Source organism: Lutjanus erythropterus, chromosome 9, assembly GCF_056507025.1.
Source record: "Lutjanus erythropterus isolate fLutEry1 chromosome 9, fLutEry1.hap2, whole genome shotgun sequence".
NCBI lineage: Eukaryota > Metazoa > Chordata > Actinopteri > Lutjaniformes > Lutjanidae > Lutjanus > Lutjanus erythropterus.
The window spans coordinates 15,825,304-15,947,500 of NC_139325.1; the positions used below are offsets into that span (position 1 = coordinate 15,825,304).

General features: G+C 39.6%; 3 protein-coding genes and 1 non-coding gene across 5 annotated transcripts; 1 reads left to right on the top strand and 3 right to left on the bottom strand.

The window, feature by feature from the left end:
- Positions 1-221: 221 nt before the first annotated feature.
- On the bottom strand, positions 222-12,592 carry LOC146321211 (terminal nucleotidyltransferase 4A-like). Of its 2 annotated transcripts, none has more exons than XM_084726273.1 (12): positions 11,560-12,592; positions 9,862-9,985; positions 7,971-8,017; positions 7,042-7,162; positions 6,835-6,942; positions 6,624-6,752; positions 6,086-6,299; positions 4,803-4,920; positions 4,221-4,324; positions 3,878-4,062; positions 3,520-3,657; positions 222-2,653 (listed from the first exon to the last, which is right to left on the bottom strand). In XM_084726273.1, exons 1-12 carry the CDS (start codon positions 12,261-12,263, stop codon positions 2,210-2,212), a joined length of 2,436 nt encoding a protein of 811 aa, XP_084582399.1. In that variant the 5' UTR covers positions 12,264-12,592; the 3' UTR covers positions 222-2,209. The 2 variants fall into 2 exon arrangements, with proteins under 2 accessions (XP_084582399.1, XP_084582398.1); XM_084726272.1 differs by having other exon boundaries at positions 4,794-4,920; positions 11,560-12,591.
- A 1,234-nt stretch (positions 12,593-13,826) lies between these two features.
- ice1 (KIAA0947-like (H. sapiens)) lies at positions 13,827-25,358 on the bottom strand. Its single transcript, XM_084726274.1, has 20 exons — positions 25,137-25,358; positions 24,881-24,939; positions 23,885-23,996; positions 23,686-23,762; positions 23,537-23,574; positions 23,357-23,439; positions 23,133-23,209; positions 22,873-22,910; positions 22,687-22,769; positions 22,554-22,590; positions 22,309-22,365; positions 22,100-22,183; positions 21,593-21,957; positions 18,850-21,378; positions 17,866-18,034; positions 17,440-17,600; positions 16,926-17,116; positions 16,707-16,807; positions 14,806-14,904; positions 13,827-14,142 (listed from the first exon to the last, which is right to left on the bottom strand). The coding sequence occupies exons 1-20, from the start codon at positions 25,224-25,226 to the stop codon at positions 13,961-13,963; spliced, it is 4,632 nt and encodes a 1,543-aa protein (XP_084582400.1). The 5' UTR covers positions 25,227-25,358; the 3' UTR covers positions 13,827-13,960.
- Positions 25,359-25,835: 477 nt separating this feature from the next.
- Positions 25,836-25,907, top strand: trnae-cuc (transfer RNA glutamic acid (anticodon CUC)). Its single transcript has one exon. It is a non-coding gene; the product is annotated as a tRNA-Glu (tRNA).
- Positions 25,908-31,113: 5,206 nt separating this feature from the next.
- On the bottom strand, positions 31,114-102,760 carry adamts16 (ADAM metallopeptidase with thrombospondin type 1 motif, 16). Its single transcript, XM_084726275.1, has 24 exons — positions 102,175-102,760; positions 101,936-102,026; positions 97,386-97,744; positions 82,841-83,282; positions 78,804-79,006; positions 75,238-75,321; positions 73,841-74,000; positions 70,684-70,789; positions 70,071-70,208; positions 65,813-65,966; positions 62,110-62,205; positions 58,205-58,353; positions 54,859-55,031; positions 54,628-54,758; positions 54,179-54,302; positions 53,673-53,917; positions 53,018-53,153; positions 51,187-51,313; positions 35,753-35,957; positions 33,811-34,005; positions 33,617-33,673; positions 33,294-33,509; positions 32,990-33,137; positions 31,114-32,588 (listed from the first exon to the last, which is right to left on the bottom strand). Exons 1-24 carry the CDS (start codon positions 102,262-102,264, stop codon positions 32,473-32,475), a joined length of 3,945 nt encoding a protein of 1,314 aa, XP_084582401.1. The 5' UTR covers positions 102,265-102,760; the 3' UTR covers positions 31,114-32,472.
- Positions 102,761-122,197: the final 19,437 nt, after the last annotated feature.

Here is a 122,197-nt window from a genome sequence, read left to right on the forward strand (position 1 = left end):
GTCATCTATGGTAGGTAATACACTAACAACTGTAAGTTCCTTACATACCTATCATCATAGAAAAATATATTTTTAGCATTAGGACAGAATGTACTGGCCAGCATAAGAGTGAATGTACCATAACAAACACACAAAACTTGCACACTAAACTGGAAATGGAGTTTTAAAATGTTTATTAAAAAAATAGAAAAACTTACATAAAAAAACAAGGTATACATCTATATGTCCGTCATTTACACACAACCCATTCTTAATTACACATATGAGCTGGGGATTTGGTTTGTGGCAATGTGACAACCCATCAATTATCCTCTTCTACAAGGGGATAATGCTGACAACAGTATCATGTTGAGTTCATCAGTTTGGTGTGCAGGGTGGTCAAATAATCACAGACTATTATCACATTTAACTTCACCAAATTTTGGTTTTGTTAATGGCTCTACCAAAACTCCTGTAGTGGTGAATCTGTGACATCCCAAGCTCAAATCCTCTTGTGGATTGCTGTGTAAATTGTGTAGCTTTGAAACCTTGTCTTAGAAATACTGACTTTAAATATGGTAGAGGAAAATCTCTTATACAACCGGTTTGTAATGATCACCTTTGAAATAACATCAACAAAAAAAAAAAGAAAGATGTGAAATGATGCTAATGCTAACAATCATCGGTTGCAGTAGGAGTCTACTCCTGGAGCATACACCTACAAGCTGCATGTAAAACTAAAAGCCAAGTAAACCTGGCAGTGCTTGTAGAAACAAAAAGGTAACACAGAAAGCTGGCTACATACAGGAAAAAGGGCAAATTTGGTCATTTAAGAAGGCAGTTAACTTGTTGCTTTAACAGAATCAAAGGAGATATAAGGCAAAACACAAGCATTTTGCTGGTAATAAGTAGCACCAACTATTTTTGAAATGACATGAAGGAACATTGAAGGTGAATTTCCTCAGTACAACCTACAGTCTATCAGGAGAAACCACCAAAATTAAAGATATGATATGTTTAAAATGAGAACTAGTGGTGGGAAACATTTGGACAGGCAGTTGGCAAAATTTCAAGTGATCATAATGCAATGGTAAATTAAACATGAGTAAAATGTTGGCATCATGGGATTTTTGGCACATTTCTCATGTTGCAATACCATAGCTCCCCCTTCTGCTGGGAAGCAGTACATACACAATCACATTCCTTCAAGGCCCTTAAATCCATCTATTGCACAGATCAATGTAGTCTAGAAATAAAAAAAGCAAACTTATAGTGGGGAAAACCCCTAAAATAAAACTAAAAAGTGAAATAAATTAAATAAAACCAGTTATTGCACATAAACGCAACAAACATAAAATAAGGTGAAGGCTTACGATACAAAAACAAAACAGAATAGTGCCAATGTGAACAAAAAAATCCCTCTGTGACAAGAAAACAAAAAGATAATGATCAACACAAAAACACTTGGTACATTCAAACAAGTCATCACAGTTTAAGCACTTGAGACAAGGTCCGTTTTGTGCCGTCACACCAAAAACATCAAGTCAGCGTTGCGCTGCATAGGTAGAAAGGTAGTGCTTCGCTTCAGTCCAGAGTACAATTTGTAGATGATAGTCCAAGCTGTAAGAGCTCTGAATCAAGAGCGTTGCCGATAGGGATTTGCATTCAGAAATGAGCCTAAAACCTGATCGAAAAGGCCCAACAAGAGTCAAAACTTCAAGACAGACCAGTTTGATAAACCAGTTCAGTACTATGGCACATGATGTTGCTTTGTAACATGTTCAAGTTGCATGGAAACTCAATACTTGACTGAACTTCTTCAGCCAACCAGCCAGAGTTTTTAGCAGCTGGAAAGACCCAGTCTCAGTGACTCTTCAGTCGACTCCAAGTCTGTGCTGGTGTGCATCAAATTTAGAGGAAGGGCTTCTGACTACATCAGGCCGATGTTATAAAATGAGAACAGATAAGACTGTAGGTCTTTTATAGTCGTCCTTCACCTGCAGGAGCCTTGTAGCATCACTTAGTGTTTGCACAATGCTAACAGAGATCGATCATTTGACACCACAGGAGACTACTTCAATTGACTTGTGAATTCCAGGACCAAGTAGGTGTGTTTTTGAGAGTCTCCAACAAAAAAACACAGGTGTATCATGAATCATTCACAGCTTCTCGTGAGGCCTTCAAAAAAAAAAACAATGCCAGTCAAGTGGAGTGATTGAGCTTCAGTCTTTCATCTGCTCTGGTTAAGTGCAGGAAGACTGTCCCTCTTTCTGCGCCGCCAGCCGTTACGGTTGTACTGCTGGTTCCTGAAACCCGGTGCCGTGTTCTGACCCTGGGGGACAAACCGCTGCTGGGGACTAAAGTTACCTTGAGAGTGGTTTTGACCTCGGAGGCCGCCACCTTGGTTGTGCTTGAAGCCATCTTTGTGCGGCTCAATTGAGCCGTGGGAGTTGGATCTCATTGTGTGGGCGTGACCCTGCTGCGCTCCTACCTGAGGGTGGTGGAGCTGGTGCAGGGGGCTAGGGAGGGGGCTTGTGGAGTTGGTGTGCTGGGAGACCTGTGCTGCTTGTGACACGTGACGGTGCACAACACTGATCGAAGGTGGATTCTCGTGGTAGAATTGGCAATCAGAGAGAGAAGGGATGCTCAGGTTTTCTGGTAGGGACATCTGAACCTAGAAAAAAATGGAGAGAAGAGGAATATACACTGAAAAGTCTACCAAGAGTGAGTTTCTGCAAAGTTGAAACACGGAAGGAAATGCTGATTAACAATTAGACCTCATAGTCAAATTGATGTTTATTTGAAAATTCTCCTTTTAAGACTACAAAGGTACAGAGGCCCTGAGAGGCAAATGAGAAAAAAAGATCTGCTGATCATAATTGCTTTCTCTTCTTCATTTATGACGGAGGAACAGGTGAAAAAAGATTTTGCCAGGATAATGTTTTATGTTCCTTAATTTTCATTTTCTTCATTTTTTATGTTAATGCTGATAGATAACAATATATTTCTAGTCAAAAGAAAAATATCACAGTAACACTGTACAACTAGCTAACACATAAAATGTACCTTGTATTTAGAGTGGACAGAGACATTTAAACTCACCTGGAAGAAAAAAATGACTTTTAGTCCTATTCAGAACATGGTGCATTTCAGCCTCTTGTGGCCAAAATCTGTATTACAACCAACATTTTAAAAAATGACCTGACTATTTGTTTTATCTGCCAAAATTTTACTCCACCTTTTTTCACAGATGAAAAAAGAAACTTAGAAAACAAATCATCAAATGGAACAAAAAAAAAAATCAAAAATATCACTTTTCCCCCACCCATTCTTTAAGTCATAAACACAGAAGACAAAACAATTAAGATTTGAATTAGGAAGTGGATCAACCAATTTTTGTTTTCTAACTTGCCTTTCAGGGCTCCTGTAGGAAAGGGGGAAGAAAACCTGGATTTTTACACTGTCTGAATTGAGAAATTGTGTTATTGTAGGTTCATGTCATTTCTACACCCTATTAATACAAAAAAAATTTAAACCAACCTGAGGTGTGGTGTGGATAAAGCCCGCTGGATGTGTGGCCCTCAGGTCAGTAGCCATTTGGATTACTGAGTGGACTGAGGCCAGGGTGAGGGGGTGCAGTTGGATAGTAGCATTACTGCTTGGAGGAGAGTCAGACTCCTGGAAAAAGATGTGCACAGAATAGAAAAAAGATGAACATGATCATGTTATTCTGACAATGATCTTTGTAAAAGCATCAAAAATTTAATTCACAGTTAATGATAATTCATGACACATAGTAAAACACTAAATGATACAAACATGGTTGTGAACCACTGAAATCTATTTATTCACTGATCTAGTAAATGTTTGAATAGACAAAATATCCTTTGGGCCTTACTATGTCGCTTCCAGAGGAGGAGGAGAGTGAGCATGCAGAGGATGATGATGAATGGTGTTGAGGGCTGGGGAGGAAGACTGGAGAAGGAGACGGGGAGTCAGCACTGAGAGGGGAGGAGGTGTCTCTCTGATCCTCCACAGAAACCAGCATCAGCCTGGCAAGGTCCTGCTCACAGGTCTCCATATCTTGAACAAAACAGAATACGACTGTTGGAAAAGTGCTTGAACGGATCCGACAGTGTCAGGTATATTCACCGCAAATTTGACTCTTCAGATGGGGAAATATTTTGTCACTTTTCTGGTGCCATTGCAAAATACAATTCCAGTCTAAATATTACAGGTACCATGGTTCTCCAGCTTGGCATACTGCTTGGCTCCCCACTTCTTGATTGTCCACTCCCTGTAGGCCAAAATCTCTGGGCTGACTTTGATGATGCGTCCTAAAGTACTGCGACACAGACAGAGTCCACAATGCAATCAGGGCAAACTCAAAGCTAGTGCTGATGAAAGCATTACAAGAATTAGAGGACCAGTGTGTAGGACTTAGTAGCATCCAGTGGTGAGGGTATAAACTGCAACCAAATGACGACCCAATGCCTCACCCTCACCTTCCAAGCGTGTGGGCTGCAAAATTCGCAAAAAGCCCCTTCTAGAGCCAGTGTTTGGTTTGTCTGTTCTGGGCTACAGTAGACAAATGTCAGTGCAACATGGCAGCCTTCATGAAGGAGGACCCATGCCCTCTGAGGATATAAGACACTAATTCTAAGGTAACAAAAATGTGATTCTTATTTTCAGGTGATTGTAGACTAAGAAAAACATATCTTTGAATATTATATTTATATATTTCTGCCACATTCTGTCCATAAATCTTACACACTGGACCTTTAAGAAGTGATTTAATTAATGAAGAAGGCAACCTGTCATACTCTTTGTTGGGGTAAGCGCGTGCCAGAGGAGACACACCATGACTCAGCACCATGTAGGCAAAATCAAACACCTGCTTGACTTGCAGAATGCCATATGAACTCCTGCCCACGTCGTTCCCTGTAAAGATCACAAAATTAGTTTTAGTTTTTATAATTTTAAGTTTTATACAATACAATGTATAGTACAACTTGCCTGGGTATAAAATTGAAGTTTGTACTAAAAGAGCCTGATCCTTGAGCAGACGTGTCAGTCAAATCACAATCACAAGGAGTTCAGTCATACAGAGTACAATTTAAAAAGGCAGTCAAGATAAAGTGACTGAAAGGCCAGAGAATCATTACAGTTTCACTGAAAAGTGAAACAGATTTGACACAATGACAACAGTGTGTCTACTTTTTGAAACCAGAGCACCGACTGTCCCCCCTAGTTACTGTCAACAAATTGTTTCTATTTTTTCCCCCACATTTAGTCCATCTGAATTTATCTTTGTAGTTAATGTAAATGCACTGATGGCAGATGCTAAATGCATCATGCACAAAATGTTACATTTCCCCATTATTTTGAAAAAGACAATATAATAAAAAGTATAATACTAAGCCCTTTACATGGCTAATGTCAATGACTGACTGAATGAAAAATATTCTACAAAATATTTGTGTTGACTTGCAGCTATACATACTGATGATTGTGGAAAATTGGAATGGCTGGAGCTGCTTAAGCTACTTTGCATCTTTGCCTCAAAATACTGCATAAAACTTGCAGTCACTTAACCAGCTTCTTGAAAAGATTGTCACAGCGATATGTGCACATATCCAAAAACACGTTGATATCCAAATCTTTCATAATGTTTAAAAACAGGTGTGTTTCTCAGAAAAGTGGGCTTTTTTGTGTATACACCCAAAACTTGGAATACACATAGCTGACCCTAAACAGGGAAGAGGACATGTGACACAAATGGTGGCATCAACCCCCAATTGTGACACATCTTGAATATGCTGTATGTATGTATGTATGTATGTATGTATGTCCAAAGAGTGCTCCTAACACCTGAATAATACCAGCATATTCCATGTCTTATTTGAAAAATGTTAGATTCAAAATACCCAAACAGAATTTATATGACATGTATGAAATTTAGAATACTGTCATATTCTGAATAATAGTGGAAAAACTAGCGTGCATGTAAACAAAGTCATTAATGTCACAGCCATACAGTATACACTGATGGGTGAACTGATCATGTCATCTCTCATTTATTCTTCAGTTCAAATCCCAATCTGACCTGGTTGTATTGGGTCTTCTATGCAGAGCATGGATGGTCTGTTTCCACTCCCCATGGCTTTGAGCATCTCCTCTTTGGACAGGTAAGCCCCTCCATTCTTCACCCTGATGCCTGTCTTCATGTAGTTGAAATCGCGGCCGTACAGCTCGAAGAACTCGATCAGTAGGAAGCCCAGGTTGATGTTGGTGCGCCGCGTGTCGATCCGCGGGTGTAACTTTGATTAGCAGGACAAGCAGAAAGCATTACCTACACTTTGTAATTAAATGCGGCCAGTATGAGTCAGTTTTCTGATAGACAGCACAGCAGAAAAATATTTAACTTGTGTCATCTTGTACTTTTGTGATCTACTTCTATCAGATGTGTTAATACTGAGGAACACTGACTTATAAACTTTAAACTTGCACGACTAACTTACGATCGCTGTCCTCTTATCTTGTGCACAGACACAATAACTTTGAGGCAATAGTGTATCACATAAAAAGTGTGGGATTTCAAATAAAACATTTATTGTAGCTGTGGTGTGCATATGTATGTATACCTGCAGAAAGCTGATGGCCATTAGTATAAGGCTGTAAGAGCTGATGCCTCCAGTGAAGACCTCATTCAGGTCCCTCTGCAGCAGGAACTGCTTCAGGACAAAGATCAGGGGCGGCAGAACAGTGTACTTCTGCAGGACACAAAGACAAACATTAGAGACATTCAAAAAACGGGCACACGTGTAAAAAAAATGACAAGTGACAACACCTTACCTTCAGATAGCTTTTGATGAACTGTGCTGCTTTAACAGCAGTCTCCACATTGAAGCTGATGTCCACTTTCACCTCAGTTTCATGGTCAGTAAGCTTGATGATTGGCACCTGAAGACAGGTCAAACATTTCAAGACATCATGTTTAGTTCTGAATACGACTCCATGGCTCGCTGAAGTAAAAGACACTGTCTGTTCCTGGTGACTTACTGTAGCTTTGTCGAGGACCTTGATGGGATATGGGCCAGCCACATTGTGTTTCTTCAGGGCTTGTTCCAGTTCCTGTAATGGGGGATGGTCCCACTTTCCAAACACCACGAGGTCAATGTCACTAAGAACAGAAACACAAAGTACTTTTCACCTTACCAAGTTTACTTCAAGTATTCTGCCTCCACACAGAGCATACTGATGTAGGGTCACTAAACACAACATATGGGCCTGATTTTATGTTGTTAAACTAATTCAGGCTGTTGAAATGCAGCACACACAATGTGACAGTTTGGCAGATTAACAATTTAGAAAAACAAGATGAAATGGCAACTATAACTGTTTCAGTTAAAGAGTTGTCTCTTAAACTGAACAAAAGGTTCTCCGTCACCTCTCAATGCACCATTTATCCTTACAGACTGTAATTACACAAAGTACTTTAATAGTACGAAGCAGTCATTTCAGTTAATTAGTTCATGGTGCAGTCATCTTAAAGGGTCTTAATTCAATCCATATGTTGTTGATCTTAGAGTTTAGTTAATACTGTGGTGTGATGTTGAAACAATTACTGCATTAAACAGCTACATAGCGATAAGCGTTGTTGGAATTTATTGTCTCTGGTTGTTCATTTGCACAACAAAATCTCAACTTTCTTGCTCGGCTCTACAACGCAACAATCCTCATGACAACAGAGCCTTGAGAAACATACTGTATAAACCCAAACACCATGGCAGCAAAACAGAGTATGAAGTAAAATGCAACATGGTTGTAGTTACCCTACTGAATACTGTTCGGTTTCACCGAAGTGCTAGCAAAAATGAACAGAAGCAAAACTAGTGCTCCCACTTCCTAAAATCATGTTAATGAGACATTTCAAAAGAGACCCATCTAAAAGGTCAGACTGTACAAGAAAGATACACAACATGAATTACCTTGTCGGAAGATAAAGTCCTGTGCTGAAGCTGCCAAATATCTCCACCTGCAGAGCATAAGACAAATGAATACAAACCTGATCCAAGTCCAAACACATCTATATGGAATCATTATCAATTTAACAGCTCAATTGACCTTTGAAGGTGTCGCAGTCTGAACACTTAAGAGTTTAACTGAACTGCCCCTTTCCAAAATTTGTAACAGTTGAATCAAACTTGATAAAAAATTCAAGTTTCCTGCCTGGTGTGCTACTTTCTCATATCAAGTCAACAGGTCAGGAGGGAATAAAGGTAGCTAAACAAATATGAAGTGTTCCGTCATTCTCTCAGACCATAGTTCTTCTGAAACATTCTACCCTAATAATGTTGTCAAAAGTCACAGGTTATCATCACTTTTTTAATACTATGCACTTGCACAATACCTTTTAATAATAGCATCAAAAGTATCAATACTATAAAGAAGATTTTAGTATTGGTTTAATACCTCATTCCAGTTCAGTTTTTATTGTTCTGCCTGGAATTTGGTTTGCAAAAGAAAGAAACTATCCCATTTTGTGTGCCTAGGATTTTTTTTTTTTTTTGACAATTGGTTTTGTCATGGTCAACCACAGTTTGGTTAGCAAGTCTTTCTTAGATTAATTCTGTGCATTTTAGTTTCAAGTCTCTAAAATATTATAAAAAACCTAAACCTGGGTCAAATATGACACACTAATCTATGTAGAACAAGGCCAGTATTATTTTCTGGAATGTTATTAAAGACCAACTGTAATCTTATGCCTACTTTAATGTTGAAAAACCTTATTTTCTGGTCTGGGACCAAATCCCACTACAAAAATTAAACAGTCATACGGTCACAGCTTGGAACAGAAACACAAAATGGCCTTTAGAGAAAAAAAAAAGAAAAAAAAATTGAAATCAACAGTGAGGCCTGATGGGAATTCTCTGGGCCATGATTAGCTCGAAATGTTTATAATGTTAACCCAAAAATGCCATTTGTTAGAAAGTACACTCTGTGTAACATTCTGTTGGCAAAATACAACGGAAAATAATTCACTAATGTTATTTTGGCAATGCAAGTGACATGAATACCGATTACATCTGTCCAACTGTGTTTGGACGTGCAGTGTAAACTAGGCTGTTGACTGCTACAGTGTGGCCAAACAGGATACATAAAGTGTAGTAAACTTCAAGACTCACTGACTGCTGCATGTATAAGACAGTAACATTGATTTACACAGTGCACAACAGCTTTGCAAAGTAATATGCAGAGCAATAAACAAAACTCGATACAAGAAATAAAATGGCGTAATAAAAACAAAGGTTACATATGGCAAAACTTACAAATCAGAAAGAATATGCCAATTACAGTAAATAAAACCCTCCACTTCCTCTGTAAAATGCATAATAAAGTGTGCTTTTAACTGAGAAAATGTGAGTCTTGGGTGTTGACCAAGGCAGTAAAAGCCTGGTAAGACTTAATTTTTACAGGTCCCAGCACATGACAGTAGTGGCCCAGTGCTTGTTATGCTCAGTGTTTTTGGACAAGCGTGTCAATAAAGTGATGATTCAACTCAGTGGTGATATTCCATCTCCTTCATGTAGTTAAAAGGGATTAAACAGCACATCCCAACATCAAACAGTCCACCGCAACACCGCCACTTATCTCTTCTCTTTAAAAGTGAAAGTTGAATCATCACTTCTCTGACACAGTTTCAAGACAGACATTTTTAAACTCGTTAATTTATGGCATTATTAGCCTCTTAAGTGTCTGAATCATCCATGCCTTACATACTGTGCAGGTCAGAGTGGAGTGCTGCTCACACATCTTGAGTTACCTCTCCAAGCCTCTGCACAGGCACATGTACACAGTACATATCCCTCTGACACTCACCCGCGCCGTGGGCCACAAGTCCTTGATGACACTTTCTATCCTGTTCACAACATCCCGTCTCATGGCCTCCTCCTCTGGTCGTGGTGACATGAAGTTAAAAAAGTCCACAATTTCTTCATGAAGGCTGTAAGGAGTGAAGGGAAAGAGGACACCCCAGGATCACTGACTGATATACACGAGGGACAATGTTTGATGCAAGCCTGCCAGAGGTATCGAAGTATCATTACTTTTTAGATACTTATTTAAAACATTATCATTTAATAGTAACAAAGCCATTTAAAAAATATGAAAAGTGCTCATTGAAGACTGGATTTTCTATGCTACAAGCCAAATTTCAGGGAGGGACAATAAAGACTGTGTCCAGTGACTTTACCTGTACCAACTCTTTGAGCAGGCTGTCAAAAAAAAAAACCTCTACAGGTTTCAACAAGTTGGACTTTACACTTTTTGAGACCTTTCAAATACTATTATTAATGCAATTTAAGACCCATTTCATGCCAATACCAGGAAAAAAAATGGTATTAAGGTTTTGGCAGTGTCTGACAGCTCATCTATCTTGGTTGCTTTTATAAGACTGATGTTTTGTAAAGTCCACTAGCTGCGTTTGCTCCAATAAACTCGGGGGTTTTTGGTTCTATATTGGTTTTGTTTTATAGTTGTTCCAGCTTGCTCAAGATTTTTTTCCCAAAACAATTAAAAGTGTGATTGAACAATGTAACTTTATAAAAAGTAAGTAATCTTAACTTTAAGGCTGCATCTGATTGATTTCATAATCGGTTACTGTGTCAGTGTCTCCCAAAGCCCAGGATGATGTCCTGAAATAATAAACTTTATTTGTTTAAGTTTTGTTTTGTCCATTACCCAAAGATATTCAGTTTACTATCATAGAAGACTCAAAAAACAAAAAAACAAAAAAAAAAACAGAAAATATTTGTATTTGTGAAGCTGTTAGAGAATTTGGCCATTTTTTTAAATAAAAAAAAAGTCTCAAAGTTATTAACTGGTCCTCAATGTAGCTGAAGCTTAATTATTGCTGCTCTACTTAACTTAAATAATCTAATACATTTTTAAGACCTTTAAAACCAGATTTAAAGACATTTAAAAGCATAAAATTCAGATAATTGGAATTTAGTCTTTTAAATACCCTGGTGTTCAGTGCATTTTCAGTACCAGCATTGTGAGCAGGTTGTTAATTTTTTGAACAGAAGTGTGTGGGCCTGCTTATGACAATCTTCTTTTTGCCCCGGTATTAAAAGAGGTATGGAGTATTGCTTATTTATTAAATTCTGGTACGTTAACAATTCTAGTTTTAAGCACAGAAGGACAAGATTTATTTGTCCGCCAAATACATCTGTGCTCACAGAAACTTGAGTTAACTTGAATATTTTATAGAAAAAAAAAAAAATCTGACTGACATCAATTAGATAAAACCACAGATTTTACCCAATTTATTTTGTGGGACCATAAGTAATGCCTTCAACTGTTTAAAATGTCTTATTGAGAACTAGATGCATATTTCTCCTGCAATATGTGGAGCTAGAAAGTATATTTCTGCATATTTTTCCATTAATATTGTACATATGCCCGTACAATAGTGGCCTTTAACTAGTGTTCATTTTGTTGGGTGACCTGGTGAAGGAAAAAAAAAAAAAAAAAAAAAAAAAAAAAAAAAACTCTCCTGTCTCCATGTCTGCTCACCCATTAATGCCCGGGCTGTAGCGCCTGGTCTTCCACAGGCTGCTACAAGAGGACTCTACATAGTGTCCATTGCAGCCGTAGGACAGCAGCGGGTTGATGCCGTGGAAAGTGTTGGCTCTGTTCAGATGCCTCCTGCGGCCAGATGAATGTGACTGATAGTGGTGGTGCTTGTTCCCATGCTGATTTTTCATGCCGGTGGGGGTGTGGCCGAAGGATTGTTGCATGCTGCGACAGTGTTGCTGAACAGTACTGTGGAAAGGCGGAGGGGGATGTTGCCTCCGAAGATTGTTCTCGTTCAACTCGTGCTCACCGTAGTGTAGAAACCGGCTGGCCTCTTCTGCCACGTTCAAATTGTCGATTTGCAGAGAGGAGCCGGAGGGCGACGAGCTCTCGGCCTCCGAGTCCAGAGAGGAGGAGGACGGCGACAGCGAGCCCTTCCTCCGGACACTTCCCCTCTCTCCGCCGCCGTCTCGCTTGGGCAGTTTTCCAAACACACCCCCCGGCTGCAAGGCTACATTTTTGCAATACTCGCCGTTTGTGCCCGTGGAGTTCACATTTTGCGCCACAAAGTTGCGTTGGTGGTGAAGGTGGTTGTCGATGCCGGAGTTCGCCTCAAATCCCTGAGAGGTTTCCCAAATGTGCATCCACAGGGAATTGGCAGGTCCCTTCTGCTCCGGCTGGATCCAAGCGGTCCTGGGATCCATTGGAGTCGACTTTACGAGAACCTCTTCACGGGAAAATAACTGGCGAGCAATTAGGCAAATGAAACACTTTGCACTAAAAGGAAACAAATAAATCCTACCGCGCCGATTTACTTGTTATCCTCGAAGTGCTTCATGTCTGAAAAGTGGTTTGATTTTTCAAGCGGTTTGCCCAACTCCACTCCCCATGTAAGCCAGCCAATATGGCGCACCCAGCAGCACGGATCAGCTTCTGCGCATGTCCGAGGGATTTAAATCTTTGAGCACACCCCTCAGACAGAGAGGTGCGTCAAGTCACACACATACAGGCCGGAGAAAAAGGAAAACAACTTTACAAAATATTAATTTAAATCTTTGTGTATATATTTCTTTCTTTTTTGAATACCCTTTATACCGTTATACTTTTTTTTACCTGACGTGTTTATTATTGTGTATAATTGTAGTGTGATTGTTATTTAATTAATGTAAGTATTTGTCTAAAAACCGTTGCATTATCACAAATTAATAAAAAAAATAAGTGTTTCAAGAAGTATTTTCCTCCTCCACATAACATCTAGATAGCAATAAATAAAATCTTTATTGATCATTGATTGATGATATGGATTGTTTTTCCCAATTCGAGAATTTACGTCAGATTCCTAAAATTAGTCTAAAAGTTTTCTTGTTCGGGACTTGCCCTCTTCATTTAATTGGACATTTCACGAATACAATAAAATTGGAAATTAAAATTAATTGATTGAATAATTAGTTTCAAATATGTTCTGGGCTTTTATTTTGAAGGCTCCTGCCGGAAGCTTCTCTGTTCCATCACTTCACACAGACCAGCTTGTACGGGACAAAACGTGATAGTTGTGGTGATTTGACTGTATCATTAGCCGCTGCTTTTATCACCAATTTAGTATGTGAGTTTTGTTGTGGTGGTAAATGACTGTGAGCCATAATGTGTGAACAGCTGTCGATTTTTGTGTTTAGTGAAACAGGTTTTTAAATGGCTTATTCTCATATAGCTTAAAAGATGCATATTAGGCCAGCATGTGGCTAATATGCTGGAAAATGGTTTTATAGTATATATTGTATTGAGGCAGGTGAGGAGTGACTTCACCACAACAGACAAGATTTGATTCACTATGTATAAGTTTTAATTTGAAAAAATTAAATATCCTCTGAAACTTTGAACTGTACAGAACATCTACTGTGGCAATCTTAGCTTTCTTTAATACAAAACATTTATACGTCATATTTACACACACTTACAAGAAGAAACATTTACAGCAGTGCCACAGTTAAACCAGAACACACATGTACATTTTACAGAATTTTAGAGCATTACCTGAGTATCACAAAAAAGGATACAGTTGTGCCAATACATTTACTACAGGGTGTTGACAGTTAAAAAAATTACAAAACTCAATTTTACATTTCTCCAACATAAAAAATATGGAAACATTTGCTACAAAATTAGACATTTTAAAGTAGAAGTGCACATAAAAAAAACAAAAATGTCTTAAACTGTCTTAGTCAATACATTTAAATTTATTGACAACCTGTATTAGGAAGCAAACAAAACTCATTTATGACCGTTAAACTAACCAAATAGCCAGCGAGCAAGTTAAAATGACTTTTTGTCAGCCTTGTCTTTACAATAGGTAGAGCCTGACATGCACATATCCATGTGGATTTGTACAGCACATGCGTCTCTCTCAGCTCCTGACCTGCCTGCAGATGGAGGCTAACTGGTTAATGCAGCTGGTAACAGCAGGAGGGACATTCTGAGATGCTTCTCCTCTCCATCCTGCGAGGGCATCCAGGGCTTGTTTGGGGTTGCAGGGAGACAGGTCGTAGATGCAGTAGATGGCTGCTAACTGGACCTCCCATGGCACACCTTGGGAGAAGACATGATAATATTAGAAATCTTAATGCAAATACACCTGCTGGATGGTCTTTTCTCTTTCACATTAGGGCATTATATTTATTTTATTTGATTTATTTGGCACAAATATGAAAACATAAACCAACAGGGTCATAAGGGACACTTCATATCTGGTAGGAGATGCAGGACTCACAAATCACAGACCAGCAGACTGAGTAACAGTTTTTTTCCCCCAGGGCATAAGACTGCTGATATAACCACAGTGCAATGCAACCTCTGTGCAATATTCTACAAAAAACTGTATGCAACCTTTTTAGTTTTTATATTAATTTGTTCTACATTGACCCGTCTTCTGATACAATGTTCTATTTTATTATCATATATTTATATATTATATCCCAGCCAAACCTTTTCACATGATTGTACTCGAATAAGCAATGTGACAATAAATATCTTGAATTTTGAATATACTTTTAACATGAAAGAAATACTGGAATCTGCTCAAATACATCCAAATAAGTAATCACATGAAAACATTTGTGTCACAAATCATGATCTGTGACAGGCAGTTGTGTGGGGAAATTGGCAGCAGTCTCAGCACACAATAGAGGCTCTGTAGTAGTTACAGCCACACTAAATCATTGTGTATTCACCAAAGTTTCTCATATTTCATACCTTCAGTCTGTCCCTGCCGACCAAAAGCATTGATGACGTTGGCGACAGTTACCACGGAGGAAACGCACCTCTCTTTGATTCCAAGCTGACCAAGGCGTCCTATTTAAAACAAAAAGATGGAGAAGAACTTCTCAACTGTCCTCTGGTTATTATTAAATTACACATCACTTCAGATCAGTAGATGCCTGTCAGCACGCCCCTTGTTCAGAGAAGCACCAAGGAGTACTAGCATGAAAGCTAAGCAATGTACTGCTGTGGACGGGCTCAACAACAAAATGTATTTTAGCCACTTAAAAAGACCCACCTAATAAAAATTAAAAAATAAAAATATCAGTTTAAAGCGATAGTTCACCCAAAAATGAAAATTCATTCGATATACACTCACCCCTGTGCTGATGTGAGGATGAGTGAAGATCTCCAGTTCACAAAACGCTCTCAGAGCTTCAGCGGAAAACAGCATTGCAGCCAAATCCAGTACAATTGAAGTGACTAGTGACTAGTTTTAAAATGTAAAAAAAGAACGCAAAAAACCCCCCAGAAAATGTCTCCATACTGCTCGTGTGGTGTAATCGAAGTTTCCGTAAGCTGCAACATTCAAATTTGACTGGAAAAGACGCCATTTACACCATGTTTTTAGCCTCTCAGACCGGAGCCGCATGCACACGCCTGAAGCGCAAGATGGGCCTTTCTCAATCTGGAAAGGATTTTGTACACTACACCATCAGGTTTCCGTTGCTCTCACTCTGTAGTCCGTGGCTGCACGTGGGTCTGTTTGAGCTGCAGCTGCCTTGTCCATCTGTCTGAGTTCCTCATCGGTATATTCTGGCTAAAACAAATATGGCTGAGCAAAGAAATGATGTTCCTCTTCTATGTTGAAGTCCTTAGACATTTTCTTCTTTGTTTAAAGTTTGTGAAGTCAACTCTGCGCTTAACAAGTCACTATTTCTGAGCAGATCTCTCTCTGTTGTCTGAGTCCCTTTCAGGTAGCATGTAAACACAGATGTGAAGGTATCACGAGATCTCGTATATCTCGTGTCGCGCAGCTTGGGCAAGAGGTTGTGTACCCACTTCAGGCGTGTGCACATGGATCAGGTCTGAGAGGCTACAGATACCACAGAAGCAGTATGGAGACATTTTGTGGGGTTTTTTGTGTTCTTTTTTTTACATTTTAAAACTGGTCACTGTTCATTTCAATTGTACTGGATTTGGCTGCAACGCTGTTTTCCGCAGAAACTCCGGGAGTGTTTTGTGAACTGGAGATCTTCACCCATCCTCACATCAGCAAAGGGGTGAGTAGATATTGAGTGAATTTTCATTTTTGGGTGAAGTATCACTTTAAGGGTATGCTATATTTAGAATATTTTCCCTGCTTTATCTTGCCGTCAGACAGCCTTTTCTGATGGGAAACCGCTGTTATATGAGCCAAATATTGCTCTCTCTAAAACAGCCAAACTCCATTGGCAAAATCAGAAATTTTACTTTGCAGAACACCAAAGTAGCTGATCTACCACTGCCTCGACCAGTTTGTTTGTGTCACTGTGTGACTTCAGTGAATCCAAACTACCCATCTAAAACACCAAAGTCAGAGACTAAAACAAACTAACAGATCGAGATAGTGGCAGAATGTCAACCCCCATGTTCTGTGAGGTAAAATTACTGATTTCAGCCATGGAGTTTGGCCTATATAACGGTGGTTTCCTGTCGAACAAAGCTCTGATGGCAAGGAAAAGCAGTGAAAGATTCAATGATAATGATTTTTTTAGGTAAACTTTTTTTAAGTAGCTAAAACACCTTTTACTGCTGACAATACACTGATTGACTGCTAAGTACCTCTTACAATTCAACATTAAATAATCCTCACCATCCCTTTAATACCCAGGCAACTTAACAAAACAACTGACCTATGAGTCGGAGTACAATGGCGACGGTCACATCAGAGACGGGTGTTTGCTGATCTCTGGGCTGTGTCACCCAAGTGTTCATTAATGGCCACAACTCCGTACTGTCGAAGCAAATGGACCAGATTAGCAGATGATTACACAAGTGGCTTGCTTAAAATCTGATAACTTAAATTACATTTTTAAACACTGTAGATTCTAGTCAGAAGAACACAAACATACCTTAATATATTTGCATAGGTCCACTTCCATTTCTTGTGTGCACAAAGGAGATGCAGTGTGAAAACATGTTCCCAAGCTTTAGTTCCCAGGTCGTGTCCGTGTCGGTTGTGTTCAGTGAAAGACAGGCTTGACCCTGACCGAACATTTGACAGCGTTCTGGATATCAGCTCGTCAATGTCACAGGGTGGACTCTGCAGAGATACAGGGAGATTAGGTGTTAGATGGCTTGTTCTACTTCATTTGAGTCGATACAGATGGGAGAGCTGGTAAAGTTGAGATGATGTGATGAAGACAATGAACTGTCTCTAAAATCAGGGATAGGGGTTAGAAATTTAACAGTGTTTAACACATAAATGCCCTAAAACGTGTCCATCATTTAAAGGAAATGAATACAATAGCAATGTTTTCATCAGTCACTTCATTTGAAAGTCAGATAATACTACTATATGTTTGGGTAAAATAAGATATATAACATGACAAATATAGAAGAATTCTAGCTCTACAAATATTTCACCTTCTCCCAACCAAGGAACGCTGAAAGGCAGCCGAGGAGGTTTTCTTCTGCTTTCAGTTTGGTGACAGCATGTATTGCCTGGCACAGAAAACTGCTGTGTGAGAGAACACTGGGCCACGTCGTCACCATGAACAAAATCAGCTTAGCAGCGTCAGGGAAATCTGCAGCAGGATGACACAATAAGAAGGGAAAGTGTTGATCAAAACTGAACTCATGTCGTGCCAATGGTGTCAGAGAGACAGCACTGTTTAGATTATTCTTTGGTTTCTGGTAATGTAAAAACAACTGAACTTGACTTGCAATGGCTTTGAACTAACGTGTATCTCTAGGTAGGTACAACGAAGATAGTCTTCCCACTTTAGAGCGGGGGCTTAAGCAGTCACAATAAGTTAAAATACCAGTGTGGGTGTATCAGAAATCACTAACCTTCAGTAAGAATGCTGTAGGCCAGGATGTGAGCCTTCTCCCAGTCTTTCTTCTGTCTACAGATCCCCGTGTAGACTCTGCAGAGGGCCTGCATGTAGTTTGCGCTGAGGTCTCTTTTCTCTGCTTTCAGTTTTTCCATTATAGCGGAAATCATATCATCTGCTTTAAGCTGAAGAGAAAAGTGAGAAAATGCAAGTTTGTTTCACATGGACACATGCTTTTAAAAAAAATACAGAGCGTTCAAAATTAGCACCATCCACCAGCTAAATGCTGGTAAAATATGCAAGCGCCAGGAAGATTTGCTTCACTCACCAGCTAATAAACAATGGTAATTATTGAGTGGCTGCTTTTGTAAGTGCTTGAAAATTGAGTAATCACTTAAGTGTATGGCCTCGACCAGACAGAGCACATTTTTGTCTTTTTCCAGTTGTTGTCTGCAGAGTGAGCGAGCACTCATATGGCATTGAATATTCTCCACATGATGAAATGTAGGTAAACTTGCCACCTTGGGAACAGTGGTTACATGATGGGAAACAAGCCACAATTGAAGTGTGTGCAGGGTTGCAAGCGTGCCTCATAGGTGCACTCTGGTACTTAACCACATAGTACTACACCTCTGCTACTGTATGGCTATTTAAAGCTTATGTCCAGTTGTGTCCAGCACACTCTGGTTTCACTTACAACAACAATAGTACAAATTAATGAAATGAAATTCTGCAATGAGAAAAAAAGTATTAGTAGTATATGGAGCTACAGTAGATATGTTTTCTGCCTTGAGTTTCAATCAGTTATGCATAAGAAACATGATTTAGATGAAATTTCGGTGTGTGCCAAATAACTTCACAGAGATCACCTGAAAATGCTAAGTCTCTCAAGAAAGTACTGTTACTCATACTGGAAAAACAATGCAAAGTAAATCAGACTTAAGTCAGTGGATGAAGACAAGAAAAATCAATATATAAGCAAAATAATCCGTATACTCACCAAGCTGCTTTGGTAAATCTCGGTAATAACCTCCTTCTCTTCGCTTCTCATGACGGGCTTTTTGGGCAGGTTACCAACATACAGGTGGCTCTGGATCACAGGCAATAGATCAAAACACTGGTTTTCAATTTTCTTTAAGGCGTTAACTATTAGCTGTGCAGGTTCTTCAACTTCCTTCAATGGAGCAGTTGTATCATTTGAGAGTTGTTTGAGGCTCGGGGTCTGTGGTGAGGGGGTCTCCTTTCCACTGTTTGAGGGGGAGGAAGGTCTCTGCTTGTGGCTGACTGTAGGAGAACAGTTATCTAACCTGAGACATTTTCTGTTTTTAGGTTGAGGCAAACTCATGGACAGTCTTTTCTCTCCTCTCATCTCAGTCTTGGTGAAAGCTGTTGAAGTGGAGTTAATAGTTTTAAAACCAGACATCTGATTGACGGCTGTTGTAGGTAATGTTCCGCTCTCTGTTGAGCAAATGCTGAGATTAACATTCCCTCTGAGGATACTCAGAGTTCGGGCGTGGGCAGAGAGCTCTGGGTACATGGTGTCAAGAATCCTCATGGAGTTTTCCTGAGATGGACTGGAGGAAGATGACGGGGAAGAATTCATTGCTGTCACGGGCAGGCGTCCTGGGACCGGTACTGCGTGTTTTGGAGTGGCGGAGCCGAACTGAAGTGGCGATGAAGGGACTCCGTTCTGAAGGAGTGGACTGTTTAGAGAGGAGGAATTTAGCTGCTGGCTGTTGGGTGTCAGGTGGGTCTGGACAGGAGTGGTAGGTGAAGCCAATCTATCCATGGGTGAGGGAAACGAGAGTTTCCCAATAGCCTGCCTTGGATTGATTGATTTGCCCACCTTTGGTGGTGTGCTCAGAGGGGTTAGCAGACGAGGAAGTGGAAGACCTATTGCAGTGCGAACTTCGCCAATGCATTCAGGTGGTTTAGCTGTAGGTAAACCGGCCGCCGGGCTAGGTGCTTCCTGTCCAATCACAAGAGGACTTTGTTTTTCAAGCATGTTTGTATGTAGCTCCAAAGATTTATTTTGACCATATGTGGCAGCAGCAGTCTGCTTTAATGAGTTAGTAGGACTAACAGTGTCCAGTTTACATTTCCTCACTTTATATTCACTTGCATCAGTGCTGCCCTGAGGCAAGTCATTGACAATAGCCTTTTCTTCCTCTAAATTGGGCACAGGCTGTAGAGGTTTTTTGTTTGGTGAAATGAAGTCAATGTTAGCACTGACATTCAGTTTTTCTGGGCTTGGGTGAGTTTCCAAAGCGTGCAACTTTACAGTGGGAAACAGACACGTAGGACTCAACTCCCTGCAGACAGAATGTGCATTTTCTTTCAAAGATTCACAGTTAACAGTCTTCATCTGTTGGGATTCAGAAAGGGAAGGCCCACGGTCTTCTAGATTTCCACTGTTCACTGTCTCTATGTCAACATCCTTTTTGGAAGGGGTTTCAATGTTTGCTTCATTAGATTCCTTGTTAGCACAAGACTCGCCATCTCCCATCTTCAACAGTGGAGACGGAGGTGCATTATCACCATTTGATTCTGATGGAGGCACTATTACATCAACTCCTGCAGCTCCTTGCGCTTCATTTCCGTCTTCATCCCCAAGAGGTTTAAGGGATGCCTCATTTTTAAGCTTCTCATCAACATTTTCTTCTGTGACACTATTGATGCCATCACTGCTGCTTAACAAATGGGAGTTATCTCCTGGCACATCTGTGTCCTCGCCGAGACACTCTTTATTCTCCTGGGACTTCAAGACTATGGCATCTTGACTGTCCTGACCCAAACCACAAGAGTCCTGATGGTTTTTTCCCATTTCTGAACCACTTTCCGCATTTGTTGCCTCAGTATTTCTCATTGAGTCAACTGATGTTGAGGAACTAACAAGGGAAGTAACTAGCTGTACATCTCCTGCTTCCTCAGACATTAGAGTGGCATCGATTATTTTGGGTGACTCTCCACCATCAAGAGTGACCATTTCGGCACCAGTAACACCACTGAGGCTTGTGTCTACATCCATCTCTGCAAGAGTCTCTGACTGGTTCTCCTCTCCTGATGCATTCTCAGTTTCAGAGATGCTATTGGGATTTACAGTGCTGGATGAATCTTGACTTTCAGTAGTTAATGGCACAACCTCAACCAAAACTGTTATGTCTGATGTGGAAGAAGATGACGATGAGGATGCTGATACTAAATGCATGGTTGCTGGCTCCTGCTCAGTCTGCATGTCTGCTACATCTGTACTGCTTTTGTCCTTCATTTCTGTAACACTGATCAATTCATTTTGTTCTGAGTCTTTGGAATAACTTTCATTGGAAATACTTTCCACTTCGCGTGATGTGATACCTGGCAAGTCTGCATTCTCCTCCGTTGGTATTACAGAGGATTTTGGACAGTGGCTTGACACTGATGTTGTGATGAGTAAGGACTCTTCTTGTTGAAGAGGAAGAGAGTCATCAGAGGGTTTGGGATGGTTTTCATTTTCTCCATCTTCTGTCTCCATAGATTCCATCTTTGTGTCCTGACAGAAAGAAATAAGGATGTGATTTGCAGTAAGACTATTTGCAGTAAGAATTAGGTTCATTGATTGTCATTATAACAAGAATCACTGTACTGTAGTTCTATATAGAGATTACAACACAGCATCTAAACATCATAAATAAAAACATGGGAAGCTGCATAGTAGTCAGTAATTTTTAAAAAAGCATTTGCATGTAACATAACGGAAGTCTTACCAAATCTGGTATTGGTGATAGGCAGGGAAGCATTGGTTTGAACAATGTCAGGATCTCCTCAATAGATACTTTGGGGCTGCTTGAGTTCAGAGATGACTCCTCAGCTTTGTGTTCCTTGGACGATCGCTTGCTCTTTTTAGGAGTGCCGGCTGGCTTCTTGGGACTTGTTGACTGCAGACTAGCTGGATGCTCGGTGCTTTTAAGCCCAGGAGGAGACCGTTTTAATTGTGTAGGCGTGGCTTTTGTCTCCATGAGGTAACTGTGGGATTCCCTGGTCTTGTGAGAAGCAAAGTGGGATTCGTTACTCAGATGAGAAAGCAGTCTGTTTTGTGGAGAGGAGGGCAGATCTTGCTTGGAACTGGACTCTGAGGATACAAGAATAAAAGAGAAGATTGCACACATGTAGAGGGGTAAAATCACGAGGTTACTTGTGTTGTTCAGAAGACACTTGTTGAGTTATGTCAGTAATAATACACAGATATACAAGAAGGCTTGATGATGCCTCACCTGGTAAGTGCAACAGCTGTGCAAAGTGCTGCTGCTGAGGTTCTACACATGCCCACAAATTCTCTAGGAGCATCCGGAACTTTTCTGAAAAACAGGAACAAACAATGAGATGCTGCAAAAGTAAAAATGACAAAAAACAGCTTTTAGGGTTAATGAATGTGAGTAGCATGTCTTAATGTAATAACTAATAAGTGAAGCCAACTGCATACCTTTGTCAACTTTAGGCTCCTCAGGTGCACTTGCTTGTGATGATGCACTTTTATAATCTGTCAAGAAATAATTCAGATATTTAAATTTGAACTTAAAGTCAGTCTTTTATATTAGGGCATTTGAAACCCAAATAAAAACATTAAAAGTTTGATTATTAAAAAAAAAAAATCTTGTTTACTAAAAATCTAACTGTACAAGAATGCATTGTAAAACTGTATTTGTACACAAAGCTGTTGCTGTTTACCTTTGCTCCTTTCTCTTTCCAGTTTCATCAGTCTCACCTGCCAATGAATTGAAATTACACACAAATAAAGGTAAATTCAACAATATTAAAACATATTTCCACCAATTTGCCATATGTAAGTGTCATATTGTACCTGGAGGTCGTGAATATTTCTCTCTAGCAGAGTTTTCTCTTTGGTCAGTTGAGATATTTGATGATTCTGTTTGCAAACTGATTCTGAAATAAACCAGCAAATAAGCACAGAAACACAGATTAAAGACGTCCTTGTGAATATAAAATCAGTCTTCATATTGTGTGAAATCCAATGTTCAGTACCAACCTTGCAGCAATCTAACTTTATTTTCAAGGTTTTCCTTTCTGTTAATGAGAAAACAACATGAAACTTTTTAGCATAATTATTTTTAATGATTTTTCTCACAAACAAAAGAAGATTGCAAACAATGAATAATGAGAACATAGCACAAAGTTATTTAAAGTCTCATAACAAAAACACAAGAAGACACACTAGGAGAGAAAAAGACATAACACTCATTTATGTCCAATTTAAGACACCACATTTTTTCATGTCTTAGTTCTTACATGCTTGTTGTCTTGGTGTTCTCCTCAATCAGTTTTTCAACTTGATCTGCTTGTGCCTGAGATTTCTTCAAAGATGTCTGAGAATGTGAAAATAAACAAAAATTATTAAGTTTATTGAGCTACATTTGATTTTCAGATATTTACAGAGCTCCTGAGACCAGTGGCCCATTCATTATTAGTTCTGAAATTACAGCAAATTAAAATTAGTTAAGTTTTTAACTTACCTGCGTTTTTAGCAAATCATTTTCTACCACGGCCTTTTCCCTCTTCAGCTGTGCATTTTCAAGTGACTGTGTTTCTGTCAGTTCTAAGAGTTTGAAAGACAATTTTGCAAAAAGTCAAGGATGCAACAAACAAATTATGCAACTCTTCAAAGGTTAAAACTACAGTAGAATGTAAAGTACCTTTCACTTCCTTCAGCTCGTCTTCAAGCTTATTTTTCCTGCAGGATATGAAAAATACAAGTTAACATTTTATCACAAACATAATGCCATTATAATAATAATATCTGCACTGTGATAACATCACAAAGCAGGACATAGTCATCTCTTACTCTGCCATTATTTTGCTGTTTTCCTGTCTCAATTTGTCCATCTCTTCAGACATCTGTCCATATGCTTTAAGAGCACTCTACATGAAATAAAAAAAGTTGGGGAAACAGAGATGGTTAGATTTTGTGTTGTGGCACTAATATTAAAAGACAGATTCCTGAGAATATTCTTTAAATGTGATCCTAGAAAGAAAGGGCATACCTTCTTTTCTTCCAGTTCTGCTTGTACAGATTCATAATCTGCTGTCTTTTTTTCCAGAGTAGCCAATCTAAACTGCAGCTCCTCCAATTGTTCTTGAAGCCTGACTGAGTCACTGCAGAAAACATATTCAGAACATTAAAACCAGTTTCATATCATCGGTGTGAGAATTTATTCCCTATTAAGTAATTATGTCCTGACAGGTGTCTTTACACACACATTGTTGGTTGATACTTGTTTATCAAAAACATTGGGTTATCTGTCTAGATAATAGCATATAACAGTTCCTTTAAAGTCATACTGTAAACCATTTATCTGTGCATCTACACTAGAACAGAGATTATTTAAATAACTTTTAACAAAAGCTAGAGTCAGTTTCCTTCGTCAAACATTGCTAAGATATCTTCCATCATCCAATCACTTAGAAACTACACACGATCCATTTTTTTCAGTGACGTTGTGATGAATGAATGCTGTGTGTGTGTGTGTGTGTGGGGGGGGGGGGGCTTTAATCCATCTCTGGGAGCTATCTAGAGAAACAGTGACAGACAATCTACCAGCTGACATCTACGACAAACGTTATGTGTTGCTAGCTTATTGGAATAAACAGAATAGCTTACTGTTTTGGGAATGTAATACTGATAAAATGGTGATTTAAGTTTTCACACAATTGTCCTGCAATCGACGTATGACTAAATTTAGTAAAAGGATTAAAAATCACATGGTTCAAAACTAGTGTTTCTCCCTTTGGCTAGCATACACACAGACATTACGCGATACTGGGTAAGAAATTAACAACATGTACGCAGTAATTACAAGTATTAAACGTAGCGAGCTTACATCTGATACCTGACGGGCCCTGTACTAATCTTAGTACAAAATGTATTACCTGAATATTGACCAGTGTTTAGTAATATTGTTACTGTCCACGGCTAGCTAACTGTTATTTCTTTATGATAAAACGAGTCACCATGGCAATTACAATCCGTTAACACTCACTCTGAAACGGATATCTTCTGTTTCAGTGCCAGAAATGACGACACATACTCGTTCAGGCTCTGCAATAAGATACGAGAAAAAACAAAAACAAAGACAAAAACAAACAGGGAAATTCATTATTACTAACACTTTCACTTGAACTAATAAGATAACAACACATTGATTGTGACATGACCACCAGAGACTGTTTATGTTCAGTCTACAAAGACGAAACACAACTTTTTAATGGACTTTTATGTCATAGAGATGATCTGACCTGGTGCAAAACAGAGCAGTTTTGACAGTTTCCAACCGTCGCGTCCGCGGCGATCGCGACCATTTTGGACTGACTGTCCCCAGGCATCATGGTAAAACAGACTCCGAAGCCCTCACAGTCGTTATTATATACAATAAAAGGCCATATCCCGGCGTTACAAATTCCACACAGGTTCAAAACAACTTCACATTTTCGCGTCTCCCACGTTGACCAAGGACCCAAGCCAGGACCCCACAGGAGTAGTCTCGTGATTTGCCGGTTAAAATAAAATATTTTTTCTCTCCCTACGTCATAAACACATTACAAATATGATATGAATTCAAATAAATCGAGTAAGGCATGTGTTCAGTTATATATTTCTTTTTTTCCCCGCTGAAATATGATTTTTTCGGTCATTCGGATTTTGCTTCAGGCAGTTCATTACGGCATATGGGGGCGTCCCCAATACAATGCTTTACAGCGTCAGCGTGTACCGACCAGTAGGCGTGTTACGGGCAGTGTAACATTAGTGAAACGTTCTCCTTTACATGTAAAACTTTGGTAGTTTACAGTATTGCCAGTTACTTAAACAACATCGCAAGTAGTCGGCACAGCATAAGTCAGTGAGTTAAACATTCGACGTTTTGAATTTTCCAGTGTTGCATTACGATGAATTCACTAACATTTGATATATCTAATGTACAACCGAAGTTTGCAGTCTCCCTGGTGGTCTAGTGGTTAGGATTCGGCGCTCTCACCGCCGCGGCCCGGGTTCGATTCCCGGTCAGGGAATTTAGCTTTTGAATTTGAGTAAATGATATTGCTTATCATTTAACTCCTTTTCAGTGCCATTCCATGTTTAATACCCTTTTAAATGCAGCACAAACTACGTTAGAAGAATTGCTCTGACAAAAAATGTAGATATGTTTTTGAAGCATTAAAAAACAAACTGTCAGGTTTTATAAAATCCTTCAGACCTTTGCAGGAATTCATGAACACTACTTGACTCTTGGGAATTACTTTTAAGTAGTCCCCTCTCTCTGTCGTGTGTTTTGTTTATTATACTTCCTAATTTAGATTATTTATTCTCATTAGCATTTGAGGCAGTCGTGTTCTGTCAGTTGTTCTGTAATAGATTAATATGTTCCACAGATGGCTGTCTGAATTTCAATTCAATCAAGTCGGGGGATAGGAGAACACCCTCTTGCTATGTAACACTATATTTCTATATTCAGTTTCTATACATAGTCAGCAGAGGGTACTGTTGTACTGATATCAGTGTTCCTAATCCTGTCTTTCCCTCCAAGTCACACACACACACACACACACACACACACACACACACACACACAAAGCACAACAACTACAACATAAACACTTTGGAGGTCATTATATGTGTGAATTTGTAAAGCTTTTACTGTAAATAAAGGGTGACTTCTTTTGAGCAGATTTTGTTATGCTCCTTATTACTGTGGCAGCAGGTCATCTCCAGCCTGGTGATCCCAAGAGCTGAGAGGAAGCAGCTAAAGGTGCAAGGAGATTGCTGTCGGTCGGTGCATCCTGATGGAAAGATAATAACCCTGTAACTTCAGCTGAACCTTCTTAGTGTAGCCTGGAGGCTGAAGAGCCAACTCTCTCCAAACAGATGCAGTCAGAGATAGCATAGTTTCTGTAAAGTGTAAAGGGCATGCTTTCTCTCTTCCTGTCTCCCTCTGACAGATAATCTCTTCTGTTACCTGACTTGGGTTGAGTAACACTTTGGATGTTGCCAGATTTATCTTGATCACCTTTGTCATCTGCAGGAAACCTTTGTCTGATCACTATCTTTGTATAAACAAAAGTGCTTCATCCTCTTAAGCCCTTTCTTCTTGTGTGGTTGGACTTTCTCTTTTCTGTTTTTTTTTTTCACAGGGTAAACTCACATTGACAGAAAAAAGCTGACATTTGCATTCACACCTACAGCAGTTTAGAGTTTCTAATGCACCTATAAAGGAGGAAATCTGTTTCTGCATGTTGGTCTGTGTGTATGTCTTCATAAATCTCAAGAACTGTTCATCTGATTGACTTGACACTTGGCAGGTGTATTGCTGGGGACCCAGTTTCAAGTTTGTTGCAATTTGTCCTTATGGTGGCACTATAACAACAAATTTTGCCTTGTGGCCAGTAATTTTTGAACTTTTGTCTGGGCTTTAAGACAAATCTACCCACACAAGCCATCCCAAATTGCATCTAGATCAATTTACTGCCAATTTACTGTGCTATTTCAACCACATTTCATGTATACAGTATATATGACTGCCCGTGATAAATTTGGTCCCATTTGGCTGATAGGTGGCACTAGAGCAGCATCATTTAACTAAAAAAAAGAAATCTCTTTTTGACTGTAAATATGTATATCCCTTGCATTTCCCAAGAACGGTACATCCAGTCAACTTCACACTTGGTGGGTATTTTGTAGAGGTCACAGTGTGCAGTGCTGAGTGTGGAGTCGACTGGATGAGCAGTTTTTGACAAACACTTCAAGTAACACTTCCGGGGCCAAGCAACTGGCCTGCTCTGAATGCTGGGCAAACACTCCAACTGGCTGCGCTCCAAACGGACACTGGATGACAATGCAAACTCCAGAAATACTATATAAAAACAGATTTGCACAGATTTTCAATACTAATTACAATAAAACAGTACACTATTATACTTCATTATTTCAGAATTTTACAAAAAATATTACAAATATCAAGCGTTTTCCTGCACCACTGCTGACACAGATAATATACAATATAATATCGAATAATGAATAGGGTTCATTTACATGGTTTAATCATTTTGAACACACAACAGATTTGTAATATATATGTCTCTTCTCTTCTCTTCTCTTCTCTTCTCTTCTCTTCTCTTCTCTTCTCTTCTCTTCTCTTCTCTTCTCTTCTTGAGATTGAGTTTTGACATGACACGGGTGCAAAGTGGCTGATGACAGTACATTCCACAAACTTGGGGGTGGTTAGAGTAATCTGACTCTGTGTGTGTGTGTGTGTGTCTGTATGTGTGTGGTGTTGCTTTTGTCAGCAAAGTGGCAATAATTAATCAAACAGTTTCACATAACTGAAGGCCTTGTAGCAATCTGCTTGTGAATAAACAGAAACATAAAACATTGCTATCCTGACCTACATTTATTCAGTAATACAGTGTCTCCACACAGACAGTCACACAATGCCCACAGCTGACCAACTATAAATCGACTTCAGAGAGGTGGTTGACATGGAGGAAAACCCCTTTTTCTCTCTGTACCCACCTCTCCCTCTGGCTCACTCGCGCTTTTTCTCACAGCATTTTTCTATGACAGCACCAAATACATAGATGCCCTCCCTCCTCCCTTTTCTTCTTTTTAGCCTGTTTCTCTCTGTTCCCTCACACTCTTCTTCTCTCCTCCCTTCCTCACTCTCTCTCTCTGAAGGCCTTAGGGCTGTGCTCCGGGGATTATGACAATGGGGATTTTGTTTTGGGCATCTGTGTCTCCTTGACTTGTTGAGAAATGACTAAAGAGTAAAGCCCAGACACCAATATGTCATAGGTGTTGAAATGGCTAATACCACATGGCATTACTGTTAGCCAGGGCGCTGGCTCTCATGCTGCACTCCACTGCAGACTGAGGGATAGAGCTTAAAAATAAGCTACAGGATCATCTCTTTTTGTTTCATCATCCTTCGATATGGCATACAATGTTAATTTGTAATGTGGTGTTGAATCAACCATACAGTGAAATGGTTTCACAAGAAGCGCTGAAGATAGCTCGGTCCAGGAAACCAAACTAAATAGAGAAAATATAAAAAAGTGTTTGTTAATGCAGCAAACAAGTCATATTTACTAGTATACCTCAATACAACATTAGCCTCAATACATCGCAGGAAACCATATTGAAGGCCCATAACTGTGGGACACATGCCCCACCCACTAAGTTTAAACCTGCCCCACCAGTATCTTTTATAGTAAAGTGAAAGGTGTCATAAAACCCACACAGAATCACAGACTTTGCGGTTCCACTCAGCTCGATGGAGCAGCAGCAACTCTCTATGTGACATGGCCAGGATTAAGTAAGCAAGTAGCTGGTAAGGACAAGGAGCATTTAGCTGCTGGATGTCTAAATATGTAACTATGTGCTAACATCTTTGTGAAAAAGTTGTATATAATGTATGTTATAATGTATATTATTGTATATATATATATATATATATATATATATATATATATATATATATATATATATATATATATACATATATATATATGTATATATATATATAGATATAGATATAGATATAGATATAGATATATAATGAAAAAATATTACAAGGAAATCCACAATCTTGCAGAATGGAGCACAGAAAACCACCAACTGCTCAATGTCAGTGAAACCAAGAAGCTGATTGTTGATTTTTGGAGAGAGGAGGCAAGGACACACACCCCTGTCTACATCACAGGAGCCGAGGTGGAGTTAGTGAATAGTTCTAGGCTCCTGGTAATCAACATCACAGGAAACCTGTCATGGACATCACGCATCCCCACCCTGGTAAAGAAGGCTCACAAACAGCTGCATTTCTTATGGAAACTTAAGAAGGCAAAATTCCTGTGCCATGTTCTTGTCAACTTCTACAGAGAAGAAATAGAAAGCATCCTGACTGGAAACATCACAAACTGGCATGGGATGTGCATGGCCCAGGAAAACAAATTTCTGCACTGGGTGAATAAAACTGCCCAGAACATCACTCGCTCCAATCTACCAAGCATCAGTGCCGTGGAGGTGAGGTGCCTGCACAGAACCTAAAGGGTACTAAAAGATAATACCCACCTCAGCCATTCCAACACCCAGCTCCATTCAAAACTCCATTATGTCTGGCCAGGATGGCAAATGTTGCAACACAAAGGTTTTCTCTTGTAAGACTGAAGTCACTGGCACAATGCCGCTTCACTGTGTGGCCCTGTTATACTGGGACACAGCCTCTGAAACTGATGGAGGCCAGTTTGATGACAGGGAATAATTAAAATACTGAGTTGATTTACAGCAGCTCAGACCAGGACTCTTCTTCAGGACTCCGAGAGCGATGAAGGCAGAGCGGGTTCAGGCAGGGATAGAATGCGTGAAGTCACTGGGGAGCGAGTTTGTTACGTAGTGAGTTAATTTGGAAGTAAACATCATCTATTGTGTTGATAAGTCTATAAGTATTTGTTTTTGTGAAGTTGGAAGTTATTTATTCCTGTGTTTTGAATAAGTCTTGTTGCTGGTTGTTCCGACACATTCAGAATCATTACTCTTTTGGCGTTAGCATTTAAGAGGCAGCTCACTTTTTGCCGCCAAATTTATATTAAATAATTAAATTAGTATCATAAAAGGGAGACAATTAGTTGATTAATGGCTTGAACTAAGGAGAACATGTTGAATAGAAAAATGTTTAGTTGGGGCAGTGCTACTGGCAAGAGATACATAAGTATCCACTGCTGTACCACCAGACCACAGAGCAGTTTCCTCAGACTGAGAGACCCATCAAATTAAACTCAGTACTCCTCCATGTACAGTAGTTTTATTTTTATTTCTATGATTTATTATTCATTCAAACAATCTACTGTATAGAATTTTTGTATGTAACGTTTTTGTCAGTGGCAAAAAGGGAACCACAACTTCATTTCATCATCCAACCCCGTGTTGCAAAATGACAAATAACTTGTGCCTTGATATTCATAGACAGAGTTCCCCTAAGTCCCAGTCTGTTGTTTGCAGTTTATTGAAAGACAGATTCTTTCTCAGAGCCTAATGACAACATCGTGCCCAGTTGAAGACTTCATCCATCAAAGTATGACTGAAGGGATAAAGTTCCCCTCCGGAGCTTTTTTCCCGTATGCATGAACACATTTAGACATTTGAAGTTTTGCACCACCTTGGAAAGATCAATTTCACTTAATTTGACAGCTGAAAAGAATGAAATAAGAACTCATGCCACGGCTGAGATGCTGACATGACACACATTTGTTTATTGTTATTTCATTTACATTGTAAAGATCACATTGAAATGGCACTAGCCATCATCTGTCGTTGCTTTTGAACCATAACCAATATGTAATGCGTTATTGTTGCACCACATCAATGCATGCAATACATGACGTGTAATAATGTTGGACAATGCAGTGGAAAAATGGAGCAGTGACTCCTCTAATCTTTTGTTTCCACTCAACAGCTTTTGTAAATGATCATCAGTCAATGTTGACATTGCTTAATTGGGCTTTTGATATCATATTTTTATTTCTCCAAAAATAAAATAAATGTTTTGAATAAAAAAAGGTGCATTTTGTCAGCATGAAATCTTATGAAACATAATACAAAATATAAAGGTAATGGGCTTAGGGTGGAGTAATAAAAGGACACATTTATAATGCTTATTAATACAGTCTTTCAGCAACGCTGTATTGTAAAGCCAATAAATAAAACAAACAATACTGTACATGGGTCACACAATTCATTTGTTCTTTCCTGAAACTTGAGGAATTAACATTGATTTGGCGACAGAAGACAATGTTGTAGCACCACTGAGAATGAAAGTCAGTTCACACAGCCCTCTTAGAATCGTTCTCTCATGTATGTTGCATTTCTTTTTTTTCTTTCCTTTTTTTTCTTTCATATGACAGCACAAAGCTTCCTGCTATTGTCCAGCTATCAAGAAAGCCCCTTTTGATTATTCCCAGCCTGTTTTTTATCAAGCCTTAGGGCAAAGTTATGTTTTTTTTTCTTGTTTCTTTAAAACATCCCTTTTCATTATCAGACCCCAATTGATTCCAATTGATCAAGAGCTGCAGTGCAGACTGGGGCGTAACACATGTTGCGTGGCAGTGCCTGAAACCTCGTCAACCGCTTTTTTCTCTGTTGGCCTGCCATCATTGGTCTTTGGTTGACTGGGAGAAGTTGGGTGTCCTGGGTGCAGATCTGTTCAGTTACATACAGTATATAAACAAAGCTGGGAGTTTTCAGGTTTTCAGTTTCTTTTGGACATGTCAGTCCTACTTGCTTTAATCACGATTCCCATTTTGCTAGTTCCTCCTCATAATTCTCTCCTTTATTTGTACTGTCCTGATCACATTCCTGTGTAGTGCTGTCAGCATCAAGTTCTTGTATCCAGATGTCCGGCATCGCAGGGAGAAGAAAGGGCACTGCAACTTGCTCACACTTCCATTGAAATGTCATTTGTTTTTCAGTGCTCGCCACACGCTTAAAGCAAAAAACACTGTCTTTTCAAGCATGGACGTCAAATATGTTTTTTTTTTGTCTATCTAACTACCTATCTGCCTGTGTCTCAGACAGAGTCACTCCGTATGATTATAGGTTTGAATTAGAACAGGACTGGCAGCACTGCTTGCCATAGAACTTGTGGTTGCAGACACCATGCTGGGGGACCAGGTAACACCAGTTGAAGTAATCCCTGCATGCAAGGTCTGTGAAAAAAGGGAAAAAAATATATATTAAAGCTTGTTTCTGTTCCGACAAGGTATTTTAAGATAACTGTCTTCAGACCACAAATGAAAAATAGTACAGTAATAAATGCAACTTTGAATCAACTTTGCCAAGGCCCACTGATTGGTCATGCAAAATCCTGCACAAACGCATTTTCAAATGCCAGGTGAACAGCAACGTCGTCAGTCTGGCAGTAAATGTACTGTTCAGGTTATAGTTTGTCAGTGAAAAACCCCGTGTGTTGTTTCCTGACCGCTGGAAAAATGTTGCTATGACGATCAGCTTAGTGTACTTTGAGGGAGTACTATCTGCAATGGAAAAATAAATGCCAAAAGCGAGCTGTATGATGTTGGAAATACAGCTATTGTTATTGCCTTTGTACCTTTCTTCTCAGGTTGTGGGCAGAAGTTGGTGTTGCAGGCCTGGGACATTGAGGGTTTTAGATGGAGGGCACAGCCAGGAGAGGGTTTCCCCTGAGCCAGACACTGGACTGTCCTGGCCTGCACTCCTCCTCCACATGTCACTGTACACTGCAGAGAACAAAGACAAAAAACCTTGATGATGGATACTATGAATATCATAATACACATATAACAAATATTATGCCGCCTCTCTCTTGTCACTCAAATTTTAGGCAGTGCTACTTGGATGGTAAAACTATGTAATTCTGTTCTAAGTTAAAATACCTGAGACCAAGGAGAAGAGTGCCATTCTGGTCGAGGCAGAGGCTTAGGGAGGCGTTGGGGGGGATAGGTGTGATGATATGTGCTCCATCGGTGGATTGGCGGGGTGGTGCGGATGGGGCACTCAGCCAGGATGCAAGGCCTCTGGAGCTCTACTGTGGGCTTGGGGACATGGTGGCACTTCTTGGCAGCAAGCTCTCTGTATTTTCCTGCAGTGTCCTGTGTAATGGAAATATTTGAGTATGCTATAAGATGCCATTATATAACATGACACCCTCAAGAATATTACAATAAAATCTATAACACTTTATGCATATGATGTATACCTTCTCTGCACACTTGATGAAACGTGCCTGATAGCCACGACCACATGTTACTGAACACTATAAAAAAAAGTAATAGAAAGAGAAAAAATAGAGAGAGAACTCATTTACATGAGCTAAGTAATATTTTACATACTGCGTGTATTTATTTTTATTTCATACTTATTCATCAGTCTTTATAACTGCTCTTGAATTACCTCTTGCCACGTGGAGACAAACCACTGAACTTTGCGTTGTTTCTGGCAGCGTTTGATGAAACAGGATTCTTGGCTGGTGGGTTTCGGCAGGCCTGCACACAAACTGTCTGACAGAGTGTGTGTCTGGGCACCTGGGTTGGTGCTTGTACACAGCACCGTCCTCTTCTTCAAGCCGTTGCCACACTTACGAGAACACTGCCAAATAAACAGAAACATGATAATGATGATATTTTATGTCCTTAAATGCAAGCATGGCCTTTCTCTCTACAACTGATTAATCATCTGACTGTGATGCTACGGTAACACAGCACCATTCATGAACATTGGCTAAACTGGTTCATTAGTTCTAGTGCATTTGTAGTACATACATCATTTTAGAGGTTGCTGATCCACCTTCTTTCTTGTAAGGATTTGTCTAAATCAATTCAAGCTTTGGCATAATGTAGCTATAAAACTTAGCTATAAAATGACTACACAGCCAACTTGTGGGGTAGATATAGTAAAGAAAAAGTCTAAGGTTGCATTTGATGATGCATTTAGAATGGTGTTCAAGCTCCCGAGATGGACAAGTGTAAGTTCTAAGTTTGCGACTAGTAATACTCCCACCGTTCATGCTGTGTTGAGGAATTTTATGTAGAAATTTATGCCAGTTAACTGATTAAAATATTTAATCATTATGTCCTTAGCTGAGCTTACATAGAGTGACACAAAGTACCAAAACTGTCAACACTGGGATTTGAAAATAAGGGAAATTTTCTGGCACCCCACTTGGGCCGTTTCACCTCCAATACCACTGTCCACATATCTCTTCACTTACATTTAGACCACTCACAGATCTCATGCAACGAATATCTCATAATTTCAACGTTTTGTCTCCTATATGTGACAGTTTATCTCATAATTATGACTTATCATGGGGATTTGTTTTTCTTTTACCGACAGAAATGGGATTCCTTATCGAGCAGAGCACTCTCCAGAGCCACACCCATACATGGCACAAATACATAAAACAGGCCAGGTGGGTGGTGGCTACCTTTTGTTTTTTTTTAAAGAAAGGTTAAAAATATGGGAGATTTATGGGAAAATACTTAAACTGGAGGATTGTGGGAGACAAGTGTAAAATAGGAGGGTGGACAAGCTCGAAGTACTCCTCTTGTTTTTGGAAAAAGTGGCACAAATGTGTGAGTTTAAGTGTAAGTGTGTGTTTTAACCATTGTGGACTTGTGAACCACAATATTGTATTTCTATGCTCTGTGCTCGTTTTTTATTGTTTTTACAATGATATGGACCTATGTGCCTGAAATTAAGTTACACTGAATTAAATTTAGCATAGAAAGAAAATGTCACAGGCTCTTAACATCCATATATTCATGTTCTCCACACAGTCACTTACTGTGTTTTACTTCCTTAATAATTCCTCTGAGGTAGTCCAGAAACTCCCCCAATATTAATTCTGATCCCATGCACACATCTGATGGCACAGCCTAAATCAAAATCTTGAAAGTATTCCACTCCGTCCAAGAAACCGGGGGTGCTGTGACGCACTGCGCCGTGCCACAGAGAGGAAGTAAACTGGACACCGTTTGTGGCAGGTAGTTAAGGATATTTGGGGTAAAATGCCAGTTAAATAAGTTTAACAGTGAGACAAGTCACCATGCACAATGTATAGGCATTGGACAGAGAACAAAACATGGGAAGTCTCAGCGGGCACATTCATACTTTAAAGCCACTGAGATCACCGTCATAAAATGTGGTGAAACCATCAATGCTCGGGTTCGCTTAACAACACAGTGTATAAAATTTTTCAGGCTGAATTGCAAAGGTGCAACTTTGAAGTGTTCTTTTCCTGCTGTGGATAATTACTACAACAGTATGTGTGTACTGACTTACGTCTCTGTAAGCACACTGAAAGTTCTCATAGATCACTTTCACACATGCTTACCTGAGACCACGGCCCAGTGGTCCAAACTGGTGGACAGCTGTGAGTGCCGCAGGCCTGCCTCCTGGTCGGGGTGGGCTGGGTGCAGTGAGAGTCAGCCAGGGCGTCTACGTTGGTCTGGCTGGTTCTCTGGACACACTGGACCTGCCGCGCCTGCTCCCCTCCTCCACAGCTCCGGCTGCACACCCCCCATTCTCCCACAGACCAGCTGGGACAACACAACACAAGGCCGCTGAGTCAACACACAGCTCCTCAATCACTTATTCAGACAGTCTGTGGGAATCCACAAATGACACAATAACTGTACAGTGATAGTGATTGTAGAGGACCCTCTAAACCACTTCTCTTCTCCAGTGGCGCTTGCAACTTAATTCTTCTTCAGATGCTTAAAAATCAAAGTGAACTTACTGTATGTGTAACAAAACCTTGCACAGCTCTTAACTCATTTGAAACGTGCATCTTTCTACATTTTCACAGAGAACTTTTTGGCAGACAAGACCAATAACATGAGTAATAAATACAAAGAAGAACATAGGAGTATCCGTCTCTGTGACTACGCTCCAGTCTTCATATATCGCTGACCTCATGCTGGAGTGTTGCAGGCCTAACTCTATAGGGTGTTCAGACATTTGTCCATGGCTGACTGGCTTCAGAGCAAGTCAGAACAGCCGAAATACCAGGCTGTTAAACTGTAACTTAAACCTCACTGCACAGTTTTAAACCCCCTCGTTGCCTAAACTCAGGCCCTTATCACTACTAAAACTAAACATATTTCTTTCATAATTACCTCCACTTGTACTGTACACTCCTATATGTATGGTAGATATTGTATATACAAAGATTAATTCAATGTAGGATTACTCTAATCAGAGTTTTGCAAAACTGGGGCTGTGTCTGACATCAGTCACTCATTCACTACTCCCCACTCACTATCTAGAGTTCTACATAGTATACTACATAGTGAGGTCACTAGGCGAAATAGTGAAGAAAAACATTTTCAGACATTACTCTGTTAATTTTCTCTGTGCTGTTAATTATAACAGCTACATAGGCTACAATAATTCTAACTATACATTTGGACAGCACTACAAAATGGAAAATTCGCAATATAGTATATATATATATATATATATAGGACTTTGCGGTGAGTAGTGAAATGAGTAAATCCAGATTTAGAATTTAGCAGAGCTCTGTTGCAGAATTAAAAACTAATCTTCCACTTAAATCCAAGCTTACTGATGTAAACTGACATGAAACAGAGTTTAATCAGTATGGGGATGCAGTATGGAGTTGTTGTTCCATCATTTACTAGCTAGCTAAAAAGTTAGGCAACCTAGTTAGCCTAGGATACTCGTCATTTTAAATTGGAGTCTAAACTTTTGGTGCAATAGAAAAAAATAATCTATGTTAAGTGTGAAAATTAAACTAAAGTTGAAGAGAGGTTTAAGTTTTATCTTTCCTAATTATAAGATAATTTATAAGGTTGGTGCAACCAATTTAAAGGTAATCCATGATTTGATCAGTTTTAAAAATTAATCCTTGTTGGGGCAACCCAGCCTTAGACACAATCGTCAGACCCTGATGACTGCTATGTTTAAGACAATGCAGTTATGTTATTTTTAGTGCATTTTTTGCAACACTGCACCCCGGCACATCACATGTCTAAGTCGCCTAATCCCTGAGCCTCCTATCCCTTCTCTGTTCCTCAAAAGCTTCTTTGAATCTATTCCAACAAGTGACCCAAAACTCAAGGTGCCGGCAGCTCAATCCCTCATCCCTCTTCACCCCAATATACCCACCCAGGCTCCTAAGATCTACCCCAAACAACCCAGAAACATTGCTGTCAGCACATGCAGCTGTATACATTAACAGTGTAAACTTTATTTGTAATAATTTGGTGAATCACTTGCTTGGAATGTTGTATAAGAAGAATGAGACAAGTATAACTCTGAAGGGCATTATACACGCGCTATCGAATCTAAATAAATATAGATGGAGAAATTCCATCTGCTCTCATATGTTATGGCTTGTCAGGAGGAAGATACACACTGTAGTATCATCAAAGGATGATTTGGAGGGGACATGTGGAGATGAAAATCTCCATTCAGCTGTTTACTTTAAATGTTTAACCAAGTGATCAACACATACACGTAACAAATTTAACATGCTGATATATTTATTGGTGCTTGGTGCAGAAATAGGAGGTGTCATTTAGTACATAAATAGATGCAAACAGAAGACCAACTATAACAGTTTTTAGAGCCACATTGTATCTTTCAAGAGCCAAGATATATTTGGACACATTACGCTTGTACTGTTGGATTCAAGAAAGGAAATTAAATACATCTTGTATTTCTTAATTTGTGTTTTTCCATAAATATTTCAATACTTAAACTGTATAGGATTTCTATGATGTAACATACTAACATGCAAGCTTGTAGTGGTTAGCTGATACCATGGATTTATTATGTAAGAACATTAACCAACTTGCTGCAGTCTGACATCATACTGGCATACTTAATTACATCTTATTTTGGCTCTCTTACATCACATAGTCACACCCCAGGTATTGGATTCTGCATATAAAAGTAAAATATAGTCAGTGGGAGAAAAAGTGGTAACACTTTATTTGAAGGGTCATGAGTAAGACTGTCATAACCTTGTTGTGACACCTGTCATGAGAATAAGTCTTGAATGAATGAATGTTTATGACTGTTGTCGTTAAGTGCATTCAGTCAGTTATCTAATTTTGAATGCAAAATTGTTTGAGATGTTTTTGTTATGATAATTTTAGATGAACCAAAATGACATAACCTGTCAATGTCTTTGTCATGACAACCCGACACTGTCAAACTTAAATAAACTGTTTAGTTTTATGTGTTAAGTTTGCATTATACTGTCATGTGGTTCGGTTTGACACTTGCAGTCATGAGACCAAGTGTGTCCTTTTTTGAGCTCAAGTAAAGTGGTACTATTTGAACTTGTCATAAAGATATTATATAAGGCCTGTTTGATGACACACTACAGTACCAATATGATTTAGCTTACAGAGTTACCTGATAGACAGACAGCAGTTAGCTAGTTTGCTAATTAGCTTGGTTAGCTATGGAGTTAGACACCTAATTAGCCGACTCAGCACTGTGCCAGGAGTCAAGCTGAACAAGAAAACCATCTCAGTACTGCATGCCCTGTCGTGAAACTGATCATCATAAATAATATTATTGACTGAATGATACTTAATGGCAACAGTCAAAAACATTCATAAAGATTCAAGTCATGACATGGTTATGACAGTCTTATGCGCCCCCCCCTTTAAATAAAGGGTTACCCAAAAAGTTTTAATGTGGTGAATGATGAGAGGGAACATATTAGATCTTTAATTAATACTAAAACCACAAACGTATCACCTGAGTGACCCCACTGGCACGGCCCCGGGATGCCATATCAAGTTATAGACCACCGTCTGATCTTTGCCTCGGCTGTTATTTGTAAGTGTTATTGGGTGATGAGTAAGCATCACACTCTCAGGACAGAAGCGCCGGGGCATCAGATATCCTGTGGACAGAGTGTCAGATAGGCTCTGTGGTCTAAATGACGCTGTCTGGATGCTCACCAGGAGCATTAAATAACCTCTGACCAGTGTTTATAGCTGTGCCACTGTGTGTGTGTGTGTGTGTGTGTGTGTGTTTGGGGGTTCACGTGTATGTGTCAGTGTGTGGGTGTTTCTCTGCTTATATCGGTGTATGTCCACACGGTGAGACAGAATGATATCATTGCTCTAAATGTGAGCAGGCATCGGAAACCTTTTTCCATGATGTAATGCCTGTCCAGTCCAACTCACTGGGTGCAGACACAGCAAAATGAAATAACTGCAGGGCCTCAGAATAGTACAACCTGGACAGATGGACTGATGACCACAGCCATCCTCTTCTTCTAGTCTAGCATGCATGTTTTGGTCGGTCCAGCACATGTTTTGTCTCAGCTCACAGTTAATGCACGAGGAGTGCCAACAAACACTTTGAAAAAGTTGTCCAGATGCTTAGTAAAAAAGAAACATATGCACACATACTAGGACAATATGGTTCTGTTTAGTTCAACAGAAATGGTCTATACTATACAAGACACTGCACAAAGCTACAACTGAAGGCAGTTATGGTTGATTAAACCATGAATTGAAACTCTAATATAGTCAGATATACAAATTAGTATGATCATCAGAAACCCAAACACTACAGCAACACTATATGCATGATATGAATGTTAAATATGAAATCTGAGATCTGTATATACTGCACTACAATACTGAAAACAACTGTGTAAATGCATGGATATACAGCCTGGAGGTTAGACTGAAACCAATAGGAAACAGATAGATTACCAAATATTATTACTATTTTATGCTGTTATATGAGCTCTGTGGCTTTTAATGTTTGTATTTCAAGTTGAAGTCTGGCAGTATATGTGGTTACAAAACTCGATGAGTCTTGAACCCATTAAGAATCCACAAAGTGAAAACAATGTATAATCATATATGGATACAGGTAACTATTCATTTGTAAGAGATGTCATCAATATTCAAACACTCACTGATAATGTAAAATCAATAGATTCTACAAATAAGTGCGGCATTAGTCAGAATTAATTTCGCATTCATTAAAATCATTTGCATCTAATAACTTAAAAATCACATTATATTGTGGCATCATTACTTTAACTAAAAGTTCCTTAATGACAGTAACATTTTAACATTTGTAACTAATTCAGAGGTGGTTCTTAGTTGCCAATTCATAAATTATCTGACAGTCAGGCTGCAATATTGTGGTGATGTGATGCCTACCGTGGGGTTAATCCCATTACCATCATCACCGTAAATCTCATTATGTTGGGTCATTCTCATGTTATTCCATTGTGCGATGTGTTTGAGATCAGACCTACACATGTCAAGTCAGGAACACAAACCCTGACTGGTCGACACTCAAAACAAGACATTGTGAGATTGCCGACAGATTGCTAACAACATGCTGGCAACAGCAACAACGATGATCAGAGATGACCTTCACTGTTGGATTTATCATACTAGATTTGTTTTATTTTGACTTCAAAAAAACACTGGGGTTTAAGGCTGGGTTAGAAAGCTTCTAAAAGGCATACAGTTGCACTGCAGCTGGCATTGTGGGCACAAGGTAATGTTATTGTTTACTTTTCCTGCACATAAATATATAATGTACTCAAACATGCAAAATCAGACACACATATTACTAAAAACATGTAAACAGCAAAGTAGCTCTGTAAGTGTCTTTCAAATGCTCAGACACACACACACACACACACACACACACGTAAATACAGGTACACTTAAGCATCCCAGGCTGTAGATAATGAAGGAGATAGGCCCGAGAGATGTGTGCAAATAGTTGTGAGATTACTTTACAGCCACTATTATCACTGCTTCCTCAACTCAGTGTAAACACACAAATCCTGGTGAGTAAATGCTGATAGGGGTGGTGTGTGTGTGTGTGTGTGTGTGTGTGTGTGTGTGTGTGTGTGTGTGTGTGTGTGTGTGTGTGTGTGTGCGTCTTTGTGAGTGGGGGAATATAAGAGAGAGAAAGTAAGAAAGAGAGAGAAAAGAAAGCAAAGTGGAAAGAAACATCAGAGAGGAGCATCAATAGCTAAGATAATCACGAGGGAGCAGGGGAGGAGCTCTGTTGCTGTAAATGAGAACAAGAGAATGTGAATTTGAACTTATTTAGAAATGACTTTTAAAAGATACAGACAGCGAGACAGACAAACAAGCAGACAGTGTGTTTGTCATAAAGCCACAGCCCCACAAATCCCTGCTGAGAGATTGGAAGTGCTACGACCCGAGAACAACAACGTTTGAATGACAGCTATCCTTGGCTGGCTGCTTGGTGGTATCAGTGTGTGTGTGTGTGTGTGTGTGTGTGTGTGTAGGACAGGGTTGGACAAGTCAGAGAGAAAAAAGACATCACATCAAAGTGTCCAGGCCATCAGGGTTATGTTTACAGCTGAGCCTGAAGCCACCCAGGTAATGCACACTGCAGTGGTGGTCTGGTAACCAAGCTTGTCGCCCTGTACAGTGTGTGCGTGCGTGTGTGTGTGTTTGTGTGTGTGTGTGTGTGTGTGTGTGTGTGTTTGTGTGTGTGTGTGTGTAGGTGAGAGGTGGTTCACACAACTGACCATAGGCTTCACCTATGCCACTGTGTGCAAGAGAGAGACATGAGGAAACAGGGGCAGACAGTGAGACTGCATGCAAAAACAGCTGACTCCTGCAGACAAGTAGTGTGTGTGTTTGTGTGTGTATGTGAGTGTGTGTGTTTGTGTGTGTGTGTGAGTGTGTGTGTTTGTGTGTGTGGAGGCTGAGGGAAAATGAAGCATCTGTTGTACCTACAGTATCCTGAGGGATGAGTAAGCAGTTAAGTACTGACTGAAAGCTGGATGTGAAACAGTCACCGTCTCTGGCTACCAGATAATGTTAGTGTGATCGCACTGCACATATATAAAGATAAAGCTTGAATTGTTTGGCTTGTCGGAAGAAAAACCCACAAACATTGTGAGCAAAAGTTTCCACATGTCCCCTTTGATGTATGTCCTCCTGAAATGTTCAGTTTCCTGACTGCACTACGATCCATTTACCAATAGGCAACATAATCAAATTTTCCACTGTATCCATGGCTTAGAAACATAATACACTATATAAATTTGGTTCATGTACATGTATGTATACAGTAATATGTCCCTTTGTATTATCTGATTTTGACAAACATCACTGAGTCTTGTTTTCATTATAAAACTGACATTTTTAAAGTGCACTGAATGAGTTATTTAAGCTCTATATTAGAGGTTTTCCAAGTGGGAGGTGGACGTCCCTAGGGGGGCTCCAACCAGTTTCAAGGGATGTTAAGTGAATGGAAATTAAAAAAAAAATATATAAATAGAAAAAATAAAAATAACATTAGCTATCAAAACAGGATCACATGGAATAGCTCAAATGTTGTTAAAGAGACAGTTCAAAGATGCAATATTTTGGGAATTTTACTGTTTTTCCCACTTTACAACAGTCAGAAAGTGGTAAATGCCTTTGGAAAGTCCATTTCTGTGTATTTTGTGTAGACTGAAATCATGTCAAACAGCTATATTGGACTATCTTGGCTCAACTGTCGAGTGTCGATGGGATCAAATAACATCTCAGCACAACAGCTCAGGAACAGCCAAGTAAATTAGGGGGGGCACCCTTGTTCAGGCTTTGTCTGGTGCACCAGTGTTGTAATTTATTTCTAGGGGAGGTCACACAAAGTTTATTGAACTTACTGTATTGTTGTTATTCACAACGGTGATTGAAATACCAATATCAAGAACAGACATGGTTCTTTTAATTGTTTTTCATTGGACTCTGTTAAGTACAGTAAGTTAAAAATGCAAGTTGTCAGTTTTTACTCACTGAAAAAGGATACAGGAATGTCCCGTTATATTGGCAATGAACTCCAGAGTAAGATGAGCTTCTTTATATTTTTAATGAAACTGCTGTGTTTGTTTGATGAGTATCATCAGATTTTTCTGTTCCTCTGTGTCAATAGTCTTAACCTGAAACTTGATGGTTTTGCTTGTTTCTTTATTGTTCCTAAATGAACCAGAATTGCAGACCTTTTTCACAGCAGACAATTTGATTTGTCACACCTGTGTTCCACAGGTCAAAATGACTGTTGTCAAAAAAGAAAGATTGTTTTTACAATTTTTGTGGTAAATTTTATATGTTTTGGCATTTTACATACTGTTTTTCTTATTTATTTTTTTTACCTGTTAACACATTGGGCCTGTGATAACAACTTAACCATGCATTTCCATCTGCTGATGGAGGCCACAAGATGGGGTTGAAAGCTTCAGAAACAACAAGTAAGTTGGACCCTGTGTTGAGATTTTTTTTTTTACCCTTCTTCACGTGCAACAGACTACAATGACTTTTGACTTTCTGACAATAGGGCTTTTAACTACACTTGTGCCACCCACTGGAAGTGTTGAAGCTTTCTATTAGTTAAAATGTGTTTTCTTTGCTGATCTTGGTAACAGTAATTACCTCAACATAACCCATTTAATGTCAACTTTAGGTGGAGTACGGTGGTAGCCATCCTAACATAACATTTGTTTTTTTAGGCTGGGAATAATCTGTAAAGCTGGCAGTGGTGCACAGTACCAGTTTGTCTTGAATGTGAGAGTGAAAACAAAGCAGGACTGACTACATAATATACTGTACAGCACATGACTGCACATGATGACACAATGAACCACAAACATGCCATTATTACTTAAAACGTCTGACCTAACAAAGCTCTGGAGGACACAGCTTCCCTTTCTGATGGCTTCATGCATATATTTTCTGTCAACATGATCAGTAGTTTATGTCAGTGAATATGAGACAATTCTGTGGTCATCATGCAGGATTTTTCCTAGGATACCTGTTCCAAAACGGAGACATACACAAAGTGAGAGTGCATGAAGGAAATATTAAGGCACTGACACTGCTATGCAGAGGAAAAATCCCCTTTAGAACAGCTGTTGGTTACTATAAAACATGAGATAAATGGTAACGTAACTGGGGTTCCATGATTTCAGTGCTGATTACATAATATTGGTGCCCTGTATAATACTGTATCCCTGAGAAAATATTCGTGTAACAGCAGTCAAACACTAGTTTTCAGCAGGTGTTGGGACACAGATTGAGACAGCAATGACTTCATGAGCAAGATTTCAAAGTAAAGCATGCAGAACAAACAAGATTGAATGTGAATATACTTGTGGAAAAGTGTGCATCAATGTTACCGTGACAGATGTTGTACTTTCAGACTTTGGTGTGCAGTGTTCATTGGGTGGGGTGTAGCACAGACACTTAAAATTGTTCCTTGTGAGTCTTGATGAGAGGGTGAGAGAGTTTTGGTAGGAGTAAGCTTCACAGTAATCAAACACCACTGTTCCTCTCCATGCTCTGTCGTCTTACTTTGTCTGTGTGTGTGTGTGTGTGTGTGTGTGTGTGTGTGTACGTGTGTGTGTGTGTGTGTGTGTGTGTGTGTGTGTGTGTGTGTGTGTGTGTGTGTGTGTGTGTGTGTGCCAGACAGCAGCTGATGGCCAGTTACTGTGCTCTTGGTAACATGATGGCAGTAAGCATAGCATCATACACCATGTGTATTCTACATACACAATGGCAATGAGCTTACTCGCAATGTGCAACCCATATCCCAATACAACACTTCAAACTTATTGGCCATTACATTACACTTCATACAATTATAGATTTTCTTTCATTTCATTAAATGAATTTTATTGGAGTGTCTCTTTCCACCCAGGTACAAATAGACACATGGCAGCAGTTCGGCTATTTGTAAAGAGCAACAAATTCACTCTTGATAAAAGGCTGAATGGGTTAAGGGCAGGACTTTCTTGTGGAAGAGTGAGTCTTGCCTAGCAAAGTGGTGTGAAATTATGTGTTAGTGGTATATGTTAGAGTTTTTTTAAATGCTTATTTTCAGCTTTCTCTTGCACTTTGGTTAGGTGTAGGGAACAAAACTACTGGTTAGGTTTAGGGAAAGATCATGGTTTATTATGGCCATGAGCCACACTGGCTATTTACATCTCGGGTACAATTAGTATTGTTGGTTATGGACACCTTGTTGCTTGCCTCTGCCATTCTAGGCTACATACACCTGGTCATAAATAGTTTAACTGGCTATTAACCCCTGCAAATAGACAGATTGGCTATACAAACCAGGTGCAATCAATATTTCTGTAAATGTGCCAGTGTTAACCAGCTGGCTCATTTTGAACTGCAGTCTTTTTTAAAGAAGTATGTGAAAATGTAATTGACAGTTGTCAGGGCATAAATCCAATGATCTTTACAAATCAAGACTATTCTAACAATGGCACAGCTGTCAGTAGAAAAAACAAAAACAAAAAATAGAATCAAATTGTCAAATCAAAGGTCAAATCGAATAAAGGGTTTGGAGAACTGTGATATGTACACAGACAAAAACTGTATTGCCAATACAACAAAACCTGCGCCACAGAATCTCTAACACCACTGACACTCAGTTATATTCCAGGCATTTAGCAAACACTGTAATAGAAACTGACTCAGAGTATTGGAGGCACTAATGTCAAGGAACAAAGATGCAAAAAGGCCCGTCTCTGGCATGGCCTTCTAATCTCGAGAAATAATGAGAGTTCATGGCCTTCGGATATCAAGAAATAATGAGAGCTCTAAACATATTTTAAAAGGCTTGGCTTGGCTGCAGCATAACAAAACAGTTTTTACATGCAGGGGACAAAGTCTCATTTGGACAATCAACAACTGATTTTTTCTGGACATCCACAGGCAACACTGACCAATATGAGGTCAGTGTCTCAGCTAAACCCCACTCTGCTCGTAAATCAAGGCACAACTTGTCAGCAGTGTCCACTTCATTTGCAGGAATCTGGCTGATATTTCAGACCACTGCTAAGAGCGTACATGGGAATACTCAGAATAGAGGCACGGAGGAATCGACGCCTCAACAGCAGCTGTCAAAAGTCTCCAGATAAACGCTCTTGTTATTTCTTGGGAGACAGGCATCTACTGTATTGTAACTGTCCAGCTTTATGTGTATAGCTGTGGTCTTGGTAGAGGCTACAGGTCTGACACTGCAGAAAACAAGCTTTTGAGTGGTACTTGTGATTTTTGCATTTAATGGTGCAGTTAAGAATTTACCCCATTTGTGGGCAGTTGTGGCCTCCAATCTTTATGAAAAGGGCCAAAAATAGGATGGGGCTCCAGAGATGCCCACAGGTTGTACTATGTTTTGTGCTTGTTAACTACACAAGCACAGAAGCTACTGTATAAGCAATTACCAGGGGTAATATATTTTATTTAAAAAAAAAGTGTACAATTTGCAGGCTGTAGTAGGCTGTATATGTTATGTTAAAAAGCCCCATTCATAATAGCATATCATCTGTACAGTATTTCTCAACTGTGTGGAGTGTAAGCTAACGTTAGCAGCTCTGTTTTGCTCCTTATTACATTTTGGGATACACTCCAGCCATCCCAGCCAAACTCATTATCCCAGATAGTGTTACATCTACCAAAGACAGACTCTCCACTGGCTTTTTCTCTTGTAATTCAAAAAGTGAAACATAGCTATACACACATTAAGGCATAAATCTAACCTCTGTCTTGCCTGTTTAAGCAGCCAAAAAGGGGTGCATTAGAATGAAATACAAGCCTGATACAGCTTTTCCTTATCATACTTATAATTCTAAACTACTTTACACAGCAATATAATAACAATGCTGTTTATTTCCAAATCTTCTATGTGAAATGTGGATCATCAGCAGGTGAGGACAATGACTTTTTGCCCTGCTAAAATGCTGCTCACTGTACACCTCCTGTGCACTCTGCTAGCCTCCTATTACCACTTGTTGCTATGGGAGGTGTAACTCTTCCATGCATCTTTTCTTTATCTTACACTGGTAAACTTCTGATACAGGACTTGCAAGCCCAAGAGATCAGGCCTGCTTGATATCTTAGAAATTATTACTCCAACTGCACATGCAGAAAATGCACTCAGGGGAAGAATAGCTCAGCAATGACACACTGCTGTAGCAATGACACACTGTATCTCTGTTGTCACTGCACAGATTTGTAGGTTCTGTGGCCAATAGCCTATTAAAAATAAATATAAATGCTATACTATGTGCACCCTCTCCAAAGAAGTCCAACAAACAATTCATCTCATTTCACTGTTGTGTAAATCTTTTTCGGTGGGGGGGGGGGGGTGTCATCAATAAAATCTCACATTCCCTGCTCATTAAAAAACAGTGTTATCCCGAGAGTGTCTTTCACTGATTTGCTTTCTGGCCAGCAATTTACCCTTCATGACACTGTCCAGAGCAGCAGAGACAAGGGAGGGAAGTTTCCCCTGTGTGTGTCTTTATGCGTGTGTTCGTACATGTCCTGCCTGTCATCGGGTGCACCACTCCCTATGATGTCCGCAGCACTGGACCACGTTGACTGATCTTTGATCCTCTGCCTTGGCCTTGTGTGTCAGGGGTATAGACAGTGACCGAACCACTGAGGGGAGCCAAGATCCCACAGAACCACACCCTGAAACCACAGAGCCATTAGTGGGTCTCGTTCCCACTTGCTTTCTGACTGGTATCGTCATACATCACAGAAAATTTGTAAGTGCCAGTCTAAGTGACAGCAGTGACATTATACAACACTGAGAAAAGCTCTCTTGGCAACAGCAACCTGGAAGTGGATTTCAATGTATGATAACATTTCCTACTATGGTTCCCAACTGCAAATTAATCTTGAGCTTGTTTCTGCTGCAGACTTTGGGAAAAACCTTCTGAGGATCAGCAGGGTTTGGATATACCAATATGCCTCACCAATTAAGCTGGCAATGCATTTTGCATTCAGCAGTTTTTCATATAGGAATAGTTGGATTATTTACTGTGGAGTTGAGTATGAGGTACTTGATGATGATAGTCAGTGTATTACTTTTAATAGATACCAGTCGTTATACCCCCAATTTAGACAAGTAGAGAGGAGCAGCATTGAAGTTAAATAATGAACTGCTGTGGACAGGATACATATTTTAGCCACTCAAAAAAGGTCCACCTAAAAAAAATAACAATATCTGTTTATGTCTATGTTATATTTAGAGTATTTTCACTGCTTTGCCTTGCTGTTAGACAGCCTTTAGCGATGGGAAACTGCCTTTACATATGCCAAATATTCAAATATCCAAAGCAACCAAACCCCATGGATGATATTACCAATTTTACTTTATAGAACAAGAAGTTGCTGGTCTATTTCCGTTTTGATTTGCTAGCTTGTTTGTGTTATTGTGTAACTTTGGTGAATCTGAACTATCCTTGTAAAACACAGAAGTCTACTAACAGATCGAGGCAGCTGTAGACCAACAACTCCTGTGATCTGTGAGGTCAATGACTGATTTCACCCATGGAGTCGGGCTGGTTTGGAGAGAGTGATTTTTGGGTTATATAATAGCAGTTTCTTGTCAGAAAAGGCTGTGTGACTGCACAGTAAATCGCTGAAAACTTTTCAAATATAGCGCATACTTAAACTGATATAGATTTTTTTTGAGTGAACCTTTTTGAAATGGGTAAAGCTGATGCCCCTCCCTGCTTCTTCAAACTGAGGATGTGCCGACTGCCATCAATGGTAGGTAATACGCTGACTGTTGATAAGTACTTAACACAACCCCACATTAAATAATCCTAACTATCCCTTTAAGCTACAGTTTCATAAGAGATGTCTCCAGTGAGCCTTGACAGGGCTGCAGAACTAATATTGTGCTCTGAGCTTGGATCCCACAGTGATGCTACATGTGAAAAGATTTACAAGTCCTTGGCCTGCTGTTTTAAACAAACACAGAAGCTAACTGTTCCTGACAGTTGGTGAGGTATCACGCTGAACTGGATGAAGACACGAACAGAATATGCAGTGGAACTTCCCTGTGTCTCACACACACACGTTTTGGCCAAAACGTGGGTTATTTTTCATTACATGAGAGGAAAATGTCATCATTATAGAACAGGTGCCTAACTGGGCCGGGAAAGGGTGGAGAATACAGTCGGAGCGGCCTGACACCCTTCATTCGCTTTATTATGAGGAGATAGTGTGGGAAGTTCGGAAGAGTTGACTCAACCAATAAACAGCTCTTTCTGACACTGCATGTCAAAAAATTATAGAACAGATGTGTAGGTGTTGTAGACCAGTAACACATGGCAGAAGGAGGAGGTAGAGAGGGAGGAGAAAGGTGAAAAGGACAGAAGGCAGGAAGACAAAGAACTGAACCCCAAATGGTAAAGTAGGATGAAATAAACACAAAGAAAGAACATAAAAAAAAAAAGCATATTAAGGCCAAGAGCACAAGACATTCTCTTCACTAGCATGGTGGGCTTGAATAACTGCAGTATATCAACCTATTTGGCTGGTGGCCCCTAGAGCTGCCTCCTCAAGTTCCAAACATGAACATGCATGTACAGAATGTTAAGGCTGCTATAGCCAGCAATGTTTTTGGCTGTCACATAGCCCACAGTACAGTATGAAGTCCCTTCCAGGGTATGCCGATTGAACAATTGAATAATTGTCACACTCAGAAATCTAGAAGTCTAGAAGGGTCAATTATTCAGTCTTTTTCCATCCAAAACTATGTATCAGGAAAATATGAGGAAATGTCTGCACTGCTCAAATACCATTTTTTAATGATGTCCAGATTGAGCGGCAGTTAGAGTGCAGATCTATTGATGAGGTCATTCAGAAATGTTTGAAGCCACAGATTATTGTTGACATTAGTATGGTTTGATTTGAATGAGGTGTGATATTTAAATCACTCTAAATCACTCTAATCTTCACAACAAGACTCTGTAGGCACACGAGGGGCTCTGTGAGGCTGCACTAATGTTAGCATGTTAACATGCTCAGACCAACAATGCTGACATGTTGATGTTAAGCAGGTATGTTTGGTTTGTTCCAATAACCATACTTTCATATGCCAAAGAAAAGGTTATGTCCCAATACAAATGCAGTATGCTAAAAAATACCAGGATGTCCATTTAGCTGCATTTTGTATGCAAGCCAGCATGCTTTTCTGACTATTCTGACCCGCAATCTTCTGTGCAATGGAAGCTATGTCACATTGACTGAGCAGCCAAGAGAGCGCAGACAGATGACAGCTGATTAGCTGCATTCCACATCACATACTTTTTTTTTATTTCAAATTTTGTGCTGCAGATTACAATGGATGTGTGAGCAAGAGGGTTGAAGTTCAAGGCCCAAAATTATGATAAAGTAGTATTCCAATTGTATGCATAATGCATGCCACAGAACATGCTTTGTAAAGATACCTGCAGAGTAATACTAAAAAAAGTATGTGATTTGGAGTGCATCTAATGTTTACCATAGTTTCAAGCATGCTTACACTAAAGGAGTTGCCCAGAACAGACAAACCAAACACTGACTCTAGATATGGCCTTTCATGTTTTTTTATGAGTCTCACCCACTGTAGCTTTTCCTACATAGAAAGTGAGATGAGGCATTTAGAATATGCAAGCTCACCTCTAGATATCATTAAATCCTGTACACAATACACATACATATATAAACATACAGCTGAGACTTATTGGAATGTCTCCAAGGATTATATTGGACAAACTGAAAATTTGACCTGTTGTTTGCCCCAAATTAGAAGTCAGTAGACTTCCTCTTCTGGGGATTATGAATGTCTTTTCTAGATTCTGTGTTAATCCATCCAAAAGTTGTTAATACAGTTACAAACATTTACTGAATAGATGTATTTGCACTAACCATCGCTACTATAACCAACAAGCACAACAGTGGCATATGAAAGAGCAGGGGGTCTCACCTGGCAGGACATGGTTGTGTGTTGCAGGGCATCAGTCCAGTAGCTGGTCTTGATCTGGGGTTGCAGTTGGACGTGTTCACCTGCACTCTCAAGTCTTTGTAGCATGCTGACTTGGTGTTCATCTGGCCTGTATGAGTTATATATCAATATATATTCAGGCACTTCATCATTGAAAAAATGGTTAATATAATTTGCATTTTGAGCTATAAAATAACCCTAAAACAACACTGCAGGTTCATCCACACAGAGATGGATTAAATATTGGAGATTGCTGCCATAGAAAATATAAAAACACTGGTGTTGTTGAGCAGAAGTTTCATTCTTGACCTTGGAAACATCACCTTGACATAAAGTGTTTTTGGAACTTACAAAATAGCTTTGTTCTTTAAGTCATAGTGTGTCAAGCTGCTTCTCAGGATGCTCTAAAATGTTGTCACATAATATGCCTATGATATGTGAACACACAACACCTGTATAATAATATATTGTAGGTTTCATGCTGGAACTCAGATTCCTCCTGGGTATAACATGTATAACTTTTCACCACGCTTTGTTCTGCATATGTGACGTGCAAGTAAATATTCTTGTCTTTGTAACATATGAAGGTTGATAAACATATTTAAAGGCCCCAACTTCTGTGTTTGTGGGTTCTGGCACAAAAGTAGATGTGACAGTGCTGTTTGATTCCAGGGAAACTTGAATCCCAGCTTCACAGATCCCCTGGTTGGTATTTGGCCTTAGGCATGGTCAATCTGCACATCTCAACTCATACAGGCCAGTTAGTCAGTCACACTCTTTAATAAAGCAAATGACCCCCAACCCATCACGGCCTACAATCAGGACACAAAGAGGTGGAGGTGGTTAGGGTGGACCGCGACAGGCCAGGGTGGGGATCTTTAACCTGCAGTGTCAATCAATAGAAACTCTACACTGGGGGCTTTGTTCACAAACAGACACATGCACGCATACGCACACACATAGAGAAATGTGTATGAGTAAACACACCGCAGCACACACACACACACACACACACACACACACACACACACACACACACACACACACACACACACACACACACACACACACTCATGCAAACACATGCACCTTTGTCCACTGACCTCCAGCCTCAAATGTGTGTGCTAGTTTAATACTAGGTCTGTGGTGGGACAAAGGCCACTGGTCGAAGCCATGCATGTGTGTGCTTGCTTGTTTTTACCATCTCTGTCTCTATGTGTGTGTGTGTGTGTGTGTGCCTGTGTGTGCAAGTAATAGCAGGTCTCCAGCAGAACAAGAGGAGGTACTACCAGTCCCAAAGAAGAGCTACAAATGCCCCCACAGTAATGATGGGAATGCTCCCCTCTCCATTTAACCTGCAGCTAAAAGCCTTATTATAGATCAGAGAGGTCAGACTGAGCTTTAGATACGGGCCCAGACTGAAGATCTAAAGCTGACCTGATCCTTTTTCATCAACACAACAGATTTTGGATAATAGATCGTACAAGAATTACTACTGATACTACTTAAGAATCTTAAGAAAAAGCACCATGGTACTGCTAACCTTTCCTGCTCAGCTTCCTTCGGAGTTTTAACATACTGTACAGTTACTGCCACACTGACAACTTACCGCTAACTGATAACCTACTTAGTTTCCCTCACTTGCATGCTGCACACACAACACAACTCTCATGACAGTTTCCTTCAATGAAGTTATAAAATGTAATTATTTTGGCAGTCATGGTAAACCACGTTCTACAGGGATATATAGTTTTTTCAGTGGGGTAAAATTAAATCCATACTGTCACAGCCCTGTATTCTTGTCTGCACTCACCTCCGGCACAAGTTGCTGAGCACTGAGAGCGTATGATGGCCCATGTGTAATTGTGTTTAATGTGGTTCTTTTTCTCATCTGCTTTCTTCAGAGTGTATTCCCAACGTACACCTGGGTTCCAGCCCTGCAACAATATCTACAGGAGAAACACTGTGGTAAGAAAGATGACATGAAATGAAAAGTAGCACAAATAAACAGATGTAACAAATCAGTCAAGTCACGGAGAAATGAAAGACAGAAAAGATGGGTTATAGATATTTAAAAACAACCTAATATTGTCAATGTCTGGGATATTAGTTAAGTTGTTTCTTGTTTTTTTGAAGTTCCTCCCTTCCCTCTTGTTGCTGTTTATTTGTCTTTTTTTCATTTGTCATTTGACTGATTAGTTTCATCCATCCTTGACTAGTTTCCCAGTGCATTTAGTCTGTGTATTTCCCGTCTTTTGCCAGCTCATCTTTGTCCTTTGCGTAAAGTGTTCTGGCTGACCATCTGTAAACCTTTTTCTATTTCGATTCTGCAAATTAAAACATCTGTCTCTGATCTGCATTTTGGCTCCATTCTTTTATTTCTCCTGGTTACCCTGCTTGACAAATGTGGCAAATATACTCTCTCTATATATATCTATATACTAATTATTTATACAGTGATTCCTTACCTCTATGACCAGTGTCTCATTCGTGGGCCCAGTTGATATGAGGCTCTCTGGTCTGTTGTACGGTCTCTTGTACTCAAAAATGGCGCCAGCAATGGGATGTCTGCCCGGCCAGTCCACCGTCCAGTGTCCGTTGAGGTAGTAGCGTCTCTGGGTGTCCCTGACAGCGAGGTAGGAGCTGGAAGTATTCAGTTCCATCACACGGATACTCCGAGCCCCTGTTGGGATGGTTACCACCCCATAGTACTCTGAAAAAGAGTACAAAACTTAAACAAGCACCAAAAGCGGCAAGAAAATCACAGTCAACTAATCAAGACAAGATTTTATTAATACAAACTAACAAACTATGGCACCAACTTTTGGCATACACATTTTGCAGTTGTATATGAGCTATAAAGCTACGAAAATGTAGTTTCAGTATGAGAGGGATAAAGAAGGTAATCTTTTAAAATGTTTCAAATGAAATCACCAAAACCAATGAACTGACCAATTTCACTACTCTGACTTACGGTTAGTATAATGCTGCTTGGTGTACTGTCCTTTGTAGATCTTGCAGGTGGAGTTGTCTCCTTTACACACCCCGCAAGCATCAGGCACAGCTGTGGAGCCCAAAACACGGTCACAGCCCACTCTCTGTGGGAGAAAAACGTCATTGCTTTTGACAAAAAAGTAGGTTATATACATGAAATACAACATTTCATCATACTATGAAATAAATTATACAGTTGTAAACTACCATCATTTATCCCTTTGGTGCTGACAGGTCAACATTTCCTAGTTTCATGACATTTAAAGTAGCTGAGAAGCAGCACAGCAAGGGGTGTTTTCTGCTCCTAAATCCATTCTCAAAATTTATAGACTTCACATATGATATCATCTTCAGAAAATCTACCACTGAAATCATCTGTCACTCAAACTATGGTACTGTCTCACTGCTGGACACTACTGTAAGTATTACCTCACACAGTCCATCAATGCAGACATTAGAACTGTCCTGTGAGCAGAGCGTCCCATCCTTAACTTTGCTGGCCAGAGCAAAGAAGAAATCATAGCCTTCAGCAAAGCAGTACAGCTTACATACATCTTGATCTGGAAAGAAGAAAATAACCATAGAGGCAAAATGTTTACTGTGATGACCCAGCTTGCTGGTAAAAGCCATAAAATTTCCTTAATGGAACAATCATCTTACCATCCACTCTAGTGTACGGCCTCCAGGTGTAGTACCATCCTCTGAACTGTTTGCTGTTGAACTCTGCACACTGCTGTGCTCTGTAGTCAATGGTGTTGGGGGGACAGTCATCAGTGTTACAAAGTTTGTATGACCTGGAGGAGCCCTCGCAAAACTTCCCTCCATATGCAGGTCTGCAGAGAAGGATTGAAAAATACATCTTTAAAACAAAGGGTATTCAGTATTTCACTATAATTACTTTCTTCATAATGTCCTGATTTCTTAAATGCATGTGCTTAAATGCATTTTCCCTCATTCTGGATGAGATGACGGGTGGCAGCGTTGGTGTGAGTGACGTATATTGTGCGACACAAGAGATGTTGTTCACTGAATGGATTCACACAAAATTAAAGGATGCTTTACGATTTTTATGAATATTATTCAGACATAAATTGATAAACCATAAACCAATTCATCGCAAAATTCAAACAGAATAAAAAAAAATATATATTTGTGTTTTGCTGTTGACTACTGTGCATACTTTGTCTGAAATAAAGTCCCATTGGGGACACTGGAGGGGGTAGACTTTGCCTCCTTATCAGTCCCAGTGGAATGCTGGCTCACTAGCGAGGCTTGCACACGTCTGATTGGTCAACAACAACAAAATTAAGTGTCACATTTGGTTTCACAAACTGATAAAGAACAAAACAATCCATGAATTTAAAATGTAAAAGAATGTATTTATTTCATTACAAAGGTACATCACAGCAATAATTAAAGTTGCTGAGTGTAATGTTAAGTTTCTCACCACTTCATAATGTACGCACACTATCCACTGGAACTGCTAGAGGGCTTTTAATTTGAAACAGATAGAGGAAGTGTTTGTATAAATAGAGTATTAATAGAGTACAAGGCTTTGTACTAAAATATTGTAGTGATGTTTCCCATTATGCCTCAGCTGAGTAAAGTTTGCTGTTTCATGTTCCAAAAAGCAAATGTAACTTTTTGTTACTGTTTGCATTATGGGGGATTATGTTGGTAGCGAAATTGTCATTTTTAAGATGTTTTGATTATATTTTTCACCACTAGTGAACAGTGACAACAGTATTTTGCTACTGTGTTTAAAAGGGTTGCTTTCTATCTGTCAGTCTGTCCTACCTGTCACTGTTTTTTCTGGCTTTTTGCCATTATTTTGATTTTGACAGCTGAAGAGTGGACAGGAAAGGGAGTAGAGGGAGGGGATGACATACAGAGTCGAACTGGCTGCCTCCGCAGTGGACTGACCAACTGAGCTACATGGGTACCTCTCACTATTTGAGAAAAAAATGGTATTTCATTTACTTACATTTACTGACTTTACATTTAAAACACTGGGGGAACAATGCTGTATATAAAGTGTGGGAAACAATGCTGTATATAATCCATTATAAATCTTTTTTCTTAAGTTTGTGACTCTGGATATAAAGGGTGTGTATTGTGTGTGTGAGTGATAATATGAAAGACTTACAGGTAATACCTGAGTGCGTTAAATTTTACAGGAAATTCTGAGGAAGAATTTGTTGCATTTGATCCGAGTTACCAAAAGCGTGTTAAATCACAAAGGATATTGAATTACTTTGTAAGTTTTTGTATTGGCATGAGTAGGACTAATATGTGAATGTGCTTGCCTGTGTATGTGGCTGTGAGTGTGCCTTTGTGAAGACTTTTCTAATCACAGGTGTATAACCCCGAGCTATGTTCCTTAAAAATCCTTCCACAGGACAATTACACCTTCTATAAGCCCTCCAATCACATTGTCACTTATCTCTCTCCCTTGCTCTCAGACTCTGTCTTTATATCTCCGCATTTCATCTTTCCCTTTTTAAATCCCTTCTCTGTCATCTGCCCCCTCACTCCCACCCCCCTAGTCTTTCCCTTGCCTGTCTTTGTCTTCCTTACCCACCGCCACCATTTTTCCTCCCTCCTCTCTCCCTCCTTCTCCTCATCACTCTCTGTCTAATTTAGTCCGCCACTTGTCAGGATCTTGGCATAGGCTGATAAAGAGGAGGCCCCTGCGTTTGGGATAGGGCCCCCTCACTGACGGGCAGTGCAAATAATCCTGAGTGACTGATGAGTAGGGGGGACTGAGTGAACAGATAAGTGATGAAGCGACAGAACCATGTGTGTAATCTTCACTATTTAAATCAAGTGTCTTATTATACTCTTGGTATTGAGTCAACACAAACAGTACAAACCATCTCAATACCAAAGCATGGTCACTTAATAAATCTTCTGTAAATCTTCTAAATAAACTACAATTAATATTGTGATTCAAATTATTTTGCTCAGTTAGGTAACAATGGCATAATGTGGGTTTTTGACTTCACTGATTGTATAATTTGAACATATTTTTAATAGTTTTAAAATGTTTACTTGTTATCAGTTTGGCTACATGTACAGCTACAAAAACTCAATGCAAGACAGAACATGTAAATAATTTTTAGGGCAAGACCAAATGTCTATATGTTTAATATGGACAGCGCTGACATATTTATTAAAGAAATTATTAAATATTTTGGGAAATATTCTTACTTGCTTTCTTTACAAGAAAGAAAAAGATTGAAATAAATCTTATGTCTGTGCATGGATGGACAATGAGATTTATTGTGTCAGATATAATTTTTGTCTCTGCAGTTGTTTTGTGTCTAAATTGAGTCATTTTGTGTCTCTTTGCAGATGTTTGGTGTAATTTTGTAATCTTTTGTGTCTCCTTGAAGTCATTTTACATCTCTTTGTAGTCATTTTGCGTTTCTTTGAGGGTTTGTGTATCTTTGCATCTCTGTGTGCCTCTTTTTAATCGGTTTGCATCACTTTTTGTTTGTTTGATTGACTTTCAAGCAAGAAATATTAACCCTGGTCCCACTCATTAATTCATCCATGGGCCTGTCTGTTAAGGATGGAGCTACAGCCATGAGCTGGTTAACTTAGCTTTCACAAGGGAGAAACAGCTAGCCTGGGTTTTTACAAAGCTCAAATGTTTTCCCTACCAGCAGCTCTAAAGCCTACATATGAACAAACGAAAATGTGACATCCGCATTTGGTTATTTTAGTTTGAGTAATGTGCAAACTAACAACTTAGCAAACAGTTGACTTGCTCCAGAAAGTCACTGCTTTTGGGTATGTTACTCCTTGCAAACCAAACTAAGCTAAGCTAATCGCCTGCTGGTCAAGCTCTACAGCAAGTTTAATGACCAAATATAAGCATGATATCGATCTTCATATCTAACTCTTGACAAAAAAGTGAAGCTTTTCCTCTAAAACTGATCATCTATGCTAACATGCACTGCTGAACTTGTTTGTTATGGACTGTTACTGTGTATATCTGTACCTAGGGTTGTTGCACTGCCTCTCTCGATAGGTGACTCCACTTTCACAGCTTCGCGAGCATGCGGACCAGGATGACCACTCTGACCACTGGCCATGCTGGGCCCTTGGGCCCTCGTCACCCTGCTTCACACACTGGCCCCTACGACACCACTAGAGAAACAGAGAGAGAAGAATTATGAGCGGGAGAGAAGGAGGCAGGGAAAGGGAGGCACACACAAGCAAGGAGCAAAGTGTCATAAAAGTGTCAAAAACATAGAGACCTTCCAACAGACCCTGCCTTTTATCTTCTTTATGATGACTGTCTGTCAAACCATAGAAGAGGCCTGTAAGAGCTTTCAGGTTTAACTGCTGTCAGGAAGGTCGTGGTCTAGTCCTGGTTACATACTCACAATCTATCAGTGAAACTCCAGTTGTGCTGCTTTTTGGACAGCTTCTACCTTGAGCTGTCATCAGCTAGAATTAACAGAGCTAAGCCAAACACAACTGAAATGTGGAAAAACTGTCTCATACCTGACAGGGATATTCTCCTACAGTGAAATAATACACTTACCATTGTTTTGCACACAGTTGCATTTCATGTTGTCTTACAGCCTGTATTTAACCTTTGCTTTTTTCCTTTTTAACAGAAGTAAAAGTAAAAAAAACTTTATATTAAGGTGCCTGTATTAAGCATTCATTAATAGGTATTAAGGCCCTAATGCTTATTAACATTAATACATGTTAAAATACCACATAAATGTTAATAATAGCATAAAAATCATGTTCATTGTTGGATTACAAGACATCTATAAGCACTCACAAGAAACATGTTAACAGTTGACTGACTGCTTAAGAACGTTAATAAAAACCTTATGGGTTTCTTTGAATTGTTTATATTAGCATTATAAACACATTTATTAAGCTTAATTAATTTACCTCTAGTGTCATTATTAATCCTTGAATAATGCAGGCATTTATTAACAGGAATCTATGCATTTTGTGGCTACCTGATTTAAAGTGTGAACAATGCTTATTAAAGTTAATGAATCCTTTATTATGCACTTATTGACAAGGCTTTATTATCTATTAATAATGCTTATTCCAGTCATCTTAATGTAAAGTGTTGTATGTTTAACAGCAAAAACATGAAACAGGTTGAAATACTGTTGACAACAATGCATGAAGGAATATATTTCTTTGCAGCTAAAATACATATTTTCCAAACTATTGTAGTTATGAAACAGAAGAGTAACTATCTGCCAAGGCACTAAGATAAAATTCTTTCCAGTGCAAATCAACTGGGGAATCAGCTTTTCTGTGACTTGTTTATTAGTATATATATATAATGTCTCCCTAAAGAAGTGAACAAACAGATTTTACTGTACATTTCCATAATTTTACAGAAACACACATGAAGTCACCAGCTGCTCTTTTTCACTGTACAGAGTGGAGCTTCACTGGGGTTCATAATTACCTCCTGACATACCACCACCCCTCTGCAGGGTCCACCCTGACCAAGTGGCTTTCCACCCGTGAACACTGCCAAATGTTCTCCATGAGGCAACCAGGCAAGGCAGAGAAGGAATATTAAACTAACTGGCAAGTTATGCGAGATTGTCTGCAGAGTGTTCTGCATGAGATGATGGATATGCTACAGGACACTCATATTCCTGAGTCAAGTTATTTACTGAGCCTCAAAAAAGGCTGAGTCATTAACCAACAAACCAAGCATGTGTTCCAAAATGAGCAGCACTTCACTAAAAATCCCTGAATGTAACATGAGAATACTTTGCGAAATCTAGACTCACTTAAAGCAACATTATGTCACAAGCTGTTTCCTGGCACAGGATTGAACTGGATTTGTACATGTCAAGATGACATCAGTCACAATATACTCAACCGCTCGCCTTGGAGTGATCTCAGGAACCTTTGCAGGCACTCACACCATGCAAACACACACCCTGCTCATGCATTAGTATTGATGGGGGGCGCATATATTCAGCTGTTTTTGTTCTCACTGTGTGTTCATGCCTGCACACAAGCCAATGCACACACACACACACACACACACACTCACAGCCCTCCAACTAATCTTGTGGTCCTTGACTAAGAACTACAACAGCTGATTTCCCCTCAGTTTTCCCCCTGCGGCTGAGTGCCACGGATTCCTAAGTGGGCCTGTCATTGTTTGTGTTCGGTTAATTGTCCCGTGGAGGGAGAGGGCTTGGTCAAACCATCAAGTTCAATATATTGAGAAGCAAATGTTGAAGAGGGGCTGTCAGGGGAGTGAGTCTAAGAGAGAGCAAGCCTTGGGGGAGAATCATCTTGAAAGAGGCAAGAAAAGAAACAAAGAATAAATAAAGAGCACAGATTGCTTTTTGGCCCGAACCCCAATGGCATATTTTTGCCACGTCAGCAACAAACCGATTGCAGCTGCTCCCCGAGGTAAAATAATGGAGGGAGAGTGTGGTACCTCTATCAAAAAGACAGATTTTATTGATGCTGCACTCAAATGAACCCAAATCTAAAACACAATGAAGTGAATCCAAACTATTTGCTTACAAGTTAATTTACTGGTCTGCACTGAGACACTGTAAAAAGACACAGTTAATTGTGCTGTGTCACTCAGTTCAAGGCCTTTTGTTTTGAAATTGCAAAACTGAGTGGGAGTATCAGCATTATATATAACACTAAAACACTCAATAAATGTTGCTTTTACAATAGCATCTCCATCAGTTTAGCCCGTCACCTTATAAAATAGCTACTATCACTCTTTGTCTGGTGTAATTTACTCACTAAGACATCTGTGGTATCCCTTGGAGGAGGAATCTCCCCATGTGTCTATGAGTGAGACATCCCTTTACAAGATCTACCCCTTTTATACTAAATGTCACACAGCTGATAATACTAAGCAGCAGCGGTGGGAGACCCATGTCACATGACTTGATTCAGGTCAGACTCCAATTGCAAGTTGAGGACTTGAGACTCAAGTTGACATATTCATTACTTGAAACTTGACTTAGACTTGAGACATCTATTTTAATATTTTGGGGGGCTTTTTATGCCTTTAATCAACAGGACAGGTGAAGATATGAAAGGAAAGCAGGAAAGACAGTAGAAGAATGACACACACTAAATGGCCACAGGAGGTAGTCAAACTCACGGCTGCTGCAGAGAGGATGCACATGGGGTGCATGCTCCACCAACCGTGCAACCAGGAGCTAAGCAGCACACTAAAAAAAAAAAAGCTAGACCAACTGTTGCCTTAAAGGCAACTCTGAAATTGAATTAATTTATTTCATTGGTCTTGGGCAGCTCAGTCTGTGCAGGGAATCGGAGAGCTGTCATCTCCAATGTTCTTGATTGAATTGTGTTGTTCTATTGGAGGGTATTATTTCACCAAAACTGCAAAACTGTTTGTGAGAAGCTCTTGTTTGGTGCCTTTCATTTGTGGATTCATTTTGGTGAGATGTTGCCATGGAACTCTGCAGCAACAGTCAACACATGCTGTCCTTATTTGACAAAACCACACAAATTTTATCAAGGGCATATCAATTGTGAATAATTTTTGGTTCCTTTGGCTAAAAAAGGAACAAAGGTTATCTTAGTGATGGTATGATTAAAGGGTAACCTGAAGAAGGAGGTGTCCATTTTCCTGCTAACTGGTGGAAATTTCTCTGGTACAACCACTTGAATTGCCTTAAAGGCGATAGATAAAAAAGTCCAATAGAAGTGAAAGGGCTCCCATGCCAGTCATGTGATGCTTCTCTTGAGTTGTGAGCAAATCATCCACCCAACTCCATGTCACACACACACGCACACACACACACACACACACACACACACACACACACACACACACACACACACACACACACACACACACACATGCACACACACACACAGATAAAACACGTGTTAAGTCACCATATCAGGCCCGCAGGCAGAGCCTTCAGCAGCTGGCATGAACTTGGTCTCGCACTTCCTCCCAACACGGTGGCACCACAGAGCCTTGCAGATATCCTGGAACAACACAGGAGAAAGGCAAAGAAAAAGTTACGTGACACTAAAACATGTTTTTATGCTCCAAATTTCAAAAGAGGGGTGATCAGTATCCTTCTCACAACATCTGTAAACAAGGCTAGCAATTGGAAGGACAATAAATCATGATAACATTGTTATTTTGCCACCAGAGAGCTATTAAAACATGTTGACGGAAACTTGCTGAAACAGAGATCGTCTGAATAATGATCTTCTGGCAGGCTATCAGCGTGCAGCAACCTTGTATCCACAAAATATTTATGCTTCAGTAGCTAGGATAACAACATTTTAGAAAGAGAAAAAGAAGAAAAATATAAGCAATCTGATCCAAGAGCTGCAAGGCATTATCCCACAGGCAATGCAATACAACAATCATAATAAAATGCACACCCATTGTCTCTGCGGCAGAAAGACAAAAGAATTAATTGAAAAAAGCTGCAATCAGTATTTTTGTACACTTCCTTTGCCAAACATAGAGTACATCTTACACTCATAAAAAGGACACACGGGATATAAGCATTAAAAGGATAGTTCACATTATTTAATATGCGGTTATATGAGATACTTTTTCACAGTCAATTTATTGCTTAGATGAGCACCAGCATAGAAGCTAAGCAAATGTATTGCTATGGACAGGGTCTGCAGCAAAACTTATTTAAGCCACCAAAAAAGCTCTCACTCTCTCCAAAAAACCAAACTCTGTGGGTGAAATCACAGAACACAGGAGTTGTTGGTATACCACCGCCTTAATTGGTGAGTTTTCTGTGTGTGACTTCAGTGTTTTAGAAGAATAATTTGGATTCACCAAAGTCAAACAACAAAACAAAGTATAAGACTGAGGCAACAGTAGACTATCAACTTCTGTGTTCTGCTATGTACAATCAGTTTGCCTATGGAGTTTGGAGTTGGTTTTGGGAGAATGATTATTTGTCTTATATAAAAGTGATTTCTTGTCAGAAAAGGCTGTAGGACAGCAAGGTAAAGTGGTGAACAAATCCAAAATATAGTGTACACCTAAACTGATTTTTTTTAGGTGGACCTTTTTTTAAGTGGCTAAAATACCTTTCGTTGCTGACCCTGTTAAATAATCCAAAATATCCCTTCAAGACAAAGAGATAACATTATGCAATAATGTGCATTTATGGGGTACAATTGTCTTACCAAACCTACATGATGTCATGGCTTTCTCCGTTTTGAAGGATTCAGATGGGAGCACTGGGTGGTTTCCCTGCTAACATTGCCTGAGAAACATGGCCTGCTACTTTTTAACATGTCCACTCTATTATGATCTGAATGACTATATCAGATTTTGACAACTCAGTGCAGATGCTGACAGGCACCTCGGCCTTCAGCTTGTTGCTGCCAAGAGCCACCATGGAATTCATCCCAAGGCCTATTTGTCCAGCTGTTTTGCTTGCTCAGGCCGTTTGGAGCAGTAAAAATGGCAGAGGGAGGCGGAGTGTGAGAGGGAACCGAGTAAGTGAGTGATGGAAGGAAAAGACAGAGAGACAGAGAGATGATGCACAGAGTGAGAAGGAGACCGGGTTAAAGAGAGAAAAATGGAAAAAAAACACCCACATGTATTATTTTGCTTTTTGCTAGGGTAACCCAGCTCTGTCTACAGTAACCACATGCACCATGGAGAGTATCATTTGGCTCCTCCAGCGCCACCTTATCTTCACTATGCCTGCCAAAAAGTTTCATGAAATATGAATTCATTACACGATGAATTGCACTGCTGAGGCCGATTCTCAAAGTGTTTTTTATGAGTAACAAGTGCCTGGAAAGACAGCGAGTGTGACGGCTGTTTTGGGACCTTTTGGGTCCTGTGCACCTTGCTGCTATCAGGTGCATGAGCAAAGACAGTGCAAGACCAAAAACAAAGCCTTAAGGGAGCAATTCTCAAATATCCTATAGATGGAATAATGGATGGATGTTTCAATGTTTATGTGAGGCTAAGGAGGATACCATGTGTTGATATCATGGCTTCAATCTCAATTTCTGTGGCATTCTGAAGCTTCTTTCCCAAATCTGTTTTTCTGTCATGATATTCAACAAAATAAAAAAGTAAATGTGAAGAAGAGGGAAAAAACTTGCTGGCCTGCTGCTAGCCATGTCTCTAATCCACTCAGCAGGAAATGTAAACAATTTTAACTGCAATTCACTGACCGCATTAAGAAACAGTAAATCTGCACCCCTCAAGTGTTGACACTTTTAAACAGGGAAAACTAATAATATCTGCCACATTAACGGTGCATAAAAACTTTACTGTGTGGAACAAGGTCGTTTTCCCATAGTAGTCTCTTGTGCATTATCCACAAAAGTTTGGCCAGTGTGTCCTTGTCAGGTGCCTCACAGCAACAAGGCTGCTCAAACCATTGTTAAAATACATACTTGAAATGACATAAGAAAGTGGAGTGCACATTAAATCCCTGGCTGGCAGACAGATCCACTTGATTGCAATCAATGGAGACTCAAACACCCATAAGTAGCCTATACTATGATCTGCACTGCATTTCATAAGTTGATTAAATGATAAGGTGTTTACGAATATGCTCGATGTAATCCACCAAAACAGCTCTGACCCATCAAGGCATGGCTCCACAAGACCTCTGATGGTATCCCGTGCAGCCCTAGACGCAGCTGACACTGTTCTATCATAGCCAGCATTAACATTTTCAGCAATTTGTGCTACAGTAGTTTTTCTGTGGAATTGGAGCAGATGTGCTAGCCTTCGCTCCTCACAAGCATCAGTGAGCCTTGGACAGCCATGACCCCGTTGCTGGTTCACTGGTTGCCCTTCCTTGGACTGGTAGGCAGCCCCACAGCAAAGTGGGAACACCCCACAAGACCCACTGTTTTGTAGATGCTTTGACCCAGTCATCTAACCCTTACAATTTTGGCCAGAATGGCCCCAAAATATACTAAACGCCACTGACTCAAGAAAAACAAATAATGTTCCATTGAGCCCTTTCTTTGCAACAGCAGGTAAGGTTCAGCTGGGGTACAATATTTGAATCATGAAGATCTCAAAACCAGATACCAGAAAACTGATGATTTAAAAGACCTTTACTGTATCATTAAACACTGAAGTAATCTAAACCCTATGTGGACTCCGGCTGGGTATCTCAAACAGTAAGATCAGCAGTAATGAGACAATGGGAGAACAACAAGGAGAGATTCCCATTGGCAACACTCCAGTGTATATTTAGTCATCCATCCCAGTGAGCATTTCATGGTCAGCATTATAACTCTCACTGTTTATTTTGCGTGTGAGAAAGAAGTTCAGCATGCATGCAAGAGTGTGTCTATGTACATGAGGGCATGCAGCCCTAATCAGTTTCTTTTTTCTTCATCTCTCCTTTATTCTTCCGTTTTTCCTCTACCTCATTCCCCCATCACAGTCTCGATTTCTTTCTCTGTTTTTCCTAAGACACAATTGCCCCCAGATTGTTTTAAACTAATTAAGCACTAAAGTTTGAGTGGGTGTGCTCACAAGACCCCTGAGAGAATTAAAGCATGGCATGGGATTTTTAACTTATTTTTAAATTTGCATGGGATGGCATAATTGAGTCAAAATCAATTTTACCTTCTTAAAGTCGAGGGTGCACAGTTTGGCCTTCTCCCCAAATTGCCATTTACATTGCGTGTCTGCGTCGTACAACTCGCCAGGCAGCTTCTCGGGGTACTGATACTCCTTGACTGCTCTGGGTTCATCTGATAAGCACAGAGCCTGGGCAGAACTAGAGGAGAGGAGTGGAGGATAAGAGAGGAAGTAAAGAAAAAGGATAGATAGGTGGGAGAAAATGAGCAGCAGAGCAGAAAGAGGGGAGTGGAGGTGAACAGGTCAGAGGAGGACAGGAGAAGAAATGAGAATAATCATTCATCTTTGAACAACTTTGGTGATACACAACATGCATGCAGATATAGACAGATTGATTGCCATACAGGGTCGGGAGGGTTACTTAAAAATGACTAATTACCTGTTAATAAATGTAGTCAGTAACCTAATCCAAGCATCATGATATTAAAGTTAAGTAACTTGATTACTTTCCCTTACTTTTGGATTAACCCAATACCACATATGATGAAAATATTTGGCCTAATAAAATGTTTTGTGTTCATTGTAGGTTTATTAATTGTTTGTCCAGGTATTCCTTCCTTTGTTACGTGCGAATTTGCATTTATTCACACTTCAAGTGTCACCTGTCATAAACTTATTCTGGGGCTTAATCTTTTGCCCTCACACCATCCAGCATCACCACCTACAGTCCCAAAATGTATTTCAGTAGTAGCAGTACTACCTAATTGGATTTCTGTGTAGCTAATGTTCGAGGTTGCCCTGTGTAGCCATCATTAGCAGTCTTTGTTTAGTTGGTCTGCGTAGCTAATGGTTGGTTTAACCTGCAAATGATTCTTGATTGATAATAAAATGAATTGAAGATTATATGGTAGAATATTGTTCATAATTTTAAAATGTATTTTAAAATTGTACTTATCTGTAATGGCATACAGTTTTCCTTTTTGTATCCTAATTATGTAATCCCATTACTCCCCAAGCCTTGCCATGCTTTATAATTGTAAGGTAGCTGGTATATAAGGCTCCATGCTGTGCACACAGAGAGCATCAGCCCTCGATATTCCATTGTTTCCCAGTCTGGAGAGTACCGTAAAGTGTTGCCATGGAGACATAACAAGTTGCCAAACTCAAACCCTGAGAGTAATGGTTTCAATGCATCAGACACTCAATTATGGCAGACATAAAAACTCCTTGCCCATATCGCTCATATACTAACACCAGCGGGGGGTTTCCAATGTTAACCGATATCACTGGTTACTATACAGAGATGTTTTACAGCTTATACACTGCAGTCAGGGGAATATAATACAAAAATATGGTGGAAAGAGCAAGAAAAGGCAAAATATGTTGGAAGGGCTCATCGAGCTAGTGAGTGGTCCTGATTGCTTTAACAGAATGAACTTGTGTCTGTGTGAGTGAGATATTCTATTGCTTTATGAGTCTCGTGTGTCTACAGAGAACAATGGCTGTTCTTCGAGTGCGATATTATCATATTCTACATTATTCACATTATAAGGTTTCTGAAAAATACATTACATTTAGAGTGTACACACATCAGCAGGCGCATAGCTTAGGTAAGGCCTGTGGGCCAGCATGTATACAGTCATTCACACACAAAGTTACAAGCCCAGTGTAGCTTATTAGCAGGATCTCGAGACAGATTCTCTTCAGAGGATGTTTTTGTATTCACTGTGGGTACTGCAAGAGGCTTAAAAAAAACATGTTTTCCCAAAAACTGAGCTGTAAGCACTGTGTGCCACGAGATTATCATCAGCAAGGGATCAAAAAATAAAAATGAATAAATAGATAAAATAAATGAGAAAAGCACCCATTCTTTTCTACGATTCCCTGCAGATCTCCTGACTCATCTCTTGCAGACAAAAACTGTTAGGCATTTTATACTCTCTGTGGTGTGTTGGTAGAAATAAAAATCTCAAATTTCTTGATGACATATACCAATTACAAGACAGGCAACAGGAAGAGTGGTCACAGGTGGATTCTCACCTGAACAATAACCCCTGACCAGAATATCTGCTTAGTGCCACTAAAGCTACAGCCACAAATCTGATCACTGATTTGAATCAACACCTCTCTGTCACCTATTTAAAGCAATAATTTCACATTTTGGGAAATACACTCATCCACTTTTTTTTTGTTGAGAGTTAGATGCAAAGATTGATATGCACTCAAGTCTACAGTGACCATGTAGCTGGAACAGGCAGCTGGTTAACTTAGCTTAGCATAAAGACAGGGGAAATCAAGTAGCTTGGTTTAGTCTGAATGTAATAAAATCTGCCAATCAATACCTCTAAAGCTCACTAATTAACACATTATGCCTCACTTCCATACAAATCTATACCAAAACTGAAGTTTAAAACGAACAATTCATCATTCAGTCTTTATGCTAAGATAAGCTAACCTTCTATCATACAGACTTGAGAGTGGTATCAGTCTCTTTAGCTGACACCAAGCATGACTGCAAATCAGCATATTTTCCAAAATATCACAAGAGCTTCTACAATATGGTGACCAGATGTCCTGAGTCCCAAAAAATATCTCTCTAACACCAATGTCTTGGTTTTCAATATTCAGTAACAATTGTCCCCGTTCTAACCACAATTAAAACAATAATTATCACCTAATTTTCAGCCCTTACATGTATCACAGCTGTGGTTCCAAAGAGATAGTTTGTCTTGTACATAAAGCTCCAGGACGCTCTTCAGATGTCTGCCTGGACATTGGCTATAAGGTGACCCATAGGTCAGACTGTGTCATGTCTGACTTGAGGAAATGCATCCTCAAGTGACTTTTCAGTGACTTTTTGATAGGTTTCACCAGTGCACATACAAACAAAAACAACTTCAAGTGGCTTGTAAGGGGATTTGCTTGACGTGCCACGAAAGCTGTCCATCCATTGTAGGCATGACGAAGAGCTCAGATAAAACATCTGACTGTACATACAGTGTTGGCACAGACGTCTCTGTCATAGCTGAGTGAGGAGAGGCAGATTTAGAGTGAGTGTGATATAAACTCTGTTGGCCAACACTCATCCATTTAGAGCATGTGAAGGTACAGAAATTTAGGAGTCTCTGCTAACTCAATGGGACACATTTAGCCAAAACCATTTGAACATCATAACATTCTGTTGATTGCAATTAGGAAAACGTACAGCATTTCACCGTTTTTATCATTCGGTGATTGTACAGGGAGATGACCCCTGGTTCCCTCATTGGTGCAGAGATCCCCTCCACGTGGCCTCAGGGGGGTGATGGGAGTTTAATATAAAGCTGACAGGCCTAACAAGGGTGAGGTCACCCCAGCTCTAATAACTCAGCGAGGAAATACACTGTCTGTCTCCACCACTCTGAGAGGGGAGACCTGACAGTTCAGTTAACACACTGGTAAATTTAGTGGAGTACTGGCTCTGGGTTATCTGGTTTCAAGCACACACACATGCATAGACGCATAGTAACACAGCCAGACACGCAGACGCTGTGTCTATGATGCTTGTTTTCTTTGCTTGGATGAGCGGGCTGTAGGCATGAAAATGCAGTTGTATGCACTTTCTCCCTTGCACACTTTCACTCACATGTTCCTTGACATACAATACATGCTTTACACACTCTGTGGTCCTGCACCATTGTACATAAAGGGAAAGTTCTGAATATTTGAAGTGGGGTTGCATGAGGTACTTATCAATAGTCAGTGTATTACTAACAGTAGAGGCTGATCTGCACGCCATGAGTTAGGAGAAGCAGAGAGGTGCACCAGCATAGAAGCTAAGCAATGAACTGCAGTGGTTTCTATGTCAGCAATAAATTTGAGCATTTCACACATGTACATACAGTACAGTTTTTCACTATGGTAGTGTTTGGATCGGTGCAGCATTTGTAACTGATATATTTTCTGTTGACATGTTCTTTTTCTACAGCACATGTTCATCTACAAGTAACACATGCTGAACACAATACATGTTAGAAGTGGTTATAGCCAAGGGACTCCTGCCTTAATAATTCAGTTTTATAAACTGATGCAATGCTTTATGTCTTTGTTCCATGAGCACTTAACAAACTCGGGCATAAGGATTTGCTCATTACTCAACAATATGCCATATGGATGTAATGGAGCTCTTATGTTGTTAAAACTTAATAAGACTCTTCAAGCAGTAATACCCATAAATGTCATTATCAACGAAAAGTGCATCAGTTCTTTTAGCAATGTTCACCACAACAGAAGCACAGCAGTAACGGAAAATATTGCTGCTTACTTGAGGAAGCGGCTGAGGTACTGGCGGCTGCAGGCAGACCAGGAGAAGACACCGTTGTGACCGGCTAACGTAGGAGACATGATGTTGCCCTCTGACTTCTTACAAACATTCCCTTCACCATCATGGACCATTCCAAAACTGGGGAATGAAAAAAAGGCACCATGTGCGTTTGTAGCAAGGGTGAGCAAGCAGAAACCACAACACTGCATTAATATGGATGTCTACAGTGTTGAATTCTCATCATTCTCGCACATGGAAATAAAAAGAATGCTTTAGAACATTTTTTGTGGTCCGTAGAAATCACATGTCAAACGTGCATTAGAAGAATGCAGCATTTTGCTTTTCTTCTGAACCATTTGTGATGGCACCTACTGAACATATAATACAGTTTTCAAAACATTCTTATGCATGTACATGTTTTTCTTAAGGGCATTTTCTGCATGTAATAGAGATGACAGAAAATGAGGGGAGGAATCAGGAATGACATGCAACAAAGACCCCTGGCCAGACACAAACTTGTGATGTTGTGGTTTATTGCTGACGCCTTAATTCCACCACCAGGCATGATTTTCAGCATGTTTATTGTCTTTATGAGAGGAATGGAAACCCTTACTTGTGTCCGGATTCGTGGGCAATGGTGAATGCTAGACCCAGGCCTGTGTCCTCATTGATGGTGCAGCTCCGGTACTTACTGCACATCCCACTAATTGGAGCAAAACCTGCAAAATTTTACATCACAGGTCAATTATTTCATCAGTTGTAACTCAGTTTGTTCCAAAATGAACTGTAATTGATTGTGTAATTGATTGATTGCAATAGCTACTGTCAATTCATGAAATCAGAGACACTCAGTTTACCAGAATAATTTACAAAGTGAAAGAGGCAGAATCTGGGAAAACATGTTTCGTGTACTGTACACAGTTTAATGGAGAAGTACACACACACAAACAATGCATATACACCTCCCTCTTCTTCTTTGTTCTTTTATTGGACATATGTTCATACAAATATTTGTGTTCATACCTTGAGGTATTCATAAGTGTGTATATGTAAGCCTAAGTATGTATATGGATGAACATGGATAGCTTTTTTCATTTTTATCTGTATCAACGGTTGTATAAAATAATCGCAGTTACATGTAACTTATGATTTATGAATTTATTGCACGAAAAATACACATGAATTGGTACTTTTCACTTAGTAATACATTATCAGTTCAAAAGTGAGGGGATTCTCTTTAATGGGAGGCAGAAATCTCTCAGTCTGAGCTGGTTGCAGACTGCATGCATAAGAAATATCAGACCCATCATAAGTGGGTTAAACCCCCTCCATATGTTAAAATGAGGGATACTGTGGGAACATTCCTCGATCCCCCTGCCACCTTTCACTTCAAGTTAAAACATTCTTCCACTGTCTTCACTTCTTACTCATATCTCTCAGTCTCTATTAAACTCCCATCTTTTACTGCTCAGGTCCCTTTATGCCTCTCTCCTCACACACACACATGCACACACACGCACAGGGACATGGAGACACTGGCTCTGAATCAAAAAGGATAATACCCACGGGGCCTCCCTTAATGTTTTTAACTCAGTGTCTCATGGAGAATTTAGCCTTGTGTTTTGTTATTTCACAGCTCTAAGTCATTTGCCATAGAGTACAAAACCCCTAAAGTAATGTTCTCATATACATAACAAATGATATTACACACAAGCCGGCAGATTGACTGTGAGAACAGGCATTTAGCTCCTTTTTCGTGTCAGCAAGGAGGTAGATCATTGGTGTTATATACTGGTTTTGAAATATGGAGGAAAACATTGGGGGATAGGGCTGTAACAGTAATCCAAATAAACTGTGTTATACACTGACTGGTAGCACTCATGGTCATTTTGTCTTGTACCTTTGGGAATTATTCAGAACTAACTCTTCTTTGACGGCACACACGCACGCACACAAAGAGAGACACACAGACCTTTGAACTGGGCTTTCTTAGCAACGATTAGGTCTAATGCTAGGCTCAACACTTTGAAGTCAAAACTTAAGTCTGGGGTTTGGAGGTGGTGTGTGTTTGTTCGTACATGTGTGTGTCTGAGTGTGCGTCATGGGACACACAATTGAAGTTTTTTCTCACAGTGCGGAAGACAACAATGTGCTGGCATGGTCATTATGACAAACAAGCTGTTGTTAGTTTGTTAGATGGTGTGCACTCATAATGATTGAGTGTGTGCATGTTTTAAGTAGCTGAGCTTGGTCTGTACTTTTTGAATGTTCTGTGATTTAAGTGAAAACATGGTTTGCGTGTTTCATTTTCTGGTGCGGTGTTCTTTCCTACAGATCAACGGTGCTGCGTGAAATGTAAATAAAGGATACAATTATTTGCAAATGCTTTGTGACTTCTATTTAATTGAATACAGTATAAAGACCCTTATAATACATTACAAAAATATTTAATGTTCAGACTGAGAAACATTTTTTTTTGTGAATGTACACTCATTCTGAATTTGGTGCCTGCAACTTGTTTCAAAAAAGTTTTGACGGGGTCAACAAAACATGGAAAGTTGCGCAATGCTCAAAAAGCACCTGTTTGGAGCATTACACAGGTAAACAGGTTGACTGGTAACAGGTGACAGTATCATGATTATTATTAAAGGCCATCCTTGAAAGCCTCAGTCATTCACAAGCAAGAATGGGGTGAGGTTCATCACTTTGTGAAAAACCGCATGGGCAAGTAGTCCAACAGTTTTTTCAACACAAAACTTCAAGGAATTTAGGGTCAATCACCATCTAAAGTCTAAAACTGCTACAAGTTTCAGAGAATCTGGAGAAATCATGGGTAACTATACCACCAGTGAAGGCCTCATTTATGCTGTAAGGTACATACAGGAGTAACAGGCTGGCATCTAGATGACGTCGTCTCTTTCAGAGACGCCCCTGCTTATTTCAGCAAGACTCAGCATGTGTTACAACAGCGTGGCTTCATAGTAAAAGAGTTCAGGTACTTGATTTACCTGCCTTTAGTCCAGACCTGTCTCCTATTAAAATGTGTGGTGCATTATCAAGCCCAACGTACGACTGTTGAGCACCTCACGTCATGTATCAAGCGAGAATAATAAAGCATTTCTCTTTCAAAACAATAAGTGTCCTCAGTTTCAAAAAGCTTACTGAGTTTCGTTTAAAAAAAGGAATATGTCACAACGGTAAACATGCCTCTGTATAACTTTTCTGGAACATGCTGAAGGCATCAAATTCAGAATGAGTGTGTATTAAGAAAAACAATTAAGTTAATCAGTTTGAACATTACATGACATGACTGTTTTGTAATTGGGGTTTATGTATTTTATACACAGCTATGAATATGTCTCAGATTGTCCCCTCTGATGATGTTTTTTGTAGTAATTATATTGCAGATTGTTCTTTTTATCTTTCCTTTTATTTGACCTCTTTTTAAACTTCATATGTTTCATTATTCATATTTCTAATTACATTATTATATACAGTATGACACTGTGGGGCTTTAAAGATCTGAAAGGAGCCGATTTTTTCAACATCAGGTTTGGCTGATGTGACCCTCTGTGAGACAGAGGACAAGGACACCTTTCCAGAGAAAGACAGCCATCAATACAGAATTACATATTTTTGTCAAGAGCAAGAAAAAATAAATAAAAACACAGAATGGGAACTTCATTTTTCATTTTGTTAGTTGTCCATTTATTACACTTTCAGGCATCTTGTAACCACAGAATCTATATATCTTAATGCTGAAGACGTACCGAGAGTGTCACAGGGTTCGTTCTTCCAGGAGCAGATGTCGAGTCCTGTGAGGAGGATGGCGTGGTCATGGTGTCGTCCCTCTCTGCCTCCCAGCGTAGACTGCCAGTGGCAGAAGCTGTTCAGTGTGTGGTCTGCATGGTGGTTGATCACCAAGCCATCCTGTGAGATAAAGCAGATAAAAGGAGGCTGAAAAGAGATAGCACTGTCTTTATTGAAGACAGCTGTGAGCACAAAGTGTTGTTGATTTAAAAGAGAAAAAAGTCAGTCAAATTAAATGACATAACCTTCCCCATTCCCTCTACTCAGACAAATATCAATAAAATTACCTTAAGCTTTACAGAATTAGAAAAGAAATCATTGCTAGAACTTTGCTTGGTCTGTACCATTAATTCAAGGCACATCAAGCTCTTTGGACATGTACAGTTGTGGTCAAACATTCACACATGCTCGTGAGGACCATGTATATCATGACAGTTTATGATGTGTGTCAATCATGCATTTTGGTTCTTTCATAAATTTATTACAAGTCTTTTGGAAATATGACAAAATCTGCTGAGTCAACAATATAGATACAGGAAGGCTAATATTTGCTAATATTCGGTACTTTTGGTAGCTATCCAAAAGCTTTTGGTTGTATTTTTGACAACTCCTCTTGGCAGAAATGGTGCAGTTCAACTACATTTGTTGGCTTTCTGACACAGACTTCTTTCTTCAGCACATACAACCTTAATTCTAGCCAGATTTAGCCATTTCTTTACCACTTTTGATGTGTGTTTGGGGTCACTGTCTTGTTGCAACACCCGATTTTGTCATATTTCCAGAAGACGTGTAATAAATTTATGAAGGAACCAAAAGAGTTATAGGAATCACCGGAAATTCAAAACTGCCATGATAGGCCACATTAAGACGTGAGAGGGGGACACTGATAAAATAAGTGTTGCTGCTTGGGAGACGAACGTCTGGGACATTTTTGCCATTTTTGGCATTCCTCCCACTGATAATTGCCTCTTAAGGAAGATTGAAATCTATTAACATCACAGGTGGATGGAAACCAGAATCCGCTCTCCTTGGCCTTTCTGACTCTCTGACAGTACCCCACCTGTTTCTCTCTGCTTCTGTCCCTCTCTTTGTTTTCTGTTGTACTCAAGCTGTCCTTCCAGCTCCCGCACTCTGCGAGAATTTCCCTCCTAAATCTGGCAAAGATCCAAGGAAATGAATACCCTATAATTAACCACTGAAAAAGTCCTTAGTAGTTAGGGCGACCCCGGGAAAATCTCTGAGATCTCTGGACCTTCAGGCATAAAAACAAATAAACAAACAATCAATCTGTATTTTTCCACCACAGTTTGAGCTGGATTTTTGGACAGACAATGGTTACAAGCTTTCAGATGCTCACCTGCTCTTCATCCAGAAGCACAAGGCCCACTATCACTATGTTGATGTTCCCCCCTATTGTACCATCTTTGAAGAGACTGGAGACCTAGAAGGCACACAAACAAATTTCCATTACATATTAATGCTTACCATGCTGTTTACAAAATCCTTTAATTTGTCTACCATTGCCTTATTAAAGTTCTGTCTGAAGAGATATTGGTTGCTTTAATTGTTCCTCCTCAGTGGGTCTTGACTTTTAGTGCAAAATTCTACTTCTTTTCTTTCTGTTTCCCTGCACAACTATACATTTTCAGAGAGCTCGGACAGCGTGATCGGGTCAGTAAAGTAACATTTGAAGTGTTTTTCTGTCTGCAAAATCGCAGCATCAGTCACAACATTTCAATTCAGAATAAAGTACTTCTTAAAATATCTAGACTGACACAACTTTAGTCTCAGCTAAAGAAACATGTTGCTGTCAAAACAATATTGCATCTAATGACTGTTTCCCACCAAATGTTTCCCTTCTTTTGATCTGGCCTGGAATCCAATCTACAAATGTGAATCAGTCTTGGCTCTCTCCGTTCATTTTTGATTTCCAGAACAAAATGCAAGCAGGAAAGCATGAAAAATGCTTCAAGCAGGAAAAATGTCCTTCTGAAAATATTGAAGGAAAGACAAAGGCAATGCAGTAACAGAATCGTGGTTAATATTTGATCAGCATTGTCTTGTTTGACAGTTTGATTTGAGATTCATGAGCCTGTTGTGCTCGAAAAATGTGATAATACTGATGTGACTTTTGGGACACTGACCGGCGAGCTGATCAATGGCAAAGACATGTCTGCATTTAACCATTGCATCAATCCTGCTCAATATTAAATACATCGTGATTGTGAATCGCCCAGCAGGAGCCAGGATGGGTGGAAATCACTCTGAACAAGAGGGTGTAGGTTCAGATGACTCTGCCAGAGCAAATGAAAGATGAGCTCGGAGATTTGTCTGGTTCCCAGGCTACTCTTAGTCCTTAACATTAAGAATAATTTCCATTTCTCTGTGTCTGCTGCATGTCATAAATATGAATGTGAAATCATGAGCCGATTATAGATATTTTAATCTATGGATCAAGGTTACCGACACTACATTATGTTTTGATATTAATCCTATTTTATTTTTAATCTACATATTATTGTACATACAATAGAGGGGTCTCTGTCAAACGTATGAGACAACACTCTTTGACATTCCTGTGGAAACAAAACACAAAAACCTCTTTTTTGATGGTATCGGTGAGGCATGACAGCCACAACTGCTGTTTTCAATTCAGCGTCTTGTACTCACAGGGATATCTGACCATCAATCATAATAGTTTGGACTTTGAAAGCAGACTCCTGATCTCTTGCTCTTGTTCTCTTTCTCTCAGGCCCGATGAATACCTCAGGTGCCACTCACTAAGCCTTTTTCCCCCCTTCAGGAACACTCTCATTCGTTCCTGATGTTCCTGATGTTCCTGATGTTTGGTCTTCCGCTGCTCTGACTCATGAGAAGACACATGGCCGTGGTTTGTTACTGATTTCAAGCTAAATTTTGAGGTCAAAGAGACAATCAAAAACACTTACTTAAACTAAAATATCTTGGAACACTGGTGTTTCACAGTTTCATATTTGCACAATTCGGCAGATACAGTGAATCACAGTTTCCATAGAGCTTCAGTGTTTTGCGGTACATAAAGTGTGTTTTTTTTAATTAGCAGCCTAATGACAAAATGTTTTTGAAGTCTTTCCACTCTGCATAACATAAATCTATGCAAATGTTGGAATGGCATATCACATTTAATTTTCAACAAATATTCAACAATCCTTTAAACACCCACAAGAGCTGACAGGTTGGGTAGGGGGTTGGGTGTTGTCTGTGTAACTACATCCTGTATTTAGGTGACTCCTCTGAGGCGGGCTGTGACTGCCTCAGCTTGGTTTCTACTAAAGGAGACTATGTTTTCAAAATAGACAGATTATCTTTGGATTTGTCAGTCAGTCATTAAGTAGCAAAACGAGCATGACGGAATTTGCTCGCAGATCAGCTGAGAGGGACGCGGGAGGACACGGTGATCTCACCCAGATATCAGTTTCATGTTTTCAGATGGGCTCTGTCTGATAAGTGAGAATAAAAGACAGTGGTGTCAAGTCACTAAAAGCTCAGCAATGGCTAACCTCAAATGAATTTATCTGTGGCTTCCAAATCAATTTCTGCAGATGTTTGCCCTTTACATGCTGTACAATAACAAAACATAGACTACAAAGCAAATTTAAAGTGGGTAATGTAAGGTCTGGCAAAAGGACCACTAGCTAACATCAGGCTTTGCTGTATTGTTGTTACATGTTAAGATTTTTTTTACATGTTGATGCATTGCAAGACTCACCTTTCTTACACAAAGCTGAAAGACATGGTGTAGCTAGTAGAAAACACATCCTCAGCTGATGAAAAGACACTGACAAATCAGAATTTTTGATCTGATGGTGGTACAAGATGAAAAGCTGAGGAATCACCAAAGTGACTGCAATTTTTCCTTTTTTTCAGATCTCTATGTAGACATAAAAGACTGCACCCAATTGCATGACAATCCATCCAATAGTTGTTGAGACATTTCACAAGAGGCATCAAACGTGAACCTTTACATGAAAAGTCAGGGAATCACAAAAATCCCTTGGATGCATAATCTGGGAACAATGAACGTCAACATTTGGTGCCAATTCACAGGGTAGATGAAAACTTTGACCTCTTGGTGGCGAGAAAAAAATCAGTAGGATTCGTTCTCTGGGAACCAATTTAATAGTTTAATCCACAAATGTGAATTAGTCTGGGATCTCTCAGTTCATTTTTGATTTCAAGGGTGCAGACCAAAATGCAGCTGGATGCAATTGGATAGACCTATAACCAGTCAGAGCAATGAAACGTGGCCAACAACAAATCAAAGCAACAGAAGGTATGATGTAAAGCGTTGAATGACACATGGACATTTGGGCGGTGCTTGGTCTGTTTTCAAGAAGGAAAAAATGGCAGCCTGGCGACAAACTTTCTCAAATTACAGCTTAACAGTAAAATGTACTATTTGATCAGTGCTGCTATCTTTGACAGTTTTATCTGAGTTTCGTGAGATCTGGTGGGTTGCAAAAGTGACGTCACTGGCATGTGACTTTTCAGATCTGGACTGGGGAGGCCCCTTAGTCAGACATCATGTCAAACCTGCCCCATATCAAATAAACAGTTGTGATTGGATCTAGGATAGGTGGAAATCTGTCTGAATGAGAGGGTGGCCAGACACATCTGCCAGAGCAAATGAAACATGAGCTTGTGGATTCGCCTGGTTCCTGGGCTACCAATTTCATGGCAATCCATCAAATACTGTAGCTCTTGAGATATGACAGCGTGCACCAAAGAGGTCGACCAAATGAGCCAGGCTCTAAGCAAGGCCAATGAGCCATTTTACACAAACAATAAAACATCACACCTCCAACAAAATCTATAAACTTCTATTTTTGTTTTCATTATAGTTCTTATGATGTCAAACATTGTACTTCATCAGTGTCCCCTTACCATATTAAGCACAGTAAGAACATATGTAGTAATGTTCTCATGGCCATGGTTGTCCATCATCTTTCTGTCCACCACCACCAGCATCTCCACGTTGAGCTTCTGACTTCCCTGGCTCTTCATGAGCACAGCTCTTTTGTTCCTGGGGATGAACTTGTATTCATCTGGAAGGATGAAGACATTCTCTTCTGGAGGTTTGGGCATGTCTGAATAAAACAAAAATAAAAATAAAACTGAATGCAGTTGGGAAAAAAAAAAAAAAACTGCAACTATGGACCAAACTGAATGAAAGTCTATGAAGCACTGTGGCTGCAGAGTCAACACAATTAGGAACATGCTGTGGTACATTATAGTGGGTTGTAAGTGATTGATGGAAGAAAAAACAATAGTGCATATAATGGAAATTTAATAGCAGTTATGACGTCTATTACAAATACACAACCTTTCCTTCCCACAGCTGATTATACGTTGCACAATATTTGAAATTAACCTATACCCACCAGCCTTTGCCTGTGACTGTTAACCAGCGATTCTGGCAAGTAGATGACAACCATTCTGGATGATTAACTATACCCTTACTTTCATGACCTGATGTCATGGATAAACTGCAAACTGAGCTTTTTCTTTTCTGATGTTGACTCTGGCAGTCTCACTGTTATGCTACCATTAAGTCAAGTGTGAAACCACAGTATGTGGTTGTACATGAGCAGCAGCTAGAGCAAGCTGAATTTTCTTTAAATGCAACAGTTAATATGAAAGCTTCACATGCGAAAAGAAAATCAATTTAACTGTTAATGGAGTCATCAAAGAAAATTCTGAACAATTTCATATTCTGTAGACCAATGGCAGGCTGACTGAGGACAGGGACAAAAAAAGGGGCACCAACAAGCTAAAAATCACAATATATCAACGATGACACCGTTCCAATCCTTAGTTTAGGTTGAAATTATTTAATTATGTGACATACAGCAATTTTCGAGCATGTAGAGCAGCCAATGCAGCACTGCATTGCGCTTTCTCCACTGGGAGATCACCTTAAGGAGGGCACTCTGTTTTCCCCACTTGAAGGACACCCTAGAGAGCACTTTATCAGGGTCTTCCCACTTGAAGGGCACCCCAGTGGACACTTAACCACATTTTGCCTACTTGTAAGGCACCCTATGGGTCACTAATCATCTCCACATGAAGGTCACTGTATTTCTCCACGCTAAGGGCACCCTAGATGGCACTTGATCACATTTTATCCAATATAAGGGCACTCAGAGGCCACTTTATCATGTTTTATATGCCTTACTGGCATCCATGACGGCACATTTGCAGGTTTTTTCAAGTCCACTTGTATTGTAGGCGTAACACAATGTTAAATAATAATGGACCAAGACCATTTCTTGATTTATTTGAAGAAAAAAGGAATTCATGTTTATGAAACTTCTCTGTTTTAACCCACTTTGGCGAACTTTGTTAATAAAGGTAATTTTTAATGGCGCCCAAAACTGTGTCATAGATAAGATAAAGGTTTTTTCCCTAAGTGGAAGGTGTGTTATAAAAATGATAACGTAAATTGAATTCACAGTACAAACTTATTGTGAAAACTTATCAGTGATTAAGTTAAGCAAACATGTCACTCAGACAAACACAGACTGAAGCTTAACATCTAATGCCCAACTCCTTTTGAAGCTGGATCACCTTTGGTAAAAATGTGTCAAATCCATACTCACTTCTGCACTATGACATGAGATCAAAAGTGCACACAAGCCAAAGCAAAGTGCAACTTAAATCTATTGTGTCTTGTGACATTATCAGCTTAAATCTTCACTTCTAACTTATCAAAGTGTTCACACATCACTGCATAGCTGCGATAAACCATAAAGGCTAGAAAGTTTGCTTATGTAGGCAGACAGCAGGTGAGTGACCAAAGTGCCTTTCTGACTAAAACATGGCACAGGTGTTCAGTGATGTCATCTTATGGGAATGTAAACATGAGTGTGTTTTCACATGGGACAGGCAGCTGGGGTTCTGCAGGGTAATGGTGGTGGTACCAGTCCATTCCCCGCCTGCTCTCTTTCAAATGACCCCTGTGACACCAGCCATGTTAACTGATCTCGTGATAATTTCTTGAGAGCAAACATTTGTCACAGCGTTAAGTGGATATAAAACATTTCCCCGAACCTTTCACAGGTCAGGTCACTAATGTCGCCAAAAATAGCAGCATTAATTGAGATAATATTCCCCGGAGGAAACATCTGTCATGACATAAAATACAAATCAAAACCTTCGCTGAAAGCTGGGGATAATTTTCCAAGGAAATTTACCAAACATGTCAATTTGACATTCTGTTCAAAAGTTACAACATCTTCCCTGGATTTATGACCCACCATCCTGTTAAGTCAGTAAAAACACACATCTTGTTTTCTGTCTTTAACACAGCAGGGATTAATGATGTGTTAATGACAGTAAGTGTTAGCACAGAATGTGTCACGTTTAATGTAGTGTTACCAAATGATGTACTATGTGTTGTTCCTACTACATGATGACTGTAAGTATTCCGCATCCCTTAGTATTAGTATTGGCAGTCATTGCAATAACGTTAATATGGGAACATATTAAAATGATAGTCCTGATTATTTGAGGTGGGGATGTATAAGGTGTTTATTGATGCTACTACTTTAATAATACTGATATAGTGTCTTTGCTACAGTAGATGCTTGTTGGCATAGGGTCAGCAACAGAAGCTATTTTAGCCACTTAAAAAAGGTCCACCCTAAAAAAAAATCAAGATCACTTTAAGTGTATGCTCTATTTAGAACATTTTCAACACTTTGCTTTGTTGTTAGACAATTTTGTCTAATAGGAAACCGCCATTATACAGTATCACTCTCTCAAAACCAACCAAACTTCATAAGCAAAATCAATCATTTTACCTTGCAGAATGTGAGAATTACTAGTGTAGCTCTGCCTCCATCTGTTAGTTTGTTTGTGTTATTGTGTGACTTCAGTGAACCTGAACTAACCTTTTAAAACACTGAAGTCACACAATAACACAAACAAACAGGCAGCAGTAGACCAGCAACTCCCATGTTCTGCAAATAAAAAATTCTGATTTTGCCTACGGAGTTTTGTTGGTTGGAGAGAGTGATATTTGGCTTATATAACGGGGGTTTCCTGTCAGAAAAGACTGCCTGCAAAGAAAAGCAGTGAAAATCTGCTAAATATAGAACACACCTAAACTGATGTTTATTTTTTAACCTTTTTTTTAAATGACTAAAACACTCTGTCTCTGCTTCTTATAATCGGGGGCCACCTAATGAAGGCAATACACTGATGAATACCTCAAACATCCCACATCCCACATGAAATAATCTAAACCATCATTTTAATGGTGGTGTCTTGGTGTTCCCCTGCTAACAGAGTGATTGGAAAAGTCAACAGATAGAGCTAATATTTTCCTTTCTCCATGACACTGTAAGTGGTGTGGTGATTCCTCAAAATGTGGCTTAACTTCTATGAGATCACACCATTAATTTAGTTATATCTGGAAACTGAGTATTATGACAGTGCTGAAAATGTACAATGTGAACTGTATGTCTAGCTGGGAACATTCTTATTCAAGTGTCAAATGTTAACCATTTTCATTTGAGGTATTGGAAGGGGCAAAATGACTGCATGACAATTACATGACATTAATATGTCATGTAATCTAATTTAATGAGTAAAAAAGATCCAAATGCAAATATCTATTACGTGGGAGGACATACTGTAGGTGAGTAAAATGAACCTCATAAAAAAAATCCTGTCGAGGGTTCATGAAATGCTTTTCTCTTTTTACTTCCCTCCATGTCCTAGGTGCCTACTTTTATTTGCAGAATTTAAACAAAAAAAAATTGTGTTACTTACACTTACCCTGTTTACTTCATATATGCATGGGAAACAGTTGCAGTAATGTTAAATGTATCTCAACCTGAAGAGGTGGTACAGTATATGAAAGTTCTGTTTGTTATAATGCTACATGTGAATCATAATGAGAAATTGCCCTTACATACATTTCTTCCGTCTCCCGCAGAAGTGTTGCCTCTGCCTCTCCCCTTGTCTGTAGTCGCTGTCATGTCGATGGCTGTGGCGGTGATGGCCACTGTCATGATGCTCCGTCTGGTCGCTGTGACTGTTGTTGTTATCATTGCCATGGTGATCTTGCTGGTCCCTGTGTTGATCCCCATTAACGGTGCTGTCAGTGGGGTCGGTCTGTGAGTTTGTGGATCTCCTGGTGACAAAGTGTTGGTGTGATTTATGATGAACCGAATCAGCGGATCTCTTCTGAAGCACTCGAGGCTCATGACTTCCCCGCTCTGTCCTGGAGTGCCTCGTGCTCTTATAGAGGATGTGTGGCTGGTGACTGGAGGGCGCTGTGAAGTTCTCTGTCTCAGCAAGGTGGCGGGACACGGGCCTCAGGAAGTAGTCTGCATCTTGTGTTCTGATCAAACCTGACTAGAGGCAAAACAGAAGGTCTAATTACCTTTACAGCAGTATCCCTACAACAGACAACTGGTAGGACTGGATGACATAACTGAAAAAATTCTCACAATAAAATGTTTCATTTCAGTCTATATCAGGGGCGTCAAACTCAATCACAGAAGGGGCCAAAATTTAAAACACAGTCTAAGTCGTGGGCCAAACAGGATTAACATTTATTGAACAATCCAAAACTGACTGTTTTATTCAGAAATATGAATTTGAACAGCCAGACTGCACCAGCTTTTTCCTCAATAAAATAAATAAGATTTAAATTTTTTTTCTTCAACAATAGGAAAACAAGAATATTTCAGCTGAGAATATTATGTATATATGTGTATATATATATGTATATATTATGTGTATCTCAAGTAGTCTGTGAGTTAAGAAGGAAAATATAAAAGAAAATGTTATAGTTGCCCCCAGTCTCCCCTATTCATTTTGCCCATGTATGCCATATGTCAATACTACACATGAACAAAACACCTGTTAATTGATCAACAGTTTAAGGGCAAGGGCATATTCATTATGTGCTTTCACGGTGGTTTGCATATAAGATATTTCAGTGAAACTACTGAAAATGTTATTATTTTTTCTTACTTTTTCTTATTGCTATTGATGAAGTGTCTGTCTGTACAAATTACTATTATTTTATTGCCCCAGCATACAATATGAGAACCCAAAAGAAACATATGTACATCAATTATGTGTGCAAAAATATCCTGTATTTTGCAAAAAATTGTAATGTTTGACTTTAAGTTTTACATGTACTTTTCCAGCCTTTCTTCCAGTAACTACACTTGCATTATAAAATATTCAAAAGTGACCTGTACAGTATATACGGCTGATGTCCAGTACCTCAGAAAGAAGCCTAAAGGGCTGCAGTCATATATGACAAATGAAGGACAACCCTCTCCAGCTATCCATTTAGCTTTCCAATCTGTCTCTGTCAGCAATTAGTCACAATTTGACTCTTGGGTCACTGTGAACCTGACCCCCCTAAACCTCTGTGCGGCTCAATTACTGGCCGTGTTTCTTCATGTTCAACATCTGTTTTGCTGTTCAGGGTCAGACATTATCTCAGCAAAATCTAAATAAGACTGAGTCAGACAGAACGAGTTTCAAACAAAAAAGGCTGGTGTGAGGATGAAAGGAGGTGGCATCTCTCTTCTAAACAATGTATACACTCACAGTTCTCAGACTTTAGGCCTTACTTACTTTAATATTTACATGAGTTAGAAACCTTGTGAACAAAACCCCTGAAGTATTATCTGAATATGATATGTGACAAATCCTTTTTAAAAATAAGTTCTTAGATATTATAGAGGGCCCACTTTAAGTACCAGCGCATTATGCCTTTGATTTTAAGGAATAAGTTATGGGAAACCCAGTAATAAATTGTTTAAGGTTCAGCAAAGCTTTTCTTCAGTTGACCTTATTCTGTTTCTCTATTTCAGTTTGTCTTTGTCTCTTTCCCAAAGAGACATTTTCATTTTTCTTATTCCATTGTCAATAAACGTCTCTCAACACAGCCGATTCAGACACTTGGAGATGACTTTCTCCTGCTCTCTAGTCTCTCTCTTTGTCTCTCTCAGTCTCTCCAAACACGCACCACATTTGTGTTGACAGTCAACTGGCACAGAGCATTTGGACTGTAACTGTTCTTGGCAGTAATAGTAGTTTCCCTAAAATACGTTTAATTGACTAACTTTTTCTTTTTTTTTCGCTGTGAGTGGAGTGTGAGGTCCTTCATCACTGCAGCCAACCTGCTGGCTGACAGAAACACAGTGACACAGTGGCAGTGCTGAGGCTCTGTGCGTGTGTGTGTGTGTGTGTGTGTGTGTGTGTGTGTGACAGTCTCAGCACACTACATGGTGGATGTGTGTATGTGGGCATGTGAGTGTGAAAGCTGGTAAGACAGAGACTATACGTGTCCAACCGAGTGAATATGTACACTCATAGAAATAAAAGTCTTAACTAAAGCCATTCCTGGTAGAAGTTTTTTATCAAGGTTCCACTTGGAACCCTCTCAGAAAGTTCAAACTTAAAGTCATCATGGTTATACTTAGAACCATCTGTGTTAAGTTCCACTCAGAGCCTCCAATTAAAGATTCTGCAGAGAGCCCTTCTATGGTGTAAAGGGTTCTATCAAGAATGCTTTTACATACAGTAATAGTACAAAGAACCCTTGACAAACCCCAAGGATTTTGACAATCCTTAAAGAACTCTTTCTTTCAAAAAGGGTTATTCGGGTCCTTAATGGAACCCTTATCTTTACAAAGAACGCTTGAAGAAAAATTTCTTCAAAAAAGGGTACTTCATGGGCAAATGCATCTGGGGAGAACCTGAGCCCTTCAAGAAGAACCCTTTTGGAACCTTGTTTGAAAGAGTGTACAGAGTTGCGCATACCTATGCATGCAATCTAGTGAGGAGTTATCTCTTGATGCAATCTGCTAATTTTGCAGAAGCAGCCCCCTGATAGTGAACATTAGTTTGATGCTTTAATGATCTCCACTACTGATTTTTCCCATTTCATCATCACTCACTAACCCAGGCCTCAGTCTCCGCCAGTCTATCAACCACAGATCAGGAAACCAGTGGAACAGAGTCCTTGGAAAATGCTGTGACTGTATTAAGCACTGAATTTGAAAATGATGAACTCTGAGCACACAAGCCAACACAGATGTGTAAGCTGTGACCACAATGACTGTACAGTTTACAGCTTTCATCACGTCAGCGCAGCAAAAGAAAGTTGTCATGCATTTATGTTGCATTTGTGAATTATTGGCTCCACAGCAGCCAAACTGGCTTAGTCTCTTCAAACGCTATAAAAACTCTGAATTCTCAAACTGCATAAGCGAACAGCAAAAAGAGAACAAAGACATTTAAAAAGTATCCATATGACTCCTGAAGAGCAAAGATTTAATAGCAGTTTATTGTAAAATGTGGGCTCCCATGTGGAGAACGGTTCAAATCCCATTGTTAACTTTTATGCCCTGACTGCAAGCCAGTTGTTGTTTACAGGTGTTTCTGCGTCAGATAATGATCATTTCCCACCGTACAGTAACTGGTGTTTCACAGACAAAAGATAATCACAAACAGCAACGCAGAAATATATTTGGAGACATATTTACAGCCGGAAACGCACTTTTTGACCCAGTACTTATTGAGAAGATTACAACCTTTTTAGGCCCTGTAAAAAACGAAAAACAATGGACGCTCCATAATGAAGTCCTGGAGTTTCAGACAGTACATGTTTTGCTACATCCACAACTCACCAGCGCTGCCTTCTCTACTCTGTTATGTTCTGCTGTATTAAAATCTACAAAAAGCACAGCTGTTTTGCCTCAATATTCATGACAATGTTGCGCTGATTATTGACAACCCACCCTGATAAATGCTCCAGTTTTCTTTAGCAAATAAGAAAACAGAGGGTGGAGGAGGATCAATTATTCAGAAAAGGAGAAAAAGTGAGAAGAGTCTTTCTAATGCATTACCACCTTCCTACGCACTGTAGCTCGCCTGCCAGCGGTCAAGAAATAATCCTTGCCGGGAACCTCAGCCAGGATCGTTGGTTACAATCACATGTGACAACCGGTGCGTGATCCTGTCATCTGCGTGGCACCCACCCCGGTGCTGTGTAATCACAGGCGATTGTCATAATTTTGTTCCAAGTCACGGTGAGGCCTCTGACCTGAACTGCGCTGCTGTCAACCTTGAAAACTTCTCATGCTAAGCACTTACTCTGTCTGGGTGGGTGGTTTGAGGGCATTAGTGTAGAGCTAAAGCAGTAGGGAAATGTGTGCCATGTGACAGTTAAGAAAAAGGTTTTCAACAGTAGAGAGTTGACACTTTTGAGGAGTGGAATAAAAGGAAATTTTCTTTTTTTATGTTGTTTGGTCAGCTCATTCCAATGGCAGTAAAGGGAGATGGGACAGATAAAGAAGAGGAAATCCATGATGGAAAGATACAATCATAAGACTTACACCTGCAGCCTGTCGACTGGACTGTTTAGTTAGGAGTTGTTATAGAAACTGTCATGTTCAGATATATATTGAAGAGTTGTCTGGAGGTGAGAGGGTCACCTGGCCGACATTCAGTCTTTAAAGGAACGGTGTATTTACTGTCAAGGTATGACCACAGTTGTATTACTGATGTAGCAAGAAATTTCCAAACATGGTTTTGTTTTCAATGTTGTATATATCTGCCTGTGACATTGCACTGTTCAGAGCAGTATACAGATATGTATCCATGCCTACAACAAACAATTCACAGTGGAATCACTCAGACTTAGTCATTTAAAAGACGGTGCAACCTTAGCCAAAGCCTTTTGAACCGTTCCACTTGAGGCACGTCAACATGCATGAACGTTATGATAGCTATGAGTGCAGTTCATGGTGACAGTGTTCACTCTCTGTCACTTCTGTCTCTCCTCTTTCAGCACTGCATGCATATGTTACATGCTACACTTTCTATATCCACTGTGGTCTGTCTTTTCAACATAGGCGCTGAGGTTTTGTTTTTTTCTTCTGTCATCATGTCTGGTTAACAATAGATCAACTTTGCTCTATTATACAGTATGTTAGAATGTATTTGGTGGTATAAGCTGATCATTCCTGAGTAATGGAGATCACTCTCTATACGATTATTTCAAGTTAAGTTTGCCAGTCTAAATTCCTATATCAGCCTACAGGAGCATTTTTTACTACTAAGATGCCTTTCCTTGTCATCTCGGATGTGCAAACATCAGATTTTCAGGCAGCCAGAGAAAGCAAAAGTGTGTGTTCTATAGTTCAGTGTTAAAATCAGCTGAGCCTCTCTACCCAGGCTGCTGACAACATTGCAGCAACTGTTCAGTGTCACTTGCCCTCCATGCTCCTTCATGCTGTGAATTAAGGGTTTATTTTGACCAAATCAAAGTTGGTAATTGTTGGCGCAATGGAAAGATGTAACAGGACATTTTTAGTGAGCTTTATTTTATTTTTGCTGTTTGAATGAGGCTGATGATGATGATGTTACAATTACAGTTTTGCAAAGGGAGCCTGGTTAGTTTGGCGAGAGCAATAAAACAGCTGATTCTGTCTGTTTTATCCTGTTATTGTAATGCACAAAGAAAAAGAAAAAAAAGCTTGCTCGACTGGAAGAATCTTAGTTGACTGAGGGGTCTCCATCTACGTCTGCTGTCACACTGAGTGGATGGACTGTTTCTCCTCAGGACAGATCAGTGCCCCTTATTGTTTCATGAATGCTGTCTTTGTGTTTTTTGTCCTGTGCTTAAGACATTCAGTCCAGATGTTGATGTTGTATTGTTTAACTTGTAGGTTCTGTGTTCTTCTAAAGCATGCAAATTTTTATAGTGCGCAGAATAAGCTTTTATTTGTAAGCAGAAGCCAGACTAGAAATTGTGCAGAAAACCATATGTCATAGCAGTGCACTGTACAGCATGTACAATGAATTCAAAATGTTTCTATCTTAAACAAAGCAGCATGCATCCTCTTTGTCTTCCTAAGCACAACAACCCCACAGATAATCCTTTTATGATGTCTTTAGTCTGTAAACTCTGCAGAGTCTTTAAGTTTACGCCTGGCCTTATATAAAACAACATGCATCTGCTACTTCTCCAGAGTATGTGTATGCAAGCCACTAAGTTAGGAGATTAGGTCAGCTAGTGCCTCTCCTAAATAGCCAAAGTCATCAGATTACACACTGTGCTCTACGAGGTGCAAATAGCAGTCATAAAATGCTGAAACACTACTTGGGAGGGCGCAAACAGCTGGACTCTCTGGAGTCAGACGCATCCAGACAAGCACCGACAGGAATGAGGAGGGGGGGCGGGAAAAAGCGGTAGGAAAACGGAACTGAGGGGGGAAGCATTCAGTGCATTACAAGGTGCACCTGACTGTGTGCAGTATATCGTTCTCCCCTGCGTTCTGTCTACCTCTCTTTAAGTTGCTCTCACTCATGAAGACCAAATGCTTGCTGCTATAGTTACCTTGAGCTGAAATTTATTACTTAGGTTTTTGATCCAAGCTTTTTTTTTTATTTCAGTCCAAGAAAGACTATGTCTGAGAGTTTCATACACTGCAAAAAATAATTTCAAGGAAACTTACTTCAATGGCTTTTTGAGTTTTGAGCCCAACTCAAACTCGTGAGTTTTGGAAAAGTTTTAATTTACTTTCCTCCCTAGATAAACTTGAATTTCCAAGTTTTAGAAACCATTTAATTTTCACACCCCCAAATGATATCACATACACCGCTCACTGTGAACAATTTTTGAAATAAATTTTTTTGGGGCATTCTTAAACTCACTGATTCAAGTTATCTAATGAAGAAAAGTAAATTATCCCAACAGAAGATTATAGGTTGGCAAAACTTTGTTTAGTTTTAGGTTTATTCTGAATTTTTTACAGTGTACATTATCTATGAATACTAATCACACTTTATCACTACATTATCATTTAACCAAAAACAAAAAACAGCAACACAAAAACTGAAGTTAGTTGAAGTTAGTTGAAGAAGTACCATCACAAAGCTATTAATCGATAGCATCGAAACTAAGCTTAAAATTCCCAAACATTTCTTTTGACAGACCAAAGTGCAACAATAATTCTTAATAATTCTTAACAGTGTTTCTTTCATGTAAACTAGTTCCACGATGGCTATATTTCTAGCAGCTGAAGGCAGGGATTCAACTTTGGCTCAATCTTGACAGGGCTTATTGGAAAGCTGGGAATGATACTCTGACATTGCACTTCAGCACTAGACACCGTTTCTCAAACAATTAGCTATTTTACTTCAAGCTGTACCTTAGTCATATATTGGCTAGCTGTTCCGAACACATTACACCAACTGGAGGTCTATCAAATTGAAAACAATTCAAGTTCTAAACTGACTTCCAGTCTCACATGTGCACATGACTCAGTGCCTATAATCTGCTTTGCATGACTGAGAAAACCATGAGTGATGTTAGCAAAATGATAAAACTCACAACAATCCTTTAAGATTATTTGAGTGATCTAACAGTACATTTTGAAAATTGATTATAGCAACTTGCCAAGACCACACTGCCTGCTTTTCAAAGCTTCATCACATCAAGAGACCATCCCTCATAATATATTCTTGGAAATCCCAGAGGTGGGACCAGTGTGCAGCATTCTATTATTACTACTACAACAAGGCCTGGGGCAAGAAACACACCCGTCCTTTTACAAGAGGAAAACACATGACCTCCAAGTGATTTGTAGTGTGAGGACATTTAGCATTTCCCTTTGGTACAAAAGAAAGGTGTGTATTAGAAGTTTGTGTAAAATTAGATCAGACAAACAGATACTGGTGGTGGAAAAGCCTACATTTAGAGGTGAACACTGACAGAAAGAGAGCTACAAGTGTCCCCTATTAACCTTTACTAGTTTATAGAGTGACTGATGCTTAAGTAATAGTTAGAGAGGCAATTTTATAAGAAATCAAATAGAATCCAGAAAAAAAGTAAAATAATCTGACACTGACTGATATTGTAGCTGCCTTTGAGATTTAAGCATTTAAGCTTTATAGGACACAGTTGTTACTGCATTCTGTTCTATGTTACCATCAAACTAAACATTTATGTGTAGAAAAGGGTTTTGTGAAATATGTCATTGAAGCAAGCAGGTAACTGTTTCCAGTTTGTGGTAGCACGACATGCTAGTGGCTCTGTGAGTCTGTACTCAGGCACAGTGCTGTTTTAAGCTAAATCAGGAGTTCCCAAAATCTTTGAGCTTGATACCCAAAAGAGAAATTTCGTGTCTCACTGGGATCTAAACTTTCCACGTTAGGAAAGCCAGCTAGTTGCGGTCAGAATGTCCAAATGTCAATCGTGGTTAATAAGATAACATTAGCTAACACTGACAAGTAATGGTATGTAGCTAGCAACACATTAGTCACCAACACACAGACGCAAAACAAAATTCAAATGCTACACAAACATGACTGACTTACTTTTCTACTTTCAAAACACTGTCTCTTCTTCGCACAGAAAAAAAAAGATAAACTCACGATAGAAATGCTAACGTGCTGAAGTTCAGAAGGTGTAATGTTTACCATGTTCACTATGTTAGTTTAGCATGAATGTAGCAGCCTATTAAGTCATACCAAATTATGGACACAACTGGACAGATTGAAATTTTGACCAGGTGATTGCACTATGCGAGATGTTAAGGGATCACCAGAGTTAGTACACTTTATCCTCTGGGTGCTGTGAATGTCTTAAATGTTGAAATATTTCAGTCTTGGCCTAAGTGGTAGACCGACAGACTTACATGGCTCTCCCTAGAATCATACTGCTACCACGACATTCACACAAGATGTCATATATAGGGAAAAAAATAATAATTTATGTCAGAGTGCAACGCCTGCATGGCACCGTACTCACCCCTCAACTCCCTCACCCCCATAAAAGCCAGACTAAAGAGGATTACGCTGCAGCATAAAGTTGACAGAGAGAAAAACCTGCTTTATGATCTCCTCTTCCACATGTGTGTCACTGTGCACATTCCCAAACCATTTGGCAGGTGAACAGAGTCAGTGCGACGAGCCTGCTTCTTCTATTGAGCCAATTCTTTGCTTGAAAGAATGAGATTTTTATGGCTGAACTCCCTACTGTCATCAAAGAGGGGCTACCCACTATATGGGCTGCTTGAGGAGGGGAGTTGAAAAGGCAACTTATACATAAGCTTTACAACATAACACACCTTACAAGGTGGTTTCAGCACTTCAAAATGCCAGGGAGGGGACAATCCTTATAGCCTGCAGTTCTACATCCCTCTTTTTCACTTTGAGCCATTTTTCTTGTTGCATCCATCAGCCATCCTGAGAGAACACTAACATACAGGCTCTCTAAAAGCATTAACATTGAACATTCAATCCTTTAAAATAAGGATGACTGCAAAGTTTTTCATATTTACAAAAGTGCAAATGAAAAATACTTTTAACTATTGAAAATTTACAGCAACCAATGCAATCAAAGCTAGTGTAACGAACAATTGCAAGGATAAGAAGTGAATAGACTTATTACAACACAATGAAACAGAGAACCAGAATAACATCCTCATGGTTGTATCTGTCTGCTGACCAGTCACGTTGTCATTTATTTCCATTTTTAGATTTATAAAAAATATGTAGTGAAGAAATTTAATAAAAGGTATATGACAGTAAATAATTTCCAGTGAGATGCTGTCCTCAGGCTTTTTACAGAGTACACAGGACTGACAGAGAGCTTCAGGTGCTTTTGCACAACATGATGTCACAGTGAAGTTGATCTTTGACCTTTTGGATATAAAATGTTCACTTTATCATTTAATTCTATTAGACATTTGTGTGGAATTTGTTCATAATTAGCATAATAATATCTGAGTTACCTAATTTTAATCAGTTCATCCTTGAGTCCAAGTGGATGTTTGTACCAAATTTTGAGAAATTCTCTCAAGGCGTCTCTGTCATATCCTGTTTACGACTTTGCAGTGACCTTGAGGTAACAATGACCTTGACTTTGACCACCAAAATGGAAACAGTTCATCTTTGAGTTCGAGTGGATATTTGTGCCAAGTTTGTACAACTCCCTTTAAGGTGTTCTTAAGATATTTTGTTTACAAGAATGGTATGGATGGATGGATGGATGGATGGATGGATGGATGGATGGATGGATGGACGGACAACCCGAAAATGTATTACCTCCGGCTATGGCTGTTGCCACTGTGGAGGCATAACAATACATACCGCATATAGAAATATGCAAAAAATATATATTACAAAAAGGAAATGCCAAAATCAAGATTTTCCTGTGGAATCATTCCATTGTCATTGCACTCACCCTAACCCTAACCCTTCTTCTCAGTCCCATATTTGTGTACTGCCAATTATATGTGATTATTATATGTGATTTTTCTAAGGTCAGGTTAAATTCTGACAACACAATTGCCTCATTAAATAAAATTTCTCAAACACTAACTAAGCAAAAAAGGGTAACAGAATAATCTCATCTGAGCTAAACATTTTGCAGTTTGAGACCAGCTGCAGATATCAGCAATTGATCAGGGTTCCCATGGTCAATATTTACCTTCTTCCTGCCAAATGGGAACCTGACCAAAGAGCAAGGTCTGCTGTGAGCTCTCAGGTGGCCTAGTGAACTTTGTAACAAAATGTTGTTGGAACATCTGGAGCACACATCAAATCATACGTGTATATGTGTGCATGCCACACACATAAATACATACCCAGCATATCTTTTATTTAGTATTTAGGTCACATTGTGAAAAATGACTATCTTTAGCTTTCCCCAGGAGTCTGAATAAATATCTTTGTCTGCTGATATAACCTTGCAATCCCCCAATTCACATCAGAAAAAGTCCCATTCTCATTGATGCACTGACCCAGACCATCCTAGCCAACCGCAGTCGTGAGAACCACATTTACAGTCTCCGCAACCCTGGACCTTTTGGCTGAATCTTTTATTGGGATCTGGTCTGAAATGCAGACATTCACACACACAGTTGCGCACACAGAAGAAGAGGCATCCCTGGAGATGTGCCATTCTCTGTCTGCAGTTTAAGAGGGCAATTCTCAGACACAGCAGTGGTCCTCTACAATGAAAATATAAACAGAACCCCGGAAAAGATGGGCTGAAACTTTTTGTATATCTATTGTATCACAAACACTGAATAACCATGCTGAAGTGAAATCTGGTAATATTGGTTTTTAAGGAATTTGTTTAGTTTAAATTGCAAATTTGCACTCACATTTAAGTGTAAGTATCATTCAGAGGTGTGGACCTGAGTCACGTGTCTCAAATACAGTGCAAACTTAAGTCAAAAATTTGATGACTTTAGACTTGACTTCACAAAATAAAAAGTCTTGCAATTTGATTTTTACTTAAACACCAGTGACTCATGGCTTCACTTGGACCTTCACATTTTGACTCGAAAATACTTGATACCTTCCCCCAAGCCAAAAGATTAAAAAGTATGTCATTTAAAGATAATGTTGACACAATTAATTCACACCAAGTCAACAACGAATTCTCCAGACAGACTTTGCTCCAACTAATCCGACAGCATCCAATCAAGTTTCAAGAGAGAACCATTAAGAACTAATCTTATATTACTGAGCCCCAGTTGGAAAAAAAAGATACCTAAGACAATTTCAGTCACAGAAAACTCTGAGGTCATCCACAAAAAAACAAATTGCAGTATGCAAAATGTGTGGGTCGAAAATTACAGATGGACACTTCCAACTTCCTTTGCCATTTGAAGTTGCACAAAGAACGGTAAGTCAATGCTCTATTGTTAAAATGGCATTACATTTGGAGCAGAGTGCATTATGACTTCTTTATGACTCAGAACTCAAAGTTTAGGACGTCTTGACTTGGGACTTGATTTGGGATTTTAATAACAAACTTTAGACTTGTGACTTGAACAAGAACGACTTGGACCCAGGTATCAGTAGAGGAGTTTCTCTGTCTACTGCCCAACTGCTGTGTTCTGTTTGTCGAGTTCTTAAATGAATATGTGTGTATGTGAGTTCAAGACTGAGAGGATTAATGTGTACTGATAAAGCCCTTTGTTCTCCAGTCCAGACTGCTAAGAGGTCTAGTATAACACTTGGGGTCTTACAAGGGTGGAGCTGCTTCACTTAGGCTTACTTAATGTCATTCTTACAGTTTAGATTCATGCAGAAGAGGAGGACCACCAAGGCAAGAACTGAAATCCAGCCAACTTCTCCAAAGAACACAAACAGTAATTACAATTTGCACATTTAGCATCCTATAATAATGACTTTTATCCTTGAGATGTTGGATGTATAACATAAAAAGAGGTAGAAACAAAAGTAGAATTATGCCCAAACACTTTGGTTAACACATCTTCAACCAAATTCAACACAAAAACAGCATGATTAATTCAACACCTATAAATCTGCTCAGTTTTGGATTTTGATATCAGCTTACTCATTGTGGTTACTCATTTTAGTATGTTGTATATCATGCTAATATGAACATTACCAGCTGCACCCTTCCTAATAAGACAATTCAGTTCAATTAAATTTTCTATATATTGTATCTTGGAATTTGCACATAGTCAGTTACCCACTTATGGTGTCAGCTGTGCTACATCTGCCAATGTTATTGCTTGTGAGTTGAGAACATCATAAAATCCATGCAAAAGTTGTCAGTTGGGGTTAAGAAACATTAAATTTATATCTGTGAACTGTACTTCATGTACTGGCCACAGAAGCTGGTCAAACAGTATCCTCAATAATAAGAATGAATAAGCATAAAATACCGTCAGAACATTGTTTTGGCGTGCACACGTTTTGGGGATTTTCCTGGCTAATTGACCAATCATTCTGTGGTGTACACAGACTTGACTTTTCCATCCATTAGTTATTCATTAGCTGATTTAGGCAAAAGTGCAATATGCACGGAATGAGCTACAACTACAGATTCACAGCAGACTGGAGAAAACTTCAGTGCATGACTTTCCAACTAAGCCAGTGGCTTTTAAAGTCAACATAAGTCAAGTACAAGTCAATGATCTGACCAGACCAGACAGACAATGCACTGAGTCAAGCACTGTGTGAAAGGAAGCCTCACAGTAGCGTACTGAAAGGACCCCTTTACACAGTCATCAGACTGTGCGTGTGTCAAAGAAAAGGACATTGTTTTACAATGACAAAATTGTGGTTTTATCTAGATTTACTGTCTGGCTGTAATCTGATTTTTCTTTTCCTTTGATGCTTTGTTCCCCTGTAACTCCTTCCTGCGGCTTAGTGTTTGGTTGGAAACTGATGTCTAATAGCTTCTAACGCAAAATTAAAGCACATGTCAAAGGTCCTGTGTCTAAGATTTATGGAGAAGAGATGGAATATAACATTAATGATGTTTTCATTACTGTATAATTACCTGTAAATAATTATTGTTGTGTTTTTGTTACCTTAGAATGAGCCATTTATATCTACAGAGTACATGGATCCTTTTCCACAAATACCAACATGTTGCACCACATTGTTTTTGAAGTAGCCCAGAATGGACAAACAAAACAATGGCTCTAGCATGGACAAGTCTGCAGACAAGTGCAGTCACAACAAATTGTGCACTAGATGATTTTTTTTAATTTTCAGCTGGGGGGAAGGACCCTGTTTGTTTCGTTCACTCTCGGCTGGCGAAAAGACTCATGAACACACCTACCCATGCTATAGAGTTCAGTGAATATTATAGATCCAAGACAAAACTGACAGAGGGACAAGGACTCAGAGAAAAGTCACAATTACAAATCTGTCTGCTAGTCAGCACAGTCAGGCTGATGATATTTCAGAGCCATGGTCAGGGTCATAGATTCTAACTGTAACAAACCTCAGTCAGATAAAGGATCAATGTGTCAGTCAAAATAGACGAACATGTTCAACTGAACAACCCCTCTGCTTCTGCTACTGAGGGATGGGGGGGCAGGTTAACAAGGGATGCACTTTGATCATTTTGCTAACAGGGTGACATCATCCCTCAAATCACCAACTGGTTATGCCTGCACAGACCATACATGTACACCATCTGATGACTAAATGTAGGTCCCACAGACTTTAGCAGACGCTCCAAGTATAATAACAGCTTTACACACTGGTCCTTTAGGTATTCATGCTTTCAGTCATTTACTTCTACTGTGTTGTACTGTCTTTTTGTTAATTCATTGTTTCCTAAACTTTGAGTTGGAATCAAAAATGAGTCATGGACCTCTTTCCCTCTGTCTCAGATTCAGCATGACAGAAACACTAATGCTGTGTTTATATTATCAGGGGTCACAGGATGAACCAATTTCTTAAAATTGGCTCCCAGGCTCACTGATTTCTTCTAGGTCAGTGAGTGCAATTACAGTACTCACTTGGTAGATAAATCTAAATGCTGCCAAAATAAAAATGTCCAAGGTACATATTTTCACATGAACTGACCCTGCAGTCCTTTTCACTGATGCAAACACACCAAACCAGATCTGACTCGTCTACTTCCTCTGTCTTATCCAAACCTTCCCGCAACCTGACTCCATGCATGTTCAGACTCACCATCCCTATGCATGTGGACAGTGCCACTGAGGAGTTGACCCTTGACCTCAGCGACCCCTGGTAAAAGCAGAGGTCATCCTGGTGGTAGGCCCTCAGGCTCTTGGTGCCATTCTTTCCCAGGACCTGGATGGTGAAGCCAGGTGCAATCAGGCTCTCTGAGGCCTCCCTCAGCTGCATGTGGAAGTCCTGCCCCAAGCCACTCAGCCGGAAGTGGACTGTTTCGCTGCTGCTGTCAGTGTTTGATGAGCCTGCATCTGGGGTCAGGGATCTGCGTCGCCTTCTGCGCTGGTGGTGGGCCACTTCGTGAGAAATGTAAACGCCTTGGTGGTTGACCTCATAAGGAGATACAATTTCATAATCTGTAAAGGAAGACAGGGAAGGAGGGAAAATTAGGAAGTTATTGGGTGTTTGCAGAAATTGTGCAATGAGCACCAGTTTAAAGGCAAATATGATTATGATATGGATATATTCAATACATGGAGATATCATGGGATCAAACAGTGCCAAGGTCTATATTTTGTAGATGCAACTTGGCAAAAATAAAACACATTGACCTTGTGGTCATTGTTCTCAGTCCTCATTAATTTGATCTGTCAATGCCATTTTCTGCAGTATAGTGTTCGCTGTGTCAGCTGCTACCTTGGCTGCATCGTGGACTAAATAAAAACTACAACCTTTTCCTTTCCTTTGTAAATTTTCCTCGACCTGCCTCATATACTTTTGCTGGCAGGGTCAAGAAAGAGTTACAAGAAAAGGAAGGGTTTTAGACAATTCCAACACAGGCCCTTCAGCGTTCAGAGTGAATCATGTTTGACCGAGTGTTTTACTACAGTTTTTTACAACAGCTCAGGCTGGATAACTGCAGGTCATAAAGGGAGATGGTGGCAGGTCACAGACCTGGCCTCTCAGATCAGTTAAATGTCTAATGGTACTGCGGCCACAGAAACGGGTTTTCCTCTAGAGGTCAAAGACAAAGAGTAACTGACTTCTTGAGCTGCACCAGAATGTGTTTTCCAGAGGAAATCATGACAGCAGAGGCCACTCCTTGTCCATCCTCTGAGTAAGAATGAGCTGACCTACTAACGCAGGTCATCCTGTATAAGGGATGAAGCATGTCATTGCCTTTAAGGCTTTGGATACATTGCAGACCCTCTGAGTCTCCTGTATGCACAGAAAATGTGCAAAGTGCAACAAAATGTGTCAAATTGAATTATTTTCTGTTTAACTGATGCTGGGAGAAATGTTCCAGTGCTGCAATTCTCATTATCTAGTAATCTGCCAATTATCTTCATGATTAATTGTTTGGTCTGTAATGCTTATCAAAAGTTTCCAGAGCTGTAAGTGACATCTTCAAATTTCCAAAGCCCACTGGCTCTTCATTTACTATCAGACATGAAAATAAAAAGCAAGAAATCCTTATATTTTAGAGGCTGAAACCATCAAATGCTGCTACTAAAATAGTTGGCAACTAATTTTATTTTGATTTGATTTATTTTGATTTGATTGGTTAATTTGATTGGCTAGGTGATTATCAACTACTGTGGTGGGATCTTTTGAGACTTTGTCTCAACCTGTGCCTCACTGATTTGCATTTCCATTACCACTTTTTACACGATAGAGCTGTGCAAAATTGCACCCTATCAACTGTCTCTGGAGTAAGGCCAGACTACACCAAACCCATCTCCAACCTGCTTTTTGGTGACCACTTGCCAGCCACAGCCAACCCATGATGAACCCCTTTCTTTCCCTCAAACAAGCATACTGTATGATTGTGCAGAAAGAAGTTTTTAAAAATCTTAGTACAGTTCATTTGGACTCTCCTACATTACTGTTTGTTCTTTCAGGTATACTGTTTCCATGTTTGCTTTCATCTGGATAGGAGTCATGTCAAGTTGAGTCACTGCTGATGAAAAACAAACATTCCCAGATTTTGCAGCTTCATAATAACTGTTGTAATGGAGATGCAAATCCCTGCTGTGCCTGGCTGACATGCCGAGTCAAACCGAGTCAAGTCAAGCCAGCACATGCCTATGGAATAGGTCTTGATTGTTACATAGGAAGCCTGGTACCATAAGCAATCACACACCATGAAACATTATTCACTTGATACACTTTGGGTCTACGAGTAACCACCAAGTAAACAATTAAAACTGTGTCATTGTTGATTTTATGACAATGTTGTAATGGCCACTGCAAATGTGTTTAGTCTTGCCATGGGAAAATGATATGCAGTCACTTTATCAGCTTAAAGTGCACAGAAATAACAGCAACCTTGGACGTACAGTCAACGAGAGCCAGTCTCAGTTACTGTACAGTATGACCTGCTTTAGCAAGCCCGAATAATGAGTAAATATAGCACAGAGACAGACATGTTTTGGCAGTGGCAGAAACATGCAGGGTGACAGACAGTGTGTCATCACTGGCAGCGTGAATGCCTGAGGTTTGAACTTGGTTATTTGGTTCATCTTGAGGCTGAGGCTAGCCCGTACCCACAACATGACATAGACTTATTAGTGGATGCATTTATTTAAAGAACCTTGAATTACCATGAGTGCATATGTTTTAGCATCAGGAGGTAAACCTCAGACGCTTCAAGTGTTGCAACTGAGATATAGGCAGAGTTACAGGACTGCAAAGAGTGAACACACACTTCAAGTCTCAAGCCTTTTCTGTGCAGACACTTGGGCAGACCCATGTCTTCTCTGTCTTTGTTGGTGTGTCCACCTACCCCCAACACACACAGTTACACCTAGTCAACTGTGTTTGTTCCGCCCTAACTCAAAAACCAGCTGCAGTGACCCATGTCTGACAGTATACAAACAAAGGGTCTGCGGGAACAGAGCACACACACTCACACACATATCTTGTCAGACTGAGACAAGATCTTGCAGTGGGCAGTTTGTTGGTTTAGTGGCTCCTGAGTGCCATTAGTACTGATAGGGGGTCTCACCAATGGGTGCCCTGGCTTAAACTTAACAAAAGACTGAACATGTGAACCCTCTACTCTTCCCAACTTGAACATATGAATGTTAAACACATTAACACTGAGCCATAGTTGTTCGAGTGCTGGCTGTGAGATGATCGGAAACAGAAGTCAGGGCTTCCCCTCACTTCTGTTTCACATCATCTCCACAGAGACAAGAGTTTTGATGTTTATTTGTTTACGCGTCTGCTTTTCGTGGTAACTGAAAAAAAAAAGAAAAATCAAAGGATGTGATGGAGGATGCACAGCCAAAGCAGTTGCTGACTCAGCAGACCACATGGGGTTAGATCCACAAAACAAAGAACAGATGAAAGTCTTGCTCTTACTTCTTGTACTAATTACTGCACTGACAAAGCAGCTATAGAAAGCATCAGTGCATCTTCATTAGAGGCTTTGGTGACTCCCAGGTTATAAGTTTGCTAATACGAAGGAGCCATTTTCATTGTGCTATTACATTAGAGGACCAGTGTGTAGAATTTAGAAGCATCTAGCAGTGAGGTTGCAGATTGCAAACACCTTATCACAATCTCCCCTTCCAAGTGTGTAGGACAACCTATGGTGGTGGTGAAAGTCACACAAAACATGAAAGGCCATATCTAGAGCCAGTCTTTAGTGTAGAAACATGATGGCGCAACATGGTGACCTCTGTAGAAGATTTAAAGATACAATATGTAAATGTTGCCACTATGGATCTCTCTCACATTCTAACAAAAGAGATAGTTTACTGACCCTATGAAGTAGCATGGGATCATAGTAGCTGCTTTCTTCACTTTCAAACAACAATAGCTGGTGAAAATCTAGCTGATATGACTCAGACAGACAAGATAATATTAAAATTTTATTTTATTCAGACTCATTCCCATGTTTTGCTCGAAATTATAGCAACTACCAAGCAACAGCTAGCTAGCAGGAAACACATTGGTACTGTCAATAAGTAATGAATTTCTCTATATTCTGTCCATTGTTGGAAACATTTGGGTATAATTGAAGTACAGAACTGAACAAAATATATAATATGTCTAGTATTTTTAGACGTTTCAATGTAGAAATATTACATATTGTAGCTTTAAAAGGCTCATTCTGCTGTAACAAAAACACAATCATTCTTATTTTCAGATGGTTATACGAAGCACACTTGAATAAATAAATTATTCAACTTCTGTCATAAATTCCCAGAAAATGCTACACACCAGAGCTTTAATCTTACATGTTGGTACTTTTCTCTGAACTGCTCATTGTTCAAGAGCTCCACAAATCAAATCAAATGTAAACTGTTCCTATATTTTGCTGTAGATCCTAGTTTGAGCTCCACTGCTGCAGCTCACACTGATGGCTCAGTGTCAGGGTGCACGTCGCCCCCCAGCGGTGAAGAGAGGTAACAAACAGCGCAGGTGAGCGCTGTTTGATGCTGCTGGGGGATACAGTGGATGGCTTTACTTTTAATCTTGTCCCAGAGAAGCAAATCATCCTTTTAGATCATAATGCAGCGTCCTACAATAAAATGTCATCACAGTCGCAGACATACTGATGTAATCTGCAGAGTCTTTTTGTTCGGCATTTCACATACCTGTGTCTGGAGGTAAATTGAGAGACCGGAGCAGAGCCGATTGCTTTTGGTGTGATTCAGCGATGTCCGCTCCATTATTCAAAAGCACGCTCTGTGAGGAAGGAAAAATAAAAGAGACTTCGTTGGCTGTGTATCCTGCAAAATATCACGAAAAATAACGTGGGCACTCAGCTGAACTGTTGACAACTTTATGAGCTTTGCATGCATGTGCGCACAGGCAGATAATGCAGCCTACTTACTGTGCTCAGTGTGAAAAAGCAAAAGAGATGGAAAAAGACCGACGGCCGCGTCCAGTTTCTCCACTCTGCACAAATCCGCAAGAAAGCCATCTCTGTGGGTCACCTTTACGCACAAGCCGAACCCTGACAATCACACGGCTTCTGTCGCCAAGAGCTCCAGTAAAGCAGTCCAACAGCAGCAGCAGGGGTTCTGCAGGACTCGTGCTGAATGAAGCATCAACGAGTTTCAGATGCAGGCTTCTTCTTCACTTGTGCCACTTTGCTTTCCATTCATTTCCAGGCGCAGTATCCGGACGCGGCAAATCGCTTGAACTCAAGTCCTCTCTCCCGGCAAGTCATTTTCCGTTTTTTTTTTTTCACTCAAACAATCCGACCAGTATCCAACCTCTCCCTCTCTTCTTACACACATTCACTCTGTCTCTCTCTCTCTCTCTACCCAGTGACCCCCGCAGACCATTTTGACTCCCAGTGAAATCATGTGATTGTCTTAAAAAGGCTGCGTCTCGTCTTGGCAATAGCACACTTCTATGAAAGTCGCACTGACTCCGAATCTCTTTCCCCCGGGAGCCTGCCGAGGCAGCACTGACTGAACACGAGGCTGTCGAGGACTCTTTCTCTCCCTGTGTGTGTTTTGAGGAGGGGGTGTGGGTGTGGGTGGGGGGTGGTGGCAAGTACAGCCTATAGCCAATCACATCTGACACCTGTGCTGAGAGATGGGGTTTGTATCCATCTCTTAGGCTGCAGCAAGAAGATGTATGTAAGAGCATCAGTCAGTGTTTAGTGGAATCAACTCATCTTTTCTAATTAGCTAAATGAAAATATACACATTTTATTTATTCAAGTTAATTAAACTTAAAAAAAATATATCAAGTATTTATTTTTAGAACACTTGATATATGATGAGTTGAATGAAAGTGTTGTATATAGTTCAATCAATTCTTTAAATCAAGTTTCTGAAGAAAAATGATCAGCATGCACTGTTTGAGGGTTAAAACTCACCTGAGATCCTTCTTTTTTTATAGTTTGAAGAAAACTTCTATGATGAAATCTTGCTGTGTGTCTCTAATATGCTTTAATGTCCCATGAAATATCTATCAGAATGCTTATTTGTTATTTGTCTCCATGTAATAAGCAAGAACACCACCTCGATACTCTATTCTCTGTTGGTCTTGGAGGCTGTGTTTATTCCAGTGACTGGCTGTGTTCACTGGGATGCTGCAGAGCGTGGTTCTATTGCCTGCTGACAGCTATCAGTCACCTAATTCAGCAACAAGTAAGCTAATGGTAAAGCTGTTCATTAGGAAAGCTCACACCACAGAAACAAGTTATGAACCACCGAGCCAAGTATGAATGATTTAAACAATCATACTATAGAAAGTATACTAAAGGAAATTAGGTCTCAAAATCATGAAAAAAATTAGCAATTCTCTCAATTCTTTCTGCTCTGAAACGCTGGGGATGTGTCCACTTCACTGTCTCGGTGTCAAACACCACTACGACGTGAAAGATGGATGCTCCGTCTGGCAATCAATGAGGAATCAACATGTTTTTCTCAGTTTGCAACAGGACATATATTTTCTTTTTTCATTGTCAGTTTGTTGGAACTGAAGTGAGCTGGGTTCATGTGGACTGAGAGAACTGCTGAAGGTACATTCGTAAATGACCATTGGGGAGGACGAGGAGTGTGTGTGTGTGCGTGTGTGTGTGTGTGTGTGGGGGGGTGTTTTTGAATCGGTCTGTGGGACTTATAGTGTTAGGAGACTGTTTCTGACATGTATAATGTGTTAAGAAAAACTCTGAATTCCTTTTACACAGACTTTAAATAACCAAGAGTTGAAGCTGAGTGGCCAGAGGACATCAGAGGGAAAATCTGAAAATATTTTCTCCATAAAATATGATCCAGTTTCACCCAAAACAGTGAATTAAGTTATTAAGTTGTGCTTTTGTACAGTGATGCCTGTTCCCCAGAACCACTGGAGTGACAGGATATATTTTTCCATGCTCCGCTGCATTATAAATGAGAAAGCATTTCATTGGAGGGAAATTTTGTAACATCCTCAAGTGCAGGGTAAGTCATCATCAGTTTTTAATCAATTTAGAGGAAAAGACATGTTTTGAAATAGCATTAAAACACCCAAGAACATCTTAAAAATAACTTTTTTGTCACTGTTTGGCCATATATTGGTGTATAGGTGACATAGTGCAATACATATGTGACAAAAACACTTTAACATTGATTTTGACTTCATGGGAATTTAAAGATAAATCATGGTTGCTTTTTTTCACAATAATGAAAACACTGATGAAGGTTAGTATTGATGTCAGTCATTATTCGCTTTTGAAAAACTGCGTAATTAAAATGATTTAATTGTGTTCAGGATAACGTGGAGTGCGTCATTTATACGGCACGCCCCTTACTTGATAAAAGACTTCCGCGTAGGATGCGCAGGTGTATCCTCCCTCTGAGCTCCTCCAGAGGCCTCCTCTCTCCTCCCTCCTCGTCTCCTCCAGGTGCATTTAAGCAATTGGAAAATCCTTCATCCTGGCGGAGTGGAAACGACTTCCGGGTCGACGAAGGAGAGAAGAGACGAGGAGGCAAAATTAAACGTAATGAAAAGCAGTCAGTGTGTCAGCACCGGTCCCCGGTGTCGGCATCTATGGAGTTTGCGTCTTTCACAGATTGGGTGTAAACTAAGCAATGTGCGTATTGGAAATTTACTTATTGTGCCTTTTTCAGGGAGACCATTTGGACAGAAAAAAGAAATAATTTTAAGATGACAACACCTAAACTGGATGGGTTTACCAAGGCTAGCAATGGCTTTGTGCGGCACTTCACCCAGAGCAACTATGACTGGCTGACAGATAACACCTGGCGGCACAAGCTAGCTAATTTGCTGGCCTTTTTTATACCGTGAAACAGCCCTGGTTTTAGTCGCCTCAACAGGCAGCCGTCAGGGCCTCCGAGCGAGGACCCGAAGCTTTGACTTCTGTTTTTTTCTCTTTGCTTTCATCCACAGTTTTTGACTTTGCTGGTGTGCTCTAAAGAATACTACAGGACAAGAGTTTGGATGTGCAATTCAGTCTGGCCAGAATTGCAGATTTTTTGCCAGAGTCTTGACGATGAACGAGGAAAATTTGATGACATATATGAGAAGACAGCGGAGGCCTTCGGACAGCCAAACGCAGCCGGAGGCAGACCAGGCCTGCGCGCACTACAGAGGCCTGCGCGCACCACAGAGACCTGCACACCGATGCAATGTAATCGACAGCACCCTCAGGATTATCAGGAATCGATGTGAAGGAGATCACAAGCGACTGCTGTTTGTTGCATTGCTGGATGCACAACTGTTTTTACAGCTCCGGCACACAGTTTGACCTGGCCAGACTCAAAGTGATGTACTGTATGACAAACTTTCAGGGGAAGAGCTCAAGTGACCAACTGACTTTTCCGAGGAGCACCGGGCTTGCAAACTTGTCATAACCATCAGTTTAGCGATCTTTCTCTGCACTCAAACGCATAAAAATGTATTCCGGACAAACACGTCTCTCTGCACTGGCATCTATATCCGTCGATAAGGAGCTGCACATTCATCTGAAGCAGAAGGCGCAACTGCACGAGGTCATTGAACGTTTCATCAGAAAGGATCGCATGACAGATCTCACTTACAAGTGACGGGTGAGTGTTGCCCTTTACTCTGTTTAAGAGAGATAAAAAATATTGTGGTGTTTTAGTTTATAACGCTACAGCATTGTTTAATGTTATGGTTGTATCTAATTGGTATTGCTGGAGTTTGGGCAGTAGATGGTGATGCTGTGTTTCAGTGCTGATGACGTCTGATGCCACTTAATATATACTAAGCATATTAAGGGAACTCAGTCTCATCAATACCTAGTTTAATATTCTGGTTGGAATAGCTGTGATGAAATATTTGGCATATAGGCCTAACTTAGATGTTTTATTTTTGTTTTTGAACTGAAGGCGGTGCACTGATAATATTGTGGCTTTACTCTGGTAAAAGTGAACACTTACATTAACCATGGAAGCTTGTTTGTGTGCCATGTGGTGTGCAGTTTGGTTGCTGAGTGACATAAATGATCTGATGGTGATGCTGAAGAGTAAAGCTGAATTAATATCAAGTTAATTTGGCTAGAAAAGTGATTTTGATTAATTTTCAAATTCAGTCAACTACAGTATAATATTAACAGTGTAATGAACTAATAGCATCTCCTCCTTACATGCATTGTTTCATATCAGGTCATTTTTAAATGATGGTGCATGTTTAAATCTAATGTACAGGAAGAAAAATGTTTATTTGAATGCAGTGGATTCTGTATCCCAAACGTGAGTTGAAGATTGCACCCTGAAGCAGGTAATCAGTAATTTGTGATGGATTACAGTCTGAAATTTAAACTCTGACCCTGTTTAATCCGCTCGTCATTCTCCCATCTCTCCCGTATTCCGCAGCTGCACTGATAGGCAGCTTGCCAACATTTCTAAACTCCCCACAATCATTCATGGAAGTGCTCAACAGTGTGGGAGCCAAAGAATCGGGAGTGCTTGTTTCATATTCTGGAGCATTTCATCCTCCCCAAAAGAAAACCAGATGAGTTTTCTGCTGTGCTGCAGGAGACATAAATGTGTGACGGTTTACGGTGTGCTCTCTCTGGCACCAAGTCAGAATATCAGAGTGAAAGGAATCAGAGGTGATTATAAGTAAGATGGTCTATGAAGTTCCACCCTTTGTACTACAGCCTCTGATCCACAGGTGTCAGTCTGCAATTAATATTTTTATAGGTTTCCTATATTTCTGCAGAGCTGAAATTGCAGTTTTATGTCTTATCTTAACTTAAATGGTTTTAAATGTAAGCATCTTGTTATTTTAACAAATTAACAGCAATCATATTTAGGTAAATACATACATACATATATCCTTACAACATAGTATGTCCCTGATTATGATGTGTCATTTATGACATTTTAATGATGTTACTGCAACAATACAGTTACACTGCTGCTACGATGATGAAATGATGAAATGTAACAGATATTGTCCTTGGAAGTTAGCACAGCTAAACAGTTATCCTACAGTAAAGAGAGTTTATTTAAGATTCTGGGAAGTTTGGGTGCTTGTGTAGTAGACATTTCCTACATAAAGTTGGGATACAAACTTTAAATTTGGTACTGTTCATCTGCAATTACTTTTACCCCCCTAATTACTATAGTTACAAGTCAAGATAGGATCTGCAAGTTAGAAAGTTCTGTGATGTGGCCCCAGGTGTCCAGTCCAGCCATTTAGCTTGAGATATGAAAACAAAACCCCAGTATCATATGTCAGTGTTTCAGATAGAGTGATGAGAGAAGACCTTTATGATAAATTACACCTACCTGAAGAGAGGCTACACTAAATGTGGAGCTAGACAAATTGTCCTGAGGGTTTGTGGGAGGTATTTAATGGATCTGTCAAGTTAGATTACTGATAGTGTAAAACATGAAAGATTTATTTGTTTTGAAAGGCAAGAGCAAGAGAATAATTGAGACTGCGGTATCAAAACCAAATGACCAACTTTCCCTTAAGTGCAAATTCTTACAGATAAGTCCGCAAAAGCAGATATAAGAACATTTTCAACCTGAGAGTAATATGCTCTAAGCCTATAAAACTGATACATATACAAAACTTACTTCCAGATTTCTGTCTAAGTTTGCCAATCCTGGATTTAATCAGTGATAAAATGCCATCATGAAGACAATTCCTACCATATGTTTGGAGGCTCAGGAAATCTTTACAGTGTCAGCTGCTGCTGAAGTTTTATCGCCCCTCCTCCTCCTCCTACATGAGCATACACACACACACACACACTTCTTACTTGCACACATGCGCGCACACACTGCAATGCAATACTCACTCTGGACCTACGTATGTGACTCTTAACATGTGAATGAAAACATACTGCTTGCATATTTCTGCATGAGTCAAATCTTTATGTTTGATCAGCGAATGCAAATGCACACAGCTGATTGGAGAGTTTCCGAAGCTTTGAACTTTGAAACAGTCTGACAGTATTGAGTTGTCAGACTGTGAAGCAGTCTGACAGGTACAGCAGATTGAGAAATAAAGAGAGGACGTGGTATTGTTTGAAGAAGTTGAACATAAAAGAAACCCCCTGTAGTCCGAGCTGAGCTGGCTGCTGTGAGTGAATTGACCTCTGAACTCCTGAGCTCCTGTATGCCTCTCAGTCTGCCTGCCTGTCTGACTGCTTGTTTGTCTGCCTGCCTGTCTCTCTTTTAGCTCCCCTATTTGTCAGACTGCCTGTCTTCAATATCATCTGGAGCTGTGCAAACACAAAGAGCTGAAACATAAAGGGAGCTCATTCCTTCTAATGTATTTCCACACATACTGAACCATTTAATCTCACACATAAAGTGCTTCAGTTTACATTAGACAAGCTGCAAATATTCATACTATTTTACTGTTCTTTTTCTGTTTATTGGTCTGAAATAAGGAGTAAATTCACTAAAACAATTATGTTTTCTCACAGATATCTGCAACAATTTAAATCCTTCAAGATCCTGACTGCATTTGTAAGAAGAAAGGGATGTTAAAGGTAAAGTTCAACATTTTAGGAGATATGCTTATTTGTTTTCTTGCTGAGAATTAGATGAGAAGATTGATATGTGTGATACATTAAGTATGAAGGTTAGTTAGCTAGCAGCTGGGTAACTTAGTTCTGCATAAAGACTGGAGACGGGGAAACAACCAACCTGGCTCTGCTGAAGCGAAAGACGACAATTCCCAGAGTCTCCACTGGTTGCCTGGCAACTTGTCCCGACCCCCCTCCCGTACAATGGCAAATTGCCATTTACACTCAAGTTTTCCATGGATTGAACAAAATATAGTGTGTTCATTAATGACATTTAAGCCCAGTTCAAAACAAAGATTTGCGATAAGACAAGTTCAAACTTGTAGCTTCTGTCAGTGCACTGGTCTGCAAAGATCTGAAAACCTGACAGTTTAAACCAGTGCAACTAGCTGAGACGGAGTTATCATCTCCATCACAGTGATTCTTTATCTCCGTTCTTACTGGTGGCTTCTCAGGCTTATTTTTGTAGCTTTATATAATTTGTAGCATTCAGAAATATAAGTTAGCACAGTGATAGTGAGTTACTACAGTTGCATTTCTTGTATTAAATGGCGAAAACATAAAAGGTGTGTGTAGGGAGTGTGGTTGAGAGAGTGAGAGAGAGACAGTGAATAAACAGGGTACAGTGATCAAGTAGAGAGTGAATAAAATGAGGGAGCGCTGGTAGTGAGAAATCCAGTGAATCTGAGAAATAAAATTTTACTTCCTATTGTTTCAAAGTGCTTATGCTCTCAGCACAAATAAACACCGTAGCACACTCCTCAGACTAGTGTTGTCATGATACTGGAATTTCTCATTTCTAATATTGCAAAACTGAGTGATGAGAGGAAGACACCACTGTGAGTAAGTCAGGAGAAGAGGAACCAGCAGTGAGTGTGTCAACTCACTGTCAGAAAGAAGAAAGAGAGAGAAAAGTGCAACTGGTATTGGTGTATCAATACTGTAAAAACAGTGTAATCAAAACATTTCAAATATTCTGTATTGATATATTTTTTTTTGACAACACTACCTCAGGCCGCCACACAACCATGCAGCTAATCTCCACAATGCCTGATTCTGTCTGAATGTGGCCTGAAGCCTTGTGTCATACGGACGTGGCTGGTCCACAGTCACACTGATGAGGCGATCCTCTCTTTCCTCCATCCAAAACTCTGCCTTGACTGACTGTTTTGACCAGCTGGCTTTACTATGAGCTGATTGGCTGTTGAAATAGGTGATGTGCATTATATTCTAACCAGCCACTGGTGACTTAAACTGATAGTTCATCCAAAAATGAAAAATTCACTCAATATCTTCTCACCCCTGTGCTGATGATGATGATGGTGAAGATCTCCAGTTCACAAAACACTCTCAGAGTTTCAGCGGGAAACAGCATTGCAGCCAAATCCAGTACAATTGAAGTGAATGGTGACCAATTTTAAAATGTAAAAATAGAGCACAAAACACCCACAAAATGTCTCCATACTGCTCGTGTGGTGTAATCCAAGTGTATGTAAGCCGCAACATTAAAATTTGACCAAAAAAGACGCTATTTACACCATGTTTTTAGCCTGAATGTCAACTGTAGCCTCTCAGAGCGGAGCCGCGTGCACACGTCTGAAGCGCAAGATGGGCCTTTCTCAATCTGGAAAGGATTTTGTACACTATTGCTCTCACTCTGTAGTCTGTGGCTGCATGTGGGTCTGTTTGAGCTGCAGCTGCCTTGTCCATCAGTCTGAGTTTGTCGTCAGTATATTCCGGCTCAAACAAATATGGCTGAGCAAAGAAATGATGTTCCTCTTCTATGTCGAAGTCCCCTGACATTTTCTTCTTTGTTGAAACTTTGTGAAGTCAGCTGTGCGCATAACAAGTCACTGTTTCTGAGCAGATCTCTCTCTGTTGTCTGAGTTGCTTCCAGGTAGCATGTAAACACAGATGTGAAGGTATCATGAGATCTTGTATATCTCGTGTCACGCAGCTTGGGTGAGAGCCTGTGTACCTGCAGTCTGAGAGGCTACAGTTGAAATTTAGGCTAAAAACATGGTGTAAATGGAGTCTTTTTGGGTCAAATTTTAATGTTGCGGCTTACAGACACTAGGATTACACTACACCAGCAGTATGGAGACATTCTGTGTTTTTTTACATTTTAAAACTGGACAGCGTTCACTTTAATTGTACTGGATTTGGCTGCAATGCTGTTTTCCGCTGAAACTCAGGAAGTGTTTTGTGAACTGGAGATCGTCACCCATCCTCACATCAGCACAGGGGTGAGTAGATATTGAGTGAATTTTCAATTTTGGGTGAACTATGGCTTTAACAAGCTGAGTCACAGAGGACGACATCAGCTGTGACAGGCACACATCGCTGAAAATTTTCCCTGCAACGTTCTAAAATGGTTTCGTCCTGTTGTGGATCTTTGGTCAGAACTGGGCTTAAGAGGTGGTGTTGGGACAGGTTAGCTGTTTCCTTCTGAGTCTGATCTTTATGCTTAGGCCACTGGTGGTAGCGTCATAGTAATCATTATGAGAGTAGTATCAATATTCTCATCTAACTTTTTCAGCATGAAAGCAAATAATGTATTTCCAAAAATGTCAAACTATTCCTTCAAGTCTCACAATGTGGGTCTTAAAGTTTCTTTCTGCTTTAGTCTCTCCAGGTAGTTTTCACTCCATGGTCTGATTTAATTAGCTGTCTAAATCTGCCATCAAAGCAACATGTGTGTGAGTGTGGATGAGAGTGCTTGTGGTGAGCATATGTGCATTTGTGTGCATTCTCTCTTATGTGATTTATGTTCATGCGTGTCTTTGTGCATTAGTGTGACTGTGAACCTGTACATGCATGTATGTGTGTGTGTGTGTTTTGGTACTCGTGTGTGTGTGTGTGTGAATAGTAAGCTGACAGCAGCTGTAAAATTCCTCTCTGAGCATCACAGAGGGGAGGCTGATGGGAGCTGACAGGGAGCAAGAGTGAAGGGAGGTGGGAGAGGAAGATGAAGGTGAGTGTGGAGCAGGGGGAGATGGTGGTTGCCAGCTAGTTTGATGATTGAAGGTTTAGTCGGGCTTTGCACAAATTCTGTACCGCTGTCGAAGAATACTGATGCCTTTACTGTTATTGTCTTGACCTTATCGAGTGTAACACGTACACCTTGGATGTATCAGCTCCGAGTGAAACAACTGTTTCCCCTAAATATTTGCAGATGGTGCTGAAGTCTGGCTTTCAGCCACTGCTGGACCCATTCCCAGTTATCCATTTATCTATCTTACGTTATATTTTAGAGACTAATATTTATTTTATTTCATTTTAATTTACTACTAATGTAAACTTAGAATGTACCATATTGTACAGAGCACCTTCAACAACATGGTGCAAGTTAAATATAAATAAACAATGTATTTGCGACATGATTTGGGGATAAAACTTTAGGATTATTGAAGTTATACTGGCTGTATTTGTTTGAGTTGGACAAGAGAATATGAAATAATGTTTTCACAATTTTTTACATGATATTAGTGGAGCAGATATATTTCCACATGTACAAAATAAGAGGCAGTGTCCAAGCAAAGCAAGGGGCTACATATGGTTTGTCTTTAGCAGTGTGACTGCAGCCGAACTGGATAAGAGGCAACTGTGTGTGAGCTTTAATGCAAAGTCAGATGTGTGAAGGAACAAAGGACAGTTTCTCTCTTCAGAATCAGAATCAAATCAGGATCAGCCTTGTTGGCTTGGCTAAGTGTGTGTACTCATACAAGGAAGTTTACAGTTCCAGAAAAACATTTCAGGAGGCTAAAAAGCTGAAGAAGAAGAAGTAAAAATAAGCATAACTATAATTAGGTGAAAATACAGATGTGTATAAAATATAAAGGCAACAATGGACAACAGCATATAAAATATATATATATAAGTCAAACTGTTTATTGTAACAGATTACTTCATACATGAAGCAGATGATATGTACAATTTATGTATGCATCCATGTCTATATACAGTATATACAGTAATTAGATTTATATTTGGCGATGATGATGATGAACAGTTTGTATATACAGTGGATGTTTAAGTGTTAACAAGGTTATTGCATAGGTAATTTGTTTTCTGACACTATATCACTGATTTAACTTTTCGTCAGAGTCATGGTGGGTGGACAGAAACTGATTTTAAGAACATCATGTCAGATCTTAGGAAAAGAAAAACAATTGATTTAACAACTAACAGCCCTTGTGACTAGTCATTGTGTGAGTGTAATGGCAGCCTCTGAGCCTCATAAAGGCCTGTATTGTATTTGTGTTTTTGACTAATAATAATAATAATAATAATAATAATAATAATAATAATAATAATAATAATAATAATTGAATAATAAAGTTTTGTATTTTACCCATAAAACATGCCAAAGGTAATGACGACAGCTGCCAACAGTTGCTTGGTGAGTGTTTAGAGAAATAATACTGTTTGGAAACTGAGTCTTTAAGATAAAGAAGTAAGAAAAAAAGAAAAGAAAGAAACCATTCTTGTGTCTGGTTGTTTTTGCGTACAGTGCTCTGTAGTGCCTACCAGAGGGGCAAGGCTGAAACACGTTGTGTCTAGGATGTAATGTTTCTTTACTCTTCAAATACTTTTCTGTAAATGTCTGTAAATGGTGATGACAGTTTTACTTAGTTCATTCATATTATCTTTGAACGACATACGTGTGTGAACAAAAAAAGGCTACAACAGTCTGCCTCTGTTTAGTAAATAAGATGATTTAAAAGGAGAAATAAGACCCCAATGTTCAGAAATGAGTACTTACAGTCCAAATAGTCAGGTGGAGCCATAGATGGTATATTAAATAGCTTGAATCCCTATTTAATTTACAATGTATAGTCGAAGTGAGTAGGATTAACCCGCCCCCTCCTCCCCAGACTTCCCTGCAGCGGGCAAATTGGCACCATTAGAGGTGCGTCAGGCAGCAATGCCCAGCCAGCAGACCCACCTGTGCTTACACCTAATAAATGTGAAATGAACAAACAAAAACAGAACAAAATTTAAAAGGAGAACATACTGGCTGTCACGTTGTTGGAGAAGTCAGCTTAGCATGTTTCCTTAATGTCTGATGACATATCGTGGTCATTTTATGATTAATTCCAGTAAATATATTACATTGTGCTTCTCCTTTAAGTGTTCTGAAACAATATCTCCGTGGATGTGTTACCCTGAACCACTTATAAATTAGGCCAGTTCTATTTCTGGTTTACAACAGCAATCAGTAAAATCATGGAGTCTGGGCAGTTTCAGTTGTTTGGCACAAAATAGCAGATTGTTGCCTCTGTTGCACTCCAGTGGAAAGTTGCACTTGGAATATGTTACTGTACTGCTTCAGCCCTCCCTTCCACTGAACTAGATCGTGTATTGGACATGGCTGAGCGACCCGAGCATTAGTCTTCATAATAACCACTGATTAGTGAAGTTATTGTGCTGCTGATGTCAGTGCTCTGCATCAGCTGGCCCGAGAAGTGTTGCAGTGTGGGAGGTCTTGTTTCTGACCCCGTTTGATCATGTGAGCAGTGATAGTTCACGTCGGGGCACGATACTGGATGAAGCTGACATATTCCTGATTAATCTGATTTATAGAGGCAATCATTATGTTGATCTATTGCTGTCCAAGTTGTAGTTTAGGCTATTAATCCAATCAGTTTTGGCAACAAGTGTCCTATCAAAACACTGGTTATGCTTTGAGTGCATGACGTTCTTTAATTACGACACTAGCAGAGTTAATGGTTTAGGTCACAGATTCCTCTTTGTAAGTAATTAAGATAATTGTTGCATTGCATTTTTATTTTAGGAAACAAACTGCAACTTACACACATAGATTCTGTTTTTTCACTATATTCTTTTTACAACAAGCTCACTTACATCAAAGTTAAAGAGGCAATATTAGCTACTTGCTGACACAATACCTCTCTCTGGGTTTGAGAGGTGAAAATGAAGGGCTGAAGAATTGCGCTAATTATTGGTAGTCAGCTGTATGTGATCGCTGGGGCAGAAAGAGCATCTCTGGAGGGGTGAAACCTAAAAACAAAGTGGCTAGTCTTATGACACTCTGCAGGGGTGAGAGCCTGCTAAAGTTCACCACCTCTGTATTGTGTAAGCAGCCTTGTTATAATAACTGCCTTCGTCTTGGCTGGGAGAAAGACTGTAAAACTTTTATCAGAGAAAACTGTTTGAAAGAATTTTTGAATCATACTTGGATAGCCTGTAACAAAAACCTTACATTCAGCATTTTTCCATGAGTAATAAATGTGTAAATTGTGCAGTAAATGTATCTTAATAATTTGCATTTCAAGCCTTCATCTCCAGGAACTTTGCTTGAATCAAATCTGAGATAAATGTGATGCCAGTTTCCATGGCAGTGCCAGTCTGAACTTCTGTACTGTACAGTAGCTCTATTTTACACTGCCAGACCAATTGGAAAGTGTTTCTCTCTCAAACATTTACCTGTCTGCAAACTAGTGGAGAGGTTTCACCCTGTGGGTAGCCGATGTCTGGCCAAGAGTGTCTGACCCACACAACCCACCAGTGTCCATAATGTGGTGTGGAACTGGACCTGCTGGCAAGATGATGAGGAAAAGAACAACAGTCCTCATTTAGCTGGAGACTATGTGTGAATGTTCATACTGCAAAATTCTTGCTGAGTCTAATAAATTCACAAAGTCAATGTACCAGTTCCTATATTGTAGATAATGCAATGCAATGTGCTGAAAGGGGCATGGATGGATACTGAATGGCCCCTAGGCTTCATCTGCAAAATGGTCACTGACACAAAACTACAGAGAGATGCATAACAACTAAAAGAGAAGCAAAAAGGTGTAAAATGACTACAAGGAGATGTAAAGTGTCTACAAAAGGAGAAAAAATAACCACAGGATCATGTTGCTTTTGCATATCTGTGCATCGGGGCCCAGTATTTTATATGACAAGGGGTTTATGTTTTCTGTTTCAGTGGTTTGAAATCTAGATTCCATGCTGAGAATGGGCATTAAATAAGGAACTGATGTCCAACCCCTCCCTTTTCAGTGCTAACAGAATGGAGAATCTCCATAAAATTTTAAATTGCCATCAGATAACCATCTTTCCACATACCTGATGGATATTTGCACTTCTACTACTGCCCCACAGTTGATTTACCTCCCAGAGAAATATGCTGAAATACTTGCAAATGTAATACAGAGGACATGGAGAGTGTGTGGGCTTATACAGAGGCTACCACAGTAACTTCCTCCGAACCCCTGGAATTTCCAGGTACCAGTGTGGCTCAGCCTAAGTATGAAAAGGGCCAAGGACTAAGTTTTAACTGTGTTAAATGAAATGGCTTGATCAGTATGAATGATGTTCTTTAATGTCGATTAACAAGTGTTTAAAAAGAAAACACATACTCAACTTCAGGCTGCTTTTACACAGTGAAACTTTCACTCATAGTTACTGGTTGCAAATTGCATGAAGCATAATTTCCACCCAACTTTAAAGTTATACAAAGCAATTCAAAGATAAATTGATTCAAATTTCATGCAACTGATTTAATGGTTTATTTCACTAAAATTTGCTGGCTAGATTGGTAATTTTTCATCTGTTATATTGTTTTCTTGCTAGATTATATCAAGTGGGAAGCGTCATTGTAATGACATTTGCATCTTTGTATCATTTTGTATAATTTTCTCTCTGGATAATAGTTTGGATGTATTGTGTGCTTTTTCTTCTGGCACTGGCTGGCTGCATTGTTTCATAATGGCTGTCCCAGAGAATAGGAAAAGAGCTATTTTTGCATTGATGCTTATTGATATGCTGGAGGAAAAAAACATGACCTACTGGCTTCTCAAAAGAGACAAAAAGGAACTTGATCCTTTGAGCCTCTGGTGATTGTATTTGACCTTTGATTCAAGGGAAATAAATAAATAAAGCTCTTTGTTGCCACCTTCTGACATTAGTGTGGCATTGTAATGTGATATATGATGGTATTTCAAAGAACAGCTCTGATTCTCATCAAAACTTTATATTAAAGCATAGCTGTAACTAAGCAAGCAGTAATGATAGTCACCTGCTAACGGCAGTGTAAACAACCTGCCTTTGTTTGTTGACAGCGTTACCAACCTTGCATGAAGTCTATGATAATCATCTCTTTGTGAGATAACCAAGAGACCACATTCTGGTTTATTATTCTGTTTATTTTGGTGATAAGCCGTTGTCAAGTTGGAATCAATCAGCTGATACCACATAGTTTGATGTCATCAGCTGACACATTATCAGCGTTTTGATTGGCTGTTCTGTGAAACTAGTTTCACAAAGAGAGTTTTGCAACTGTTGTGGCTGAGTATCAGACAGGTTTTAAGTGCATTGCAGTGGTTTTCACACCATGCAAGAAAACTGCAGCTCAGTTTTACCTGCAGCAACTAAAGTTGTGTGGAAATTTCTCCATGTGAAGCCAGCCATTCAGCGCAATCACTCAACTCTGGCAGATATTAGTTCCTCCTTTAGGTTCTTCAGTAAATCATTTTACTTTAAACTTGTTACTCATCTCAGTAACTGTATTTGGTCACCATGAATGCTGACAAATGAGTTGCACCACAGCAGCACTCCTCAAGGCTGCACTAAATTTGCTGATATGGATTAAAATGTCCTTTGTTAGCACATAACGCTGACAAACTTGAATTCACCACCAGTCACCAAACCAACAACCCACCTCACCCCCTAGGATAATCAGAGTATGGAAATCTCACAGACCACCCACGAATATACACACGCAGATACACACAGACGCAGATACACACACACACACACACGGGCACAGCATGGTGCAGAAGCAGATTGCCCTCCTGAATGTGAAGTTGTACTTTTCCACAAACTCCTGTGCAATTAGCGAAAGCTGAAGACTGAAATGCCAGCGTGATGGTGGAGAATGTTGCAGTTTCAGTACACTTTAACACATGCACATCCTCTGTACATGCACAGATGTTTTGCTAGGTGGCACAATGGCCCAGTTGACAATGAAATTAACCTTCACCTGGACACTAAGCCTGTATTTTTGAACCCCAATCTACAGCAAATATTCAGCCATGATTGAAGGGAAAGCGTTGTGTGGTTACAGCAACCCCCTCTGAAGGGCCTGCTTTGTTCTTTTAGTAATACTTAGTTTCTTCAAAGTGCAGACAAGCTGAACAGCATTATACTAATGGGCATTCAAGCTAAGGTTTACTCACAGCAATGAATTAGTGTCTATGAATAAGCTCCAGCAGGTGATGTATAAGGCCATGAAGGTGGTTCATTAGGGTTTTAGAGAAGTCAAAATAAATAAAACATCAAGAGAGGTGATGCCCTGCTACTGAGCTACTGACAGTGTTCTCTAAAATGTCACAAAATGTTTGGGCAGCAATGTAAAAACCTGTCTTTTAGGATCAGTATTTTGTATAATTTAGAACATAGTCCAGTAAGTGTCCCATGGGCACACACTGTCATCTTTTGAAGTATAAATATTTAGCATCGCAGATAAGAAATGGGTGTTTACTAAGGTAATTGTGTGTAATTTTGATGTGAAAACAGGCCATGTGTTTGTCACTAAAATACAAACTCTAGCAAAGCTCCACTGGCAGAACTTCCTGACATATTTGCCAGTGATGCATTTAAACAAGGTTCATTTGGATGCAGAAACTCAAACAAATTTTATGAGTCTTTTTAGACTTGTCAATTATAAACATGAGTGGCTTCACATTTTGAAGCTTATGGCTGGAAGGTCAGAGGTTTGATCTTGGTGCAGATGCCGGGGGGGCAGAAGGGATGTGTCCACCTAAGAAAAAACATTAATTTGTCCCCCTAATAAGTTATTTCAAATGTGAAATGTAAATCAAATGTAATTGAAAAACTATATATATTTAGAAGTCAACTCCACTTTCGGAATAATACAAACATCAAAGGGAACACATTTTTAAAGTTTTCTTTTGAAACCCCCCAATCTATCCTGCAGCAAAACCTTTATTTAACAGAAAACAACAATGAAAATAACAATGAACCTTGTAAACAGTGCAAAGTAACATAGGAGGTGGGGCTAAAACTGGCCTGTTTCCCATTTCTCTTCATTGTGCTCATAGGAAAAGTTCAAACTGGCAGAATAAATCTGGGTAGGAAAATTGAAAGAGCAGCACTGAGGTGCCCTTGACCAGGGCACTTAATCCCCACCTGTGGCACTGAGCAGCTTCCAGGTGTGAATGTGTGTAAGAGAAGGTATACCCTGGTTGTATAAAGGTTAAAATGTGTATGTGCCTGTATGTGTGTGGACATAGTCACATTCAAATCGCAAGCAGGAGAGGAGGCATTAAGTTAGACGCACCTTATCATCAGCCTCCACTTATCTCCCACTCTCTCACACACACACACACACACACACACACACACACACACACACACACACACACACACACACACACACACACACACACACACATTCACTCACACTTGAGAAACAAGAACAACACTCCATGAAACGGACAATCATCACAGGTCACCACCTCCGTCAGCATGTGTCCCCATCAGCGACAGAATAGGTGACCATCTGTAGCAGGAGCAAAGCTTTATTTTGCTTGTAAGGTTCAAAGGTCCTGAGATGCAAGTTGACAGAAGCTGTCAGGGCTGCCTGAGTGTCTGTGTCAGTGAACCTGAAAATATTTGCTTGGAAGCAACACTGAGAAACCCATTGGTGAAAACCATGGCTGCAGAATGAAAGCAACAGAAAACATTTCCTCTCAGTCAGAAGATTAAAGGGTAATGTATTGATGTGTTGTTTTTTTCCCTTCAAATTGCAAGTACTGAATTCACTCACTTGAAAGGCACACCCTTAGCATTTATTTCCAAAATAATTTTCTTGCATATCATCACACTGTATGTCTTCACTGCCATACAAGTACCTAACCTCACAAACACTTAAAGATACTACATTTGTTTAGGTATTTCCACAAACTATGAAATCTTCTATTAAGTCCCTCTTTTTGAATTTTTCAAAAATAGATCTGTTCAGTAGAACAACTGGAAATTAAACCACCCCCCATAAATAATCTATGAATATATTTTCTGCTGTCACTAATGTGACTTTAAAATAAGGGCCTCCTTTGGAATGTGGTGTGCCCTCTGACCCTGTAGCGCAGGGAGTTTACATATCTATGTCTCCACTAGTAAAAACTACATTCCTACCTTCGATCTGGGTCAGAGATAAAAGATGACAGAGATCTGATGCTGACAAGTGAGACGCACCTGACATTTAAACAAAATTTTTTTGAGGCTGAGACAAAAAGCTACAAAAAAACAAAACCACATGACACACAAATGTCAAATTAATTATTGCACCAACTTTTTATCTGTTTCCTTAACCTAATCCTTTATAAATATTCAAACGTTTTGTTGATTTCCAATCTTTGTTACAAATGCTTCTGTTAAAAATGCAAAGTGCTTTGCTCTATCTTCATTTAGGGAAACCTGCAAAAGCAGAAATGCTTGAGGCATCTTCCTGCAGTTCTTTGGTAGCCTGAAAGTCTACTACTGTCAGTCACTTAGCTTCCATAGCTAATGGCATTATCTGATGATCTGATCCTATTTTACTGTTAACAGGTAACTGTCACTGTAGCAGCTGGTAAAATGTAATCAGAAAACTGATGCTGTTAAATGCTCTCATAGCTATCCAAAGAGAAAGAGGAAAAAGTCTTGACTTGAACATAATGCAACTTGGAGTGATCAGTATGCCTTTTTTAAACAACGATCCAGATGGACAGAACACCATTAGTGAACACAATAGGAAGAAAGTGCCTCTCACTGAAAAAAAATGCATCTACTGTGGTTAAAGGGTAACTTTGGTATTTTTGTGTCACATAAATCCTTTCCATATTATTGTCAAACACTTACAACGTGAGCCTGTCACTGGGAAAAACAAGCACTTTTCCTGGACGTTGACGGTGCACAGCTGTCCAGAAGGATTATGATGTAGTTTAGTTTTACTTCCACCAGCTACAGTGCTCTCTCACAATACTGGACAAATTACAAAAAAATTACAGTAGCACATGGTGAAAAGAGTTGGTTACCTGGCTGAGAAGTTTTATGCACCTTGTTGCCTTCAGCTATTCATCACTGTGGCTGCTCCTGAGTGTTCATTACTGCCTGTAATATTTCAAACTGATCTGCTGTTAAACCCCGCAAAAAACAATAATTATCTCATTTAGTAGAGGCTTTTTTGGTGAGTGATCACAGTCGGTGTCAAGCTAACTGAAAAAAGTGCATTGCATTTCCTAAGAAACTTCAAAATAAAAGTCAACTCTTATTTCACCAGTTAAAAGCTTTTAATGTGAAGTGTGGGCAGTAGGAAATGTTCAGTTTGTGTTAGCAGTAAACAGAATGATGAAAAAGATAAAAAGGCCAGTTATTGTCTGACATCTTTAGTTAAAACACAATAGTTTGTTTTGCAGACCCAGAATTTTGTGACCTGCAGTATTAAAACACATTTGCTGTGACCATCACTAACTACAGGTGTCACATGCACAGTAATGGTGCAACTGTATAATAGTGCCAAAAACAATTAAAGTTGATTAATATTTCCTGTATTTTTCTGTTTATCTATGTTTGTCTCTGAATGTAATAAGTTTGGACTAACATTGGTGCAATGGCTCTTTCTTTCCAGGTAGATCTACTAAAAGTAAGTGTCATTTTTATTCTTTAAGTGTTTGTTGTGTTTTGGCCGCCGTGCCTAACTGCTTTGCTGTGCTTCCTTGTCCATCCATCCATCCATCCATCCATCCATCCATCCATCCATCCATCCACCCATCCACCCATCCATCCATTCATCCATCCATCCATCCACCCAGTTTAGATTAGGACTGGTGTATGCTGATTGGTCTAGCCAAGTCTTTGGTCACTATGCCTTTTTTCAGGTAGATCTAGAAAATTAGGTGTCATTTTTCTTCTTTAAGTCCTAGTTGTGTTTTGGCTGCTGTGCCTAAATGCTTTGCTGTGCTTGCTTGTCCATCCACTCATCCACCCATCTATCCCTCCATCCATCCAGTTTAGCCTATGTTTGGTGTATGGTGGTCCACCTGGTTGGATGTAGGATGATCAAGCCATGTTGTGTTTTTGGCCACTTTCCCTAAATGCTACACTGTATATTTGGCTGCCGTGCCTTAATTCTTTCTGTATCTCCACCTTTCTGTCTATCTATAGCTCTGTCTTCCCGTCTGTCCGTATCTTTATCTTTCAGTTTTTCTATGAGTGTGGAACAATATTGGTGCAATAACTTTTTGTTTCCAGGTAGATCTACTCAAAGTAAGTGTCTTTTTTTATTCTTTAAGTGTTTGTTGTGCTTTGGCCGCCGTGCCTAAATGCTTTGCTATGCTGTGCTTCCTTGTCC

Bases quoted from the DNA above. Each gene is read 5' to 3' on its own strand.
- LOC146321211 (XM_084726272.1), bottom strand. From the start codon at position 12,263: ATGGATCCCAGGACCGCTTGGATCCAGCCGGAGCAGAAGGGACCTGCC. The intron at 4,325-4,793 runs GTTGCCTTCTTC...TCTGTGTCGCAG, and splicing joins CCCAACAAAGAGTATGACAG to TACTTTAGGACGCATCATCA. The intron at 2,654-3,519 runs GTTGGTTTAAAT...ATTTTTTTCTAG, and splicing joins TTATCCACACCACACCTCAG to GTTCAGATGTCCCTACCAGA.
- ice1 (XM_084726274.1), bottom strand. From the start codon at position 25,226: ATGATGCCTGGGGACAGTCAGTCCAAAATGGTCGCGATCGCCGCGGAC. The intron at 21,958-22,099 runs GTGAGGCATCAT...TTGTATCCTCAG, and splicing joins ACAGCTGTTGCACTTACCAG to AGTCCAGTTCCAAGCAAGAT. The intron at 14,905-16,706 runs GTCAGTTGTTTT...TGTTTTAAATAG, and splicing joins CATTGTACTCCGACTCATAG to GACGCCTTGGTCAGCTTGGA.
- adamts16 (XM_084726275.1), bottom strand. From the start codon at position 102,264: ATGGCTTTCTTGCGGATTTGTGCAGAGTGGAGAAACTGGACGCGGCCG. The intron at 62,206-65,812 runs GTAAAATTGATT...GTGTTGTTCCAG, and splicing joins GCACCCTCGACTTTAAGAAG to GATATCTGCAAGGCTCTGTG. The intron at 35,958-51,186 runs GTGAGACCCCCT...GTGTTGTCCCAG, and splicing joins ACACAACCATGTCCTGCCAG to CTGGTCTGTGGGAGAATGGG.